Below are 124335 nucleotides of genomic sequence, written 5' to 3' on the forward strand. Positions count from 1 at the left end.
AAAATAAGCCACGTAAAAATGGAAAATTCACAGAGAGTCTGGATTATGTATTTTATTGTGTTTTCTTTGAAATTTTTGACTGTAAAGGAGCTAAATACAGAGAGACATTTCATTATATGGGCTGTCAGGCTAGACCAGAATGGACATCTTAACGGTATGACTTCAGGATTTGGATCTAAGAACATGATGCTTTGGAAAAGAGTTTCTTCTTTTGTTTTCACAGAGGATGAGACTCTGTGGATTGCTTCTATCCCAATATGGTATGATAGACCACGCCCTCCTGAAAGGTTGCTGTGAACATCTTCAAAAAATTACTTCGCTCAACTGCCAACTGAGAGGAACCTAGCACACAGGTTGCACCATGAAAGATCTAAAAAACAGCGCCCCCATTCAGCAGGAAGCAGTTTGGAGAGAAATAACTGCGCCCATTTTCCCAAATATTGTTTATAAATGTTCTTTTACATTTAAAGGGGGATATGATATAGATATAGATATAGATATTTAAAGGGGGATATCATTTGCAATGATATGGATTTTAAGGTCAATTTGTTATATGTATATGTATTTCTGATCTTGATTAAGCTATTTTGATTGTGTAGTTCATTTTAAAAACTGTAATGTATAATTAGGAAATATAGGTTGTTAATGGATAATCATCGATAATAGTCAAGCTTGTAGTCATGTTAGTTAGATTTTCTAGATATATAGAGATATACTTTAGTTAAATAGGCATTCTTCATATCTTTCAATAGTCAAACTTGTAGTCATGTTAGTTAGATTTTCTAGATGTGCATAGATATATTTCAGATAGGCATTCTTCATATCTTTCAAAGACTGCAGAATATGGCATTTAATGTTTTAATAACTTAGGGTTTTTCATGACAGTGAGACACGTCTGCTCCTGGCAGCACCAATCTACTTCGAGAGGAAGATGGGCATCGAAAAGGCTACTTATGGAGTTTGTTAGCCATTTGGACAAGAAACTGCTCTTGCCTGGACTGTTGCATAAACTGGACACAAGGAACCCACAGAAAGAGGACTGCTGAACTTGCCTAAAGGTGAGATGGCCTTTTGGGGTTCCTGATTCATTAAAGAGCCTGCGAGACGTTCTGCAGGACACAGCAGAAAGTGACTGAACTGTCTTTGGAATTTCCTGCTTCATGGAAATGTCTGCTGGATACTTATGGGCCTGTAGGCTGAAGATGGATGCCCCAACGGTACAGAGGAACTTTGGGTGACTGTCCAGGCAGCGAGTTGTCTCTGTCATTTCTAGAGTTTGAAAGTTGCATATGACTTGTTTACTTAGGTAATATTATATCCTTCTGGAGTCTTTGATGGAGTTGAAGAATAAATAGATAGTTATAGCTTTCCTTAGTTATGATAAAAGATAAAATAGATTTAAATATTGTAACTGTAATGCTTGCTTGATAACTGTTTTGTTATATGTAATTTTGCTATGTTAAAGTTGAAGCCTTTCTTTTTTGTTTAAACAGAAAAAGGGGAAATGATGGAGGAGAGTTATCTGTCTGTTACTTTCATTGGTTAATTAATAAAGAAAACTGCCTTGGCCCTTTAAGAGACAGAAAATTAGGTAGGTGGAGTAGACAGAACAGAATTCTGGGAAAGAGAGGGGAGACGCTTCAGGCAGTCACCATGATTCTCCTCTCTGAGATGGACGCAGGTTAAGATCTCTCCTGGTAAGCCACACCTCGTGGTGCTACACGGATTGGATTACTAAATATGGGTTAAAGGAAGATGTGAGAATTAACCAATAAGAGGCTACAGGTAATGGGCCAGGCAGTGTTTAAAAGAATACAGTTTCCGTGTAATTATTTTGGGTGTAAAGCTAGCCAGAGGCCGGGTGGCGGGATGCAGCCCCGGTGCTCCTTTCTACAGAAAGTGACCTCTCTCTTCTATGATTTGGAGCATTTCTCTCTGACAAGTCTCTCAGTCCCTTGGGGTATAATTAAAATCCTGTAACAGAAAAGCTAGCTAAAAACTTGTAACAAAAGGTTAATAGTTAAAAAATTATTCATAGGTAATCTTAATTACATGCTACAGTATGTTATATGTGATTCAATTCTTGTTTAGGAAAATAGATGTTTTTAAATAGCAACCACATGGCTGGCAGTCATTGTTACTAAGGTAAAAGAGGTTGAGAAGACCACATGGTATAAACCAATGATTAAGGCAGCACCCATGAAATTCTCAATCCTGCTAAGTTCTTTGCTTATCATTGTGTCTCCTTTTTAGATTAAAGAGACAATAACATATCTCCAAGATATTTTGGATTAGTTTGGATATTTTTGTATGATAAATTCCTAAGGTCCTAAAGGTCTACTCAGGCTAAAAGAAATTAACTTAAAGATGTGTGTCTAGCCACTTATGTCTCTGCTGTGCTCCACACCAGGCTTTGAGAAAATTTAAACAAGGAACATATGTTTGATGAATAAGCTACGTTTAATAAATAAGGTCTATAAATTTCTAAGGTTTACTCAGGTTAACAGTAACCGCCTTGAATATCTATGTTTACCCTCTTTGTCTTTGCCAACTTTATTAAGTAAGCTTTAGCTTTAGATAAGCCGAGTCTCACAAGGAATTGAGATATTCTGTAAATGTGTACTATGAATGATCAAGAATATAAGCTTCCCAGTCTATCTGTGGCTGACTAAATTTATGGTTTATTTATGGTTTAAAGTTTTATTGGATGCTAAAGGATCTACAAGTAAATCTTCAATTCAAATCTTTAAGGCCCAAACTTAACAGGGATCAAACTGTAAAATCCTAATCTTATAAGAGGTCCTAACTTGTTATAAACTGTTAAAGGTAATGAAGACATGCAAGTTAACTGTCAGTCGTCTTTTAAATGGTCAAATTCTTTAATGTGCTCAGAACTGTGATTATGCTAAGTACGAATACAAATCATTTACAGTGACAAGGTTTATTTAGCTTCCTGTATAATATTTTCAAGATTAAGCCTAAAGCAAGCAACTAAAAACAAGTAAAAGTTTGTTTAACTCAGGTATACTTAATAGATAATGGTCCTCAAACTTTTCAGAGATCAGCTGAATAAGGCATTTAATGTTTAATGGAAAAAGTTTCCCATGATAGACAGGAATGCCGGGGCTGGAGAAATGGCTCAGAGGTTAAGAGCATTGCCTGCTCTTCCAAAGGTCCTGAGTTCAATTCCCAGCAACCACATGGTGGCTCACAGCCATCTGTAATGGGTCTGATGCCCTCTTCTGGCCTGCAGGCATACAGACAAAATACTGTATACATAATAAATAAATAAATAAATAAATAAATAAATAAATAAATAAATAAATAAATAAAAATAAGGTAGACAGGAATGCCAGCTCCTATCAGCAACCCTAAGGTCTCTAAAGACCCTAAGGTCACCTGGGCTGTGGTAATGCTAACCACTGGGCAAAGAACAGCCACATGCCTCAATGTCTTCCTGGATCCTGAACAAACTATTGGCATTGTTGGATTGACTACCTTTCTCTGCCAAGGTGGATTAATTTTTCCAAGTTTCTTGTCCACAGGAAAATCTCTCAGACCTGCTGGTCTGGCTGCTGAAAGCTAATTGTTGCCCTGTGTGACACCTGAAGATTGTAGGCAGACTTTTACGTTCCACCAGCCAGTTCCAAAATAACTACATAGAGGCTTATTAATTATAAATGCCTGGTCAACAGCTTAGTTTGTCACTAACTAGCTCTTATAACTTAACCCATATTTCTATCTGCACTATGCCATATGGCTTAGTACCTTTTCTCAGTACAGCAAGCTCATCTCCTGCTTCCTCTGCATCTCCTGACTTCTGAGACTCCTCTTCTTATTCATGTTCTTTGTGTTTGCCAGTCCCACCTAACCTCTACCTGTCTAGCTATTGGCCAATCAGCTTCTTTATTAAACTAATCATGGTGACATATATTCACGCAGTGTAAAGTAATATTCTTCTATCTACATCTATCTATCTATCTATCTATCTATCTATCTATCTATCTATCTATCTATCTATCTATCTATCTTCTATCTCTCTATCATCTATCTATCTATCTATCTATCATCTATCTCTCTATCATCTATCTACCTCTTATCCATTCATCATCCATCTATCTATTCATCATCTTTCACTCTATTGATGTATCAATCCACTCTCTCTCTTCAGCCCTATGAACAGAGGAAAGAGTGTTCATGGTTTTAACCCAAAGGCACAGCTTTCACTATGACTTAAATGCGTAAGTCTACTCTGGCTATTTTACAGACACTTGTTAGCTTCTTTTTCTATAGTGACAATTTTCAGTACAGATTACAAATAGTGGTGATGTTAATATATCTAAAACTCCTTTCTTTTTTCTGGGACTTGAGTTCCAGCCTCTCTGCACCCTGACAATGGCAAGCCAATGTCATAATTTCAATTAAGAAGCAGTTACAGAAGAAATTATGTTGCCCCATCAACAAAAAGCTGGCATTTTAGGTTCAAACGCAACTTGGGACGAATGGCTAACTGTGGTGCCTGTTAACATACCAAAGTGCACACTGGTCATCAGGCTCATTCAGCGCCTGTGGCTCCTCTCTGCTCTTCTAACCTCACATCCTACCCTAAACCTCTCAGGTCCAGGGGCTTCCCTTCCCCACAGCCTCTCTTTCCTATATAACCCTGCCATTGCTATCATGTGCTCCTTTGGTTCTCTCTCTTGGTCCCTTCTATCTGCTCCCTTTCACTTCTCTTCCTCTCTTACCACCCCACCCCGTGGCCTGGTTCAGTCCACTGGTCATGTCTAGTCTACCACTTCCTCTCCCTGCTCTGGACCCTTCCAGATGCCTCTGTCTGTACTTTCCTTCATATCAACCATAAAAACCTCCTCAACCACGCCTTGGAGCCATCACGTCTCACTTTCTTTCATAACCTACTTTCAAAAAGCATATTTTATATCCCAGAAGGTAAGTATGTCTCAGAGCTCTAGAAAGCCAGGGCCATGTGTTATCATATGAAATAAACCAAAGCAGGAACTGAGTGAAGGCATTGGGTAGCTTCCCGCTACCTTCTGGGTGAGGAGCTGTGATGCTTCCACCCCTAGACAGTCTCAGGTCACACAGCTGAGCAGGTCCTGAGTTCAGGTCTGGGTAACCCAGGGTGCAGCTGGCCAGAGAGTCTAAGTGTGAATGAGCAAATGGAAAGGAAGACAACGAGGGCTCTGGGGTTAGGAGGGAGCACTCGAGAGCTTGCCGGCTGAGATTAAATCATAGAACAGAGGAGGCTTGTGAAGACAGCTGATGTTTGCTAGCTCCTCCATTTCCTCAGTTTACACCCACCCCAAAGCAGGTGACCACCAGGTGTCACTGAGTAATAATCATTGATGAAGGGAATCTGTAGCAGAGATACTGAGCAATTTTAATAATCCACAAATGGAGGTAAAACTCCAGATAGTCCTTATGCACATGCAAAACCAGCTCTTAAACTGAAATTCCGACTCTAGGTTATCGGGTATAAGATGCTGCATGGAAGGATGTGAAGAGGAGGCATGCCAATCAGAGCATGGTTAGTGGGCTGCCTATTATGCATTCAAGGTTCCCTGTGATCAAGGAGCCACTATGCAAGCTTTGGACATCTGCAAGGACATTCTAGGGAGGGCCTACGCTCCCATCCTGCCTCTGAGAGGTGAGTGCCAGAAACAGTAACTGTTTCTCTAGCTGGTATTGGAAGCAAGCAAAGCTGCAGTTCTGGTCCTGACATCACACAGGCTTCCTGTATATGGGCAGCAAGTATGTCTACACTTGCAAATAGGTTGGCTTCTTTGGCTAAGATTTCCCTGGTTTTCTCTCTGTCTCTGTCTCTCTCTCTGTGTCTCTGTCTCTGTCTCTGTCTCTGTCTCTCTCTCTCTCTCTCTCACACACACACACACACACACACACACTACAAAGCACAAAGACCCACTCCTCTTTGTGCATGTGTGTGTGTAGATCAGATAACCTTGGATGATAATCATTGCTTTCCATCTCCTTGAGACAGGGTCTCTGAGGGTTCACCACCATGTGCACCAGGCTAGGTGGCCCGGGAGCATCCAGGGATTCTCCTGTTGCTACCTCTCAGGTCAAACACACACATGCTGTCATATCCACCTTTGTGTGGACCCTGGGATTAAACCCCAGCTCTCATACTTGCTCAGCAAGTGCTTTACCTACTAAGTCACCCCCAGTTCAGTATCATGTTCTTATAAAACACAGTTAAAAAGTACCCCATCATTAAAAATGGGCCCTATTTTGTTGCTCCCCTATTTCATTTTAATTCATTTCATCATGGATAAACCATTCTTATTTTTAAGTATTAATAATCACTGTTATTATCATTATGTATTATCCATTTCATGGTGCACATGGTAAAGGTCTGAGGACAACTTTTGTGCCGCTAGGGTCTCTTTTCCACTTTTATAATAGTTTCAAGGACCAAACTTAGTAGGTCAGGGCTCTCCCTCATTAATTAATTAATTAGTTGGAGACAAGCATCTTACTTGTGCAGCCCTCAGCCTCTCAGGTGCTGAGTCACCACAGGGGGGAGACCGGTCCATTTAAAAAGATCCCCCAGCTAACTGAATGCACAGCACTGAGAGACCTAGCCAGCATCAAGTGCTTCTCAAGGTCAAGTTTCAGCTTGATAGACACAGACGGGTGGCGGGTGAAAAGCTGAGCTCCTGTTCGCAGACACCAGAAGACTTGGGGGGATGAGAGACTCCCACAGAAACAGGAAGCAGCTTTCTGCTCTTATACTCCTGACCCTCAAACAATCATGACACACCAATGCACTCTGAGTCACTAGGGGAAAAGTGACAGTGAAGCCATGACAGCTTGAAAAAGATTTATCATTTACATTTTATCTTTATTGGCGTTTGCTTGCATATGTGTTTGAATACCATGTACATACAGTGTATGGCCATAGAGGCCAGAAGAGGGCATCAGATCCCCAGAAACCAGTTACAGACAGTCGTGAGGTATCATTTGGATGCTGAGAATTGAGCCTGGGTCCTCAGGAAGAATAGGCAGTGTTCTTAACCTCTAAGTCACCTCTCCAGACTCATGACATTTGTCATGAGATTGAAAACCCAAGCCGTTCACAGACATTAAACTGTTTCAAAGTTTCAGTGGTTCCCAGGGCAGGACAGATAGCTTAGCTTGGCCTGAGTAAGCCAGTGTTACAACCTGGTCCCCTCCAAAATCAAGATAAGTGAAGGGTATGAAGGGCATGTAGAGGGGGGGGGGGGTGCAGAGGCACTGTGCATGTGTGAATGGTATGTAAGGGGTACAGAGGGACTGTGAAGGTGTGAACAGTATGTAGGGGGGTGCAAAGGAACTGTGCAGGTGTGAAGGGTGTGTAGAGGGAATGTAGAGACACTGTGCAGGTGTGAGTGGTATGTAGGGAGTGTAGAGGCACTGTGCAGGTGTGAACGGAATGTAGAGGGGTGCAGAGGCACTGTGTAGGTATGAATGGCATGTAGACAAAGCAGAGGAACAGTGCAGGAGTGAAGGGTGTGTAGGGGGTGCAGAGACACTGTGCTGGTATGAAGGGTGTGTAGAGAGGTGTAGAGGCACTGTGCATGTGTGAACAGGATGTAGAGGGGTGCAGAGGCACTGTGTAGGTGTGAGGGTATGTAAGGGGTGCAGAGACACTGTGCAGGTGTGAACAGTATGTTGAGGGTGCATAGGAACTGTGCAGGTGTGAAGGGTGTGTAGGGGTTGCAGAGGCACTGTGAAGTTGTGAAGGGTGTGTAGGGGTCCAGAGGCACTGGGCAGGTGTGAAGGGCATGTAGGGGGTGCAGAGGCACTGTGCAGGTGTGAACAGTATGTAGAGGGTGCATAGGAACTGTGCAGGTGTGAAGGGTGTGTAGGGGTGCAAAGACACTCTGCAGGTATGAAGGGCGTGTAGGGGGTGCAGAGGCACTGTGCAGGTGTGAAGGGCATGGAGGGGTGCAGAGGCACTGTGCAGGTGTGAAGGGCATGGAGGGGTGCAGAGGCACTGTGCAGATGTGAAGAGCATGTAAAGAGTGCAGAGGCACTCTGTAGGTGTGAAGCGTGTATAGGGGTTGCAGAGGCACTGTGCATGTGTGAAGGGTATGTAGGGGGTACAGAGGCATTGTGCTGGTGTGAAGAGAGTTTAGTGGTTGCAAAGGCACTGTGCAGGTGTGAAGGGCATGTAGAGGTACAGAGGCACTTTGCAGGTGTAAAGGGAATGTAGGGGTTGCAAAGGCACTGTGTAGGTGTGTAGGGGAACAGAGGCACTGTGCAGGTGTGAAGGTCATGTAGGGAGTGAAGAGGCACTGTGTAGGTGTGAATGGCACGTAGAGTTTGCAGAGGCACTGTGCAGTTGTGACAGGCATTAGGGAGTGCAGAGGCACTCTGCAGGTGTGAAGGGTGTGTTAGGGTGCAGAGGAACTGTGCAGGTGTGAAGGGTGTGTTAGGGGTGCAAAGGCACTGTGAAGGTGTGAAGGGCATTAGGGGGTGCAGAGGCACTGTGCAGGTATGAAGGACGTTTAGAGGGATGTAGAGGCACTATGCAGGTGTAAGTGGTATGCAGGGGGTGTAGAGGCACTGTGCAGGTGTGAACGGGATGTAGAGGGGTGCAGAGGCACTTTGCAGGTGTGAAGGGCATATAGGGAGTGCAGATGCACTGTGCAGGTGTGAAGGGCATTAGGGGATGCAGAGACACTGTTCAGGTGTGAAAGATGTGTTAGGGGTGCAGAGGCACTGTGCAGGTGTGAAGGGCGTGTAGGGTTGCAGAGGCACTCTGCAGGTGTGAAGGGCGTGTAGGCAGTGCAGAGGCACTGTGCAGATGTGAAGTGCATATAGACAGAGCAAAGGAACAGTGCAGGTGTGAAGGGTGTGTACGGACTGCAAAGCCACTGTGCAGGTGTGAGGAGTGTGTAGGGGGTGTAGAGGCACTGTGCAGGTGTGAAGTGCATGTAGGGAGTAAAGAGGCACTGTGCAGGTGTGAGGGGTGTGTAGGGGGTGCAGAGGTACTGTGCAGTTGTGAAGGGCATTAGGGGGTGCAGAGGCACTGTGTAGGTGTGAAGGGCATGTAGAGGATGCAGAGGCACTGTGCAGGTGTTAAGGGTGTGTAGAGGATGCAGAGGCATTGTTTAGGTGTGAAAGGTATGTAGGGGGTGTAGAGGCACTGTGCAGGTGTGAAGGTCATGTAGAGGGTGCAGAGGCACTGTGCAGGGGTGAAGGGCATATAGTGGGTGCAGAGGTACTGTGCAGGTGTGAAGGGCATGTAGGGGTACATAGGAACTATGCTGGTGTGAAGGGCGTGTAGGGGTGCAGAGGCATTGTGAAGGTGTGAAGGGCATGTAGAGAGTGCAGAGGCACTGTGCAGATGTTAAGGGCGCATAGGTGTACAGAGGAACTGTGCAGGTGTGAAGTACATATAGGGAGTGCAAAGGCACTGTGCAGGTGTGAAGAGCGTGTAGAGGGTGCAGAGGCAGACTTATCAGAATTACACCTGACTTCTCAATGAAAATAATGAAAGCCAGAATGTCCTGCTCAGGCAGTATACAGGCACTGAGAGACCATGGATGACAGCCCAGACAACTATACCCAGCAAAACTTTCAAACACCATAGATGGAGAAAGAACCAGGACAGAACCAGATTTTATCAATACCTATCCACAAATCTAGCCCTATAGAAATTACTAGAAGGAAAACTTCAACCCAAGGAAGTTAGTTACACCCACAAAAACACAGGCAATAGATAATCATACATCGGCAAATACCAAAGAAGAGAAACACACATACAATCCCACCAACAATAACAAAAGCAACAGGAACTAGCAATCACTGGTCATTCATATCCCTTAATATCAACGGGCTCAATTCCCATATAAAAATACACAGGCTACTAGATTGGATAGAAAAACAACATTGATCCTTCTGCTGCATACAAGAAACACATCTCAGCTTCAAAGACAGACTAAAAGTTTGAGAAAAGATTTTCCAATCAAATGGACCTACCAAACAAGCAGGTGTAGCTATCTAAATATCTAACAAAATAGTCTTCAAACTCAAATTAGTCAGAAGAAATGAATAAGATCATCTCCTATTCATCACAGGAAAAATCCATCAATATGAAATCTCAATTCTGAACATTTATGCCCCAAATACAAGGGTACCCTCATTTGAAAAAGAAACATTACTAAAGCTTAAATCACACATCAAGCCCCACACACTAACAGTGGAAAACTTCAACACTCCACTCTCACCACTGGACAGGTCTGCCAGACAGACACTTAACAGAGAAATAAAGAAGCTAACAGATATTATTATTCAAATGGGCTTAACAAACATCTATAGAACATTCCACCCAAACACAAAAGAATATTTCTTTTTTAGATCCTTCTCTAAAATAGGCCACATACTCAGTAACAAAGCAAATCTCAACAGACACAAAAAATTAGAATAACCCTATGTATTATTGAATCTTCATTGCTTAAAGATAGAATTCAACAACACTAATTGCAGAAAGCCCACAAACTCATGGAAACTGAACAGTGTTCAACTGAATCACCACTGGGTAAATGAAGAAATAAAGAAAGAAATTAGAGACTTCCTAAAATTCAACGAAAATGACCACACAACATACCCAAACTTATGGGACACAATAAAAGCCGTGCTAGAAGGAAAAATCTCATAGCACTAAATGATGACATAAAGAAGCTGGAAAAATCTCACACTAGCAAATGAACAGAACACCTGGAAGCTCTAGAACAAAAAGAAGCAAACTCACTCAGGAGGACTAGATGGCAGGAAATAAATCGAGAGCAGAAATCAACAAAATAGAAACAAAGAAAACAACACAAAGAATCAATGAGTTGGTTCTTCAAGAAAATTAACAAAATAGATTTATTCAAATTTACCAAAAGGCAGAGAGAAAATATCCAATTAACAAATCAGAAATGAAGGGGGACATAACAACAGACATGGAGGAAATTCAGAGAATCATCAGGTCATACTTCGAAAACTTGTACTCCACAAAATTAGAAAACTTAAAGGAAATGAACAATTTTTTGGATAAGCACTACATACCAAAATCAAATCAAGACCAGATAAGCAAATTAAATAAACCAATAACTAAGAAAATAGAAACAGTCATCAAAAATTTCCCAATCAAAAAAAGCCCAGGTCTGGATGGTTTTAGTGCAGAATTCTACCAGAACGGCAAAGAAGAACTAATACCTATACTCCTCAAATTGTTCCACATAACAGAAACAGAAGGGACATTGCCAAACTCTTTTAGTTACCTGATACCCAAAGCACACAAAGACACAACTAAGAGAGATAATTACAGACCAATCTCACTCATGAACATTGATGTAAAAATATTCAATAAAATGCTGGCAAACAGAATCCTAGAATACATCAGAAAAATCATCCATCATGACCAAATAGGCTTTATCCCAGAGATGTAGGGTTGGTTCAGCATATAATCCATCAATGTAATCCACCATATAAATAAACTGAAAGAAAAAAACCCACATAATCATCTCATTTAGATGCTGAAAAAGCCTTCAATAAAATTCAACACCCCTTCATGATAAAGGTCTTGGAGAGAGCAGAAATACAATGAACATACCTAAACATAATAAAGGTAATATACAAGTAAGTCAATGGCAAACATTCAAGTTAAATGAAGAGAAACTCAAAGCAATCCTGAAATGAGGAACAAGACAAGGTTGCCCACTCTCTCCATATCTATTCAATATAGTTCTTGAAGTCCTAGCTAGAGTAATAAGACAACAAAAGAAGATCAAAGAGATACGAATTGGAAAAGAAGAAGTCACACTTCACTATTTGCTGGTGATATGATAGTATATATAACCGGCCCCCAAAATTCTACCAGGGAACTCCTACAGCTGACAAACACCTTCTTTAATATAGCAAGATACAAGATTAATTAAAAAAATCAGTAGTCCTCCTTTATACAAATGATAAATAGGCTGAGAAAGAAATCAGAGAAACATCACCCTTCACAATAGCCACAAATCAGATAAAATATCTTGGGGTAAGTCTAATCAAACAAGTGAAAGACCTGTATATCAAGAAGTTTAAAACTTTAAAGAAATCAAAGAAGACATCAGAAAATCTCCCATGCTTTTGGATATGTAGGATTAACATAGTAAAAATGGCAATCCTACAAAAGGCAATCTATAGATTCAATGAAATGCCCATCAAAATCCCAGCAAAAATTTCCACAGACCTCAAAAGAACAACACTCAACTTCATATGAAAAAAAACAAAAAACCCAGAAATTGAACTCAGGACTTTGGAAGAGCAGCTAGTGATCTTAACCTCTGAGTCATCTCTCTAGCCCATGCACACACAATTTTTTTAAAAAGAGGAGCTGTAAGCCACACATTAGGATGACACATTTGCAGAACATTTGACAAAGGGTGGATACTGAGAATTTGTAAACTCCTACAAATTAACAAGAGATACAGATCACCAGGTAAAATACATACATCACTAGGCATCAGAGAAAAGAAAGACAGTCATTGGTTACCTACCTGGCTGGGAGGATTCCAGCAAATGTTGGCAAAGGGAACTCCTGGGACTTCCCAGGGGTTTGTGCCAGCATGGGTGTGCTGGGGCAATGACTCAGGGGACTTGCCATGTAAGCAAGGAGAATGTGTGTGCAGATCTCTAGCACTCACAAAAATACAGGGGATGAAGATGGAATATCTGGGGCACATTGGCTAAACAGACCAGCAAAACTGGCAAGTTCTCAGTTCCTCAGTGAATTAGTTGGAGAACAGTAGAGAAAAATGCAGGACATCAATCCCTGGCCTTCACTCTTATTTGCTTATGTGTGCACATACACCTGAACATATACATAGCCACACTCATGCAAACATGCATTCATATCTGCATATATGCAATAAACAAATAAATGACACAGCTATTTTGGAAAAAGATCTAACAATTTCTTAGAAGACATGCAGATCTAACGTAAGCTTCTTCTTGGTACATCCCAACTGCTGTAGGACAATGGTTTTATCCTGTCACTTGCATTATTTTTAGTAAAATGTTGATTGGTCAGTAGCCCAGGCAGGAAGTAGAGACAGTGTGACCAGGCAGGAAGTAGAGGCAGGGCAACAAGAATGCTGGGAAGAGGGAAGCTCAGTCTGCAGTCGTGACCCAGCCACAGAGGAAGCAAGATGTGACTGCCTCGCTGAAAAAGGTACCAAGCCACGTGGCTAACATAGACAAGAAATATGGGCTAATATAAGTTATAAGAATTATTTAATAAGAAGAACCTGAGATACTGGGCCAATCAGTTTATAATTAATGTAGACATCTGTGTGATTTCTTTGGAACTTAATGACTGTGGGAACTGGGCAGGACAGAAAACTCAGTCAACAAATGGTGCCCACATGGACAACTGCATCCATATAAAGCTTCGGAGAGCTTGGGAAGTTATTCTACACAGAAAAGAATAGAGTTAAGCATCGCTTATTGATAGCAGCATTTTCTCAGGTGGGCTTTGTTTGCTAGAGTCAAATGCATCTCATTTAAGGGAGGCTTCCTGACTCCGCTTTAGCTGCAAAAACTTTGCAGCCCTTTTAAGAGGCTCTGCCACAAAACACTTACATGGTGTTTATGAATTGCCTACAGCATGCTTCTTGGTGGTGCCACGGACCTTGACGCCATAGAGTTGTGGCAATAAACAGGTCTCTGGCCAGTACCTCCACTATGAAGCTAAATTCTCAGAAAGCTAAGAAATAGGGTGGATCCAGCTGTCAAAGCCATGGCCTTTATCCTAGCCATATTGCTTAGCAAACTAAAGATTCATGTGGTCAGAAAAAGAGATATACAGTAAAGAGAGATTCAAAGACAAAGAAAACCTCTAAATGGTTTACAGTGTATTTAAAAATATATGTAGGCTTGGGAGAAAAAGAAAAAAAGATAAAGTCCTTAAAATAAAGAAGGAAAGTAGTTGGGTGTGGTGGCACAGACCTCTGTAATTTCAAGGTGTGGTGGCACAGACCTTTAATGCCAACACTTGGGAGGCAGAGGCAGACAGAACTCTGTGAGTTCAAGGACAGCCTGGTTTACAGAGAGAGAGTTCCAGGATAGCCAAAGATACACAAAAAGCCAAAAAATTAAAAACAAAAATAAAAGAAATAGAGTTTAGGATAAAGTCACATAAAGATAGAAAATACACAGAGAGTCTAGATACAGTATGTTATTATGTTCTCTTTTAATTGTTTGAATGCTGAGGAAGGAGCAACAGCTGCTAAAAGATATTTGCTTATAAGTGCTGCTGAATTAATCCAAGATAGGTATTTTGAAAATAACATGATTTCAAAGTTGAAGTCAATAGGTATGTTACTTTGGAGAAGAGGTTTTGATTCATGAAGAGGCTGCAGATTCATTCTGAGTTTTAAAAAAATCAGGTTTGATCAAGGAAGACCACCTGGAAATCTCTGGTAGGAATGGATGGCCCAGATGTTTGAGTTCTACATCCAGAACAGATTCAAGACTGCTGCCTGAGATGATCAAGCCTCACAGGATACTCCAGTCATGACTTGATCATATAATTCTAATTTTTCTTTAGGTCTCCATAAGATTATCAGCATCCCCAATCAGCAGGAAGTAGCCTGGAAAACTATGCCCACATTCCCACAAAATGGACTATGGATATTTTCCTTTGTTTAGAATGTTGGTTACAAGTTGCTATGGATAATGGTCAGAAAGAAAGCTAAACAAGGGAGATTCAATTCAGAGTTCTTGTTTTGAAAAAAAAGGGAGGGGAAGTGCTATGGGACAATGGTCTTTTATCCTGCCACTTGTATTATTTTAATTAAATGATGATTGGCCAGTAGCCAAGTAGGAAGTAGAGGCGAGGCAATGAGAATGCTGGGAAGAGGGAAGTGCAGTCTGCCATTGTGACCCAGCCACAGAGGAATCAAGATGTGATTGCCTCACCAAAAAAGGTACCAAGCCATGTGGCCAACATAGACAACAAATATGAGCTAATATAAATTATAAGAATTAGTTAATAAGAAGAGCCTGAGAAAGTGGGCCAATCAGTTTATAATTAATGTAGACTTCTGTGTGATTTCTTTGGGACTTAACAACTGCGGGAATTGGGCAGGATTTATTCCCCTGCCCCCATTTAAAGATTCTGCTTTTTGAAAAAAAAAATCAAGGACTTGTACAGAATATTTACAAGAATTTTCTTTACAAAAGTCTGCAACAGGAAATAAGGTAGGTGTTTGTGGAGAATGGATAAACTATTGGTACAGACAACTCAAAATTAGAAAAAAGGGTGGTGTGGGAGAATTTGTCTATATTCTGTAAATTGTGTTTTAAATAAATGCTGATTGGCCAGTAGCCAGGCAGGAAGTATAGGCGGGATGATCAGACAGAAAGTAGAGGCGGGCCAAAGAGAACAGGAGAATTCTGGGATGGAGGAAGCCCATTCCTCCCCAGTCCTGCCTAGATCACAGAAGAAGCAAGATGTGACCTGCTCTGCTGAAAAAGGTACCGGGCCATGTGGCTAACACATACTAGAATAATGGGCTGGTATATGTTATAAGAGCTAATACAAAGCCTGAGATAATGGGCCAATCACTTTATCATTAATATAGACTCTCTGTATGAATTTCTTTGGGGCTTACCAGTTGTGGGAACTGGGCAGGACAGAAACCCCAACAAGCAGGCCCTCATGTTACAGAGGGGTGGGGTAGCTCAGAGGTAAGATACCTAACATCACAAGGTCCTGGGTTACATGACCATAACCTGAATGAATGAATGAATGAATGAACGAACGATAAAGAACCTGTTGCATGCACAACATAGATAAATCCCAAAAAATGTTATGCTGAGAGAAAGAAAACTCGTCTTCCTTGCTGTTTTCTAAACTCTCAGATGAAATTCTGTTAATCAAGCACTGGGACTATACTCCTACCCCGAGCTTATACAATCTTGAGTATAGACTTTCTCATTCAGTCCTCATAAAATCTGAGAAGAGATGAATCTGTGCTGAAAAGATCAGTCCTGATTGCCTCTGAGGCTGGGAGTGGAATGGGGTTGGCTGAGAAGAGGCCCAAGGGACAATTCTGCAGCAGCAGTATTGGAAAACTATTCAATGGTACCTGTAAGAGTTGAGTATTCCAATCAAGGTATGATTCCCCCAGGGCCCCGAATATAAAGAGCTACTAACTGGCCAAGGGCACACACGGGTGCTGATGAAGTGACAGGAGAGTGGCATCTCTGCCTGGGGTAGCCTAACAACCCCACTGGGCCAGGCCAGTCATTAGCCATGCTAAGGAGCAGAGAAAGTTTTATTTTAATGAGATACTATATTTTCCCTCCCAGAATCCCCACCCCACTGGAAGGTATCCCTGTGTATGTGAAGCTGGCCAGAACTGAAGTGCGCCACATGCTCTTGGAGGCACTCTGGACTTCTTCACTCTTTCCCTTGCCCTCCCACCACGTCTGCTTGTCAGCTACATATACACCCTCCATGAGACTTGATTCTCTTTATTCTCCTCCTGGACAGCTGTTGCAACAGCTGGCCTGCCCTGGGATTTGATTTTTAGTCTAATAAAACTCTCCTTGAGCTCCTGTTTAAAGAGTTCATTCTTAAATTCTTTTATGGGACTAAGAACATCAGAGAAATACCCCAATTTTCCGTTATTTGGCAACCCTCAAATTCCAGTAAATGAACATCTGCATATGAGAAATTCATCAAAAACTAAGGAGACTGGTGGATGGATGGGTGGTGGGTGGTAGAGGATGGATGCATAGGCAGATGGATGGACAAATGGAATATCAAGATGGCAACCATATACAGTTCAAGTGGTGAATAAACAGATTCCTGAACACTACTCTGTCCATTTCCCCAAGATGATAATGGGGGACAATGAACACACAAAAAGCTACAAATGGGCAAGGAATGGCATGATTTCTACTACAGCTTGCCAGTCCTAGGACTATAAAACATGCAGAGAACCACAGAATCCCCTATTCCCACACCTGACTGAGGGCTCTCGGTGAAAGCATTAGGAAGCACCCAATCACAGCCCACAGCCTAGTCTATGTCTCTGGGTGGTGGCATGAGGAAGCCAAAAGACTACCCTAGGTTTTATGGAGGTGTCACTTGACCTGGAGAGTTCAGGGGAGTGCAGGGAGAGTAATTTCCTAACTAAATTCTCAGCAACTGTATCTCTGTCAGCTTCAGTGAGACATGTAGGGGACTCACACCAACAGCCCAACCTACCACCACCACAGTATTCCCGTATGCCTGTGAGTGGTGTTTTACTTGCATTTATGCTCACAATTACTCTGTGGGAAAGTTTTATTACCCTGACTTTATGGAGAGAAGGCTGAGGCTCAGAGGGAAAAGAAATGTCTAGGAAGACAGGGCTGGAACTGGGGCACAAACACAGCCACAAGAGGCCCTAAAGCACATGTCTAGAAAGCACACCTCACCCCCACGAACTGCTCTCTAGAACAGTGGCAGGGTCTGTGTATATGGGCAGAGCTTTTCCAGCAATGAGTCCTGTGAATATTCTTGAGTGGGTCTTCAGGCATAATGGAGACATTCTTCACCTTTGGATGAGGAAGCTGTCTCCCTCTCATGTAAGATCTCCATTTACACAGGACCAGGAGCTCTTACAACCACACAAGTCCTCACGAGACCTATGCACGTACACAGATGTGCCAGCTCATCGTGTTTGGTGCTTCCCCTTTTCACTTTTTATACTTTTTCAAGATTTATTAATACATATATGTATGTGTAGCTGTGTCAGTGCCCACTGGACAGAGGGAGACGTTCGATAAGCTGCAGCTGGAGTCACAGGTGTCTTGAGAGCTGCCTGGCCATGGGTGCTGGGATCTCAACTCTGATCCTCTGATAAAGCAGTAAGAGCAGTGTTAGCACTGAACTGTCTATTTGGCCCCATAAATAATGTATCTCCCTCAGCTATGCCAGGCTAGCACTGAACTACATCTCCAGTCTCCCTTTTCCTTTTTAAAATTTCGTGTCAGGCTGGGATGTAGCTCAGGGATAACGTGCTGGACTAGTGCAAAAGAAGCCGGGACCCCTTTTCTATACTCAAAACCAAACCAAAACAAACCAAACCAAAATCTAACAACTTAGCAGAGCCAATAGCCCTGGCATGCTCCCTCTGTTTCCTCTTTGCACTTAGTGGAGCCCACAAACTGAGCTGGACAACTGCAGCCTTAGAAAGGCTGGCACTCTCCCGACCAGGTCTGTGGCCCCAGGCTCTGGGGAGCAGTCTTCCACATATGGAGCTGGGGAATCCATGACAGGCGCTTGAGGCAAGGGACAAATGCATCAAAAGTTGAAGGCAGGCTTTTATGAAATTTTCTTTAATTCCATCTTTTTGAAATTCCTTTTTATTTTCATGATACAAAAGCATTCCATGTCCAGAAGTGTCTGCCGTGGAGTGTTCCGCAGGAGTGCATGATGCTCTGCCACTGTGGAACCTGTCCAATGAGGGCTGGATGCATGCTGCAGTTCTGTCATTGTCTCTCACGTGTGCACGTGCGCACACACGTAACCAGATACACAAAAATGCACAGTAAAGACAAGTAGGTGAAGCCACTTCACCAGAATCTGGCACTGTGCACAGGAACAGAAAAGCCAGCTTTTCACTCATACAGCACCCACGAGAGACTTGCGTCAGAGGGAAAGTAACCTGAAATAATCCAGGTATCTGCTGAGATGACCCTGCGTCAGCACGGGAAGATGGCATGGAAAAGACAAGCCTGTGTGCTGTTCCTAAGCAGTGATGGTGGGAAGTAGAGCACAACCACTTACTTGTCGGGAGTCAGTGACCATGACCTGTGATGGCACCACAGGCTGAATGGAGAGATGTCCAGGCACATCTCCAGGCAGGGTGGAGCTCAGTACGAATATGATCATAACACCCTAGAGGCTGGCTCTCCTGGCATGGTTCACAGCTGATTTCCTTCCTGGGCAGACTTGCCAACAGTCATGGGGCTGGACAGGTTTCCCAAGAGCAGGAAGTAATTAATTAATAACACATACACCTGCAACAGTCCTCAATCATGACGTGTGCCAATGGTCAGGTTAGATGGAACGGGAAAATAGAGATAGCCAAAAAAGGAAAAGGTAGCTTTCCTGGGAAATAAACTTGGTTCTAAGCCCTCCCATGCCTCATTTGATTAAGTGAATACAGTATGGCTTCCAAATAGCTCTCTCAGCAGCAGCACGCTCAGTGTGCTCCACCCTGGTCTCTGTTACCACGTGTCAGGGACTTCGAAGAGCATGGCAGGGCTATCTGCGACAGTTCCTGGGGGGGGGGGGGGAAGAGAAGCAGATTAAGGACATGGACAGTCACTAGGGGAACACTGGTGGCTGGCACTGAGAGCACCCTGTGTACACCTCCAAACAAGCAGGGAAGGACTGGTGCACAGGAAGGTACTAGACTCAGGGACAGACCCACACATGAAGGTGGCGAACCTCCTGACTTGCTTAGGCTACCTGTTTGCTCATAGGCAGGAGCTTGGGTGCAAGCGCTTCATTACCTCTCACTGTGCAAGCAGCGGTCTCTGCTGCAAACCAAGCTGGGCATTTAGTTCACATACTTCATAAAAGCCCACCAGGTAGCCATTGATGTCCCCAGGATAGTGGTGAAAGAACAGACATAGAAAGGTAACCAACCGCCTGAGGTGAGTTTAGAACAAGCACTAAGCTCCTCACTAAAGCTGCAACAACCTGAGTTTCCATGAGAAGCGCAGCTGGTACCCGCAGGAGAAATGCCAGGCAGCAGGCCAGTGAGGACCATGGGTCCCAGGACAGCAAGAACAGTTGTGTTTTTTGCAGAGGCAGTGATGCAGGCTGAGTCCTCCTCTGGGCCAGTTACAGACAGGTTTCCTGTAGGTTAGAAACTCTTCCACTTCAGCCATTTGTGCGACAGTTGGCAGGGGTGGCAGTGCCAACACCGTTGGATCGGTATGTGAGCCACAGCATCTAGCTGACTAAGCTGAGGAAGAGAGTGTCCTTAACGGAAAGCATCCAAGCCTGTCGGAAACAGGCAGAGCCAAGACTGGGCATGGACTGCTGGAGAGTGAACTCCACAAACCTGTCTCCTCTGTGCCTTACTGTGGTTACAGAACCTGACAAGATACCAAGAGAAGTCCTGAGGGCAGACACATCCTGATGCCCTGTGGCACAACAGGACCCCAGCGAACAGCTGTTTAGTGCTCGTCACACACGAAGGCATCTGGTCGCTGCTAGTGTTTTTACAGTGGCACTCACCATTCTGGGGGCCTCTGTGGAGCATCACACCCAGTGGTTCTGCTTCCGCTACACACTCTTTGGAAAGCAGAAAGCCCCGGGGCTGGCCCACCTGTTAGGTTTCAGCTCTGTGCAGCACAGTGGCTGAGGCCCACAAAGCTAAGTGCTAAAGCTCTCGGGGAAACCCTGGGCCACATGGTCCCCAGCATTCCCTACAGCCCCACCGCTGGCAGAACCTCCACTCTTGGCACTTTGAGAGCCTCTGAGGCTTCAACATACACATGAGCTTGCACTTGCTCATGACAGGTCTCACTCAGAGAAGTGAGCAACAAGACTGGTTGACTCAATGGGTTCAGCCTCTGGCTATCCTGGCCTAGCTTGCACAGGACCAAGTGCTTAAACCAGAGGGTGGAGAGTCCAGCAAGTCCTGCCTTGCAGTCAGAGGCTTTACTCAGGAGGCTTCAGAAAAAAAGCCTACTTCCCACGTCCTCCAACTCAACATCAAGGTGTCTCTCCCGCAGCGTCCCCTGCAGCACCGAGGAAGAAGTACAAATCTATTTCTGTTCTGGTTCCCATTGCTCAGCATTGACAACACTGCTTCAATGGGAGGAAAGAAAAACCTATTTTATTAGAATATCCTAAGTTTAAAACCCTAAATAACCAATACAAAGATTTCACTTAAATGAAAACTACAAAAGAAATCAATCTATTAATGTATCCTATAATTATGTGTTTTACTTATTTGGAAATTGGCCTTAGTCTGTAGCCCAGAGTGGCCCCAGACTCCCTGCATAGGCCAGACTGGCCTTAAAGTCATGGGTATCCCTCAGCTTCAGTCTTCCGAATCTTGTGATTCTAAGCATGCACTGTCCAGCCTGGCCTTTTAAGGCAACTATTCTAAAGAGTGGAGTGATGAGGGTGGAGGAGGGATGAGGGACGGGGAGCAGGAGGGTGAGGAGGGTGGAGGAGGGATGAGGGACAGTGAGCAGGAGGGTGAGGAGGGTGGAGGAGGAATGAGGGACGGGGAGCAGCAGGGTGATGAGGGTGGAGGAGGGATGAGGGACGGGGAGCAGGACACATGCAGACAAGGGTCAGGCAGACATTTGACTCTGTGTGTGACTGTTGCTAACTCTGATGAAATTCAGCTAACTACAGATCAGGATTCACGCAGGGTGGAAAGCACAGTCAAGCCCGCTGCCCGGCACTGCTCTGATCCCACTCTTGATTGTTATCAGGGCCACTGTCCCCAAGTAACACAAAGAAAAACAACTGCATCTCGGCCAGTATCTCCTCATCCTGAACACATAAACAGGCCCTGGGTGAGAGTACCAGCCAGTTTCCTTACAGAGCAGACTTAAGGAGCCTTGGGTAAACTCTTAGGCACTCCACGTTCCTAGCCATGAAGCAGACAGTGAAGGATTTGAGCACAGAACTGCCCAGCGTTCAGGCCTGTCCCACATGTACAAAGCACACGGGGAGAAGGTGCTATAGTGCCACCTGCTTCCTCGTGCTGCAGAGCAGGGATGAGAGGGCACCCAGGCCCTTGCTCTAGGGTATGTGCACTGGCTGCTTGAGGCGGTGAGAGGTGGAGAGGCACAGCTGGCTCAGGCAGGCCTGCGAAACCTGGTTCCACATTCCACACTTCCCTGACTTCTCAGAGCTTGGAGTCTGGATCACTCCAAGGGTGATGTTTCCCTCTTTCAAGGCTTTTGTGAAAACTTAAAAATTAAGTGTAAGAAGGCTCCCATGCTGGGCGGTGGTAGTACACGCCTTTAATCCCAGCACTCGGGAGGCAGAGGCAGGCGGATCTCTGTTCGAGGCCAGCCTGGTCTACAAGAGCTAGTTCCAGGAACAGGCTCCAAAAGCTACAGAGAAACCCTGTCTCGAAAAACCAAAGGGGGAAAAAGAAGGCTCCCACTAGGGAGTCAGGCAAACATTAGGCTCTGAACACTTGCTAAGTTCCCATTTCCTTGGCTCCTTATAGAATTCTGCTTGTGAAGAAAGTCAGGAGGCCAGAGTGTCCCTGGGAGATGGGAATCAGGACAGCAGCCTGACCACCTTTCATGGAGACCTCATCAGGCTTTGTGTGCAGCTCCAGGGCGTCTTACAACCTCTTAAATTAAATACATCATTGCTTGTCTATTAACAACTCATGTCTGAAAACTCAGCCCCAGCGTGTGGTACTACTTTGAAGGCTGTGGAGCCTTTAAGAGGTGGGGTCTGGCTGGTGGAATCCCTCCTCTTCCTATATGCCACCACCTGAACAAGCACAGCCTGCTGTGCAGCCACCTCCTGCTCTACACACACACAGAAGCATCACTGCCATCGTGCTGAACCGAAACCCCTCAGAAGCCAGGAGCCCGACCAAACAAGCTCTTCCTCCCTTAAGCTGTTGTGCCAAGTAATTCAGCACAGCAATTAAAGAGCTGCTTTTCATGCTCCAAGAGACAACAGCTCCGTGCACACCACATGGGGTCTGCCTTCAATGCCTGCTATCATTTTGCTCCCAAAATAAGAGCCTCCTAAAGCCTGAAGCAGCTCCTGGTCAGAGTCAGCCAGACCAATACTGACCTGCCAAGGAAAGCTCTTTCTTCAATCTCTTTAGCTTCTTGGCCTTTTTCCTTCCCTCTGGGAGGGGGTCTGCACTGGAATCCATCTGTTCAAGTTCAGAGTCAGTTATCTCCTCCAATTCTCTGTTCTCCGAGCCAGCTTCCTGTGGGTCAGGACTCAGATTTCTCTTTCCAATCACGCCAGTTGCTGCGAAGCTGCAACATACAAGGTGAACATGAGTGGTGCTAGGAGCAGAAAGAGGGGCCAACAAAATGTCCCAATGATAAAGTCTACGACACAGGCGCTGCAGGATGCTGTGCACACAGTGCAAAGCTGGGCTGTTTTAGCGTTAGCAACCCTTTATAGAAAAACCCTGGCTGCATCTCGATAAAGCTACAGCGCCAGAAGAAAAAGGAGCAGAGCTTCTACAAACTCCTTCAGAACCTGCTGATGAAGCAAAGCAGAACGGAACAACTGCGCTCCAGCTGCTCTTGCATGGTTCGAAACCTGGAGAGCCACAGAACACATCCCGCCTTCGTGTAATTCTCTTCTCTTCTAAAATAGGCGAACTGTTAAGCTTATACAGAAACCTGGGTTTGTTTTTAAGTATGATGTTTTATTTATGTTTTAATAAATAAAACTTACCTAAAGATCAAAAGGGCAAAGCTAAAGTCACTAAAGGTCAGGCAGTGGTGGCACACACCTTTAATTCCAAGATTTAAGAGACAGAGGCAGAAGGATCTCTGTGAGTTCAAGGCCACCCTGGGCTATACAAGATCAATGCAGAAACAAATCCAGGTGGTGGCGCTCACATCTTTAATCCCAGTACTAGGGAGTCACACACCTTTAATCCCAGCACTAGAGGAATATAAAATGGGAGGAGAAAGGCTTAGTCTGTAGTCGCCCAGCCTTGGTAGAGTTAAGACTTCTCTAGTGGCTTGGCTGCTTTGCTTTTCTGGTTTTTGGGTTGAACCCCAATATCTGACTCTGGGTTTTTATTTTTTGTGCTATGTTTAAGACTTCATAGGATTTGACATATTGAATCAAACTAGATTATAGGCCTGATTTTTCCTTTAAAAAATATATTCCCTGGGCTGGAGAGATGGCTCAGAGGTTAAGGGCACTGCCAGCTCTTCCAAAGGTTCTGAGTTCAATTCCCAGCAACCACATGGTGGCTCACAAAGATCTGTAATGAGGTCCAGTGCGCTCTTCTGGCATACACACAGACAGAATATTGTATAAATAATAAATAAATAAATAAATAAATAAATGAATGAATGACATATATACATACATACATACATACATACACACACACACACACCCTGAAATGGACTTAATGAAAGCTAGACCATGTGACCAATAAGTCTTGTCTTCTTGATATGTATCTTATAGATTTTTTTTAAATGATGAAAAGTATTAAAAAACAAAAACAAAGGATTCCATTTAAAGGACACCGTCAAGTAGAGAGAGCTGGGTGAGAGGAGTCGAGAGCTAACCTCATAGGATTAGACTCCTAGAGGTGACACCAACAGATACTCAAGTCAACAATGTGGCGGCTAACTCTGTTCCTCCTCCATGTTCCTCCCATCTCCTGTCATTTGTCAGCCCTCTAGACCATCCCCATATGAGGCTCATGCCAGCCCTGGCCTCTGAAGGCTGATCTCTTGCTTCTCCTCTATTGCATGGACAGTTTGCTTTTGTTTTTAATTGTGGCAGGGAGAGGGATCAGCAGGTAATGGCACCTACCACAAGGCCTAATAGCTGGAGCTCCTTCTGACAGAAAGAAAAAGCTGACAGCCCTTACCTTCACGCTGATGATGCTGCCTCTATCAGATACTAGATGTCTGTGAATATTTGGGTCTGTTTCTGGGCATTGTGTTTTATGATTTTGTTTTATTTTATTGGGACAGGGTTTCTCTGTGTAGCTCTGGCTATCTTGGAACTTGCTCTTAAGACCAGGCTGGCCTTGAACTCAGAGATCCACCTTCCTCTGCCTCCTGAGTGCTGGGATTAAAGGTGTATGACTTTAATAGATCCAGATAAATTTTTGTTAAACATTATGTCCTAGAGACCACCAGACCTCAGAACCCAGAGCCCAGAGAGAATGTCTATGCCTTCTCCCTTTGCAGCATGGGATGGTCCTAATGCTTTAGTAACTTATTAGGAGTTTTTGAATGGACTAAATTTTCTGAAACTATCTAACGTTTATAACAACAAAAATACTCAAAGGTATTATATGCTTGCTTTCTGAGACAGTCTCTTAATGTGTAAGCCAAGATGGCCTTGTACGCTGACTCCCTCTGCCTCGCCCTTCTGAGTGCTGGAATCACTATATGCACCACCTACCACAGGTTTATCTGTGTTTGCTATTTTTTGTGTGTGAGAAGACACAAATTGCTTCAGCAAAGATGGACTTTTTTACATTGCTGTCAAGATGAGTAGAAAAGGACAAATGGAAGGTTTCTGCACACAGACAGAAGTACTAAAAGGAAACCTGGGGGATTTCAGCAGCCTAGGTATGGAACATGCTTTCCTTGTATGAGTTGCCACTCAGATCAGTCAAGACTGATAAGTCTGAACATAAAAATCTTATATATGGCAGTCTTGTGAGCAAAGCAAAAAAGAAAAACAATAAAGCAGGATAAAATACTGATCACACAAACCATAAAGGCATGTAAAGAACTCAAATGGAAGAAACTACATGTAAAAGAAGAAACACACATATGCCCATACTCCTTAAACATGTCCATAACGCATAAGTGCAATGCTGAAATGTAGTTTCTCACCACTAGATTAGCAAAAATATCCACACACATGTGCTCTGCCCTGTGAGACGATGGGGATGGACGGTGCAGCATTCCTGCCAGGGACGGGGGGGGGGGGGGAGCACCTAACAAAACAACACATGGATACCATTCAAGTCAAAGAGCCTGCTTCTAACAGTTCAGAAGATAAACCTCCAACAATACAAAAATAGAAAATGCAAAACACATGCGTGTGTCATTCATCACCATGTCTTTTTTTTTTGTTTGTTTTTTTCAAGACAGGGTTTCTCTGTAGTTTTGGAGCCTGTCCTGGAACTAGCTCTTGTAGACCTCAAACTCACAGAGATCCACCTGCCTCTACCTCCCAAGTAGGGATTAAAGGCATGCGCCACCACCGCCCGGCCTTAAATTATTAAAGTATTAAAAATACAAAACACAAAAAATAAAATATATAAATGGCCACTATAAAAATTGAAAATATCAGTATAAATTTGCTTAAAGGAATAAACAAAGACCAAAGGTAAAGCCTGGGTGTTAGGTGAAGTTAGGCCTTGTTAGGAAGTCACAGAATGAGGCAGTTTAGGATCTGCAGAAGAAAGAAATGGAGCAGAAGAGAGATATATTTTTCACAAAGGTGGCGAGTCAATCCACTAAGTCAGTAAGAGTTTAGTGGCATTTCTGTTTTGTCTGGGGTTCTATTTTAATTGTTATTTATGTATACACGTTTATATCTGCTTGTCTGTATGTGCATACAATGCCCATTGAGGCCAGCAAATAGCATTAGAGCCCTGGAACTGGAGTTAGAGGTGTCTGTGAGCCGCCATATGGGTGCTGGGAACTGAACCTGGGTCCTATGCACAGGCAGCAAGTGCTCTGAACCACGGAGTCTCTCTCCAGACTCCCCACTTTGTTTTGTATTTTTTAGAACAAATACTAGAATAACAACCAGGAAGCCATATGGGAAACACTAAACCTTAACTAACCTCCATACATTCGTCAGCTTCTCAGTGTGACAAAATCCCTGAGATGAATAATTCAAAGGAAGAAAGAAGACAGTATCAGGAGTTTCAGCGCTGGCCGCCTGGCCCATGCTTAGACTCATGGCAGTACAGGACCAACAGCAGGGACACTTGATGCAGTGAAGCTGCTCATGACCTAGAAGCAGAAGGAAGGGACAGCAGCTCCTAGAATCCCTTTGAAGGGTATTTCCCCAATGACTTACACCCTCTAAATAGCCCCCACTCCTAAAGTGCCAACCTTCTCCCTATAGCATCACCAGGTGAGAGCAAACCTTCAAAACACGAGCTCTTGGAAGGCATGTAAAAACCCCATCATTTCATGACATAATCAAAATTTATTTAAAATGGACCACAACCCAAGGAGAAAAGCAAAAACAACAAACCCTCCAAAAAAATGAATAAAATCATGACTACCTTAGGGTAAACAAAAATTTTCAAGGAAAAAAAAACTAACTATAAAAGAAAAAGAAAAGCCATAAACAGACCATCACAGCACCAGTCTTTTCTGTTGTGATAAAAAGAAAAGCCATAAGCAGACCATCACAGCACCAGTCTTTTCTGTTGTGATAAAAAGAAAAGCCATAAGCAGACCATCACAGCACCAGTCTTTTCTGTTGTGATAAAAGCACCAGGCCCAGGACACTGAGAGAAAAAGCGCTTGTTTATTTATGGGCCTAGAGGAACCAGAGTCCACACCATTTTAGGAAATGGAGGTTCAGATGACCAGCAACACAGTGAGAGCTGGGGTTACAGCTGCTCCTGTTGGTGTCTGGCCTCTTCCTTCCAGAGCGCCTCTCTCTAGACGGCAGGTAGATGACTCACACTGCTGGGTGCTCACACATGGGGAAGTGTGGCGACAGGTAGCCATGATGGCTGGAGCAACAAGCTAAGAGCTCACACCTTAAACCTCAAGCAAGAAGCAGAGAGCAAACTGGGAATGGTGCAATTCTTTGCTACCGCAAAGCCTCCAGAAGTGTCATACTTCCTCCAGCGAGGTCATACTCAGACAAAACCACCAACTGAGGACCAAGCACTCAAATGACAGAGCCTATGGGAAGCATTGTCATTCAAACTATCACCATCACCAAAATTAAAAAGAGTGTGGCGGCACACACTTTTAATCTCAGCACTCAGGAGACAAAGGCTGACAGATCTCTAAGATCAAGGCCATGTGGTCTACAGAGTGAGTTCCAAGAGAGCCAGGGCTACACTGTTGGTGAATATTATTTTAAGGTGTGTTCCTTTGGTGTTTATACTGTGGAACATTTGTTTAATGATGTAAAGATGTATAATTTTTGTTTATGCTGCATTTGTTTAACTCTGTGAAGCTGTGATTCTCTGCCTATTTAAAACACCTGATGATCCTAATAAAAAGTCGAACAGCCAATAGCAAGGCAGGAGCAAGGATAGGCAGGGCTGGCAGGCAGGGAGTCTCAACAGGAAGAGAAATGTGGCGAGGAGGAGCAACAAGAGAACAAGGGAGGAGGCTATCAGAGGTCAGCCAGTCAGCCAGAGAGCAAGAGTGATATACTGAAGTAGGAAAAGGAAAAAGCCCAGAGGCAAAAGGTAGTCGGAATAATTTCAGTTAGAAAAGCTGGAAAGAAACAAGCCAAGCTAAGGCTGAGCATTCATAACTAAGAATAAGCCTCTGTGTGTGATTTATTTGGTAGCTGGGTGGTGGGCCCCACAAAAGTCAAAAGAGTAAAACATCACACAACACTACAGAGAAACCCCCAAAAGAGAGAGATCATTACAAAAAAGTGAATAAGCAAATCAATCCTCAAATATAAGTGTTCAGCATACGTTTCTGATCCAGAATACTTCGAGTCAACAGAAAGAAACAGCCAACACAGTTTCCAGGGGTATAACAATAAGCCTTTGACAGGGAATACCTGGACGGCCAACAAGCACATTAAAAAGGTAGCCAGGGCTAGAGGTGCAGCTAAACAGAGCCGACTAGATTCTTAGCCCTGCAAAGACAAAAGATGGTTCACCTCATTAGTCATGAGAGAGAAGCAGAGTAGCTAAAACTAGTGGACAGCATTAAATGTTGGCAAGTGTGTGAAGCACTGGAGTCACACGTTACTGGTGGGCTGTAAAATGGCACAGCCACTTCAGAGATTGTTTTTGTTTCTCCAAAGCTTAAAGCTTAACAAACACATAAATGTCATACACCCATTCCATAATCCTCCTTCTACTCACTCACTCGAGAGGAAGGAAAACATGCTGACACATATACACATATTCACAGCAAATAGCACCCTCCCCCAAATCAACACACATAAGAGCAAATCCCAGAAACAAGGTTTATCTTTATCTTTTTTCTCTTTTTTTAAAGAAAAGGCAAGGACAATACTACATAATCCCAGACCCAAAGCTAAACCAAAAAGGGTAAGGTAAACTAATCTTTTTCTACGAATCTCTCTGCCTACTTATTTTTAGGGCTGGGGAATGGACTCAGGGTCTTAGGCTTGCGAGGTTAAGGTCCTCTAGTCTTGGTGCCTCGGCAAAGGGAGAGGCAGACAGCAGCAGGAGCAGCTCTACCCTGGCCTCTCGCATTGCCGGCCAGGCCCTGAACCTCCGTTTCCTTACTCAGAAGATTGGAATAGAATACCTCCTGTTTGTCTTGATGGTGTTGTTGGAGAGTTAGTGAAAAAATCTGGGTTCTATATAACCTCTCAAATGTAACAAACTGGAATACTCATAAGGCAGTGCAAAAAAAAAAAAAAAAAATCTGGCACCAAAGAGGTCTGTGAATTCAAGGGCAACCAAGATTGTCTCAAAATGAAGATGCACCTAATAAAAAATTAAACAGTAATCAGTCAGTTACAACATTATATAAAAGGTATTTTCCTCCTTATTCCTCAAGGAGGCACCAAGAGGGCCACTGCAGGGACAACGCAAGTCCCAGCACAGCCAGGGGCTCACCTGTTGGTGTGGGAACAGGGGCCTGGCACAATGGGCTGCTTCCTGCCCACCTCCTTCCAGCTGTCTTCCGTCCACTTCCTCTTGACCTGCTTGTCTTCCCGCTTCTTTCCCACATACTGAGCATAGGTCTGGATCCGGTAACTTTCAGCATATTTGCTGGTATTAACAGCTACAAGGAAGAGAAAGAAATCCTTAGATCAGATAAAGACAGTACTTAGGAAAGGTGGCCTATGGTGACCAAGAAGTCCCAGCCCAGAAGCTGCTGGGTCTCCTCACATGGTGACAAGTCTCCCCCAGTGTGAGGGGCTTTGTAAACAGGAAAGCTCTGCAAAGGCATGACCAGAACCCTGACTTTCCAGGTGTGCTTACAGCTAGCAAGACAGATTAAAAACTTCGTTTTCAGAGTAAGAAAGAGTAAACGAACAGCCATTAGGCAATACCCGCAAATTCTCACTATTACAAATAAAGTAGTGACAAAGGCCGCAGCACACTGGTGTGGCGTCTACGTCCACGCTTCAAAGACACTGTGTTTAAGCGCCACAGTTTACCTGTGAGAGAGAATGTCTGTAACACTGAGAAGCAACAGCTGGGAGACAGCTCCTTTAGTAAAGCGATTGCTTTACAAGCATGGGAACTTAAGTTCAGATACCCAGATCTGACACTACCAAAAAAAAAAAAAAAAAAAAAAAAAAACCCTCTGGTATGATGTGCTGCAAATGGGCAGATAGACCCCAGAGGGCCAGCCAGCCTGGTCTACATGGTACAGTTCCAGGCCAGAGAGGCAGGAGGCACCTGAAAACCAACTTCTGAGTTGTGTTTTTTTTTTTTTAAACTCAACCTCCCAAACCAATACACAATGAGAAATAAGGTCACAGACGTCAAGGGTTTCCTACAGATCCCTCTACCAAGACCAGGTTATCCAAATGCCAGGGCCCTTTGTGCTGCACTGAACTTAAATTCTAGAAACTCCACAACCTCTGACATTTGCCTAACTACCGCCCCCCGAAACACACACTAATTTTTTGGTTTTTCGAGACAGAATTTCTCTGTGTAGTCCTGGCTGTCCTGAAACTCACTCTGTATATCAGGCTGGCCAGAACTCACAGAGATCCACCTGCCTCTGCCTCCCGAGTGCTGGGATTAAAGGTGTGCCCTTTTTGGGCGAACCCATTTCTCAGGGATTGATCATGTTACCTCACTCAGCTTTCACTTTTAAACACCCCCCCACACACACACAGTTCCCTACATTGCACCCTGCTGGTGCAAATGGGTGGGTCAGGGATTCTCTTTGTTTCTGGGTTTGCACTACGGAGCACAGAACCCAGGATCTGACTCACACACAAGTGCTCTTCCCCGGAGCGCTGCTCTGGTTCATTCTGTTCCAAACCCAGGTGCTCCTTCTTCGAGGAAGAGGATGGAACAAGCGGCAGATAATGAGGAGATGGGAGGCCTGTCCTGGGTGAATGGCTCCATCACAATGGGTGGTGGCTCATGTGCTTTTCTTGCCCACTATCAGCACCTCTAATACTTGTAGGGAGATAAGAGGCCATGCATCTAGTAGCACATTTGGAGGGACACCTTGCTCAACCTAGATCTAGGGGGAAGGGCCTTGGTCCTGCCTCAAAGTGAGGTGTGAGACTTTGCTGACTCCCCATGGGAAGCCTTACCCTTTCTGAGGAATAAATGAGGAGGTGGGGTAGGGGAAGGTGGAGGAAGCAGGAGGAAGGAGGGGAGGGAGTGGGAATGAAGAAATGAGAAAAGATTGTATTTAAAAATTCTTAATAAAAAAAAGGAGGAGGAGGAAGAGGAGGAGGAAAAAAAGAGCATGGCCATGCTTTCAGGGTAGTCTTGGAACCTAAGGAGCTGCTCCAGCACATGGTAGTCACGGTTTGTACAGCTGTACCTGGCAGAGTTCATAGTAAATGCATGAATGGATGCATGAAGGCAGAAGGCAGCTGGGACAGATGAACATACAGTCCCGGGGTATGCCAGAACTGGACAATGGACTAGGCTTGGTGGTACAAACATGTGACCCCCACGTTCAGGAGGCCAAGACAGAGGAATGGCAGCCTAAAGCCAGCCTATGCTACACAGTGAGTTCAGGACAATTTGGTCTACAGGACAAGATCCTGCCTGGGAAAAAAGAAGTAAAAGAGACTCTGGCATACCAGGAACCTTAACTTCAAGAAAAGGAAAAGGAAGTGCAAGAGGCAGATGCTACACACAGCCAAGGGTCGATATTTTGAAATCTTAAAATGAATCAGATTTGACCAAACTCCTCAGTACAATTGTTTGTTTCATGTCATACTTGAAATATCTGGACATCCAAATATTAAAATAAGAAAGAGGGATGAGGAGACACTTCTATTAGTGTGGTGAATTGAAAGAAAACGCCCTCCAAAGGGAGTGGCACTATTAGGAGGTGCAGGCTTCCTGGAGAACATGTGTCACTGTAGGAGGGGTCTTTGAGATCTTGTGTGACAGTCAGTAGACTTCCTGCTGCCTTCTGGTTAAGAGGTAGCCGGTACCACAAATGCCTGCACACCACCATGCTCCTCGTCATGATGATAATGGACTGAATCTATGAAACTATAAGCTGCCACCTCAATAAATTTTTTTTGTAAGAGTTGCTGTGGTCATGGCCAACTTAAGCAAATCATTGAGTTTCAGGTTCACAAGGGGATCCTGTATCAAAAGCACAAAGGTGGAAGAAACATCTTTGTTGACACCCAGTTTCCACATATGTGAGTACCCATGTGCATATGGACACATACTAACAAGTACTTCATTCACACCCTATGGTCACCACCCACAAAGAAAGATTTAGCATACTTTAAAAAAAATCAACTTCTTTAAGACATACAGAAGTTTACTTAAAGGCTTATTGTACTTTTCTATAGTAAAAGAGGAAAAACACCTCAAAGTATCAGGAAATTTTCATATTATGCAACATCTCCTCCCAAAGAAGTGGCAGGGACTGTGAACAAACCATGAGCTCATAACCACAACTCTACGTCACAGCAGCGCAGTCTGCAGAGCTGTGTGGTGTGATGGACCAGCACCGTCTCCCTGAAATTCCCTCTTTGGTTGGAAGGTCTACACTACAGCACCCAAAATAACCCTCTCTGAGTGGGATGTGCATTCCCAAGGAGAAGCATGGACTCAGGTCAGCATCCCCACAGCAGCAGAGGCTGTGGCAGGGTTGGAGGGCACCAAGAGGATGTACCTAGTGGTACACCCTCTGCTCCCAGTCCCCTGCCCCAGTCCATAGAGCAATGCCTCCAACAGCTCCCTGAGCTCAGTGGAATCGGGGTCACTTGAAAGGGAAGACAGATAACAGGCCTCTCACCACAAGTATCACACGGCAATGATACCAGCATCCCTTCACATCCCCGCAGTTCTGCAGCTCTGGCCTTTAACCTAGAAGCCAACGTCTGGCTCAGAGCCACACTTCTGATGGGTGAATCAATCAGCTGTCCACCCAGTCCTTCGGCATCCACTTGCCTGTTAGAAACAGCATGCAGCAGACTACCTGGTGACAAAAGCCTTCTCCAGGCTAGCAAGGGAAAGGGCTTAAAGCCCTCTTTTGCTCCAGCCACTTTGTCAAAGCCAATGGGAGGCCAAAGACACCAGGAGTCTACCCTGTTTCCCTGTGGACAGTGAGGTGATTCTCACATAATAATCTCATGTCTCCTACCCAGTCTGTTGCCTCTTCATTGAACACACATCACAACATTAATCTCCACAATTCCCAGAGGAACGGATGCTCCAATGACCACAGATAAAGCTCTCCCGCTGCCTAAGGCCTTGCAGAAATCAGCAGAGCTAGTTTGAAACCAATACATATGAAATATGCAGACATATTTAAAAGTGGCATTCTGTCTCCTGTATATTTACAGGAATTTAGTTTGCTGAAGCTGACAACCATCTTATAAAATCCTGCATTAGGAATTTTAATGAATTATATAAGAAGCTGAATTTTCGACCTAGGACAGAGGGGTCCTGAGGAAACAAGCTCTACCAGGAGGAGAAGCCAGAGGCAAATCCAGTCCTGGGAGCCAACCCAGTCCAGGGACACTGGTAGACCAGGATTGAGCCAACGACCTGACTCAGAGTCTGCAAGCTCCACCGGAACCAGAGTGGGACTGAACCAGTTACCTAAGATACAGAGAGAACAAGCTCCACCAGGAGCAGAAGCCAGGAGCAAACCCAGTCCCGGACATGGGCTGATCAGTATTGAGCCAGTGACCTGGGAGCAAACCCAGTCCCCAAACACTGGCAGACCAGGATTGAGCAAACAACCAGATCCAGAGTCAGCAATCGCCACCACAACAGGTCCAACTCCAAGCCAGGGACTTCTGCAGGAAGAGATCCAGACCAGGATTTACAGAAACAGATCAAAGCCAGCAGCCTAGGCCAAAGTAGGCCTGAGAGAGCAAACTCCAAGGGAGCAGAGCAAAGCACAGGAGCACTGAGCTATCTCCAGGAACATGGAGTAACCAATGGGGTAACTAGAACTGTGACACTGACTGTACCACCAGGAACAACAATCTTAGCTTTGGATTCAATGGCACCTAGAATATTATTCAACAGAATTTCAGACAGCCCCAACCACACCTATTAGAGGAAAAGATGAGTAGAAAAGGTAAGATCACATACAACACAGCAAAGAGCAACACAACACCAATAAAACCTAAAGACCCTACAAAAGTAAGACCTGAACAACCAAATATGGATGAACCAGAAGAAAATGATCTAAAAAATAACCTCAAGAGAATGTTTGAAATTCTTAAAGATGAAATGAGAAATTCCCTTAAAGAAATGGAGGAAAAATAAAACATTGGAAGACATCAGCAAATCACTTAAAGAAAACCAAGAAAAAGAACTCAAACATATAAAAGAAATGAAAGTAGATCCAAATCTATCACCATGCACAAAACTCAAGTCCAAATGGATTAAAGACCTCAATATTAATCTGAACACACTGAACCTGTTAGAGGAGAAAGTGGGAAGCACTCTACAACATATGGGCACAGGAGACCGCTTCCTACGTATAACCCCAGAAGCACAGACATTGAGGGCAACATTGAATAAATGGGACCTCCTGAAGCTGAGCAGCTTCTGTAAAGCAAAGGACACTGTCACTAAGACAAAAAGGCAGCCTACTGACAGGGAAAAGATCTTCACCAATCCTGCAACAGACAAAGGTCTGATCTCCAAAATATATAAAAAACTCAAGAGACTAGACTTTAAAATGCTAATGAACCCAATTAAAAAATGGGGCACTGAACTGAACAGAGAATGCTCAACAGAAGAAGTTCGAATGGCCAAAAGACACTTAAGGTCATGCTCAACCTCCTTAGCAATCAGGGAAATGCAAATCAAAACAACTTTGAGATACCATCTTACACCTGTCAGAATGGCCAAAATCAAAAACACCAATGATAGTCTTTGCTGAAGAGGTTGTGGAATAAGGGGTACACTCATCCATTGCTGGTGGGAATGCACACTTGTGCAACCACTTTGGAAAGCAGTGTGGAGGTTTCTCAGGAAATTCGGGATCAACCTACCCCAGGACCCAGCAATTCCACTCTTGGGAATATACCCAAAAGATGCCCTATCATATTACAAAAGCATTTGTTCAACTATGTTCATAGCAGCATTATTTGTAATAGCCAGATCCTGGAAACAACCTAGATGCCCTTCAGTGGAAGAATGGATGAAGAAAGTGTGGAATATATACATATTAGAGTACTAGTCAGCGATAAAAAACAATGACATCTTGAATTTTGCATGCAAATGGATGGAAATAGAAAACACTATTCTGAGTGAGGTAACACAGACCCAAAAAGATGAACATGGGATGTACTCACTCATAATTGGTTTCTAGCCATAAATAGAGGACATCGAGCCTATAATTCGTGATCCTAGAGAAGCTAAATAAGAAGGTGAATCCAAAGAAGAACATATAGTTATCCTTCTGGATATTGGAAGTAGACAAGATTGCCGGGCAAAAATTGGGAACTTGGGTGGGGTGGTATGGAGGTAAGGGGAGATGGAGAGAGAAAAGTGTAAAGGGGAGCATGGAGAGAACTTGGGGAAATGGATGGTTGGGATATAGGAAGGGTGGATATGGGAGCAGGAAAGTATATATCTTAATTAAAGGAGCCATTATAGGGTTGGCAAGAGACTTGACTCTAGAGGGGTTCCCAGGTGTCCAGGGAGATGCCCCCAGCTAGTTCCTTGGGCAGCTGAGAAGAGGGAGCCTGAAATGGCCAGATCCTATAGCCATACTGATGAATATCTTGTATATCACCATAGAACCTTCATCTGGTGATGGATGGAGATAGAGACAGAGCCCCACATTGGAGCACCAGACTGAGCTCCCAAGGTCCAAATGAGGAGCAGAAGGAGGGAGAACATGAGCAAGGAAGTCAGGACCGCGAGGGGTGCACCCACCCACAGAGATGGTAGGGCTGATCTAATGGGAGCTCACCAAGGCCAGCTGGACTGGGACTGAAAAAGCATGGGATAAAACTGGACTCCCTGAACATGGCAGACAATGAGGGCTGCTGAGAAGCCAAGGACAATGGCACTGGATTTTGGATTTTGATCCTACTGCGTATACTGGATTGGGCGGGGGTGGGGGGGTGGGGGGGTGGGGTGGGGGTGGGAGAGGGGGTTGGGCTAGCCTGTTTGGATGCTCACCTTCCTAGACCTGGATGGAGGCGGGGCAGACCTTGGACTTCCCACAGGGCAGGGAACCCTTACTGCCCTTTGGACTGGAGAGGGAGGGGGAGGGGAGGGAGAGGGGAAGAGAAATGGGAGGCGGGGAGGAGGCAGAAATTTTTTAATTAAAAAAAAATAAATAAGAAAAAAAAGAAAAGTGAAACCAACAAAAAGAAAGAAAAGAAACTATACAGGACTTTAATACTGAGATAGAACACTAAAGAAAACACAAGCCAAAGGAATTATAGAAACAGAAATCATGAGAAAAAGAGCAGGAACCACAAATGCAAACATGAACAGCAGAATACAAGAAATGGAAGAGAGAATCTCAAATGCTGAAGATACAATAGAGGAAATAAACTCATCAGTTAAAGAAAACATTAAATCTAACAAAAGCTTAACCCAAAATATTCATGAAATATGGGACACCATGAAAAGGCCAAATGTTAGAATAATAGGTATAGAAGAAAGAGAGGAAGTTCAACTCAAAGGCACAGAAAATTTATTTACAAAATCATAGAAGAAAACTTTTCCAACCTAAAGAAAGATATGCCTATGAAGATACAAGAAGCTTACAGAACACCAAATAGACTGGATCCAAAAAAAAAAAAAAAAGTACTCTCACCACATAATAATCAAAACACTAAATGTACAGAGTAAAGAAAGAATATTAAGAGCTGCAAAGAAAAAAGGCCAAGTAACATATAAAGGTAGAAGTATCAGAATTACACCTGATGTCTCATTGAAGACAATGAAGGCCAGAAGGTCATGGTCAAGCATTATGCACACATTAAGAGACCACTGATGCCAGCCCAGACTACTATACCCAGCAAAACTGTCAATCACCATAGAAGGACAAAACAAGGTATTCCATGACAAATCTAGATTTCACCAATACCTAGCCACAAACCCAGCCCTACACAAAATACTAGGAGAAAAACTCCAACCCAAGGAAGATGGCTACATCAACAAAAACACAGACAATTGATGGTTTCATTACAGCAAATCCCAAAGAAGTAAAAAAAAAATTCACAAATTAACATCACCAACGAAGAAAACCAAATTAACAGGAGATAGCAACCACTGGTCATTAATATCCCTTAATGTAAATGGACTCAAATCACCTATAAAAAGGCACAGGCTAACAGATTGGATACAAAAACAGAATCCATCCTTTTTCATACAAGAAACATATCTCAACCTCAAAGACAGACATCGTCTCAGAGTAAAGGGCTGGGAAAAATATAGCAATCAAATGGACCTAAGAAACAAGCGGGTATAGCTATCCTAATATCTAACAAAATAGACTTCAAGCTAAAATCAGTTAAAAGAGACAAAGAAGGTCATTTCATATTAGTCACAGGAAAAATCCATCAAGAGGAAATTTCAGTACTGAACATCTATGCCCCAAATACAAGGGCACCCTCATATGTTAAAGAAACACTGTAAAGCTTAAATCATGTATTAAACCCCACACACTAAAAGCGAGAGACTTCAACACTACCCTCTCACCACTGGACAGGTCAATCAGACAAAAAATTAACAGAGAAATAAGAGAACTAACAGATGTTATTATGACTCAAATGGACTTAACAGACATCTATAGAATATTCCATCCAAACAGAAAACAATATACCTTCTTCTCAGCACCTCATGGAACCTTCTAAAAAATTGACCATACACTCGGTAACAAAACAAACCTCAGCAAATACAAAAAAAAAAAAAAATGGAATAACCCAATGTACCTTATCAGATAACCATGCTTTAGAACTATAAGTCAGTAGCAATACCAATTCCAGAAAACCCACAAACACATGTAAATTAAACAATGCTCACCTTAATCATCAATGGGTCAAGGAAGGAATAAAGGAGGAAATTAAAGACTTCCTAAAATTCAACGAAAATGACCACACAACATACCCAAATTTATGGGACACAATGAAAGCAGTGTTAAGAGGTAAGTTCATAGCACTAAACACATACATAAAGAAGATGAAAAAAATCCCACACTAGTAAATTAACAGAACATTTGAAAACTTTACAAGAAAAAGAAGCAAACTCACCTAAGAAAACTAGATGGCAGGAAATAATCAAATTGAGTGCTGAAATCAACAAAATAGAAACAAAGAAAACAATACGAAGAATCAATGAGACAAAGAGTTGGTTCTTTGAGAAAAATCAACAAAATAGACAAACCTTTATCCAAACTAACCAATAGGCAGAGAGAGAATAGCCAAATTAACAAAATCAGAAATGAAAAGGGGACATAACAGACACAGAGGAAATACAGAGGATCATCAGATCATATTTTGAAAACCTGTATTCCACAAAATTGGAAAACTTAAAGGAAATGGAAAACTTTCTGGATAAATAACACTTACCAAAATTAAATCAAGACCAGATAAGAAAATTAAACAGACCTATAACTGCTGAAGAAATAGAAAGTCATCAAAAGTCTCCCAACCAAAAAAAGCCCAGAACTAGATGGCTTCAGCTCAGAATTCTATAAGACTTTCAAAGAGAAACTAATACCAATATTCCTCAAATTATTCCACATAATAGAAACAGAGGGAACATTGCCAAACTCTTTTTATGAGGCTACAATTACCCTGATACCCAAACCACAAAAAGACAATACTAAGAAAGAGAATTACAGACCAATCTCACTCATGAACATTGATGCAAAAATACTAAATAAAATACTAGCAAATCAAATCCAAGAACACAACAGAACCATCATCCACCATGACCAAGTTGGCTTCATCCCACAGATGCAGGGATGGTTTAACATACGAAAATCTGTCAACGTAATCCACCATATAAACAAGCTGAAAAATAAAAACCACATGATCATCTCATTAGATGTCGAAAAGCATTTGACAAAATACAACATCCCTGCATGATAAAGTTCTTGGAGAGATCAGGGATACAAGGAACATACCTAAACATAATCAAGGCAATATACAGCAAGCCAACAGCCAATATCAAACTAAATGGAGAGAAACTCCCAGCGATTCCACTGAAATCAGGAACAAGAAGACAAGGTTGTCCACTCTCTCCATATGTATTCAATTGTTGAGGTCCTAGCTAGAGCAATAAGACACCAAAGGGAGATCAAGGGGATACAAATTGGAAAAGAAGAAGTCAAACTCTCACTGTTTGCTGTTGATATGATAGTTTACATAAGTGATCCCAAAATTTCTACCAAGGAACTTCTACAACTCATAAACAGGATACAAGATTAACTCAAAAAATTCAGTAGCCCTCATATACACAGATGATAAAAGGGCTGGGGAAGAAATCAGAGAATCAACACCATTCACAATAGCCACAAATAGCATAAAATATCTCAGAGTAACTCTAACCAAACAAGCGGAAGACTTGTATGACAAGAACTTTAAATCTCTGAAGAAAGAAATTGAAGAAGACACCAGAAAGTGGAAAGATTTCCCATGCTCTTGGGTAGGCAGATTAACATAGTAAAAATGGCAATCTTATCAAAAGCAATCTACAAATTCAACGCAATTCCCAGCAAAATCCCAGCAAAATACTTCAAAGACCTCGAAAGAATGGTACTCAACTTCATTGGGAACACCAAAAAACCCAAGATAGCCAAAACAATCCTGTACAATAAAAGAACTTCTGGAGGCATCACAATCTCTGACTTCAAACTCTACTACAGAGCTACAGTACTGAAAACAGCCTGGTATTGGCATAAGAACAGACAGGAGGATCAATGGAATCGAATAGAAGAACCGGATATCAATCCATACATCTTCGAACACCTGATCTTTGATAAAGAAGCAAAAAATGTCAAATGGAAAAAAAGAGAGCATATTTAACAAGTGGTGCTGGCATAACTGGATATCAACATGGAGAAGAATGAAAATAGACCCATATTTATCATCATGCACAAAACTCAAGTCCAAATAGATCAAAGACCTCAACATAAAGCCAGCCACACTGAACCTGATAGAAGAGAAAGTGGGAAGTACATCAAGCATTGGCACAGGGAACAGTACATCAAGCATTGGCACAGTACAGACCCTGAGAGAAACAATTATTAAATGGGACCTCCTAAAACTGAAAAGCTTCTGTAAATCAAAGGACACAGTCAACAAGATAAAACAACAGCCTACAGAATGAGAAAAGATCTTCCCTAACCCCACATCAGACAGAGGTCTGATCTCCAAAATATACAAAGAACTCAAGAAATTGGACACCAAAAGATCACATAATCCAATAAAAAAAAATGGAGTACAGACCTAAGCAGAGAACTCTCAACAGAGGAATCTAAAATGGCTGAAAGACACTTAAGTAATGTTCAACATCCTTAGTCATCAGAGAAATGCAAATCAAAACAACTCTGAGATTCCATCTTACACCTGTAAGAATGGCCAAGATCTAAAACACTGATGACAACTTATGCTGGAGAGGTTGTGGGGAAAAGGGAACACTTCTGCATTGCTGGTGGGATTACAAGCTTGTACAGCCCTGAAGGCGTAAATCACAAACAATCCCACACCAGTTTGGAGTTATGATTAATAGAATGGTTATTTATTTAAAGGGGAAAAACCTTACAGATCACTGTCCCAGCCAACAGCCCTCTGCGCAATCAGGAAGGGAGCCTAGTCGCTGGAAGCAGAGCAGCAAGCCAGAGAGCAAGTGGAGGGAAGTGGCCGCATTTTTAAAAAGAGAGACCACGCCCCCAATGGGCTGGTATCTCAGCGGCTATTGGCTGAAGGAGCGGAAGGAGCTCCTGCAACACAGCCCCTTTGGATGCCAATGTGATGATTTCTCAGAAAATTAGAAAACAACCTTCCTCAAGACCCAGTAATACCACTTTTGGGTATATAGCCAAAGGATGCTCAATCGTGCCACAGGACATGTGCTCAATTATGTTGATAGCAGCATTGTTTGTCATAGCCAGAACCTGGAAACAAGATCTTGTCTTTTTCTACTTTCTACTTCCCATGTAGATTAGATCTATGTAAGTCTCTCTTAGTATCCTCATTGTTGTCTAAGTTCTCTGGGATTGTGATTTCTGGGCTGGCTTTCTTTGCTTTATGTTTAGAAACCACCTATGAGTGAGTACATGTGATAATTGTCTTTCCGTGTCTGGGTTACCTCACTTCAAATAATGTTTTCTAGCGCCATCCATTTTCCTGCAAAATTCAAGCTGTCGTTATTTTTTTTCTGCTGTGTAGTACTCCATTGTGTAAATGTACCACATTTTCCTTATCCGTTCTTCAGTCGAGGGGCATTTATGTTGTTTCCAGGTTCTGGCTATGACAAACAAAGCTGCTATGAACATAGTTGAGCACATGTCCTTGTGGTATGCTTGAGTTACAGTTTGTTTTAATATATTTATAAAGTACTATTAAACAAGAGGCAATTACACACGACAAATGGTGTAGCTGAGACAGAGTTAAAGGCAGGTGCTAGAAGCGGAGTGATTGAAAGCAGGAAAGGGCATGCTGGCTCTGGTCAAGCAGGAATCTAATCGAATGATCCTCCACTGCAACGACTGCAGCTGGAGAGAATGCAAAGCCTGAAGAGTGGGAGGAAGTGCTCTGAATAGGAAGAGTGAAGATGTAAAACAGTCGGCGGATGAATACTGGGTCAGAGAGAGAGAAAGAGTGGGGGGAGTGTACGCACGCACTCTTGAGCACACGTGCACACCTGTGCCTGCACAAGCATTAAAGTGGCTGGTGCTTGGGTCCTGCAAGGTTTTTTGTTTTGTTTTGTTTTTTGGTTTTTTTTTGTTTTTGAGACAGGATCTTACTATGTATTACTGGCTGGCTTCAAACTCTCGATCTGCCTGCCTCTGCTCCCTGCATGCTGGAATTAAAGGCCTGGGACACCATGCCCAGATAACCAAAAAGGTTTTTTGTAAGTCTCATATCTTTCTGCTATGAGGAAGGACAGAAAAAGCATGGGGTCAAGAGCAACCAGAGTGAGACAGGAGCACTAGCAGAGCGGAAGCCAGACAAAGACAAGTGGTGAACAGATTCGGCCGATGTCTGATTGGCTTGTGTTTATATCTTTGTGTATGTGTGCACATATGTTTAGAAAAGTGTGCACGGGGGAGGTCTAAGGACAAACCACATCTGAACCCAGGTCATCAAGACAGCAATACAAGCGCTTTTACCCAAGGAGTCCTCTGCTCTCTGACTAACTCTAACCAGTAGTGCAGCAAACGGAAGTCTGAACTCCAATCTAAGCATCACCCACAAGTCCAAATAAGATGAATATCTGTGAAACTGAAACAAAATACCCTTCTGAGGAATATATCCAAACCCAGAGACTCTACAAGAGAACATTCACAACACATAAGAAACAATTCCAAACTGACTCAACAAAGACCAGGACAAGAAGACCCAGTATAGATGTACATGGTATATAAACTGTGTTTTCCATTTTCGATACAGTATTTAAGAACTATATTTTGTCATGAAATAGTCTGCATGATTCTACCCAACCATATTTTGGGTAAACTTAAGGTGGATGAGGTTAAACAATGACATTAAACAGGCATACTACATACATGTTCTGCTTAATAGCATTTTTACTCACAAGGGGCTTTTCAGGAAGTCACCCTACTGCAGGATGAGCAGTACCAATGTACAGATAAAAGATCCATTAGGCTGGCTTATTAGAAGAATAATGGTCAAGAAGTAATGAGTCAACGAGCAGAGATACAGAAATAAATGATCTAGTCTGCACAACAGAAAGATGGTATGAATGATGTGGGAGAGTCTTCTGTTTATGTTGATTTCATTCATTAATAAAGAAACTGCCTTGGCCAGCCCTTAGGTGGGTGGAGTAGACAGAACAGGAAGAAGGAAGTGAGGTAGATGGCTCAGTCAGATGCCATGCCTCTCCTAAGTTAGCCAGACCGCCATGCCTCTCCTCAGGGAGACAGACGCAATGAAGCTAGCCGCCAGGTCAGACATGCTGAATCTTTCCTGGTAAGACACCACTCGTGGTGTTACATAGATTATTAGATATGGGTTAGTCAAGATGTAAGAGGATGAAACTAATGAGCCAGGCAGTGTTTAAAAGAATACAATTTGTGTGTTGTTATTTCGGGTGTAAAGCTAGCCCTGCCGGAGCCAGGTGGGATGAGAAACAGGCCTGCCCACAGCTCCACACTACATATGAAGGGGGAAAAAAAGCCAAACAGAGCACACGATGCCTTGTGTGCAGTAGGAATCCCAGGAGTAACCGCAAGAGAATAGGAAAACAAATATCTGAAATTTTTCCAAATCTGGTGAAAGACATATATTAAACACTGCCAGTTCAGACAGGATAATAAAGAGAAGGAACTAGAAGTATACCTCAATCGTGCATGTCAAAAGCACTGGGGCTCCACCCATAGTATACACGCATTAAAATAAGCCATGGCTAAGTGCAGAAACAGTCAAACTTGTGAAAAAAATCACTGAGGCATGGCTCTGCTGGGGAAGCTCAGAGTCCGGTGCCCAGCACCTATAAAATGAGATGTGGTATGCATGTCCGTAATCCTAGCACTCAGGAGCTGGAGGCAAGAGCATCCCTAAGGCTCACTGGGTGGCCAACCTAGCCAGCTCAGTAAGGTTCAAGCTCAGTGAAACAGACCCCATCAAAACATGAAGAAGTGGAAAGCAAGCTAGGAAGGCACCAACATGGATCTCCACACCATGGGCATAATGTGTGTGCGCGAACATACACACACACATCATTTTAATGATTAGTATACAGTTTCCTGTAAGAAAAGAACTTTCATTTTCAAAAGGTCAAAAAAGACTTTTCAAACATTGATTAGAATTAGTGATACCAGAGGAAAAAGACAGTTAGTTGTCAGCTTAAATGGAACTCTTTGAATGTAAATCAAAACTAATTTGTATCAGAGCCTATATAAGTAGGCATTTAATGATTTTTTTTCATTGTTACATTATTGATATGCAGGATCCCCTCTGTTTCTGCTGAAATGTTTGTATAATCTGTTTAAGGTAGCATTAATAGGATTTGTAGCACATTTAGATAACCCAGATCCCTGGCATCATTAGAATCATTACTATGAGAAGCAAACTTCAAATTGTCTTTTAAAGAAGCATTCACAAAGATTTAGAAATCAGAAAGAGAAACAGACATGAGGTCTATCAAGTACAAAAGGTATCTCCAGTTCATGACAGGATGTGTATCGTGGCTCCAACTCCATGATATTGACCAGATTCGGACAGCCACTGTGAACACAATGGCCCCTGGGGTCCTCATGGGTAAATTCTCACTCTCAGAGCATACCATCTTCTATGAGAGGAACAGAACACTGTTGAAAAGATGCTTTATAGGCACAGGACACTGGCATGTGGCTCATAAATACGTGAACTCCAATCCCAGGGAACCCGATGCTGTCTTCTGGCCTGCAAAGGCACTAGGCCCATATGTGGTACACAGACAAACAAGCAGGGAAAATACTCACATATATAAAAAGAAAGAAAAGAAAAAAATTGAACAAACAAATGTTAAAGAATAAGGTAGTATAATTAATGTTAAAAATTTTAAGGATCAACAAAAAATGTGATGATCCATCTTTTCAGAACCCTATTTAAAAACAAATGAAGTGTCATTCACTTTGTTGTAAAATGAACATTTGATGCAAGTTTAAGGGCATGGAGAAATCACAGATAAACAGGAAAAGTACAAGAGGAACCACATGAACCAGGGCACACAAATATGCAGAATAGATGAGTTGGAGAGATGACTAATTGGTTAGAAAGCATGCTGCTCTTCTAGGTTCCATTCTCAGTACCCACATGGTGGCTCAGAGCGGAACAGCCAGGGCTACACAGAGAAACCCTGTGTGAAAACAGAACAATGCAAAAAGCTACTGCTTCAGGGATCCAACTCCAGTTCCATGGGATCCAAAGTCCTCTTCTGACCTCCACAGACACAAGGCATGCATGTGGTGAACAGAAATACATGCCAGCAAAACACCCATACAAATAAAATAAAATACTAAAAATTTTAAATAAGTAGACTAATCAAACATTTACTGATAATAAGTCATTAAAAAACTAAATTAAAATAATTTTGGATAGCTAGATGTGATTGTGTACACCTTTAATCCTAGCACTTGGGAAGCAGAGGCAGGCTGTAATGGGAGGTTTCTCTGCCCCGCCCCATCCCACAGTCACTTCTAAATAAACATTCAGAGGCTTAATATTAATTACAAAATGTTTCGCCTATAGTTCAGACTTATTACTAGCTAGCTCTTACATTTAAATTAAGCCATTTCTATTAAGCTATGTATTGCCATGTGGGAATGGCTTTTACCAGTCTGCTGGCATCTTGCTTCTTCAGTGGCTGGCTTGCATCTCTCCAGACTCTGTCCTTCTTTCTCCTTGTATTCAGATTGGCTTTCACACCTAACTGTATTCTGCCTGGCTATTGCCCATTCAGCTTTTATTATCATTCAATGAAAGCAACACAGCATACGGAAGGGTTATCCCACAGCAGCAGGTAGATCTCTGTGAGTTCAACGCCAGCCTGGTCTACATAGTGAGATTCTTTGTCTTTTAAAAAACAAAATAAAACAAAACATACAACAACAAATCCCATTTTGGTATGCATATAATCTTGTTATTTGTTAAGACAAAAGCAATTTATACACTAATGAGATGAATGTGCTTGTCTAATATAATACAACCTAAAGTTGCAATGATTAATTTGATGGATGCAGGAAAAATGTGACCTCTTCAGTTCCCATAATTGAACCACTATGCGTCTGAACAGAAAACTAAGTCCATTAAAACACTGCAATCAGAACATATGCTAATGTGGATTCTGAGGTGTTTCAGCAGTTGACGAGGGTACTGCATCACAGGAGGGCGTGTGCAGCATCAAACACACATGCTGTGTGCTCAGAATGAAGGCTGGAGTGAGACCATGAACAACACAAACAAGCACTGCCTCCAGTTTACTAGTATTTGATTTTAAATTGTTTGGTCACTGCATGCTACCTTTCTCCATGGCCAAATTTTCAAACCTGACATTCAGTTACATGTAACTACATGGGGTCTTTTTTTTTAATATTTATTTATTGATTTATTGATTATGTATACAATATTCTGTCTGTGTGTATGCCTGAAGGCCAGAAGAGGGCACCAGACCTCACTACAGATGGTTGTGAGCCACTATGTGGTTGCTGGGAATTGAACTCAGGACCTTTGGAAGAGCAGGCAGTGCTCTTAACCGCTGAGCCATCTCTCCAGCCCCTACATGGGGTCTTGAGGCACAGATTAAGTATCTTTAGAATAATGAATCAAAGATCCTTCTCCTCTGTATGATATACTTACTAATTTTTCCCTTTATTTCACAGGCAAGATCAAAAATTAACTGAGCGGCAATGCCAGTGAACTAACTGGCTGAAGCCACAGCTTTCAAACTGAAGGTGAACCCCCACCTCATTAACACACAAACAGACATCTATAACACTCACCAATCTGTACTTGTTCGGGTTGGCTGAGAGAAACGAAGGCTGATGTGTCATCAATCCAGGATATCTGAATGTTACCTGTTAACGATGAATGAAAAACAAAGTGAGCATCTGAGCATTTAGAGAACCACACCACAGACTCAGCCGGCAGACTTCAGGAGAGCCTAGAGAGACGGCGTACTGCTTGCTGTAAGACTGGGAACCTCAGCACTAACCAATTTGCTACTTGTTCTGTTAGTTTCGAGAGTCTAGGAGACGTCTTAGTGCATAAGCGCACTTGCTGTGCTATCACGAAGTCCTGAGTTTAAACCCCCACCACCCATATTAAAAAAAACCCACGCCTATATCTCCAGCACTGGGGCTGGAGACAGGATCTCAGAAGCCCATTGGTCAGCCAGTCTAAGACAGCGTCAGGTTCAGTGAGAGACCCTGTGTCACAGCAGGGTGTTCGGCCTCCTCCACTGGTCTCCTCAGTGGTGTGTGAGGAGCATGCATCTGCGTTTGTGTGTGTGTGTGTGTGTGTGTGTGTGTCCTCAGTTTGATCCTGGCAGCCCTATAAAAGGTGAGCACAGCTGAGTGGGCCTGTATGCCCTGTGCTGGAGAGGTGGAGATAGGCAAATCCCTGGACTCTTGGGCCAGCAAGTGTAGCCAAACTGGTGAGGTCTGGGTTCAGTGAAAGACCCTGCATCAAAACACTAAGGTAGAGAGGACCAGTGAGATGACAGTAGGTGAATGCACTTGTTACCAAGACTGATTGCCTCAGCTGGATCTCTGGGACCCATATGACAGAAGAGGACCAACTCTTATAAGCTGTCATCCGGGCTTCACAGCACGCTATGGCATGTGTGTCTTCACACACAATAAATAAATACAAGTTTTTGAATTTTGGAAAGATAGTAAAGTAGAAATTTAATTGAGGAAGATATCAGACATGAAGTTCTGGACTTCCCAGTCACACACAGGTACACACAAACACAAAACAGTGATAATAAACTTTAAAAGTTAAAAAAGAAAATTTAGCTACAAGGACTTGTCACGATTCTGTCCAATCTTAGGCCAAGGTTTGAAGGTGTTTATCTTTCAAGGTCACTAACAAAACTCCAAGACCACCTACAATCAAACTTGTTACAGATACTTCATTTTACAGTTTGGATAGTTCTGTCCCTGTCCCATGTTGACACTTAGTCTCCATTATCAAGTATTCAGGCATTGGGAACATACAGGGAGAGAATAATTGACTCATAATACTTAGCAGAGGGGCTCTGGGGAGTGACAGGACAAGGGAGCTCATGCAGGACGGTGCCTCTCTTGGGAGTACTGGGGGCTGAGAGAAAGAGGGGGAGCCTGACAGCAAGAGGCTGTGATTCCAAACTACTAGAAAGAGCTCTGAGCAAAACAGATCCTATTGAGATGGCTTAGTGGATAAAGGTTAGCTTGCCATCAAGCTTGACCATTTCCAAAATCCATATGTGGGTGGAGAGAGCCGACTCCTACAAGCTGTCCTGACTTCCACATGCAACCAATCACTTGTACGCACGCACATATGCTTGCCTGTCATTTAAAAATTAAGAATTCAGAGAGAGAAAAACCAAGGCAGGCTGACAGGGAGAAACAGCAGCAAAAGTACTACACTGAGGCAAACAGGATGAGCAGAAAGGGAGCTCAGAGCAGAGCCCGAGCCTGCGGAGGAGATGGAAACTTGCACCTCAGCCTCACTGTCCTTGGGGATACATAGAGCACCAGACTTTAACAATGGGTAAACAGCACTGGAATTTAGCAATAAAAGAAAAATTCATTCTACTAAGACTTTCAAAGGCTGAGAATTAAAAAACAAACAAACAAACAAAACCCTTTAGTTTCACTATCAAAGTGGAGAAGAAAACAATACAAAACCCCCACTTCAGTTTCTCAGTAAGATGACACAGCTCTCTGCCCAGCAAGGCAGCTGCTCTCTGGACCGGATAAACAGCGCTGGTCGGCTTCCGCACACCTCCAGAGCCAGCGCCTTCCAGCCCAGTGTCGCGCTAGGCCACCAAGATGGCTGTTATCACAATTAGTACAATTGTTGTTGTCCTAAGGAGAGAACACTTGCCCAAAGTCACACAGCTAATGTTTGTTTTACTTATTAAAACTTTATTGTAAACAATTTGGAAAAAAAATCACACACCAAAATGAACTAGATCCAAAGTCCAGACCTCTCAATGACCGTTTTTTAGACGTGTTTTCTCTATCTAGTCCTGGCTGTCCTGGAGCTTGCTCTGTGCACCAGGCTGACATGGAATTCACAGAGATCGCCTGCCTCTGCCCCACCACACCTGCCCACCTCAATGAACTTCTAGACAGTTGGAAAAGCCATTTTAAAGCCGTGGAGTTTCACACTAGGTTTTAGACTTTTTACTTACTTTAGTGTTTAAAGTCTGACTACATAGGGTCAGAACTTAAATAGATGAAAATGGCAGGCACTTCAAAAAGAGTTGAGCCTGAGGCCACTGCCTTTCTCTCTCTGCAGCTAAATTAAAAAGTGGAGTAGGATTTCAAAGGGCAGAGGGCACCAGCAAGAGGACTTTATAGAAATATAACTGTTTTCAAATAAAGTATTCTGGGTTTGTTTTTAACTTAAGAGGCAATGTGTGCTCATTTCTGAAAAGACAGGAAAGCTTACAAAACATAAAGACCATCTGAAAAATACTTAGTAATGCGGTTGGAGAAACAGCTCAGCCGTTAAGAGCACCTGACTGCTCTTCCAAAGGACCTGGATTCAATTCCCAGCACCCAGATGGAGGCTCACAACTGACTGTAACTGCAGTATCGGGGATCCAATGCCTTCTTCTGGCCTCCAGACAATGCATACACATGGTGCTAATACCGAAATGCAGGCCAAAAAAAAAAAAAAAGAAAAAGAAAACATAGATTTTTCTTAATTAATAATAATAAAATACTCAGTAATAAATTATCTTCCTTTACTTGCATCTGACTTCTCTACAATGTTTTTAAAAATAATGTTAGTTATACAAGATCCTATCCCATATCCTCTTTTAAAACCAAATATTAAAATACTATTTAAATACTTTCTTAAATGTTTATACCTCTGCATAAACACTTCAAGCATATTATTTTATTCATTACTGTGCTCGGTGGTTTTATGTCAACACAAGCTTAAGACATCTGAGAGAAGGGACCTTGATTAAGAAAAGTGCCTCCATAAGATCGGCCGTATGCATCCTGTAGGGCATTTTCTTAATTAGGGATTGATGAGGGTATAATCAGCTCGCTGTGTGTGTGAGACCATCCCTGGGCTGCTGGTCCTAGGTGCTATAAGGAAGCAAACTGAACAAGCATTGGGGAGCAAAGCAGTAAGCAACTTCCCTCCATGGCTTCTGCATCAGCTCCTACCTTCAGGTTCCTGCTCCATTTGAGTTCCTGGCCTGACTTCCTTCAGTGACGGACTACAGTGTGGAAGTGGAAGCTAAATAAACCCTTTCCTCCCTAACTTGCTTTTTGGTCACAGTGTTCCACTGCAGCAATAGAAACCCTGACTAAGACAATTACTATTTATGTCTATTACAGGAGCCATAGTGTGCACTTGAATGTCAGAGACAACTTAGTGGAACTGGGTCTCTCCTCCACTCCTCTCCCTTTCCCCTTCCTTCCTTCCTTCCTTCCTTTCTCCCTCCCTCCCTCCCTCCCTCCCTTCCTTCCTTTTCTCTTTATGCTTTGGAGCCTGTCCTGGAACTAGCTCTTGTAGACCAGGCTGGACTCAAACTCAGTCTCTCCTCCACTTTTATGTGGGTTCCAGGTATTGAACTCAGATCACTAAGCTTGCACAACAAACACTGAACCATCTCATTAGCCTATGAATATTTTCTTAAATGTCTCCATAGTAAATCTTTTGATGATATACAAGTATTACTAAGCATTCTACTACCGGCCTACTGCCTTCACTTTATTCAAGAATCCCCAAAGAGAATAAATAGCTTCAATACTTCATTTGTTAAAGTAACAGACTTGTACATTCACAGACCCTGAGAAGTTTAAGCCGGGAATGAGAGGAACTGTCTACCTTACACACATGCAGTCTTGGTCTGCTCAGACATCTGTGTTTGCTACTTTTATTGTTCATCTCATATTGGAGATTGCTTGTCAGTGTAAAACAGACATCCTCTCTGAATTTAACCTTAAAAATTATTTACCCTGATCTAGGCTTGCTTTCCTCATCAGTAGTAAGGGCAGTCCACAGTGAAGGTCCATATACTCTGTCAGCAACAGAACAGTTCTCTGGCTGAAATTAACCCTGCATGGACTTAGAGATCTTTTCCATGATCTCCTTCTGACCAACTAACCACCAGGAGAAGGGCAACCCTTAAAGCAGCCGCCACAACTTTCCTGCTCACCAAAGGCGCTGAAGAGCTGGTAAAGGTCACTTGTTTTCCACTCTTTGGGGAACGTCACGTGGAGAACATGGTCACGTTTAGGCTGCACTACAAGACAAAAGTGACAAAAGGGTGACAGTGGGAGAAGTGACCCAAGTACTGGCCAGGGAGACAGCCCAGTTAGGGAGACGCTGCCACACAGCTGAGAGAGAGCAGACCAGGGAGACAGCCCAGTTAGGGAGACGCTGCCACACAGCTGAGAGCAGACCAGGGAGACAGCCCAGTTAGGGAGACGCTACCACACAGCTGAGAGCAGACCCTATAAAAAGGTGGACATGAAGGAGTGTACTCCAAATGCCAGTACTGGGGAGGGGTAAACAAAAGGATCCATCCCTGGGGCCCTCTGGTCAATAGTCTAGCCTAAGCAGTGAGCTTCAGGTAGACACTGGATCTCAAAAAACAAGGCAGACAGCTCCTGAGGAACAACAACCAAGGCTGGTTCCTGGCAAGGGATCAAAGCAATTCCTTTGATTGCCTCAGCCCACAGAATGTTGGGGTTATAAGTGCATTACCACACTTAGCAAGCACAGATTTTTTTTTTTTTTTTTTTTTGGTTTTTCGAGACAGGGTTTCCCTGTAGTTTCTAGAGCCTGTCCTGGATCTAGCTCTTGTAGACCAGGCTGGCTTTGAACTCAGAGATCCGCCTGCCTCTGCCTCCCGAGTGCCAGATTCTTTAATTAAACTAGTCCACACTATATAGACACGACTGCCACAAAGACACTGCAGTCCTGCCTCTGTGCCCGAGTGCTGGGACTCCAGGTGTGCACGGCCACTCCAGGCATCAGCAGGATGTTCTAATGTATCAGGTAACCCATAACAATTTGATTGACAGCAATTAAAAAAAAAATCAACTTACTAAATTTAAATATATGCATAACTAGAAAATAGAAAATCAAATTACTGACATAGGATTTTTTTTTACTTTTTTATATTTATAAAGCTTTTAATACAGCTCAGTTATATAAAACACTGTACACTGTAAAGATCTAGAAAACTAGAGCTTCAAGTCATGTTTTTAAAAAAGCCATAGCTGAATTGAAAAAAACAGAGTACAAAACTGCAACACGAGCCCACTGACTCCACGACTTCTTGCTCCCCAAGTCCTGCAGAGCTGTAGCCATAGCCAGGAACCATCATATTGGTCTGCTGTGTAGACGAGCGTGTCCTGCCCTGGGGAGGTAGGGGCTGCATTGGGTCCTGATGTCACTGGGCATTAAACTGAACCAGGCAGCAGAGTATCAAGAACAGCCAGCGTGAAGGGAAGGGACAACACTGCTACCCCTAGTCTACCTCAAGCTTCAACTTCGGGTGTTAGTACTTCCTGGGAGCTGCTCTGAGTTCCTGTATGTTTGCTTGTCACACACATCCACAGGAAGCCCCACAGCATGGTCTAATGGTGATTTCTCCAGCTTGCTCAGCATATTTTTTAAATATGTATTGGAAATGATTCAGCTTGGGGGAGGGATGAAACTATGAATATATGAGATACACTTCTATAGCCTGAAAAATGCAAGTCACAACTAACAAAGGCCCAAGGGCCTCATGAACTTTTAAGTATGTAACCCTTGCCAACCACAAACCACTGCCCATTCTTAAGGAAAAAGCTCTTTTGTCAGCACTGTTTCCCTGGTGTCCCTTTCAGGCCACACTCTGGTAACTACAGATGAAATGAGGAAATCAATGTACTTACAGTCTGGCCCTTCCAAGTTTAAATAGGGAATGTCCATGACCCTCATAAGAAATAACCTACCAAAAGAAAAACAAACAAACAGGTAACATACTAATTTCTTTAAGAAATAAAGCAGCTATTAAAATTGCAGCAGATGCTACTTGTTACTGTAGTGGTTTGGCTGAGGCTGGCCTCCATGGGCTCCGGTTTGAGTATGCAGTCCTCAGCTGGGAGAAATGTTGGAGGATTAAGAGCTACGGTCATTACCAGTGTACTCTCTCAACTCCCTACATGCACATTCCTGCTACCAGGCCTCCTTTGTTCTGCCATCATAAACTCCAGCCCTCTGAAACCATTGGCCCAACTAAATGCTTTCTTCTATAAGTTGCCTAGGTTTTTGTTACATCAATAAAAAAAATAACAAATACACTTACTCTATTCTAAAAAAAGAAATTAGGATTCTTAAAATTTACTTCAGAGGTTTTTTTTCTCCTTTGAGCTAAATATTTATCATAAAGATAAAAATACAAATTGTGGTATCTCCAACACCTACAACAGTTCCAGGCATTCCATAGTTTCTCAAAATGTACCAACTAGATTAATGAAATTGTTAACGAAAAGCTGAAAACCTTGTGCGGAGCACTGTCCTACTGGACAGTACAAGGAAATGACAAGAAAACAAGTATGAGCTCTTTACTCGGCATATGAAAAGGTTCCTATTTGGGAAGGATGATATTTATTTTTATTTTTTTAATGAAATACAAAGTCACTGGATATAGGGTAAATCCCACAGACTGAAATAAGTGACTGTCTCAAATGCTCATATTATTATTGCCATATAAAATATATCTGAAGCACAAAACAAAACAATCCTTGATAAAGAAGGTTATCATGGGGCTAGGGAGATGGCTCAGTGGGTAAGAATATCTGCCCTGAAAGCCTATGAGCCTAAGTTCAGATCCCCAGCATCCATGGATACAGCCAACTGTGGCTGCACACACCCATCACACCAGCACCATGAGGGTAGGGGAGCACTGGGGCTTGCTGGTTCCAACAGGAGACCCTGTCTCAAGGGGACCCAGTGGAGAGTGACAAAGGAGGGCACCCACATGTGAACAAGTGTACTCACCCACCTGGCCACACAGTCCACCCCCATACACTCGAGTACACAGACCCCACACAAGGCTTTACACAAATATAAAGCACAGGAAGCATTTTATGTATACTTCCTGAAGTGGATACAAAGGAGCACTTAAAAAAAAACAGTTCTCGTTAATTACATCTGTCTACAATGTCTTTCCATCTTCTTTCAGTAGCTAAATTATGAACAAAATTAGGCTTTCTGTTTTGTCTAGGAAGATACTAATGAGTTCTACTTGGATAACAATATAGTGTGTGCTTCTGTTAGAAGAGGCATTATGCAGCAAATTAAAAAGGCAATCTAAGTGCCCAACAAGCAATTAGTTTGGCTCCAGTGACCTGCAATTAAGGCACATGATTACCAGGCATCAAAAGCCAAGCAGGGGGATGATCAGCTCCCAGATGAGCCACCAGCAGAACAGCTCTGTGCTGCCACTGTCAGAGAATGAGCTCACAAACGGTGGTGGAGAACCTGTATGACAACAAACCAGATCCTACAGCTAAGAAGTCAAAGTTTCTTTTTGGCTCACAAATGGAGTCTAGATCTACTATTCTGCTTCTGTAAACTATGTCACCCAAACGAACCGATGTTTCTTACAGTGTTAGAAGTGACAATACAAGCATGCAGTAGCACGGCAGACCTGACTGATGGGGCGGTTGTCACTGTCCCCACCACCCAGAGCAGTTTTATACACTCTACAATTTCCATGTTCATGTTAGTAGTCTCCCCAATCTGAAAATAAAATTTTAAAAAATAGTCACTTCAGATTAACAACATGGCTCCACAGGTAAAGGTGTTTGCCTTAGAAACCTGGTGGCCTGAGTCTGAGTCTCCAAAACTGGTGTAAAGGCAGGAGAAATGATGCTCAAAGATGATCTTCAAAAACACGCCATTGCAAAACTACTCACATATACACAATAATAAAAAAACCACACCATTGCAAAACCCCTCACATACACACAATAATAATAAAAAAACACTCCATTGCAAAACCACTCACATATACACGATAATAATAAATGTTTAAAAAGTACAAATTGGGGCTGGAGAGCAGCTCAAGAGAATAAGGGCACTGACTGCTCTTGCATAGGACCTGTAGCCACATGCAGGCTAACAACTAGTTCAAGGGGATCAATGCCCTCTTTAAACCCCATGTGCCACGCACACACGGTACATATATAGAAATGTAGACAAAACAACCATACCTGATGGAGGAGAGTTATCTGTCTATGTTACTTTCATTGGTTAATTAATAAAGAAAACTGCCTTGGCCCTTTAAGAGAACAGAAAATTAGGTAGGCGGAGTAGACAGAACAGAATGCTGGGTAGCAGGGTTGGGGAGACGCTTCAGGCAGTCGCCATAGTGAGTCTCCATGCTTCTCCTCTCCGAGATGGATGTAGGTTAAGATCTCTCCTGGTAAGCCACACCTCGTGGTGCTACACAGATTACTAAATATGGGTTAAAGGAAGATGTGAGAATTAGCCAATAAGAGGCTGAAACTATGGGCCAGGCAGTGTTTTAAAAGAATACAGTTTCCATGTAATTATTTTGGGTAAAGCTAGCCGGGTGGCGGGACACAGCCCGCTGCTCCTTCAACAGATTGGCTGCTCCTTCAACAGATTGGCGCTCCAACGTGGTTACTAAATCCACTTAAAAACCTGAGAGGGCTTTAAATAAAGGAGAGAGAGAGTTTAACACCGCTTTTTGCTGTTTGCCTGGACGTGCTGTAGAGATTTCCTGTTTCAGCAATAGCGGCAGAGAAAAAGCTGAGTCATTTTAAAATGCAGCTTCCTGCGCTGTGCCGCCATCGCGAACTCTGGCTTTAAAGCATTTCAGTGGCTTTTATGGGCCTGGATATTTGTGTTCCCGCTTGGGATCGGAAGGAGAGTGTGCTGAGACCGGGCCAATGGCTCAGCACTCCCCGCCTGCACCTGGGCAGATGGCAGAATCAGGCTTAGGCAGACGGAAGAGCATGACGGATTCCTGCCACAATACAGAGAGATGTGTCCAGGGTGCGCGGTGCTCTGCATGTCAGATTTGATTGTAACTTGGATGAAAAGAGTTTCTGTGCTGCATGCTCAGTCTCAGAGTTAAAGTGCTGAGTGCGGCTCCTACCTGGCAGCCCCAGAGCTAGTAGAAAATGGTACATCCTCCATTTTGAAATTGGAGAGAGGTGGAGCCAACATCCAGAACAGCCCGGGCGGCTCTGCAGCTCAGAGGTGCAACCAATTCAGAGTCACAAGCGGCTCCACCATGTTGGACTGGGCGGGGCAAGCACACGGTACCTGTTTTTGACCTAGGAATGTCACAGCTTAGAGTCTTAAGCGCTTAGCAATGTAAAGGCTCAAATCAAACATGTTTCTCAACAGTAAAAAAATTACAGATTCACAATAGGACAGATTCAGACATAGAAGACCCCCATATGGGTCACAATGTTGGATGAATGTACGTAGGCTTGAGAGAGAGAAAAAGAATATAGAGAATGAAGTTAATCCCTTTAAAAAAAAAAGGGGGTAAAGTCTTTAAAGAGACAGAATAAAGTAAAGTGATGGAGTAAAAATAAGCCACGTAAAAATGGAAAATTCACAGAGTCTGGATTATGTATTTTATTGTGTTTTCTTTGAAATTTTTGACTGTAAAGGAGCTAAATACAGAGAGACATTTCATTATATGGGCTGCCAGGCTAGACCAGAATGGACATCTTAACGCTATGACTTCAGAATTTGGATCTAAGAACATGATGCTTTGGAAAAGAGGGTCTTCTTTTGTTTCACAGAGGATGACACACTGTGGATTGCTTCTATCCCAATATGGTATGATAGACCTCGCCCTCCTGAAAGGTTGCTGTAAACACCCTCAAAAAATTACTTCACTCAACTGCCGACGGAGAGGAACCTGGCACACAGGTTACACCATGAAAGACCTAAAAAACAGCGCCCCCATTCAGCAGGAAGCAGTTTGGAGAGAAATAACTGCGCCCATTTTCCCAAATATTGTTTATAAATGTTCTTTTACATTTAAAGGGGGATATGATATAAAGATGAATAATTTGCAATGGTATGGATTTTAAGGTCAATTTGTTATATGTATATGTATTTCTGATCTTGATTAAGCTATTTTGATTGTGTAGTTCATTTTAAAAACTGTAATGTATAATTAGGAAATATAGGTTAATGGATAATCATCGATAATAGTCAAGCTTGCAGTCATGTTAGTTAGATTTTCTAGATATATAGAGATATACTTTAGTTAAATAGGCATTCTTCATATCTTTCAATAGTCAAACTTGTAGTCATGTTAGTTAGATTTTCTAGATGTGCATAGATATAGTTCAGATAGGCATTCTTCATATCTTTCAAAGACTGCAGAATATGGCATTTAATGTTTTAATAACTTAGGGTTTTTCATGACAATGAGACACATCTGCTCCTGGCAGCACCAATCTACTTCGAGAGGAAGATGGGCATCGAAGAGGCTACTTATGGAGTTTGTTAGCCATTTGGACAAGAAACTGCTCTTGCCTGGACTGTTGCATAAACTGGACACAAAGAACCCGTAGAAAGAGGACTGCTGAACTTGCCTAAAGGTGAGATGGCCTTTTGGGGTTCCTGATTCATGAAAGAGTCTGCGAGACGTTCTGCAGGACACAGCAGAAAGTGACTGAACTGTCTTTGGAATTTCCTGCTTCATGGAAATGTCTGCTGGACACCATGGGCCTGAAGGCTGAAGATGGATGCCCCAACGGTACAGAGGAACTTTGGGTGACTGTCCAGGCAGCGAGTTGTCTCTGTCATTTCTAGAGTTTGAAAGTTGCATATGACTTGTTTACTTAGGTAATATTATATCCTTCTGGAGTCTTTGATGGAGTTGAAGAATAAATAGATAGTTATAGCTTTCCTTAGTTATGATAAAAGATAAAATAGATCTAAATATTGTAACTGTAATACTTGCTTGATAACTGTTTTGTTACATGTAATTTTGCTATGTTAAAGTTGAAGCCTTTCTTTTTGTTTAAACAGAAAAAGGGGAAATGATGGAGGAGAGTTATCTGTCTATGTTACTTTCATTGGTTAATTAATAAAGAAAACTGCCTTGGCCCTTTAAGAGAACAGAAAATTAGGTAGGCGGAGTAGACAGAACAGAATGCTGGGTAGCAGGGTTGGGGAGACGCTTCAGGCAGTCGCCATAGTGAGTCTCCATGCTTCTCCTCTCCGAGATGGATGTAGGTTAAGATCTCTCCTGGTAAGCCACACCTCGTGGTGCTACACAGATTACTAAATATGGGTTAAAGGAAGATGTGAGAATTAGCCAATAAGAGGCTGAAACTATGGGCCAGGCAGTGTTTTAAAAGAATACAGTTTCCATGTAATTATTTTGGGTAAAGCTAGCCGGGTGGCGGGACACAGCCCGCTGCTCCTTCAACACATACCCATAAAATAAAGCCTTAAAATCCCGTGAGAGGAGAAAGGAGGCTTCAGAAAATGTATAACAGAGCTGGAGAGATGCATGACTCAGAGTGCTTGCTGCACCAGGCAGTGCTGGCATACACCTTTAATCCCAGCACTTGGGAGACAGAGGCAGGTGGATCTCTGTGAGTTCAGGCCAGCCTGGTCTACAGAGCAAGTTGTGGACAAACAGGACTGTTACACAGAGAAACCCTGTCTCAAAAAAAAAAAAAAAAGTGTTTGTTGCTCTTATAGAGGATGCAGGTTCAGTAACCAGAACCCAAATAGCAGTTCACAACCATCTCTAATTATAGTTCCAGGGGATTAAAGGCCTTCTGGTATCTGAAAGCTCCAGGCATGCCCATAGTATACAGACATACATGCAAGCAAATGCTCATATATGTAAAATAAATCTTAAAGATTTTAATTATCACTTATTATTCACTTGTTAAGATCAAGTATAGAAGTTAATGGATGGCAGGATAATAAAGATTAATTGTAGATCACTTGCCTAAAGTATGTGAAGGCTTGACTTCAATCTCTAGTACCATAAAATAAAATAAAAATTAAAGGCAAGGAACATACATACTATAATTTAAAATTTTAATCTCAATTTCAAGAATAAAATTTGAGCTAGGTTCGTTTGTCATAGCCAAAACCTGGAAACAACATAAATGCCCCTCGATTGAAGAATGGATAAAGAAAATGTGGTACATTTACACAATGGAGTACTACACAGTAGAAAAAATAACATCTTGAATTTTGCAGGAAAATGGATGGACCTAGAAAACATTATTTTGACTGAGGTAACCCAGACACAGAAAGACAATTATCACATGTGGTTTTTAAACATAAAGCAAAGGAACCAGCCTACAAACCACAATCCCAGAGAACTTAGACAACAATGAGGACACTAAGAGAGAGTTACATAGATAATCTACATGGGAAGTAGAAAGTATAAAAAGAGAAGATCTCCTGAGTAAATTGGGAGCATGGGGTCCTTGGCGGAGGGCTGAGGGGGAGAAGAGAGGTAGGGAGGGGAGCAGAGAAAAATGTAGAGCTCAATAAATATCAATTTAAAAAAATGACAAAAAAACAATATGGGGGCTGGAGAGATGGCTCAGAGGTTAAGAGCATTGCCTGCTCTTCCAAAGGTCCTGAGTTCAATTCCCAGCAACCACATGGTGGCTCACAACCATCTGTAATGGGGTCTGGTGCCCTCTTCTGGCCTGCAGGCATACACACAGACAGAATATTGTATACATAATAAATAAATAAATTTTAAAAAATCCAGCACGGTTGTTCAATTTAAACTAACCTACAAAACAAACAAATGCTTTTCATTTGATCAGAAAAAAAAAAGTTGAGCTAGGTGTGCTAATCTCAACATTCACAGGGCAAAGGCAGGTAGATATATCTACTTACTTGAGTTCAAGGCCAATCAGGGCTACATAGTGAAACCCTCAGACTCTGAGACTGTCTCAAAAAAGAAAAAAAGGAAGTTGAATCAGAAAGATGATCATTGCTATAAACAAAGCAATAATCAAAGTTGACTGGTTACTGGAAGAGTAAAGATATCAGCAATCTTTTATTTGTTTTTGCTTTTCAAAACAGGATTTCTCTATGTAGTCCTGGCTGTCTTGGAATTTACTCTGTAGACCAGGCTGGCCTCAAACTCACAGCGAGCCGCCTGCCTCTGCTTCTCAAGTGCTGGGAACTACAACACCAACTAGTTAAGCAGGATGTGCCGTGTAGGGCAATAGTGGCACAGCTGCTATGGATGTAACAAGACATTCTCTGACCGGATATGTGGCCTGCTTCATAAGAAGATACCCATGATTAGTATTGTACTAACACAACAAACCTGGGCAAAATCTCTGACTGAGGTCTTGAGCCCTAAGACCTAAACTGTTGCTTAGCTAAACTGGAAAGCATCAACTGCCTTCTAGAAACCTAAGTTTACACCCATACACAAAGTGTCTTTTAGATACTTATGTTTACACCCATAGACAAAGCTGCTCTTGACACTTTCGAGGGTGCACAATGATTAAAGAATTAAAAGGCCAGAAAGAAGTGTTACCAGAAATCTTGGGAAGGTCCAGTGCAGCCATCACAATACAAGGGAAATCAGGATCCCCTCTTTGGGTTCTTGATCTTATTAATAAAAGAACTTAAGAACGGACACAAAGGGAAGCTCAAAGGCAAAGAGCAGACTCAAACAGAATCTTGAGGACAATATTACAGTTTAAAAAGAAAACCCTCAGCCGGGCGGTGGTGGCGCACGCCTTTAATCCCAGCACTCGGGAGGCAGAGGCAGGCGGATCTCTGTGAGTTTGAGGCCAGCCTGGTCTACAAGAGCTAGTTCCAGGACAGGCTCTTAAAAAAAAAAAAAAAAAAAAAAAAAAAGCTGCAGAGAAACCCTGTCTCGAAAAACAAAAAAAACAAAAAAAAACAAAAAAAACAAAAAAGAAAGAAAACCCTCAGGGCAGGCAAGCTGTAAAAAAACGGAGACCAGAAGGAACAAAAGCCATGTGTCTGAGAGAGAGTAAAGAGAGGTCAGCTACCTGGCAGCAGGCAGCCACACAGCAGGAAAAAGAGTTTTAGAAAGAGCAAGGAGGCCCAAAGCATGACTTAGAGTTTAAAAGCATACTTGGGCTCTGGCCAGAATCTGAAAGAAAAAGAAGAAAAAGAAACAGTTATGCCTTTCTAAGAAAGGGCTGGCAGACCCAGTCGAAGATCATGGCAGTTCCCGAGTGAAGCACAGGGTCAGAAATTGGGGTTCAACCTGAAGATCTGAAAAGCAAAACAGCCAGCCACTGGCTCTTACCTCAACCTCAGTCCAAAAAGGCGATCCTGCCTCCTAGAATCTCAGAAGGAAACTGTCTGAGAAGCTGTCTCACCCCATCTAATATTCCTTTCTAGGGCTGGGAGCAAAGGCTTGTATGCACCACTGGGATTAAGGGCATGTACCACCCGATTTCTATGGCAACTAGGGTGGCTACTGGGATTAAAGGTGTGTGTTACCATAATCTGATCTGTAAGGCTGACCCAGTGGGACTATTTTATCCTCAGATATCCAGCCAGTCTTTATTTATTAAAATACATTTGAAATGTCACCACACATGAGGAGTGTACCGGGGCAGAAATTCTAGAAAGGAAAAGTACATTATCTTTAGGTAAACCTGCCTCCCTAGGGTGGTGGCTGGCTAGGTCCCTACTTGTCCCACTGGATTAAACGTCAATGGCTTCAACAAAGGCATCTCCCCACCTGGAAGAGATCCCATTCTTTACACTCTCAACCTTAAGTTCTTTGTGGCCAACAGGTAAAGACAGAGACTACAAATGAAGGTCAGCCCTAAACAAGACATTTGTAGCAACCCCTTAGGATTCAGGGAACATTTTGGAAGAGGGGCTTGAAAGAAGGTACAAAGAACTAGAAGACAGGGTAAAGTGCCAAAGAATTTACTCCTACACAGGATACAGGATGGAAATCACGGTTCACAGGAACTGCTCCACTGGCACTGGGCACATACACATCAGGGCTGCCTTACAGTCAAGTATGGGTAGAGAATAGACTCCGAAGCCCTACCACTTACTTCTAAACTACTAGCAACTAAAGGGGGAAGTGTAAACCCCAGCTGTAAAGCCACTGGTGAGACCACCAGGCTTTAATGAAAAGTTCCAAACCCAAGGTCACAGGGAGTGTCCTACTTAAACTCTGTGGAGCACAAAACAAAACAAAACAAAAGTCAGGGATATCCCAGGCTGTCCTGGAATGCACAGAGATCTGCCTACCTCTGTCTCCCGAGTGCTGGGATTAAAGTGCTACCACCGCCCGGCCACCCTGCACTTCTGAAGAAGAATTAAACACTCAGTGCATGTGTGCCTCACCCTAACCAGCTGCCAGAGAGCTTAGGCCATCTTTGTGGAAGACTTGGTAAGATGCTTTGCATATGGATTGGCTAGCTTGACAGTTTTACCCTAACATGAGATGCACCTGGTACAGAAAAGTTGGGGAGCATAAGGGCTCTCCTTGGCTGTAAACTGAGCTGAAGAACCAACTTGCCTTCACCTAAAGGCTTCTAAAAGACACGGAGTAAGAGATTGGGAATTAACAGGGAGGGGGCAGCAACATGTACACAGATACACTCACATGCACACACGAGCACATACGTACGTACGTACGTACGTACACACACACACACACACACGGTGGTTCAGCACATAAAGGCACTTGCTGCCAAGCCTGACAACCTAAGTTTAAAAGTTGTCCTCTGACTTCCACGTGAATTTCACACACACATCCTTAGAAAAAATAATTTTAAAAAAGACATTTGAACTAATACTGTACTGTACCTCAAGACACTCAACTGAGATGTGGGTGGGAATCCTGCTACATTCCTGAAAGCCCATGATGAAACAGTATTTTACCACTTAACCTAAAGGACTGACGTTAACAAGATTCCAACTTGTACAGTGACAAATTCTGTCATAAGAAACTGTACAATTCAAATTCACATTCTAGATGTCACAAAACACCTGTCAGCTTTCATGGAATTTGTTGGTTTTTGCTATTCTATGAACAGGGTACATTCATGTATATACTATTTACATTTGCAATGTATTTGCTATTCTATGAACAGGGTACATTCGTGTACTTACTATTTACATTTACAATGTATTTGCTATTCTATGAATGGTACATTCACCTATTTACTATTTACATTTACAATGTATTTGCTATCCTATGAACAGGGTACTGCTGACATTCAAACAAGTCTAGAAAGGTTCTATGGAAGCAGTGTGCTGCTGTCTTTTCACAAGGCGGCACAGCTTCAGCTCAGCCTTCTATGGGGCCCGAATGATGCCCTATTTCTATAAGACAGCTCCCCTGCTTTACCAACATGCTAGATGGAACCCACAAAAAGCTCCTCTGTAAACAAGGTGGTATGGTACTGCGACCCAGAATACCCAGGAAGCCACACTTGTCACTAAGTTTCAGTTATAAAACTTCCCAGGAGCACACCTGACAGTTCACATCTCTAACGCCTGACAGTTCACATCTCTAGCGCCTGACAGTTCACATCTCTAGCGCCTGACAGTTCACATCTCTAGCGCCTGACAGTTCACATCTCTAGCGCAAGCAGTCAGGAGGCAAAGGCAGGAAGATTACACATTCAAAGTCGCTGGACTGCATGACTACACCTTGTCTACACAGTTTCTCAGGGGCATAGAACCTCAAGCCTTTATCAAAATGTGGCTTCCCACTGGCAGTGGCAGCAGCATTGCTTGGCAACGTGTTAGAGATTCTGACTCAGCAACTGGGAGCTGTGGTCACTGGGTTCACGGCAGTGTCAACATCGCTAATTATCAGATTGTGTGACGATGCCTTGCTGACATCTCCAAAACAAATGAATTGTGATGGTTTGTCTATATTAAAAGATTTTGAGTTGGAAAAACACAAAACTAGTAAATTTCAAGGCCTATCTCAAAATTCAGGAAGCAGTAGCATAAGGCCTTATCTTTCCCCAGAGCCAGGAGGTCAAAGTGTGACAAGCTACTGCACCAGGTTCCCTGGAAGGGAAATTCAGGGGAAATTATTGCTTACTTCATAACTGTCATTCTTACAGGTTTTTTTGTTGTTATTTTGTTGTTGTCATACAGTATTGCTATGTAGTCCAGGCTGGCCTTGAACTCACGATCGTCCTGCCTCAGCCTGAGTGCTGGGAGATTACAGATGTGAACCACCATACCTGGCTTCATTCTCATTTTCAGAGAGAGAAGTATCTGACAACTCATTAGCAAAAGCTAAACATATTTCTATGAGTTGACCACAAGTTAAACTTTAACCACTAAAGAATACTGGGAAAAAAATCTCTAATCCACATAACACAGAAATGACACCCATAACCTTCATCAAAATTCACCAACAAATTTCAGACATGGATTACCTCCTCCCCAAACCCAACCAGAGGAGGGAACTAAGTAGCTTGCCTTGAACTATGGCTTATCTTAATCATTCCCTACCTGCCCAAAAAGATTACAAAATAATGCCCATATTAACATACTATAAGCAACCATGTCCAAAGGTAAGTGTGATAAAAGGTACATGGAAGGTCCAATTAGACAGTTCAGCAAGTAAAAGCTTGGCTGCCAAGCCTGCAGACCTGAGAACTCACATCGGGGAAGGTCAATGCAGACCCAGCGAGCTGCCTCTGACCGCCACATGCACATTGTGACACATTTACTGAGGCTGGCGAGTTGTAAACTTAGACTAAATAAGAAGACCCAGCAGCGGACAGGAATCTCTGCAGGCGAGCTTGGACACATTGGCATGGGAATGATAACTGCAAAATTCTGCATTACCAAATTGGAAGATTGATTTTGATTGGAAAAGAAAGAAAATAGTTCTCTATTTTCTGATAAATAGGAGACCTTTCAGTATAGCACTGGAGAAAGAGAGTAAGACAAACTAGAAATCACTGGAAGAAGCTGGAAGGGGCTGGAGAGACCATGGCTCAGCGGTGAAGAGAACTGACTACTCTTGCAGAGGATGAAAGTTAGGGTCCAGCACCCACTTTAGGCAGCTCACAATTATCACCTCTAATCCAGCTCCAGGAGATTCCATGTCCTCTCCTAGTCTCTAGAGTTTTGTATGTGTGTGCGCGCGCACACCTAAAAAAGAGAAACAAACAAACACACTGGGTGTGGTGCCATGCACCTTTAAGGCAAACACAGCTTTGAGAGTTCCAGGACAATCAGGACATGATGAGACCCAGTCTAAAAAGAGGAGGATGAGGAGGAAGAGCAGGAGGTGATAACAGTTGGCAAGCGGGCAGAGTGACGATCACAGCTCTTTTGGGAAGCTGAGGCAAAAGAACTGCTTGAGGTGAGGTCAGGGGTTTGCGTCTACAACACAGACGATTCCTCCCCTTTCTTTAAAAGCAAAAGAGAAACCTACTTCTGCTTGGCTCTGGAAAGAAAACATGGCAGAGTGGAGGTAGATACTGACGAGACTTAAGTCCAAAGGGAAGGAAGGTCTCCAAGACCCACCTGACAGGGTGGCAAGGGATCGCTATACAACGCTGACCACTAGGCTTACCATAATTTCATATACATGTGTGTGTGTTTGTGTGTATATGCAAACATGTATGTGCATGTGTTTATATATATGCATACACACACACTTCTTCCTCTCGGGTTCTGAAGGATTCACATACATATGTAAGATAAACATATATATGATTATTTTAATTTTATGTGTATGCATGAGTGCCTACACGTATGTACGTAAGCCATGTCATGCATGGTTCCTAAGAAGATCAAAAGAAGGCCACTGTGTGGATGCTGGAAACCAAACCTGGATCTTCTGCAAGAGCAGCAAGTACTCTCAACTGTTGAGTCATCTCTGGAGCCTACATATTTTTAACTTGTAAACTTACACAGCAGTATAATCAACTGAAATATAGAAAATATTGATCTCAATAAGTAAATGCAAAAGAAATGAAGAACAGAACGGGTGTATTGGAAATTCAGTAAAATGACAGTAAAATTTTATTTTGGCCTAAGAAACTATGAGGGTTTTTTTGTTTGTTTCTTCTTTAATCTGTTAAAAAAAAAATTATGCTTTAATCTGTTTGAAAAAAAAGAACCTTAGTGTCAACTCCTGACTAAAATAACACTTATAATTGCCTACTCAGCTTGCTGAGATTCTTTAAGGAGAATTAGCAGTAGTTTCTTTATCTGAAAAGGAGAGAGGTAAGGTTTTCCAATTCAGTAGTGACCGTTGGGCACTACAGGGGAAGAGAAGAGACCAGAAGCAAAGCTTCTAATGCTAACCAAGCCTTCTCTCCTCTGCAAGCCCCTCCCGGTCCTCTGTCACCAAATGTGTAACACAAACTGCTTCAAAAACTTCTGTGGAGATGGTGAGCTCTGAGTCCATCAGAAAAGGCTGGAGACCAGGATGGTCACTCTAAATCAGCATCCAAGCCCGTAAGTAAGAACCCCAGACACTTTAATGGGGTTCATGCTCAAAGAGCTGATTAAATTTTAGCTGTCTATGATGGCACACAGCCCCGCTCTGGGGAGTGAGACCACTTCCCCAAAAGGAGCTCTAAGCAGAATGAATCTTCAAGGCAGTTGGAACAATAGGACAGTGAAGAAAGTCATGTGGCCACAGATCATGGCCACAGCCAAGTCTGCAAAATCCCAGCACTTGGGAGGCAGAAGCAAATGGATCTCTGCGATCTAGGTCAACCAGGACAGTCAGGAGTTCCAGGACAGTCAGGAAGACACAGAGAAATCCTGTCTCAAAACAAACAAACAATCAATCCATCAACTACCTGGACTGACCTTAAACCAGTATGCAATGTTATGCAATCCCACTGTCAGCATCAGGAACAGCAGTCAAATTGCCAAGCTAAGGGCTGAGAGACCCTGAGGGTCTGAATACAGGGTCTTTTTACTCCATCAAACAAGTGTATGCACACTCAGGCCTGATTGACCTGGAAAGAGTTCTAGTGTCAAGACATACCTTAATATGCACCTGCATCTGTTCTGTTCTGGTCCTTCTCCCTAGCAAAAGGGAAAAGCTCACATCCCCAAACTATTTATTCTCCTAAAAACGAAGTATTTCACTCAGTGCCAAGGAAAGCTGTCCTGTTCTCTATCACTAAGCCTGGGGTCAAAAATTAGAGCAAGAACCCCCAAATTCCCAATGGGAAACTCCCACTCTTTAGCAGCCACCGGCTCTACTGTACTTGGGAGCAGGACACAGCAGTAAAAGCACTGCACAGGAAGCACATACCACATGTCCGTGCTATCTGAAAAGATCTTGATATGGGGTCAGGAGCATGCAGACATCTCTCACGTTGAAATAAACACGTTTACTCAATTCACTGGCCCTCCTGTGTAAGCCCTGACCGTAAGGGTCGTGCTGTCGTGGCTTACCTTAGTTTCATTCAATCCAAATAGAGTACTGCTCATATTTGTCTAGAAGCCAATGCATAGCCTTCTTAAATATAACTGACACTAAAATTTAGATAAAAAGAAAGACAAAAACCAACAGCTCATTGGAACAGATTCTATCCAATGAACCATGTTATAACAAATAAAAATGTTAAACTAAGTATTATACAAAAGCATTGTCTGCAAAGCCTGTGAACCACTGATACCAGAGTACCGGTTCTCATGCTACCCAACAATGACAGACACGTCTTTCAGAACCAATGCTCAGGTCAAATGCTGAGAGAAAAAGAAATCTCACAGAGAGACACAATCCCTATCTGATATCAGTATTTTCTCAGATTGCCTTCCACATTATTCATTGAGTCTATTGCTGAACCTGGAACTCACCAGTCAGTGAGTCTGGCTAGTCCGCTTGCTCTAAGGATTCCCTGTCTGTCTCCTAAGCTGTGAGTGACAAGTAGGACACCAAGTCCAGCCATCTTGAACAACAACCACGTTACCACTGAGCCATCTCCTCAGCCCTTCAGCTACTTCCCTAGAGAACATGGCTCACTGTTGAGAGGGCACAAACTACATAGTCTTAAAAATAATTACTATCCACTTGTTCTAAGCCAGGACCAATGAAAGAACACATAAGAATGCATACATGGTGTTGCAAGCTTTAATCCCAGTGCCTGAGAGGCAGCAGCAGGCAGATGTCCATGAGTTAGAGGCCAGTCTGGTCAACACAGAAAATACCAGGCCAATCAGAGCTACACAGTGAAACCCTGGCTAATAATAATAATAATAATAATAATAATAATAATAACCACAACAATAATAACAATAAATAACACTGACTTCACTACTAATGTGATGAAAAATGATAGCCTCCAAAATAATGCCATCATTAATCCCCAGGACTTGTGAATGTCACCTTATTTGGGGGAAAAGGTCTTAGAAATTGCAGACAGTAGTGACGCCTTTAATCCCAGCACTCATAGAGGTGGGTCTCTATGAGTTCGAGGCCAGCCTGGTCTACAGAATGAATTCCAGGACAGGCTCCAAAAAAACTACAGAAAAACCTTGTTTTGAAAACAAAACAAACAAACAAAGGCCTTAATAATTGCTATTAAAATCTTTGATGTATTCTGAGAGAGGCAGAGAGAGAGGACACATTTATAGTTAACATTCTGTAACTGTGGATGCAGAGATTAATGTGGTCACAAGTCAAGTGCCAGCAACCAGCAGAAACTAGAGGAAGGAACACAGTCCTACTGATGTCTTAATGTGGAACTTGTCTAAATATGAGAACATAAGTCTCTGCTGTTTTAGGTACCAAGCTTGCAGTAATTTGTTAACCTCCACCACATGACACTAACATAATCCCCACTGTGAAGGAAACAAGCTGCTCCAATAAGCATGTGCGAGTTGATAAGACTTCTTTCTATCTCCACATACTACTGTTTATTATAACGCTAAGTGACACCAGGGGAAAAAGCAGCCAGAGCAAATACAAGACCAGCTCAGCCAGAGAGAGCACAAGCATGCACACTGTCTTCAAGAACTCTCCACCTTATTCTTTGAGGCAGGGTCTCTCACTGAAACTGAAGCTTACCAATTGGTTAGGCTGCCTAGTCAATAAGCCCCTGAACCATCCTATCCTGCCTCTGCTGTCCAAAAAGGAGAAGTATATACCACCATGGCCAGTACGTGATGGGAATCTAAATTAAGGTCCTCGTGTGTTCACAGCAAGCTCTTTACCCACTGAGCCATCTCCACAGCCCTACCAACAAATGTTCTGGCAATCAAAAATTCAAGGTGAAATTAGACAAGATAATACCAGCTGGAGGGAAGTACTCCTTTCCTGAAGAAGCCACAAAAACAAGCACAAGTATTAAAAACTAGATTTAAAACTTAAGAATGATTCATTATGCCCAAGACACAGCTATCTCTTCCCTTAATGAAAAACAGTTTGTATACAGTTGTAAAACAACTTTTAAAACCAAATGTTGTGTATAAGCAGGAGGCCAAGTCAGGAAGATTACAAAGTCTAGGCCAGCCTGGGCTACACAGACAATATGACTTTACTCAGGCAGATGCTACCTACTAGGACTCCCCTCCTTCATGCCCCTGCCACACTGCGTACAAGTCAACCTTAGCAGAAATGGTCCCACAAAGACACATGTATGCAACAGGAAGACTGGGAGTCAAAGCACTGATCATGATATAACACAATTACAAACGGTCATCGATGTTCCCGGTATTTCTAAAATGTCAGTAGTTTTAGCTTATTAGAATTTCACTGGAACTAGGCAGTGGTAACGCAAGCCTTTACTCCCAGCAGAGGCATGTGGATCTCTGTGAGTTCAAGGTCACAAAGGAGTTCCAGGACAGCCAGAGCTACACAGAGAAACCCTGTCAATTCCCAGGAAGGTGAAAGGGTAAAAGGAGACAAAGTGGAGAGTCGCTACCCAAGGGTCAGAGTTCTGTTGAGGAGATAAAAAAGTTCTAGAATTGGAGAGTGGAAGATTGGTGGTTGCTCATTACTGTATTTAAATGGTTAAGATGGCAAAAGTTATAAATGTTTATTTTAAAAAATTCACAGCCCTTAAAATGGCTCATAAGCCAAAGAGTTTGCCACACAGGCCTGATGACTTGAGTTGGATCTCCAGAACACACATAATGGCAGCAGAGAACTGGCTCATAAAAGCTGTCCTCGGACCAGCACTCACCTGTGTGCAGTGCACACCTAAACACACACATACACAAATGAATTTTTACAGATTAACTTTATATGACAAAAACATTAAATTATATATTCTGAATGGATAGATGAATTACGGTGAATGTCTATCTCAGTAAAGCAGGTAAACAAGAAAAAGGAAAGAAAAGCATGTGCTGAATCTTATAGCAGATGTCACTTCCTTACTATTCTTGCCCTGAAACCCCCGAAAATGCAGCCGGCAGGATATGATATAGTAGTCACTTACTCCTATGGGGGAAAACAAAAACAAATAAAAAATAACCCATACAAGTCTTCCCCCTAAGCATCAATGGTTAAAGCAGGGTTTTTTGTCCCCTGCTTTCTGGTCAAAGGTCATAACTTAATACAAAGTCCTATTTAAAGAGTTTTGGCAGTGCAAAGGGTATGCCTATACAGTGCCTCCCATAAGGACCAAATGGCCCTCCTTTCATCTTAGATCACTTAGATCAGCGACAGTAGTGACAGGCTGTCTGAGGCAGACATGTTCTACTGCACCATTGCACCCTCGCTCCAATCACAGAACACTCGCAGCCACACTTTACAGGTGGGTAAGCAAATAGTTTAACTCTTAAACTCAGACAGAAAACAGCCCTGTGGTGCTGTGACACATGTGTTTCCCAGCAGCACAGATTGTCACAACTCACACTTGCATTGAGAAGAGGCAGTCGTATAGAGGGGGACACTGTATGACCGTGGCTTCCTCCAGAGAGATGAGAGAACAGCACACTAGCAGCCCTGACTGTACGCATGCTGCATTTAGAGCAGCGCCAGGAGCTAGGCTCTGATCCTTACTGTTTCCTTCAAGTTAAAAATCACTGTGATGAAGTGGGACACGGTGGCACATGCCTTTATCCAGCACTCGGGAGGCAGAAGAAAAAGGATCTGTTGAGTTAAAGGCCAGCCTGGTCTACATAGAAAGTTCCTGGACAGCCAGGGCTACATGGAAAAACCCTGTGTCAAAAAAATTACTTTGATGATAAAGTAAAGAAAGACCCAGTCTATTGCCAGAATATGATCATTTTCCATAGGTGAAAGGAACAAAACATGAGTGTGTTTTATTTGGGGGTCTTTACCCCCTCTACTCGTAGTTTTCAATACGGTGTCACAACCTCCATAACTGCAGGATTAGTCACCTGAGTGACAGGGCTTCTTTAACTACCCCAATCCAAAGTGCTTGTACTTCCAAGTACCAGGTTGACACCACCTTCCCTTGAGTTTTCTTTCATAAGCCCGTGACACTTGGAAGCAGAACATGCAAAAGGAGACACTTGGTTCATACTTGCAGCCTCTGTACTCCAGCCTGTGTCCAAAGGGTAACGAACTTTTCCCTGTTATCATTAAACTCAAGCTGGAAAACCCATCTTCCTACCACAGCTGCATCTCCCTTAGGGGCAAGGTGGGAGGCAGGGAGTAGAGATGGAGCCTCTCCTTTCATGTAAGGCAAAGTCACACTTTGCTCTCTATGGTTCAATAAAAGTAAAAGCACAGAGTATTTTTATCTCTTTCCAGCCCAAAAGGGTTGGACCAAAGTTTCTTCTCTGTCTGGCTTTCCAGGCAGTGATTAAAATAGACCAAGGTTATTAAGACAGTAGATCATTTCCTGACCACAGAGTCCCACACAAACAGGGTACTGCCAGCAGTGGGGCAAGAGCAGCCCGGAGCCTCACTGCCATGCTTCAATTCTCTTTGACTCTTTTTTGTCCTGAGACAGGGTCCTGTCTGTCCTGGCACTCGCTCTGCAGACCAAGTTGGCCATAAACACACAGAGATCCGCCTGCCTCTGCCCCCTGAGTGCTGGGATCAAAGGCGTGCACCACCACCCAGCCTCTCTGACTCTGACACACACACGTTCACAAGCATACTAGACTTTATAAACTGGAAGTGTAGATGTAGCTCAGTGGTAAGGCTTAGCATACATGAGACACAGGGTTCAATCTCCAGTGAGTGGCCACACGCACATGCTCTCTCTACACACACACAGACAAATTTTTAAATAAAACTATGAATTTATTTTTGCTCAAAGTTTATCTTTTTCTTCTTTCAGAAAGCTTTATGCATAGTTATCATTATATGTGCACATGTTTGTATGTGGGTGCACATGTCACAGCGTTTGTGTGGAAGTCAGAGAACAACTTTGTGCAATGAGTTTTCTCATTCAACCTTCACATGGGTTCCAGGAAGCAGACTCAGGTTGCCAGAGTTGTGTCAACTGCCTTAACCTACTAAACTATCTACCAACAACCTGCCTTAAACTCTACCTCTAAAACAGAAATCTGATGGAAGCAAAACAAAATACTACTTGTGGTGTGTGTTTGAGGGCAGCTCATCAGATTTTATGACTGTGGTAAAGCTACATTTAGAAAAACTGCTATAGAAATTAATTGCCCTGGGAGAGGAAGACAAGAGGATTACAAAGTTCAAGGTCTCCTTTAGCTACACAGTTTGCAGAACACTGTTTCAAAAGAAGAAAAGAAGACAATAATGAAATAAGCTGACCTTCAGAAAAATCGTATTTTTCTGACACCATTAATTGAGATAGTGTTGGGGGCCAATGTTAGATGTTTAAACGAAAACTTAAGAAGATAACTTAACAAAATTCAAGGTCCTGTGTGATAAGTCAGACATGTAAGAGCAAGGTCAGTGCTAGAAGGAGGATGTCAGGAGCAGCAGTCCCCACTGGAGAGGCCTTGGAAAACCCAACTGTACTGGACCACGAGGACACTACAGCACAGAACAGAAAACCACAGTTTTCTCTTCAAAGATAAGAAAAGTATGTTTTTCTTTTACAAATAAGAAAAAAACAGACCAAAAGTCAATTTTTAAGAGAATCCTAGGAGGATACGTGACCTTATGTCCTTGTTCATTGTTTTGCTATGTATTTAGATTTTAGCTCCTCAAAAACAAAAACTCTACACCTTTAATCCCAGAACTTGGGAGGCAGAGGCAGGTGGATCTCTGAGTTTGAGACCAACCTGGTCTATAAAAGCTAGTTCCAGGACAGGCTCCAAAGCTACAGAGAAACCCTGTTTCATAAAACCAAAAAAATAAACAAACAAACAAAAAAAACAAAACGAAACAAACCTCTAAATGGACAGATGTTCTCATGCTGAAGGAAGCCTTACATATTTACTGCCCAGCCTCTTCTTTCTCTGTTTGTGTTGGAGATGGTTTCACAGTGCAGCTTAGACAGGCCTAGAACTTACTCTGCAGCCAGTTCTAGCCTCAGACTCAAGTCTCCCGAGAACTGGATCACAGGTATGAGCACAACAGCTCCATCACGTTCTTCTAAATCAGAAGGCTGCAGAGCATTTGCAACCCATTCTTGTAGAAAAGCTCTTGAGTAAGCTGGTCTATTCTGTAGGTACGCACGTGACTCAGAAGCTAGACGCCATCCCCATCTGACCCGGTCAGTATCCATCACACCCGACTTTGTGAGGAATTACAAAACTGCTGCTTCAAACATCTACAGCAACTAAACATTTCTAATTTGAAAAATATGTAGAACAACGAATGTAATATCATGTACATAAAAATGTAAGGAATGACCAAAACTTAAACCACATTTATTGTCGCCAGTAGCACAGATTTCAGAAGAATTACAAAGATAAATACTGCTCTAAAATAAGAGGTAAAAGCTAAGAAAATGATTTTTCATTCTTCTGCTCTTATTGAACTAGACAGACATCAAAGACTCGGACACAAATCATTTTCTTTACAAAAAAAACTTAATTTCCAATATACATCACACTGGTAACTAGCCTACTTTTTTTTTTTTTTTTTTTTTTTGGTTTTTCGAGACAGGGTTTCTCTGCGGCTTTGGAGCCTGTCCTTGATCTAGCTCTTGTAGACCAGGCTGGTCTCGAACTCACAGAGATCCGCCTGCCTCTGCCTCCCGAGTGCTGGGATTAAAGGCGTGCGCCACCACCGCCCGGCCTAGCCTACTTTTGAAAAGGCCATCAACTTCCTACATACTTCCTCTGAACTTCCAAATAAAATAACAACAAAAATAGAACAAAGAGGAACTGAAGAGATGGCTCAGAGGTTAAGAGCACTGACTGCTTTTCCAGAGGACCCAGGTTCAATTCCCAGTAGCTACACAGCAGCTCACAACTTCCTGTAACTTCACTTCCAGAACATCTGACTCCTTCTCTCAGTCTCTGTAGGTACCAAGAACACACATAGCAAACAAGCATACATGCAGGCAAAACACTCACACGCAGCCAGGCAGGTGGCGCACACCTTTAATCCCAGTACTCGGGAGGCAGAGGGAGGTGGATCTCTGTGAGTTCGAGGCCAGCCTGGTCTAGAAGAGCTAGTTTCAGGACAGGCTCCAAAGCTACAGAGAAACCCTGTCTCGAACCAACCCCCCCCCAAAAAAAAAAAAAACACTCACATGTAAAATTAAATAGAAGAAGAAAGAGAATGAGAAAAGAAGATAAAGGAAATGAAGCTCACTAGCTCAGAAAATACCAGTCTGGAAGAGTCTAGATGTTGGAAATGGCAGCTGCCTCTACAATACACTAAGTACAGAACTATGAACTATAATTTACACAGATAACCCAAGGAAATAGTGTCCTACCTGGTAAAACCACGATACAATCTAATGTGCTGTGCATTAGGGAAGGAGATGATGAAAGCACCGACACTGACATATCTGTTTCTTATGGTGACAGATGTGAGCTGCCTCATTCTGTCTGACTCTGGCACCAACTCCTCAGAGAACTGAGGCCAAGACAAAGGCCAAGGCTGCGGCCCACAGCCAGACGTGGCTGCCCAAGTGTCACATCGTAACTTTAGTCACAAACTTGCCAAACAAGCATAAGCCAGAGTCTGAAATAACAATCTTTGAGACTTCTTCAGAAATCAATGCATAATGTAGGAAAAGCTTTTTCATCCCTAGATGAGATCAACAGCAGAGCATTTGCCTGGCATGCATGGAACCATGGGTTCAATCCCCAACACCATAAAATAAAAAAAAGATAAGAGAGCCAATGAGCATGCAATGACAATCAAGACTTCATAGAGTAGCATACTTAATTATCAGACATTTCCTTAGAAATAACATGTAATCATTTAATAAGACAAATACAAATAAATAATAATGTTATATGTAAAGTCACTAGAGGGTAGGTTTAGCTATAAACACAAGTATCCCTTGAAGGTAATTTAAATGCTAAAACCATCATCTTTTTTTTTCTTGGAAGAGATACACTACCATTAGTAATGTTTTCTTTTTTTTAATATTTTTTATGTATACAATATTCTGTCTGCATATATGCCTGCAGGCCAGAAGAGGGCACCAGACCTCATTACAGATGGTTGTGAGCCACCATGTGGTTGCTGGGAACTGAACTCAGGACCTTTGGAAGAGCAGGCAATGCTCTTAACAGCTGAGCCATCTCTCCAGCCCCAGTAATGTTTTCTTTACTTTTTTGGGTTTTTTGAGAAAGGGTTTCCCTGTGTAGCCCTGGGTGGCCTGAAACTCACCCTGTAGACCAGACTGGCCTAGAATTCAGAGATCCACCTGCCCCGCCTCCCAAGTGCTGGGATTAAAGGCATGCCATGCCCAGCCTCTTTAGTTTCTTTAAACCAGTATATTTAAGAAATTATTTCCCAAAAGGTCAATTTCTACTTTCAAAAACTATCTGTGCTACTAAAGATGAGAAATATTTAATAAAAATGTACCCTAGTTTCCTGTCTCCCAAGACACGAAGCTTGTTCAGAGTGTGAGAAGCAGAGTTGTAGCCCTCTGATTACTTACTTGTTAAAAAAGGGTTCAATGAGTTTTGATCTGGCAGACACACACACTTTTGGAGGCCCAAGTAAAGAACCTAGTGAAGAGAAGCATGGTGTTATACACAGTGCGTGGTCAACGGGCAGAAGCTCAGGGTGTTACATTCAGTGAGGGTAACAGTTACTCTTCTGGCTCACATACCTACACAGGCAAGTGTCAGCAGTCCCTTCCCGTGTCCCCTCCTCATCTCCTCCAGCTCCCCTCTCAAAACCTTCCTGCTTCTATTAGGGTGGTCAGATCCTAGGACAGTGGTTGTGACGCACAGAGGGTCGGTCGTCCCTTCCCCACTCCCACATGGAAGCCGGATTCCAAACAATGGTATCCATAAATGAGCTATTGGGAGGCAAGTAGGGGAATTGGTTCCCTCACAAGAGTATGGGTGCTTCCTCTATCTAGCACCCGGGAGTGTCAACTGTTGGAAGCTGCTGCCTGGGACAGGCTCACTCCCTCCAGAGCCATGAGGAACACAGATCTGTGACCTAGGCCTAGTCTTTGGAAATGTGTCAGACGAAACAGGCAAGACCCACTGTTTAACAGAAACATATCTCAAGTACCTAGGTAATTTGCCATGGAGATGAAGCAGAGTCCTGTGATGTAAGCATCATACCCTGCCTCATGGAGCTGCTCAGAAGCAGTGTTGTAGCTCGGAAAGCCTTCTGCGCTTTCTAGAGAGAAAAAAAGGAATCATCAATATTCCCCAGTGTATTAGCAAACATGAAAACTAGTAAATGCCGTGTGGTGGTGGCGCCTGTGATCCCAACACTCGGGAGGCAAAGGGAGGTGCATCTCTGTGAGTTCAAAGCCAGCCTGGTCTACAGAGTGAGTTACAGGACAGACTCCAAAGTTACAAAGACCCTGACTCAAAAATAAGAAGAAGAAGGAGAAGGAGAAGGAGAAAGAAGAAGAAGAAGAAGAAGAAGAAGAAGAAGAAGAAGAAGAAGAAGAAGAAGAAGAAGAAGAAGAAGAAGAAGAAGAAGAAGAAGAAGAAGAAGAAGAAGAAGAAGAAGAAGAAAACAAACAAACAAACAAGTAAGCATGGTGTCCTGCCAAATCCAAACTGCATTCTTGTGTGCTGCAGTTGCAGATGAGGCTGGAAGACACAAGGAAACTTATCTTATTTCTCAATTCTGTTCACATAAGACCTCACAATATGAAATAACAAATTCCCTGACAACAAGCACTTCAGTTCAGACCAGAAAAAGGCCTGTTTCCTTACCGAGGTTCAGCTATAGGCCTCCTCAGCTACACTGGCTAGAGTCACCTGCAATCTGTGTTTCTCACCCTGTGACAATCCCCACTGTGCTACTCTTAACACACTTACAGGACACAGCAGATCAAGCAGAACTCCAAATCGAGCATAGTGGTCACACCTGTAATCTCTGCACTTGAGAAGCTGAGGCAGAAGAACCACAGCGAGTTTGAGGCTAGCCTAGGCTAAATAGTGAGCTCTAGCCCAACCCTGGCTACAAAGTAAGACCCTGTCTTCAAAAATAAATAAACAAACAATAAACTAATAAAATCCCAGTAGGACTGAGAGGTCATACTGGTGTCTCTCTGAATCTGAGGCATATGCAATGTTACCCTGGGGCAAGGCACTTCATCTCTGAGCCCCCAATTTTGTAAGGAGATGATAATCAACCTTCCCTCATAAGGCTTTTTGGGAACATCCAATGTCATGGTACCGATAAAGATCTCATCTAGTGCTTGGCACATGTCACATGCTCATAACCATTAGCATCCCAAGTAGTCCCCAAAAAACCACAGTTTACCCGAATACTGGAGGGGCCCTGGACTGTTCCCAAGCTTAGCAATTTAAAGACAACAGCAGAGCAAAGACACTGGATATTAGGACCAGAAAACACATCTGGGAGGCCCTCTCCGGAACTCCCTGGCCAGCAAAGACACTGGATATTAGGACCAGAAAACACATCTGGGAAGTGAGTGACTTCCTGCCCACTCGGCAGCAGCCTGGGAGAGGGATCACAGCCACTCCCTGACCGGGTACACTCTCTAGTCTTCCGGCTGGGGCTAGTCTCACTAGCTACTGCCTCCATCTTCCGACCCCACCCAGCTTGCATCCAGAAAAACTGTCCCTTCTACCTCCCCTCTTCGGGTCCATAACATCTCCAGCTCAGCCCAAGCAGGGTGCTGGGACGGCGTAGGGATTGCAACCGGCAGGCGGGAGCGGCTTTGTTTCATTAGCCTGCCTGCGGCAAGGTAGGCCCTCTCCGGAACTCCCTGGCCAGCAAAGACACTGGATATTAGGACCAGAAAACACATCTGGAAGCCTGCCTGCGGCAAGGTAGGCCCTCTCCAGAACTCCCTGGCCACCAAAGACACTGGACATTAAGACCAGAAGACACATCTGGGAGGACCAGAAGACACATCTAGGAGGACCAAAAGACACATCTGGGAGCAAAGACACCAGATATTCATACCAGAAGACACATCTGGGAGCAAAGACACCAGATCTTAAAACCGGAAGACACATCTGGGAAGTGTCCCTCAGCTATAAGGAATCCCTGATTCAGTGCTGTGGAGTCCCATCTGGACGTCCTTCCCTAGTGTATTCAAGTGTCCTGACCCTGTCCCAAGGCCACCTAACCAGAGCGGGGAGAGGCTGCCCTCCAGACAGGTCTGAGGAGCCCTGCAAGGGAGTGTGGGCTCCTTCAGATTGTGCTGCAAGGAACAGCTCCTGCCCTGGCACTGAGGAGATCCACCCAGATTCAGTCAGAACAAGGATTGGAACAAGTTACCAAGTCTCTCCTAGCTCCATTTGAAGGAAGAGATGGGCAGGCACCAATGCAAGAACTCCTCCAACAACCCGAAAGGCAACATGTCATCACCAGAATCCAGTCATCCCGAAACAACAAGAACCCTACTCCAGAAGAAATAGAAGAAACCGACCTTAAACAGTACTTCATGAAAATAATAAGAGGACCTTAAACAGGAGGTAAAAAACTGCCATAAAGAAATGGAGATGACAAACAAAAAAGTAGATGAAATAAATAAATCTCTCAAAGATACCCAAGAAAAACAAGAAAAAGCAATCAAACAGGTAAGGGAAACAGTACAAGACCTGAAAAATGAAATGGAGGTAATGAGGAAAACACAATCCGAGGGAAGACTGGAAATGGAAATTCTGAGTAAACGAACAGAAACTTCAGAGACAAGTATTTCCAACCGAATACAAGAGATGGAAAAAAGAATCTCGGACTCTGAAGATACTATAGAGGAAATAAAATCACAGATTAAAGAACAAAACAAATCCAACAAATTCTTAACACAAAACATCCAGGAAATCTGGGACACCAGGAAAAGACCAAAATTAAGAATAATTGGGGTAGAAGAAGGAGAAGAATTACAACTCAAAGGCCCAGAAAATATATTCAACAAAATTATAGAAGAAAATTTCCCCAACCTAAAGAAGGTTATTCCTATGAAGCTACAAGAAGCCTACAGAACACCAAATAGACTGGATCAAAAGAAAGCATCCCCACACAAAACATACAGAATAAAGAACAGATATTAAGAGCTGCAAAGGAAAAAGGTCAAGTAACATACAAAGGGAAACCTATCATAATTACACCTGACTTCTCACTGGAAACCATGAAAGCCAGGTCTTGGATAGATGTGCTACAGACACTAAGGGAACATGGATGCAAGCCCAGACTTCTATACCAGGCAAAGCTAGCACTCACCATCAATGGAGAAAACAAGATATTCCAGGACAAAAACAGATTTAAACAATACGCAGCCACAAATTCAGTCTTGCAGAAAGTAATAGAAGTAAAATCACAAACCAAGGAGTCCAACAACGCCCACAATAACTCAGGCATCTAGCGACCCTTCATCAGCACATATCAAAGAAGGGAAACACACAAACTCTACTACAAAAAAAATGACCGGAGTTAACAACCACTGGTCATTAATATCACTTAATATCAATGGACTCAATTCACCTATAAAAAGGCACAGGCTAAGAGATTAGATATGAAATCAGGATCCAACATTCTGCTGTTTACAAGAAACACACCTCAACCACAAAGACAGACACCTACTCAGAGTAAAGGGTTGGGAAAAGGTTTATCAAGCAAATGGACCTAAGAAACAAAAGGTGTGGCCATACTAATTTCTAACAAAGTTGACTTCAAACTAAAATCAATCAGAAGAGATGGAAAGGGACACTTTATACTCATAACAGGAAAAATCCTTCAGAATGAAGTCTCAATCCTGAATATCTATGCCCCTAATATAAAAGCTCCCACTTATGTAAAAGAAACATTACTAGAACTCAAGGCAGCCATCAAACCACACACACTAATAGTTGGAGACTTCAACACTCCTCTCTCACCAATGAACAGGTCAATCAGACAGAAACCTAACAGAGAATTGAAAGACTTAATGGAGGTAATGAACCAAATGGACTTAACAGACATCTATAGAACATTCCACCCAAATAGGAAAGAATACACCTTCTTCTCTGCGGCTCATGGAACCTTTTCGAAAACTGACCATATACTTGGTAACAAAGCAAACTTCCACAGTTAGAAAAATATTAGTAACCACCTGTGTCTTATCGGATCACCATGGATTAAAATTAGAATTCAACAACAATGCAACCCCCAGAAAGCCTACAAACTCATGGGAACTTAACAGTCAACTACTGAATCACACCTGGGTCAAGAAAGAAATAAAGAAAGAAATTAAAGTCTTTCTTGAATTTAATGAAAACAAAGACACAACATACTCAAACCTATGGGACACAATGAAAGCAGTGCTAAGAGGAAAGTACATAGCACTAAGTGCCCACTTAAAGAAAATGGAGAAAGCACTCATTGGAGACTTAACAGCACACCTGAAAGCTCTGGAAAAAAAAGAAGCAGACTCACCTAGGAGGAGTAGAAGACTGGAAATAATCAAACTGAGGGCAGAAATCAACAAAATAGAAACACAGAAAACAATCCAAAGAATCAATGAAACAAAAAGCTGGTTCTTGGAGAAAATCAACAAGATTGACAAACTTGGCTAAGGGCCAAACTAATCAAACGGCAGAGGGAGAACATGCAAATTAATAAGATCAGAAATGAAAAGGGGGATATAACCACAGACACAGAGGAAATTCGGAGAATCATTAGATCCTACTACAAAAGCCTGTATGCCACAAAATTGGAAAATGTAAAAGAAATGGACAGTTTTTTTAGATAAGTACCATATACCAAAGTTAAACCAGGACCAGGTGAACAATCTAAATAGTCCTGTTAGTTGCGAAGAATTAGAAACTGTTATCAAAAACCTCCCTACCAAAAAAAGCCCAGGACCAGATGGTTTCAATGCAGAATTCGACCAGAACTTCCAAGAAGACCTAATACCTATACTCCTTAAGGTATTTCATAATACAGAAATACAAGAGTCACTGCCAAATTCCTTTTATGAAGCTACAGTCACCCTGATACCTAAACCATACAAAGACTCAACCAAGAAAGAGAATTACAGGCCAATCTCACTCATGAACATTGACGCAAAAATTCTCAATAAAATACTGGCAAACAGAATCCAAGAACACATTAGAAAAATTATCCACTATGATCAAGTAGGCTTCATCCCAGAGATGCAAAGCTGGTTCAACATACGAAAATCTATCAATGTAATCCATCATATAAATAAAATGAAGGAAAAAAACCATACGATCATCTCATTAGATGCTGAAAAAGCATTTGACAAAATTCAGCACCCCTTTATGATAAAGGTCTTGGAGATATTAGGGATACAAGGGTCATTCCTAAATATAATAAAGGCTATTTACAGCAAGCCGACAGCTAACATCAAATTAAATGGAGAGAAACTCAAGGCCATCCCACTAAATTCAGGAACACGACAAGGCTGTCCACTCTCTCCTTATCTCTTCAATATAGTGCTTGAAGTTCTAGCAATAGCAATAAGACAACATAAGGGAATCAAGGGGATTCGATTTGGAAAGGAAGAAGTTAAACTTTCGTTATTTGCAGATGATATGATAGTGTACATAAGCGACCCCAAAAACTCCACCAAAGAACTCCTACAGCTGATAAACTCCTTCAGTAATGTGGCAGGATACAAGATCAACTCCAAAAAATCAGTCGCCCTCCTATACACAAAGGATAAGGAAGCAGAGAAAGAAATCAGAGAAGTATCACCTTTCACAATAGCCACAAATAGCATAAGATATCTGGGAGTAACTCTAACCAAGGAAGTGAAGGATTTATTTGACAAGAACTTTAACTCTTTGAAGAAAGAAACTGAAGAGGATACCAGAAAATGGAAGGATCTCCCTTGCTCGTGGATTGGGAGGATCAACATAGTAAAAATGGCAATACTACCAAAGGCAATCTATAGATTTAATGCAATTCCCTTAAAGATCCCAACAGAATTCTTCACAGACCTTGAGAGGACAATAATCAACTTTATATGGAAAAACAAGAAACCCAGGATAGCCAAAACAATCTTATACAATAAAGGTACTTCTGGAGGCATTACCATCCCTGACTTCAAACTCTATTACAGAGCTACAGTATTAAAAACAGCTTGGTATTGGCATAAAAACAGAGAAGTTGACCAATGGAATCGTATAGAAGACCCGGATCTTAAACCACAAACCTATGAACACCTGACTTTTGATAAAGGAGCCAAAAGTACACAATGGAAGAAAGAGGGCATCTTCAACAAATGGTGCTGGCATATCTGGATGTCAACCTGTAGAAGAATGAAAGTAGATCCATACCTATCACCATGCACAAAACTCAAGTCCAAATGGATTAAAGACCTCAATATTAATCTGAACACACTGAGCTTGATAGAGGAGAAAGTTGGAAGTACTCTACAACATATGGGCACAGGAGACCGTTTCGTACGTATAACCCCAGCAGCACAGACATTAAGGGCAACATTGAATAAATGGGACCTCCTGAAGCTGAGCAGCTTCTGTAAAGCAAAGGACACTGTCACTAAGACACAAAGGCAGCCTACTGACTGGGAAAAGATCTTCACCAACCCTGCAACTGACAATGGTCTGATCTCTAAAATATATAAGGAACTCAAGAGACTAGACTTTAAAAAGCTCATTAACCCAATGAAAAAATGGGGCGCTGGACTGAACAGAGAATTCTCAACAGAAGAAGTTCAAATGGCCAAAAGACACTTAAGGTCATGCTCAACCTCCTTAGCAATCAGGGAAATACAAATGTAATACCATCTTACACCTGTCAGATTGGCTAAAATCCAAAACAACAATGATAACCTTTGCTGGAGAGGTTGTGGGGTAAGGGGTACACTCATCCATTGCTGATGGGAATGCACACTTGTGCAACCACTTTGGAAAGCAGTGTGGCGGTTTCTCAGGAAATTCGGGATCAACCTACCCCAGGACCCAGTAATTCCACTCCTGGGAATTTACCCAAGAGATGCCCAATCATACTATAAAAGCATTTGTTCAACTATGTTCATAGCAGCATTATTTGTAATAGCCAGATCCTGGAAACAACCTAGATGCCCTTCAGTGGAAGAATGGATGAAGAAACTGTGGAATATATACATGTTAGAATACTACTCAGCGGTAAAAAACAATGACATCTTGGATTTTGCATGCAAATGGATGGAAATAGAAAACACTATTCTGAGTGAGGCAACTCAGACCCAAAAAGATGAACATGGGATGTACTCACTCATAATCGGTTTCTAGCCATAATTAAAGGACATCGAGCCTATAATTCGAGATCCCTGAGAAGATAATAAGAAGGTGAACCCAAAGAAAAACATATAGTAATCCTCCTGGATATTGGAAGTAGACACGATCGCCGGGCAAAAATTGGGAACTTGAGGGTGAGCGAGACGGGGCCAAGGGAAGATGGGGAGAGATAAGCGTGAATGGGAGAATGGGGGGAGCTAGGAGGAATGGGATGCTTGGGATACAGAAAGGGTGGATATGGGAGCAGGGAAGCATATATCTTAATTAAGGGAGCCATCTGAGGATTGTCAAGAGACTTGACTCTAGAGGGGTTCCCGGGTTTCCAGGGAGATGCCCCCAGCTAGTTCCTTGTGCAGATGAGGAGAGGGAGCCAGAAAAGGCCAGTTTCTATAGCCATACTGATGAATTTCTTGCATATCACCATAGAACCTCCACCTGGCGATAGATGAAGAAAATGACTGAGCCCCACATTGGAGCACTGGACTGAGCGCCCAAGGTCCTGATGAGGAGCAGAAGGAGGGGGAACATGTGAAAGAAAGTCAGGACCATGAGGGGTGCATTCACCCATGGAGACGGTGGGACAGAACTAACAGGAGATCACCAACTCCAGTTGGAATGGGACTGATGGAACATGCGGCCAAACCGGACTCTCTGAATGTGGCCGATGGTGGGGTCTGACTGAGAAGCCAAGGACAATGGCGCTGGGCTTTGATTCTTCTGCATGGACTGGCTCTGTGGGAGCCTTCTCAGCTTGGTTTACCACCTTCCTGGATCTGGGGGGAGTTGGGAGGACCTTGGTCTAAACATAGAGTAGGGAACCCTGATGGCTCCTTGGCTTGGAGAGGGAGGGAAGGAGGGTATGGCTGGAGGGGAGAGGAGGGAAGGGGGAGGAAGAGGGGAGGAGATGGAAATTTTTAAATATAAAAAATAAACCATAAAAAAAAAATAAAGACAACAGCATACCCCACACCCAAAATAGATTAGAACTGCTGTAACACCAGCCTTTGTTCACGGGCCTACTGCACTACAAAAATTATTTTATAATACTGAGTCCACTGATACACACAGGTGCTGAGAGAATGTAAGAGACTAATCGAGTTTTGAATAAACTTTCTACTAAAGGAATATGAAAACAATAGGACAGGATACAGCCCTTACTTGTAAGTAATTATTTCCTGGAATCAATCTGGAAATGAATGTTAGGAAGGACATCAGAAGCATGAGTGGAAACTGCTGACAGAACGGCTGGAGCTGTTTTCATACCAATAAAATACTCTTTATGCAAGAACGTCTTAACTTCCTTATGAACTAAATATTGGGCTTGACACTTCCAAAGAGAGCCTTTAACACTGCAGCACTTAAGTAAAATGTTCAACATCACCTGCTGAAGCTCGTTACTCCCAAACCAATTATTCCATTACACTATTATACACAGAGCAGGGTTCTTTCCCTCTATCCACCCCGCATCGTTGTTCTTGGACTATACCCAGAAGGGAAGCAAATATCATGACTCTGTCCACTCTAATAATCGGTAATTCCATCACCAATTCCTGAATCATTAGCGCTGTTGTCATCATCTTTAGCGGTTTTCTAGCCACAGCTAATGGAATGCTGCGGCAGCAGCAAATGGGGTGACAGGACCAAGGACACAGTGCCCCAGAGCACAAGGGTGGGGCCGCACGTACACACATAACCCATCTGACACCAAGTGCTCCTCCTGGCCTCTGGCTTTCCTCAATGAGGACATGGGGTACGCTCCTGTCTCACAGCACCCCAGCTCTTAAGTTTTCTGAGACAGGAGGTGCTGTTGTGCTTCTGATGATTAGTTACTGACTCTGTCTCTGCTCAAACACACACCATCTGAAAGGACACATCAAGTTTTGGGAGAACTCCAAGCATTAGGAAATAAAAGTCTTGAAACTGTTCAGTGAATCCCTACCCAACGCTATTGACATGATGTAGATGGAGCTAGATGTGGAATTAGGATACCATCTTTATTCAGAAACTGCCACAGGCATGAACCTTAGCCAGCCACACCCTACAAATAACACAATATGATTTCAGAGATGGATCACATTTTTTGCACAGAACATATTTGTAATTTCCAGAATTTGAAGGTTTTCAGGATTAATATTCTTACCAACTTTAGGAGGGTCAAAGGGTGTCTCTTTTAAGCGCTTTTCCAGTTCTGCAAGGGATGTGTTGTTAATGATATCCTGCAAGGCAGAAGGTGGAAAGTTAGGGTACTCATCTGAGAGTGAGAGAGATTAAGGAGAGTCATTTCAAAGTACACAGAAGAAAAAAAGCATCCCATACTGCCCTCTTGTGTCCTAAAGGAACAGACGCCACTCTTATTCCACATGAAAGAAAAGCACACCACCAAGTTCAAGGTTCGTTGTACTGACAGGAAAACCATGTTAAAACTACAAACATGTGCAGGCCTAGTGGTGCTCACCTCTAATCTGCTACTTGGGAGGCTGAGGCAGCAGGATGGAGAATAAAAGGCCAACCTGGTTTTTACTGAAGCAAAACTAGGAAAAAACTGTGGAAGGGGAAGAAAAAGCAAGCTTCCAGGTTTGCTGGGGGTGTGGGGCTTGGGGAATGACACAACTTTGGCCGTACTGCCCTATTGTACTGCTCGAAGGCAACAGCAAGCTCTTAATGTCAGGACAGCTGGCAGGGACAGTGCTGGAAGGCACTGTCCCGGCATACTGCTCCAGAGGCTGCAGAAGGTCCTTCACAAACTGTAAATGATCATACATTAACTTATCTTTATTAGAAAATATGTCCAAATATGTAAAATAAGGAGCTAGGCAGAGAAATGACAAATTGGCTATACGTAAAACCAATTAAAAAACATAGACTACAAGGCAGGTGAAATGGTTCCTGCCGTTTTTTTTTTTATTTATTTATTATGTATACAATATTCTGCAGGCCAGAAGAGGGCACCAGACCTCATTACAGATGGTTGTGAGCCACCATGTGGTTGCCGGGAACTGAACTCAGGACCTTTGGAAGAGCAGGCAGTGCTCTTAACCACTGAGCCATCTCTCCAGCCCCAATGGTTCCTGCCTTTAATCCCAACACTTGGGAGGCAGAGTCAGAAGGATCTCTATGAGTTCCAGGGCAGCATGGTCTAAAAAACAAGTTCCAAGACAGACAGGACTGTAACATGGAAAAACCCTTTCTCAAAAACATGTATGTACGTATGTGTGTGTGTGTTTACATATTATATATAATTATACAATTATACATAAGTCACAACTGTGTGGTGGCACACACTTGTCACCAACACTGAGGAAGCTGACAGGGGGAGAACTACAGAGTTAACTTGGGCTAAAGAGTAAGCCTGTACTAAAAAACAAAAATAAATAAAAAACAAAAATTATAAATTTTAACATTTAAAAACTTATACTCAAAAAGAGGAAAAATAAAGATAACTTCATATTTTGATATATTTATTTCTGGACTTTTCCAATGTCTCTCTTCTTCCTTTCTTATTTTTATTGTGTCTGAAATAACACTTTAAAAGATCAGAATTCCAAAGTTATTAGTGGTAATGCAAAAAAGTTTCAAAAAGAGCATGGTGGCACGTGCTTGCACATGGGAGGTAGAGGCAGGAGGAACAAGAATTCAAGGTAACTACTCTCACCTACAGGGTAAGTTCAAGGCCAGCCTCAGCATACGAAGATTCTGTCTTAAACAAACAAAAAATTCAAATTATTTCTAATGAATGATAGTTCAGATTGAAATAATACCTTAAAAGGCTGTGTGCTGGCCATCAGTTTAGTATCCAAGAGCCTGGAAAGAAAATAAATTTTAATAAGGTAAATAAAATATATAGCATTATTTCAAATGTACTTTATTAAAACATAAAAATACTTAAAATGTTTCATAAATAAAATAGCTATGTAACATATACTTCATATATGATATACTGAAAAATCACTCAATTCATAAAGTACTTAAAAGTGGATAGATGAAGCACACACACTGGCCAGTGTGAACCTAGCAGTAATGTGGTTAATGAGCTAAGGACACAGTCCCATGTGCTGCTTCATTCATCAAACTGCTGTACGCTTTCCATATACTTGCCAAAGGAACAGGTTCCATGCATGTACCTGGAGGAATGAGGCTAGCATCCATCTTGAAGGTCAGACAAACACTGTATGCTTTCCCATTCTATGTGGTATATGGTCTGCCCCTCCCAAACAGCCACCACCCACCACTACCACCTGGGTTACACAGTTTGAATTCTTATGGGGCCAAAATCCATATTGGGAAGTTCCCTGCTACTTCCTACTGTGCCAGCTAAGCTCCACTGTCAAAATGGCTGAATTTGGAATCACCTAAGGACCTCTGAGGAAGTTACTCTCTCTCTCTCTCTCTCTCTCTCTCTCATTCTCTCTCTCTCTCTCTCACACACACACACACACACACACACACACACACACACAGAGTGGTAAAGAAGGAGAGAAAGCCAGATAGGTGCTGGGGTATCCCTAGTCTGTGGGTGTGAGGAGTAGACTCCTTTGAGCTCACCATCCCTTCCCACCAGAGCAGGCTGTACCCTCAAACTGTGGGGTACACTAGATTTTCCTCCTGTGAGCTGATATTCTCAAGTACTCCATCACAGCAATGAGAAAAAGTAGAGCACCTAACTATTCTATTACAGGGACCAGAAATACTAGGGAAGAGACTGACCACACAAAAATTCTGTCAAAGGCATTGGAGAGATGGCTCAGAGGTCCTGAGTTCAATTCCCAGGAACCACATGGTGGCTCACAACCATCTGTAATGAGATCTGGTGCCCTCTTCTGGCATGAAAGCATACATGTAGGCAGACACTGTATACATACTAAATAAATAAGTCTTTTAAAAATTCTGTCTAAATCTCCTGGGTGGTGGTAGCACAAGCTTTTAATCCCAGCCAAATCTCTGTGTTCAAGGCCACCCTGGTGTACAGAGTGAGTTCCAGGACAGCCAAGACTGTTTCACACAGAAACCCTATCTCAAAAATAATTAAATAAATAAACAAACAAACAAAAATAAAGAAACAGTGTAGATTGTTTCACAGAGAAACTGTCTCAAAAAACCGGGAAGGAGAGAGGGAAGGAGGGGAGAGGGACGGAAGGAGAGAAGAGGGAAGGAAAGAGGGAGGGAGGAAGGGAAGAAAGGAAAGAGGGAGGGAGGGAGGAAGAATTCTGTCTAAATCTATTTCCAAATAAATATAAACACTGTGGCTGGGACAGCAATAGCCCAGTTGAAAGTAGGACTAGTTGGCTACCCTCACTTGCCCTTATTACCGCATAGGCTCCATGTACCTGCCATGTGTTTGATCACACATGTGACATATGACATAGCCAAACACTAACAATACTGGCACTGATGAAGTTCCAGGGAGTGTGGGTGGGAGGGTCTCTAGCCATACGGTTCTTAACTGAGGAGAGAGAACTCTTAGTTGGGACACGTCAAACGTACATTGCGTTGCACATGTGTGGATGGCCAGACCCGTGTCAGAACCCTTCACCAGTCCTCTGGACAGCAGAATGCAGGACAGGAAAAAGGGAGACATCAGCTACTTTCTACTTTCACTCTAAGCTAGAATCTGATTTTTAATGGATGATCACACTACTCATAAACTTAAACAGTCAACAATGGCAAAGTGGGGGATGTCCAAGCCATTAAATTCCTTCCCAGCTTGGAGGAACTGCCTGCTTGTGTTGCACATACCTCAGTGAGTATCTCAAATGTCAGGGGGCGCTTAAAGAAGGCTTACCTGTCTAAAAAAAGCTGCAGAGAAACCCTGTCTCAAAAAACCAAAAAAAAAAAAAAAAAAAAAAAAAAAGAAGGCTTACCTGGGGAAGACACATGTTGTCATCTCCTTAAACTCATTCAGGTCCTAAACGGCAAAAGGATGCCCGTTACTGTCTTTCAAACAGACCAAAGTATTGTTAAGAACACACACAAGCAGCTCTCAGCTGTTTTCTCAAATATTAACTGTCATGCCTCACATGGGCTTCAAGCTAAAGAGTAAAATCCACTTTTAATTAAGAATTATTTATTGGAAGCTGGAGAGATGACTCCAAGGTGAAGAGCACTTATGGCTCTTGCAGAGGACCCAGGTTAGGTTCCCAGAACCCACATGGTTTCTCACAACCACCCATAACTCTATTCCAGGAGATTTAATGCCCTATTCTGACCTCCTCCGGCACTAGGCACACATGTGGTACACATATATACATATATGCAGGCAAGACATTACAAAAGAATTACTTTCTAAAATAAACCTGAGACTTGGTGCCTGCCTGCGGTCAAATGAGTTCAACACTAGGACTCACATGATGGAAGGCTAACTTTTGTAAGTTGTCCTCTGACTGCCACCTGTGCAAGCGCGTGTGCGTGCACACACACACACCGCACACACAAATTTTTTAATTAAGAAAAACAGGGAAAGTAAGATGGATTGGCAGTTTAAAAGTACCAGACAGATGCCAAGCCTGACAACCTGAATTTGATCAGAGATCAAGATGAGTAAGAAGGAACCAACTCTCACAATTGAGTCTGACATCCACAGACACACCTCAGCAACACAAAAATAAACAAAATTAAAATTTTAATGTAATAAAAATAAATAAAAATGAATTTAGGAATATCTCTCATTTTTCACTGGGAATTATATGACTAAGAGAAGTAATTTCATTACCAAAAAATTCTATAGTTGAACTAAAAAAAAAAGTGGCTCTGTCATATGTAAAGTACTACTGACCTGAGAGACGGTCATACCCCAGGGTAAGACCCATCTCTGGTTCTTAGTTAAAATGGTCATTAACACACAGACCTTGCAACATGCATATGACTCTTGCTCAAAGTACTCAGAAAATTACTAATGTGGAACTAACTCTAAGTGCCTAAACTAGACTATTCATTTCATAGGTTTATTTTGATAAGGAATTCTAGAGCAGAAATGAGAATACTTTAGTTCTGGATTAGCTTATTACACACATAACTGTCACACTATCCTGGGTAGTCACACTCCTGACCTTTTGTAAACTACACTTCTTTTCAAGTCATTCATGCTTCTCAGTGAGCTGCCATTCCCAACTAGCTTTTAAAGCCTATAACACAGACTGTGTTTAGTTTAAAATATATACCAGCTTCTCAATGGCTGCTGTTTAATCAATGAACAAAATATGAACAAGTGGTTCTAAGGCTAAGTCAACCAAAAAATGCCCTAATGACCACTGTTAACCTTTCAACACCACAAAAAGGTTTTACAAGCAAAAGCAAAGTAGAATGAGGCCACCACCAGGGCCTTCACAGAATTATGGGCCAATACCAACAAGGTCATGGTCAAGCAGCAAAAGGTCCCATTAAAAACTCCCCTAAATGCCAAGAGATGGATTCTTTTTTTTTTTATCTTGGCATGTGTATGTGCATACAATGTGTATATAGAGTGTGAGCACAAGCTTGCCTTGGTGCACGTATGGAAGTCAAAGACAATCTCTGATTCAGCCTTCTCCCTCCACCATGTGGAGCCAGGTTCTCTCGCTGACTAGGCTGTCTTGCCCACAAGCTTTGGGAGTTTTGCCTGTCTCCACCTCTCATCGCGTAGTGGAATTCTGGATTACAGATAAGGTGCTGTGATTAGCTTTGCTTTACATCTTAAAACACAGTGCTAGGAGCTGCAGAGACAGCTCGGTTAAGAACATAGCTGCTCTTCCAGAAGATGGGCTCATTCCCAGAACCCACATGGAAGCTCAGAACTATCTGTAACCAGAGTATCCAATGACTTCTGGCTTCTGCGGGTACCAGGCATTAAAGTGGTGCAGACATACATGCAGGCTGTAGTGGTTTGAATGAAAATGACCCTCACAGGTTCATATATTTGAATGTTTGGTCCACAGTTAGTGGAACTGTTTAGGATGGAATAAAAGGTGTGGACTTGGAGGATGTATGTCACTGGGGTTGAAGGTTTCAAAAGCCAACTCCAGTCCCATCCGCTGCTTGTTGCCAGGAGATCTTTTTTTATTATTATATTTATTGAGCTCTACATTTTTTCTCTGCTCCCCTCCCTTACTCTCCCCTCACCCTTCAGCCCTCCCCCAAGGTCACCATGCTCCCAATTTATTCAGGAGATCTTGTCTTTTTCTACTTTGTACTTCCCATGTAGATTAGATCTATGTAAGTCTCTCTTACTGTCCACACTGTTGTCTAAGTTCTTTGGGATTGTGGTTTGTAGGCTGGCTTTATTTGCTTTATGTTTAAAAACCACCTGTGAGTGAATACATGTGATAATTGTCTTTCTGTGTCTGGCTTACGTCACTCAAAATAATGTTTTCTAGCTCCATCCATTTTTCTGCAAAATTCAAGCTGCCGTTAATTTTTTCTGCTGTGTAGTACTCCATTGTGTAAATGTACCACATTTTTCTAATCCATTCTATTGAGGTGCATTTAGGTTGTTTCCAGGTTCTGGTTATGACAAACAAAGCTGCTATGAACATAGTTGAGCACATGTCCTTGTGGCACAATTGAGCATCCTTTGGATATATACCTAAAAGTGGTATTATTGAGCCTTGAGGAAGGTTGTTTCCTAATTTTCTGAGAAATCACCACACTGACATCCAAAGGGGCTACACCAGCTTGCATTCCCACCAGCAATGCAGAAGTGTTCCCGTTTCCCTACAACCTCTCCAGCATAAGTTGTCATCAGTGTTTTTGATCTTGGCCATTTTTAGAGGTGTATGATGGAATCTGAGTTGTTTTGATTTGCATTTCTCTGATAACTAAGGATGCTGAACATTTCCTTAAGTGTCTTTCAACCATTTCAGATTGCTCTGTTGAGAGTTCTCTGTTTAGGTCTGTACTCCATTTTTTTATTGGATTATGTGATCTTTTGGTGTCCAATTTTTTGAGTTCTTTGTATATTTTGGAGATCAAATCTCTGTCTGATGTGGGGTTAGTGAAGATCTTTTCCCATTCTGTAGGCTGTCGTTTTGTCTTGTTGATCATGACCTTTGCTTTACACAAGCTTTTCAGTTTCAGGAGGTCCCACTTATTAGTTGTTTCTCTCAGTGTCTGTGCTGCTAGGGTTATATTTAGGAAGTGGTTCCCTGTGCCAATGCATTCAAGTGTACTTCCCACTTTCTCTTCTACAAGGTTAAGTGTGTGGCTGGCTTTATGTTGAGGTCTTTAATCCATTTGGACTTGAATTTTGTGCATGGTGATAGATATGAGTCTATTTTCATTCTTCTACATGTTGATATCCAGTTATGCCAGCACCACTTGTTAAATATGCTTTCTTTTTTCCATTTGATATTTTTTGCTTCTTTATCAAAGATCAGGTGTTTGAAGATGTGTGGACTGATATCCGGATCTTCTATTCAGTTCCATTGGTCCTCCTGTCTGTTCTTATGCCAATACCAGGCTGTTTTCAGTACTGTAGCTCTGTAGTAGAGCTTGAAGTCAAAGATTGTGATGCCTCCAGAAGTTCTTTTCTTGTACAGGATTGTTTTGGCTACCCTGGGTTTTTTGCTTTTCCAAATGAAGTTGAGTACCATTCTTTCGAGGTCTTTGAAGAATTTTGCTGGGATTTTGATGGGCACTGCATTGAATCTGTTGCCAGGAGATCTTGATGCAAAGTCCTGAGCTACTACTCCAGAGCCATGTCTGTTTGCTCCCCACCATGATGATCATGAACTCATCCTCTGAAGCTGTAATAAGCACCTAATGAAGTGTTTCCATTCCTAGGAGCTGCTGTGGTCATCGTGTCTCTTCACAGCAACAGAAGAGAAACTAAGAAAAAGGCAAAACAACTCTGCTGGCTGGTCTCATGTCACCTTGACACACAAGTTAGAGTTATCTGAAAGGAGGGAAACTCAATTGAGAAGATGCCTCTATAACATCCAGCTGTAAGCATTTTCTTAATTAGTGACTGATGGGGAAGGGCCCAGCCCATTGTGGGTGGTGCCATCCCTCAGTTGGCGGTCCTGGGTTCTAGAAGAAAGCAGGCTGAACAAGCCTTGAAGAGCAGCCAGTAAGCAGATCCCTTTCATGGCCTCTGCATCAGATCCTGCTGCCAAGTTCTTGCCTTGCTTGAGTTCCTGTCCTGATTTCCTTTGGTGATGCGCAACAGTGCTGAAGTGTAACCTTTTCCTCCCCAACTTGTTTTTTAGTCATGGTGTTTTGTCAAAGCAACAAAAACCCTAACTAAGACAACATCCACACACAAAAAATAATAAATGTTTTTTAACTAAAATATGGTACCAGCAAATGTAAATGTTCTAGCATCTCCAATAGATTGTCTCCTATTGCTCTAATCACTTTTTCCATAGCTAAATAAAGGACAAATTTTCTTTCTCTTATAATGCAGGGAGAAAAAGGGTGTATGTGTTTGTGTGTGTGTGTGTGTGTGTGTGTGTGTGTGTGTGTGTGTGTGTGATCACCTCAGGTTCCTTGGTGAGATAAAACTGCGCAATACAAATCACCAGCGTTCTGGTAGAATTTTAACTGGTCTAGTCTCAAGTTCACATTTTCGGAGCACACATACACCAGGTGAATCCTCCTCAGATCTAATCACATAAAATTGGTTGTACCTCGTAATTCAGAACAAAACATAGGCACCATGGAGGTACCAAATCCCTGGAGGGCTCGCCACAGAACAGTCGGATTCTAGTGAAGCAGCAGGCAAAGAATTGTGTAGCAGGAAAGGGTAAGTGAAGCTGCAGACTGCACACATGCAGCAAAACTACAGTAGAGCAGGCAGGAATAATCATGCATCCACACCACAGGCGTACCAAAACACAAGCGTTTAGGAAACATGTCAGCCTCACTGAGAACACGGAGTCTCACAGAGACTGAATTATATAGTCAATCAGATACAGCCTGACAGGCCAGCTCCAAAGAGTCGACTATATGCAGAAACAAACAATGTGAGATTACCTAGGAATTTTAGGCATGGACAGTTATATGAAGAGAGACGCACATAAGTCAGAAGACACACATTTGTTAAGTCAGTATTGAATGCCGTCATGAGTCTGCCTCTGTCCGGTATTCAGAATACCCAGAGCACAACACTAAATATGCTCCCTAGTCCTTTTTGTTAACTTCATCGCTTTAAGGTCAGGAACGGAGCTGCTCCGTTGGTCTTCCTGGCCAGCGAGAAATGAATTGCTGAAACAACCATGAGCTCTTTAGATAGAAAATGCAAATGTCTGATCATCATTTTTGCTGGAACCCTTACATCCCGGAGGATGATGGGTCTGTCATGGAAGTGATGACAAACTTAAGACCAAAGTCCTAGGATGAGGGACCAACAGACCCACCGTGCAAAAGATTATCAAGGGGCTGATGGTGTCACGTGACCAAGGAAACATCAAGAGAGGTGGCAGATGTGGAAATGAGATCAAATTCTTATCCAAGACCAAACCATCCAAGAACCAACAAAACAGAAGTCCTACCTCAAGCAGTGTAAAGCAGGGGCTGGGCCAGGAGATGGGGAGCAGATTGTAATCCTAGCACTTGGAACTAAGAGTTCAAAATCAGTCTGGGCTACCTAAGTAGGGGCTGGAGAGAGAGCTCCTGGCTTAGAGCACTTGCTGCTCTTCCAGAGAACAGGTTCGGTTGATGACTTACAAGCATCTATAACTCCAGTTTCGGGGGATCTGACAACCTTCTCTGGCCTCTGTGACATCAGGCAAGCAAATGGTACAGGGAAAACACACACTTCAAAAATTATTTATGTGTATATGTGGCTGAGTTTGCGGGCACTACATTTCTGCGGGTGCCCTTGGAGGTCAGAAGGTATCAGATCCCCTGGAGCTGGAGTTACAAGAAGCTGAGGACTGCCAAGTGTGGGTGTTGGGAACCAAATCCAGGTCTGCTGAAAAAGCAAGTGGATTTAACCACTGAGACACCTTGACAGACCTGAAATTAAGTTTTTTAAGTAAATAAAAATAAAGCATGGTGTAATGATTATTCTTGGTTGTCAACTTGACTATATCTGGAATTAATTAAAATTCAAATGGCACACCTGTGAGGGATTTTTTTTTTTTTGCCTTAATTAAGTCATTGGAAGTAGAAAGACCTATTTCTAATCTGGATGGAGGGGGTTGAGGTAGGGTTTCTTTGTGTAGCAGCCCTAGCAGTTCTGGAACTATGTAGACCAGGCTGGCCTCAAACTCACAGTGATCTGCCTGCCTCTCCCTCCTGAGTGTTGGGATTAAAGGTGTGCACCACCATGGTCAGCAAATATGGATTTTTGAGGTGAGAGATACACCTTTTATCCAGATCTTTTGAGGTAGAAGATTCACCTTTGATCTGGGCCACACCTCTGCTGGCAGCCTACATAAAGGACAAGGGAGAAGGAAGCTTGCTCTCTTTGCCTGCTACTTGCTCTCACTGGCATTAGAGCATGCTTCTTCAGCATTTCAGTGTTCGCTGAAGACCAGCTGAGACATCCAGCTTTGTGGACTGAATAACTACTGGATTCTTGGACCTTCCATTGGAAGACAGACATTGCTGGAGTAGCTGGACCACAGCCTGTAAGCACTCTAGCAAATCCCACATATATATATGTAAATATATAAATTCAGTCTATCAGTTTTGTTTCCCTAGAGAACCCTGACTAATACACACGGATTGGCAAACTATGGGCCAATATTCATCAACAATGGTTGATGAATAAAGCTGTTTGGGCCAATTGCTTAACAGAGTAAAACCAGGTGGAAAATCAGAACAGAGAGAGAGAGAGAGAGGGCGGAGTCAAAGAGATGCCGAAGGAGAAAGACGCCAGAACAGAACTTTACCCAGTAAGCCACAGCCTCGTAGCAATACATTAGTTAATAAGAAGCCTGAGCTAATAGACCAAACAGTGTTGTAATTAATATAGTTTCTGTGTGATTATTCCGGTCTGGGCAGCTGAGAAATGAAAGAGTAGTCTCCACCTACAATTATCCAACATAGCTGTCTCAGGATTATAACAGCCAACTGGAGAGGCGTGACAGTGACTTGAGTGGCCTGGCTCCTGGTATAGAGATGCCACCCAAGTCCCCAGGGAGCCTCATGGTGCTCAGCAGGAGGCAAGAGGCAATCACAGCTCTCCTAAATCTAATTTCAGAGATGCCTACGGCCTACCCTCTGTGCAGTAATAAATAGGCAAACCCACCAGAATCAATCGAGGAAATACATATTTAGCTTTCCTCTGGCAATAGCTGACCACTGAAACAGCTCATATGCACTTCCTATCAAAACAGTATAGCAAGGCAATAAACCTGGTTTAGCAGCTAGCTTTTGAACTATCTTCCCAGGTCCATAGAAAGTATCTATGGTCCAAAGATGATGTCTAAGGGGTTAGAGAGAGGACTCGATGATCAATATCATGTGCTGCTCTTCCAGAAGCCCCAGCACCACCTCACAGCTCAGAACCTTCCATCACTGCAGTCCTAAGTGCCCACCTCTGGGACTCCTGGAGCACCAGGCACAGGGCACACGACATGCGGACAAAAGACTTACACACATAAAATAATAAGACAAATCTTTTAAAAAGAAGAGTACAGGCAGTTGTTTCTGGAAACATGTCACATACGAGGAAATGAGGAATTGCAACCCAGGCAGAGAGCAATCACAGTTGAAAGGCAGGGGGTATCAACACTGGAGCGACTTACCGCAGGCAGAGGGCAGTAGAACTGGTGAATTGTGTGCATGACATCCAAGAGCATATTGTGTCCAACAACCAGTTTTCCCTGGGAAAAGACAAGGTCAAAACTGCATCAGGACTTGAGTAAGATAGATACTTCAGATGAGACAAGAGTTTCACAACAGAGACAGGCAAGCCTCCTGCTCAGTAGGTAATCCACACAGGCCTCAAATTCATACCCTTCCTGCTTCTGCCTCTCAAGTGCTGAGATTACAGGTATACACCCACTGTGTCCATTCTTAGTGATGTCTCTGTTTTTCTTAGTTTTATTAATCTTGTCATTTTCAAGAATTTGATGTAGTTTTTTATTGTTGGTTTTGTTTTTTAAGACAAGTCTTGCTATACTGCCCAGGCTGCCCCTGAACTTCTGGGCTACAACAATCCTCCTGCCTTGGCGTCCCTGAGAGGGTGGGGATGTAGCACACACAGTGCCTGGCTGGAAGTAGTAAGTTTGACTGAAGCACTTTTAAACAATAAAATCTGGAACCCTGAGAACTTGACTTGTCAAAAGCTGTAAACAAAACTTCAAATATTTATCTTTAAGACTTTAAAAAAGATCTTTAAAACAGCCTACTTATTGTTAAAGATTTATAACAATGCTATGAAATGGAAAAATAACTAATTCCTAATTTTATTAAATTCAACCTTCATTAACTACATTATCTATGTCTCGGTTCAATGGGTCATGACATGTCATTGCTCTTCTTTTTTAAAATTTATTATTATTAGTCTGTGTGTACGCACACACACATGCACATACTTGAGTGGATGGTGGAGGGGGCAAGTACACATGCCACAGCAGGGTTTGCCCTTTCTACCTTTACATGGCTTTGGGAAATCAGACTCAGGTTGCCACACTGATAAAGCACTCAGGTGCTTTATCCACTGAGCCATCTTGCTGACCCTCAATGCTTCTCAATCAAATGAAATATAAACATGTACAATACTTACTGCATTTTGATAAAAATTTAACTACTAAAATAGAATGTTGCAACCTTGCGATTCTTCAGGAAATGGGAAGATGATGACACTGCTGGTTTAGTTTTGGGGATAGAGGACTGGGAGTTGAGAAGATCCTCAGGTAGCTTAGGCTGGCTTTGAGTGCCTATGTAGCTGGGATAACCTTGAACTCCTGATCCCATGTGTCACCATATTTAGCTTTGCTTCCAGAATTTGTTTCGTTTTGTCACTTATTTGTGGATTAAGAAGGGTAATTTGTTTTATTTGTCACTTATTTGTGGGTTAGGAAGGGTATTTTGTTTTATTTGACACAGGGTCTCCTCTCTAGCCTGGGCTGTGCTGGAACTCACTGTGTAGTGCTGGCTAGATGGCTCCATTTTGAACATAAAGCATCAAGCAATATAGTGAAGAACAGCTTGTTAGATTTGGGATATTTTATAGAAGATTAATTAATTATGTCAAGAATTAAGTTGAGCTCTGACTTTGACGTGTTACATGAAGAAACATTAAGACTTTGTAAAAGCTTCATTTCTATAAAGCAAACACTGGGGAGGGATCATTAGTCAGCCAGCCTAGCTGAATCAAAGAGGGGCGAGACAAGTGAAAGGTGGGGCAGGCATGACAACTGGAGAAGGGAGATGCCAGATGTCAACAACTCTTCTTACAGGACTTGCTTTTAGTCTCATAGTCAACTCATTAGCATCACAGCAGTACGAGCTGCACTGACATCTACATCCTCAACTGCAGACAGAGCCTCTGGGCAAACCTACGCTCAGAGACACACTTCCTCTAACTAGGCCACAACTAATCCTTTTAGTGAAATAGTGTCATTCCCTTGTGAGTAAGCATTAAAATCTTTGAGCCTAGGGTTGCCGTTCTCTTTTAAAGCACCACAGCAGCCATGCCTGCACTTATGGCTGTGTGTACACACACTGCCCAGTGACGTCAACCTGCACGATGGCTATGTGTACACACACTGCCCAGTGACGTCAACCTGCACTATGGCTATGTGTACACACTGTCAGTGGCACAGAGTCAGAACAGCACAGAAGGAACCACTCTTGGGGCTACTGGTTAAGAGTGCTTACTGCTTTCAGAGGACCTGAGCTTTGTTCCCAGCACCCATTTCACAATCGCCTGCCAGTATAGCTCACAATCACCTGGAACATCTGAGGATGTTCTCTCTTCTGGCTTCTGCAGGCAGAAATGAGTTCAAGGCCAGCCTGCTCTACAGTATGAGTTCAAAGCCAGCCAGGTTTACAGAGTGAGTTCAAGGACAACCTGGTCTACAGAGTGAGTTCAAGGATAATCAGGGCTACACAGAGAAACCCTGTCTCGAAAAACAAACGAACAAAACGAACAAGAAAAAAGGTTAGTTCCCAGTTGGCACACTGGGCAACTGTAAATCCAGCTCCAGGGGACCTGACATACTCTTCTGGACTATGTAGGCAGCTGCAATCACAAGTCCACACATATATATACAGGCGAAATATCCATACACAAAAATTATTTAATAAAAAAAATTAAAGAGTAAAGTGCTGGGTTCAACCCTCAATCCTGCAAATCAATCCATCAACCATTCAATAAATAAATAAATAAATGTATTTACTATCTGTTAGCTTCATAGACATTTTAATATTAATAAAAAATTAAGCCAGGTAATGGTGGCTCAGGTCCCTAATCCCAGCACTTAAGAGGCAGAGGCAAGCGGATCTTTGAGTTCAAGGCAAACCTGGTCTACAGAGCGAGCTACAGGACAGGCAGGGCTATATAGAGAAACCCTATTTTGAAAAAATAAATAAATACTTTAATTTCTGAGACGTATAACTTAAATTATTTTCTCACTTTGTTTCCTCTAGATCCTAGAAAAGAGATTTAGATCCTTTTATTAAACTAAGTGTTTTGAAGAGATCTGTCACCTTCTCACTTTTCAGATCTGCCACGGCACCATAGGTATTCAGAGGTACTGCTGTCTTCTGTAATTTTTCGGAGTATGTACAGTTAAGCGAATAGACATGTACATCTTTCCACATACAAGGAGGACTTTGAACAGTAAGATGACTCTCAAGCACACTGGCAGCCCACAGTACCAAGGGTGAGCAGAAAATGCTTTTCTGGGCTCCTATGATCTTAGCAGCTGCTGAAGAGACTCAGCCCTTTCTCCTACCAGGATCGCACAACTCTGTTCAGAACAGTTTATGTGTCTACTTCAGGAAGAAGCTCCTCGTGATTAATGATCTTCTTTTAGAAGGCTCTATCATTGGCGATGTCCCCCAAATGAGAACATGGTGTGCCTCCTCTCCACTGCCCATGTTGACATACCTGCACTGAACTCTAAAAGTGTCTTGATGGCCAAACATCTAAGGGACAAGTCAACCTCTTTTCCCAGATCCAACTGCCTAAGAAGAAAATCTCAGACCCAGGTGATCTACTATTAAAAAGCAAGAGAATATTTACCCATGCGAAAGGCGGATGCCTTTCAGAGAGGACCAAGGAAAGATGTCTACCATAGAATTCTCTAGCCATTTATACAAATAGCTAGTACAGTTTTCGTTTTGGTTTGGTTTTGCTTTTTTGAGAGAGTTTCACTGTGTAGCTTTAGAGCCTGTCCTGGAACTCACTCTGTAGAACAGGCTAGCCTCAAACACGCAGAGACCCGCCTGCCTTTGCCTCCTGAGTGTTGAGATTAAAGGCATGCACCACTATTGCCTGAAGAGCCAGTATGTTTTCAAAGCTTTATTATTACGGAGATTATGATAGATGTATTTCAGGATTTAACTAGAGTTCTGTAGAGGAAGTCACCTTGTAATTATTTATCCTCTGGATTACTCTACTTGCTCCTTGACTTCTGATCTCAATTTCATACTCATGATGCCAGTTTCATGCAGCCACTGTGTTGGGCTGTCTTTTGGTTTTTTTTTTTCTTCCAGTTTTTCAAGACAGGGTTTCCTGTAGCTTTAGAGCCTGTCCTGGAACTAGCTCTTGTATACCAAGCTGGCCTCAAACTCACAGAGATCCGCCGACCTCTGCCTCCCAAGTGCTGAGATTAAAGGCGTGCGCCACTACTGCCCAGCATAATGCAGCTATACATACATCTTAGGATGGGTTTTGCAACAGAAGCCTTCTGGAAACGGGCTTGGACACAGTTCAGCGATGATGACTCCTGGCCTAGTGCACAGCAGCTACGGACCCGTGTCACTGACTTCCTCCTTGAGACTAGGTAAACATTCCAAGGGTAACTGTGGTAGTTTCAATGTAATTGGCCCCCCATAAGCTCTAGGAAGTGGCTTTGTGGGAGGAAATGTGTCAGGGTGGGGGTGGGATTGAGGTCTCTTATGATCAAGCTATGCCTAGTTGTCTCAGTTCACTTCCTGTTGCCTCCATATAAAATGTAGCCTCTCCATCACTCCAGCACCATGTCTGCCTACATGCCCCCATGTAAATAACGACAATGGACTAAATCTCTAAACTGTAAGCCAGCCCCAATTAAATATTTCCCTGTAGTACAATTAATAAAAACCCAGAGGCAGGTATTGGGGTTCAACCTGAAAGTTAAAAAAGCAAAGCAGTCAGCCACTGACTCTTACTTCTACCTCAGTCTGAAATGGTGACCCTGCCACCAGGAATCTCAGAATGAGACTGTGTCTGAGAGCTGTCTCCCCGCATTTTGTTACTCTCTAGTTCTGGGATTAAAGGTGTGCACCAGTATCACCCAGTTTCTGTGGCAAACTAGTGTAGCTACTAGGATTAAAGGTGTGTGTCACCACTGCCTGGTCTGTAAGGCTGACCAGGCAGCTGTTTTACTCTCTGATCTTCAGACAGGCTTTATTTATTAAAATACAAATGAAATATCACTACATTTTCCTTTATAAGAGTTGCCATAGTCATGGTGTCTCTTCACAGCAATAGAAACCCTAACTAAGACAGTAATCAAATGAACAATTTGCAATAGCAGTTAGACACTTAATCTTAAATAGCATGCTTAGTCATTTAATTAGAAACAAAACCAAAATGTTGATGACTTACCGAATTAGCAATGGCATGGATGACTCTTGAAAATCCCACAGCATCATTCAGTTCCTCCTAAGTAAAAGAACTAAATTAAAAACAAACAGAGCCAGCAAGAGGGCTTAGTGGGTAAAGGCACTTGCCACACAGGCCTCACAACCTCAGCGTGCCCCTCAGAACCCTATAAAGGCTGAAGAAAAGTGCCAGCTCCAACTGAACCCAAGTTCAGTTCCCAGCAGTCATATTAGAGAGATCACAAATGCATTTAACTACAGCTTCAGGGGCTCCCATGCCCTCATCTGGCCTCTGCACACTTGTGCAGACGTGGCACTCACTCTCAAGGATACACACAAAGCACACATATACACATCAATAAAATAATGAAAGAGGGGCTGGAGAGATGGCTCAGCAGTTAAGAGCACTGACTGCTCTTTTAGAGGACCCTGGTTCAATTCCCAGCACCCATATGGCAGCTCACAACTGTCTGTAACTCCAGGATCCAGCTCCCTCACACATTTATACATACAGGCTAAAGCACCAATGAAATAAATTAAAATAAAATAAAATAATGAAAGCAAATCTTTGATGAGAGGTGGTGATGAACACCTTTAATCACAACACTTGGGAGGCAAAGACAGGCAGATCTCTGGTCTACAGAGAAAGTTCCAGAACAGCTAGGGCTGCACAGAGAAACCTTGTCTAAAAACAAAAAAGAAAGAAAGAGAAGTACATATTTTCCGGTTTTAGAGAGTAAGATAGCAATGTTAAATTACTCATTAATAACTTAATAACACTGAGAGTTTGCCCATCACGTTAAATATTGAGAAAAGGACTATCTATTTATTTTCTGAATCAGGACCTCTTGCAAGTTTATACTGGCCTTGAAGCTTGACCTTCCCACCTCCTCCTTCCAAGGGCTGGGTTCACCACACAGAGCTATGGACCATGCTATAATTCCAAAGTCAATCAAGGTGACTTACAAAATACAACAAGGCAGACAAGGCAGTGCGAAGCTGTGACCCCAGCCACTGGAAGACACTGCCGTCTAAGACCCCACTGGTCTTCAAAAACTCCAAACCAAAACAAACTGTAACAAGTGGTCATCTGCTGGCTAACTGATCCAACAACTGATCCAGAAAGAAAGAAATCAGTCCTGTGTATGCTGTCACTTTTACTAAATGAAATAGCAAGCACACACTTACCTGCTCCTTTGCATACTTCTCCTGCTCTCTTCTCTTGCGCTCTTCCTCATCCACTTTGCTGATAAGTATGTGTCTCTCCTTCTAAAAGACACAGCAAATGTGCAGCTTTCTGAAAACATCATATACCCTTTTAGCTCCAAAGGGCTGTGATTATCACTTCAAATGGCAATGGTGATGTATTGAGCTACATAGTAGTTCAAGTCCAGCTTGAACTAGATGAGTCCATCTCAATACGCCAAAAAGAAAACAGCCAAAAAGTTATCAGCCAAAGAGTAAGCAAGCACAACAGAAGCTATTCTGACATGATGCCCAAACTGAGTGAGGACACATGCCCTTCTGCATGTGCATGTCATGACACTTCCATGGCACGACACTTCCAGTATTTTGTTTTATTTTATTTTGTTTTTCGAGTCAGGGCTTCTTGGTATCTTTGAAACCTGTCCTGGAACTCACTTTGTACACCAGGCTGGCCTTGAACTCTGCCTGCCTCTACCACCCAAATGCTGGGATTAAAGGCACCCGCCAACACCATTTGCAACATTTCCAGTATTTTAAGAATTCAAACTATGGCGCACGCCTTTAGGCTTCAAAGCTACAGAGAAACTCTGTCTCAAAAAACCAAAAAAAAGGGGGGGGGGGGGCGCTAAGAGATGGCTCAGAGGTTAAGAGCACTGGCTGCTCTTCCAGAGGTCCTGAGTTCAATTCCCAGCAACCACATGGTGGCTCACAACCATCTGTACTGAGATCTGGCGCCCTCCTCTGGCGTGCGGGCATACACTTAGGCGGAATGTTGTATACATAATAAATAAATAAATCTTTAAAAAAAATTCAAACTAACAAATGTCAATTGAAATCAACCACAGACTGTGCAAACAAGATTTTACAGAGTGATCAACAAGGTTATGTAACTTTTGACCATGAAATTTTAAAAAATTAGTTTTAAATAAAGCATCTACATCATATTTTATGATAAAAATCTTAGAGGAGTATAGTCTTATTTCTCACAAATCATTTTATATTTATGAGATATTTTATAGTCATTAAGGACACTGTAGGGCCAGAGACATGGCTCATGAGGGAAATGCACCTAATGGCAAACCTGACCACCTTAGTTCTAGTCGGGGAAGAGAAAATTGACTCTCACAAACTGTTTCCTGACCTCCACATGCCCCAATCCCCACCAACACAGACACAGACATGAGCATGTGTGTGTGTACATGTGTGCGTGCAGGTGTAAATTTTAAGAAAAAAGAGGGGCTAGAGAGATGGCTCAGCAATTAAGGGCACTGGCTGCTCTTTTAGAAGACCCAAAATTGATTACCAGAACCATATGGCAGTTCATAATTATCTATAACTCCAATCCCAAGAGATCCAATTCCCTTTTCTGCCGTGGGCACTGCATACACATGGCAAACAGACATACATGCACATAAAACACCCATGCACATAAAATAAAAATAAACCTTTAATTAAAAAAAAAAATGCATACTATATATAATGTATGTATATATTAGATATGGGAAAAGTACTCTTCCACTTATACACTGAATCATTCTATTTGGTTCGTTTTTGTTGCTTTTTGTTTGTTTTGTTTTGTTTGAGACAGGCTCCCTCTACATAGCCCTGGCCATCCTGGGAATCACTATGTAGACCAGGCTGGATGGAACTCAAAGAGATCAGTCTGCCTCTAAGAGCTGGAATTAAAGGAGTACACCTCCACTCCTAGCCTGATTCTTCATTTAAAAAAAAAAAAAGGCAGTAAGTGGGGGTTGGGGAGATGGCTCAGTAGTTAAGAGCAATGACTGCTCTTGCAGAGGACCTGAATTCAATTCTCAGCACCTACAGATGGCTCACAAACATCTGTAACTCCAATTATGCTTCTGATTGGCACATGTTATACAAACTAAACACAGGCAAAGCATTTGTACACATAAAAAAATAAATAAATAGCCGGGCAGTGGTAGTGCACACTTTTAATTAATCCAGCACTCTGGATGCAGAGGCAGGTGATCTCTGTGAGTGTGAGGCCAGCCTGGTCTACAGAGCAAGTTCCAGGACAGTCAAGGCTACACAGAGAAATGCCATCTTGGAGAAATAAATAAATAAATAAATAAATAAATAATAAATCTTCTGAGTTTCTGGTTTTTTTTTTTTTTATCTTAAAGGCTTTAACCTACATTAGAGTAAGATCATAGTGCTCAGCTCCGCTATACAAATAAGGAAAAGCAGGTTCGGAGAGGACAAACGGCTAGTTGGTCACAGCTCATGGGAGCCAGGGCAAAGGCACTGTGTCAGCTGACTGTCAGCATAACTTTTAGTTACCTTTTCAGTTTCTAACGTTTCAACATGAATGCCTTTCGGAAACCTAAACGGAAAAAAAAAGGAAACAACATATCAGTGTAGATTCAATGACTGCTAAAGCCCAAAGAATTCGACAAGCAGCCACGTGGTTATAAACTAAAGCTTTACTAAAATGGGACAATCACCACTATACAGTAAGACTTTATGAAAAGCTTACTGAAAACTGTTTTTCCGCCTCGTCTCAGGCACTGGAATGTCATCAATTTCATGTAAACATTTTAGGATTTTAGCACTTTCTAAAATGCTTGGTATTTCATAATATAGTCAACTTATTGTCACAGAGGACATCTTGCTTCCTAATGCCTACTTTGAAGTGTTTTAACAGTGTCTGCAGACTTCATGGGGTGCACAAAGGGGAGGGCAGGGGCTGCTAGGTTGCAGTTTGTGTTGGCATTTGCAGCAGCCAAAGAGGAAAGGGATGTGGAAGGTATGGATAGGACAAGATTATTCCCATGTGCACATCACTGTCAGATTATTTTTTAGTTTGGGGGGCAGAGGGAGAGGAAGACACAGAGAACAGAGGGAGCTACGTATGCCTTAAGACACATACAAAGTGGTATCAGGGGAAGTCAATTTAAGAACTGACCGGGGACATGATAGGGTCAAATCACCTATAACTGAAAACTTCAAGAGCAATAGGACCAAAGATTATACTTTAGTAAATCCCAGTCCTTGAGAGCTCTCTTGCATCTAATTCAAATACTTACTTCCAACTCAAAGTCTGATAAATAAGTTTTCTTTGGAACCTATAAAAAAGAAAAGGAATTAACGTGGGCTTTTAAGAGTGAACCCTAACTGATTAGTCAATGCTTGGGAAAGATTGAATTTAGTGACCTCATTAGAATGTGGTATGAATAACAAACACAGGCACATTTGTGAGGCAGAAGGACTCATCGTGTGTTTTTAATCAGGATTTTAAAGTTACTATATTGCTTTTAAAGACAAGGTAGAAATTAGGATCAAACACACTGCTGCCTGCAGCTGCATGAAGAATTTAGAGTAGATGTCTGCATCCTGACACCTTTGTGAAGTGTGCCATGAAGTAAAAGAGGAGAGATGCTAAGATATTCTCTTGCATGCTGACTTGGTTTTTCTCTGTAGAAAGAATTAAAAGAACAGAGGGGACCTGACAGTGAATCCTTCTCTTCTGAGGTCCTCATATGGTTAGCCTCCTGCAGGCTAATGACGCTGCTTCTGGGCACAACCTAAAGGCTAAGTTTCAGAGTAAGTTTCCTCTGTCCAAGGATGGGACAAAGTATTGACTGTGAGTCTCAGTAGACAGACATTCCCACTGTGTTAGTGCTGCAAGTCTTAGGAGCACGTCTGTGAGGGAAGGACTATAGAATGTTGTAAAAAGACCACACATGCTGGACATGGTGTGCACACCTTTAATCCAAGCACGCAGGAGACAGAGCCTGGTCTACAGAGTGAGTTCCAGACAGCCAGAGCTGTTACACAAAGAAACCCTGTCTTGGAAAACCAAAAATATAAAATATAAATAGGAAGAAAGAAAGAGAGAGAGAGAGAGAGAGAGAGAGAGAGAGAGAGAGAGAGAGAGAGAGAGAAAAGGGAAGAAGGAAGGGAGGGAGGGAAGAGGGAGGGAGGGAGGGAGGGAGGGAGGGAGGGGAGAGAAAACACACATGAAAAATTCCTCTCCTACAAAGGAATGAATGCAACAAACAGGAACTGACCCAGTGCATGGCTCCAGATCCAAGATCTTCTTCTCTTCATTTTGTAGGAAATCCTCTATCTTCTTTCTGATGAATAAGAATCAGACAATGACCATCAGTACCTTGAAGGAATGAAGTGATCAGAACAGTCATTGTACTCAAAATCCACACTCATGTAACCAGCAAGTTACATTCAAAAGCAGGGTAAACATAGGGCTAGGGGTGAAGCCAGTGGCACAGCACTTGTCTAGCATGAACAAAAGCCTGAATTCTATTTTTGGAACATGCCCCCACATACAAAAGCAGTCTAGTTTTCTCCCTTTTTCCTTTTTTGAGACAGTCTCAGGTATCCCATGTTGCCCTCAAACTTGCTATGTATGTTCAGGACAGCCTGAACATCTGATCTTCCTGACTCTACCTCCCAAGTAGAATGCTAGGGTTACAGATGTGCACCACTGCACTCTGCTCATGCAGTGCTGGAGACCAAACCCTAGGCTTTGTGCATTCTAGGCAAGCATTCTACCAACTAAGTTACATTCCCAGCCCCAAGAACACATGTCTTATGCTTATAGGTCTTTTTTCCATATAATCCAAGCATATCAAAAAGAAAATCAAAGCCAAAGAAAATGGTAGTGGTTCATGCCTTTAATCAGGAGGCAGCACAGGTGGATCTCAGTGAGTTTGAGGCCAGCCTGGTCTACAAAGTGAGCTCCAGGACAGGCTCAAAAGCTACACAGAGAAACCTGTCTCAAAAAACCAAGAGAAAAAAAATTTAAGGGGCTAGTGTGATGGCTCGGAGATAACTGGCTGTTCTTCCAGAGTTCCTGAGATCAATACCCAGCATCCACAAGGTGGCTCACAACTGTCTGTAATGAGATCTGGTGTCTGCTTTTGACTGCAGGAATACATGCAGACAGAACACTACATACATAGTAAGTAAATTTTAAAAAACAAAAACAAAAAATGGGTGTATTTTTACATATGCTTTGTGTGAGATTATTGCTGTCACAAGTGAAATTAAAACATCTTCTCAAACAATTAATCAATATTAAAGCTGCAGAGACAAGAGTGCAGGGTAAGTGCAGATTCCAACACCAACAAGCCAGGCAGGACTTAACACACAGCCATGACCCCAGTGCTGGGAGGGGCATGGCAAAGAGAGAAGGATCACTGCGCCATGCTGACTGTCAGCCTAGCTCCAGATTCCAACACCAACAAGCCAGGCAGGACTTAACACACAGCCATGACCCGGTGCTGGGAGGGGCATGGCAAAGAAAGGAGGATCACAGTGCCATGCTGTCAGCCTAGCTCCAGCTACAAGAAGCCCTACCTCAAAAATAAAGCAAAGAGTGATGCAGATGATACCCAACCCCCTTCTCTGACCTCCTCACGCAGACACCCACACGAGTGTATATACACCACTTACACAATCTGTAAGTATTTTAAGAAAAAATTCATCAATACTAGCAATACACTCTGACTTTTCTAATAAAGCTATTACATTGGTGACTAACCTATACAAGACTAGATAGACTCGCTATTCCTCCCAGGACACATTTTTTTGTCAAAACTTCACTGTGAGAAACAAAAAAAAAGTGTACAGAACAACATTCTAGGAAGGTTTGGTCCAGACAGATCTGCACACCCGCCGAGGCCCTCACGCAGCAGCATGGAACAGGCCGAAACACGATGCAACTTGCTGCTACTGCCCATATTTAGATAAGCCACAATTAAAGCCCGCAACTCCCATGCACGCTCGTGTGAACACCTTTGCATATGAAGCACAAGTGTGTGGAAGACAGAAGTCCTGCCACAATCAAGATGCTGCCTCTCACATCACACCTACGTAGGTACCCTGCAGGTGCTGCCCAAGGTGAGACGGCCCCCAGCCCGTGCGGCCTGTCATTTAGGAACTTACACTACGTGGTCAATGAACTTCTTCTGGTCCTCAGGAACTGTCACAGGACATTTTGCCACAGTCCCTGCCCCACTGGCCTGGGAGCGTCTTTCATCAAACTGCTCTCTCAGCTGCCTTTCTTCCTCTTGATTCAGGTATGGGATTCCTACATGTAATTGTCCAAAGGGTGAATTAGAAGAAATAATAACTTCACAGAGAAAACTCTTCCTTATGTGTTAAGTATGTGTCTTGTTTGCAGGTGCCTGCAGAGATCAGAAAAGGGCCTTGGTTCCCCTAGAACTGGAGTTACAGTCAATTATGTGTTGCCAGATGTGGGTGATAGGAGCCAAACTCCACCCCCTCGGAAGAAAAGCAACCATTCTTAACTTCTGAGCCATGAAACTATTTTTGGTTGGTTGGTTGGTTTTGGGTTTTTTGTTGGTGGTGGTTTTTTCTTTTTTTGGAGACAGAGTCCCACCATGTGGTCCTGACTCCCCTAGAAGTCACTATGTAGACCTGGCTGGCTTTGAACTCACACAGATCTGCCTGTCTCTGCCTCCTAAGTTATGAATTAAAGGCGTGTATCACTACACTTGGCTTAAACACAAAAGTTTTTAACTAACTAAAAATCTATCATACTCAGAAAACACATTTTAACTATACTATTAAAAAAAACACAGAAGGTAAGCGATCATTAAATATGCTTGTTCATGCATTCACTCATCCTTTCAATAAATACTCGGCCCTGATGCTGTCCTGAGCATTTATGAATTAAGAACATGAAGGAAATAACAGAGGTAGCCTGTTCTGCCACAAAGGGAACTTCTGATCAAATGAGCAAGAAAAGGTCAGTGTGAGGGAAAACCAAATGACAAGTAAGAAGAAAGATATGCAGAGCCAACGAAGGGAGAAACAAAAGAATCCTCACTAAAGTTAACTGACAACAAAATCAATCCGAGTTAGTATTTCCTCAAGAAATGCACAAAACCGGACATTCCTAATCATTCTGTTGGATGTCAAAGTCACCCTGAGCAAGAGAAGGGCTAGGCAGACAAACACCTATGCCAACTAGAGCTCAAGCTCCTGGAGAATGTCCGGACGTCACGGAGCCTGTGACAGCCATGAAGCTCCTGGAGAATGTGGGGACGTCACGGAGTCTATGACACAGCCTGAAGCCCCTGGAGAATGTGGGACGTCACGGAGTCTATGACACAGCCTGAAGCTCCTGGAGAATGTTAGGACGTCACGAAGCCTGTGACAGCCTTGAAGCTCCTGGAGAATGTGGGGACATCACGGAGTCTATGACACAGCCTGAAGCTCCTGGAGAATGTCTGGACGTCACGGAGCCTCTGACAGCCCCAGGAAGAACTTCCAGCAGAAGAGTTATTCCAGGGCTTCTGAATTTGAGACAGGGCCTCTTGCTACTGAAGCCAAGGCTGGCACTAAACTTGCAATTCTGCCTCAGCTATGGGATTGCGGGCAGCTACCACATCTGACTCTCAAATATTTACTCCTTCTATTTTCTTCTTTTCTTTTTGTAGTACTAAGGATGAAACTGGGTCTCATATAGGCAGGCTGACTGACTGACTGCCTGACTGATGTACCACCTACCACCTTCACTCCCAAACATATAAGAGAAAGGAACGCCATTCTACTATGTCCTACTATCTAATATTCCAGCACTAACATTCAACAAATAGTAATAGTCTCCTCCCTGATAAAGACCCTAATGCTCTACAGTGACGATGGCACATGAGGAAGGCACTGTCCCTCCTCAGCATTCTGTCCAGTCCAATATCCCCACAGGTGAGCCACTAGAATCATGCCAACTATATAGACCACACCTCTCCCCATGAGTTGTCTCCAATTATAAGATAAACAGTAATGGGTAAGAGAGATTGTGACCAGAAGGCTTAAGAATGAAATGCACCTGTCACACTGGCAAAACATCCCTGCATTTGGACAGATGTAAGTCCTAAAGGGGTAAGATGAACTATCTTTAAGAGACCTCATTACAACCTAAGGAAATACTACCGACTCTCTTACTCAGCTCAGAATTAACCAGGTTACAAAAGGGAGGGTGGAGCTGAAGCAGTAAAAAGCACTTGCTACTGTTCTTGAGGGCCGGAATCAGGTCCCAGCATCACATCAGACAGTGCATCACCACCTTTACTTCCAGCTGCAGAGTACCCAAACCCTCTTCTGAGCTCTGTACTCACACACACTGGCATAGGCACAGGTGTAATATATAAATGCAAAAACAAGGGCTGGAGAGATGGCTCAGTGGTCAAGAACACTGACTGCTCTTCCAGAGGACTCAGGTTCAATTCCCAGCACCCACATGGCAGTTTAAAACTGTCTGTAACTCCAATTCCAGAGGATCTGTCACCCTCACACAGAGATGCAAGCAAAACAATAATCAATGCTCATAAAAGTAACAATAAACTATTTTAAAATAATAAATGCAACTCAGGAAATTGGGCACCAAAAGACCACATAATCCAACAAAAAAATGGAGTACAGACCTAAACAGAGAACTCTCAACAGAGGAATCTAAAATGGCTGAAAGACACTTAAGGAAATGTTCAACATCCTTAGTCATCAGAGAAATGCAAATCAAAACAATTCTGAGATTCCATCATACACCTCTAAAAATGGCCAAGATCAAAAACTCTGATGACAACTTATGCTGGAGAGGTTGTAGGGAAAAGGGAACACTTCTGCATTGCTGGTGGGAATGCAAGCTGGTACAACCCCTTTGGATGTCAGTGTAGTGATTTCTCAGAAAATTAGGAAACAACCTTCCTCAAGGCCCAATAATACCACTTTTAGGTATATATCCAAAGGATGCTCAATTGTGCCACAAGGACATGTGCTCAACTATGTTCATAGCAGCTTTGTTTGTCATAGCCAGAACCTGGAAACAACCTAAATGCCCCTTGACTGAAGAATGGATAAGGAAAATGTGGTACATTTACACAATGGAGTACTACACAGCAGAAAAAAATAACAGCAGCTTGAATTTTGCAGAAAAATGGATGGAGCTAGAAAACATTATTTTGAGTGAGGTAACCCAGACCCAGAAAGACAATTATCACATGTATTCACTCACTGGTGGTTTTTAAACATAAAGCAAAGAAAGCCAGCCTACATACAACCCACAATCCCAGAGAATTTAGACAACAATGTGGACACTAAGAGAGACTTACATAGATCTAATCTACATGGGAAGTAGAAAGTAGAAAAAGACAAGATCTCCTGAGTAAATTGGGAGCATGGAGACCTTGGGGGAGGCTTGAAGGGGAAGGGAAGAGGCAGGGAGGGGAGCAGAGAAAAATGTAGAGCTCAATAAATATCATGGAAAAAATGCAATTTTTTTTTGAGACAAGGTTTCTCTGTAGCTTTGGTGTCTGTTCTGGAACTAGCTCTTGTAGACCAGGCTGGCCTGGAACTCATAGAGATCCGCCTGCCTCTGCCTCCCAAGTACTGGGATTAAAGGCCTGTGCTACCACCACCCGGAGCAAAAATGTTTTTTAATAAAAAAATTAAACACAGAGGTTCAGGGACATAGCTCAGTCAGTTAAACACCTGCTATGGGGATGGGCTTCAAAGCTTGTTTCATGCTAGGCACACACTCTACCAAATGAGCTAGCTACATTCACAGCCCAAAATGTTCTTTCTTTGTGGGTTCCTGCTACTGTTTCTGAGAAGTAGGGATTGCGCCTAAGACTTCATACATGCCACAAGGAACAGAGTTTGGAGCCCCATACTCACGAACAAGCTGGGTGAGGCAACACACATCTATAAATGTAGTACTGAACATGAAACCTAGCACTGTCTACATGATGAACTATAAGACGATAAAATAAAAAGGCTTTTGGAAAATGGTGATTCTAGGCAAAATGAGATTTACTTCTGAAGGATTTTAAAGTTTTATCAACTACAAAGCCAGTCTTACCACTGCAAAACACTTTATTAAAGTCAAATCCTTGGCTTGCTAGGAAGTCGATGCTGGAACTCTGAAAATAGACAACACACATGTCAATGTTAAAAATCCAGAGTGGACGGCTAACCCCCAATAGCAGCAGGCTCCTGCTCTTACTAGACTGACGGGAAGGCTGTAAACAGAAATAAGAGCACTCATACAGCCTCAAGTCTAACTGAAGAGTCAGACACAGAAGGCCATCTTCTCATTAGAACAGTGTGTGTGTGCATTGTGGCGGTGGATGGGTGTGGAAGCGAGAAGAGACTGACAGAGCTGGTTCTCTCCATCCCCCTGGAAGTGGGTTCCAGGGACCGAACTCAGAGCAAGCGCTTTTATCCCCTCAGCAATCTTACCAGTCTGGAAGGCTCAAAATATTAACTGGATGTTGTCTGCTTTTGTCTCATATTGATTTGCTTTTTGAGACATGGTTTCATGTAGCTAGGCTAGCTATAACTCACGACGTAACTGAAAATGACCTTGAATTTCCTAATCCTCCCGCTTTCTTGAGGACTGAGACTGTAACTGTGCACAACCATACCCAGTCTGAGTCCTAGGGATGGACTCTAAAGCTTGCTTCATGCTAGGCACACACGCTACCAAATGTGCTAGCTACATTCACAGCCCAAGACTTCATATATGCTATGTGAGCGCTCTACCAAAGAGCTGTATCCTCAGCACTCAGGTTTTTGTTGGTTTTTTTTTTCTGACAAGGTCTCAGTGAGTTGTCAAGTTGTCTAAGATAGCTTTGAACTCAGCCTGTAGTCCATTACAGCCCGAGCTCCGCAGCTCCCTGCCTCAGCCTCCTGAGCAGCTGGGATGACAGGCCTGTGCCACCAAACCCGGCCAGTTGGACGTTTTTCTTTTTCTTTTCTTTTTTTTTCTTTTTTTGGTTTTTCAAAACAGGGTTTCTATGTGTAGCTTTGGAGCCTGTCCTGGAACTCACTCTGTAGACCAGGCTGGCCTTGAACTCACAAAGATTCACTTGACTCTGCTTCCTGAGTTCTGGCATTAAATGTGTGTGCCACTACCACCCAGCCAATTGGGTGTTTTTAATTTTCAAGATCCATCCGGGCGGTGGTGCACGCCTTTAATCCCAGCACTCAGGGAGGCAGAGGCAGGATGATCTCTGAGTTCAGGATCAGCCTGATCTACAGAGCAAGTTCCAGGACAGCCAGAGAGATACACAGAGAAACCCTGTATCGAAAAAAATTTTTTTTTCAAGATCCAGACTAAGCAAACCTGACTAAACAAACACAACCTGCACCTGAAAAATGTGAATATTTATCAAAGTTAAGTAAATAATTTTAGAAATAGTGCATGAATTTGGCCAAATCATAAAGCCTTTCCTCAAAGTAACTAAAGAGGAGAATAATATTATAGCTACTCTGATTTTCCGTGTTCTCCTAAAGTCTCCTCATCCCCCACAGAGAGGGTTTCTCTGTGAAACAGTCCTGCTGTCCTGGAACTCACTCTGTAGACCAGGGTGGCCACGAACTCACAGAGATCCACCTGCCTCCTGAGTGCTGGGATTAAGGGCATGAGTTACCATCGCCTGGCACTCTCCCTAAATCTTACACAGCTGTGCAAACACTCCAACTCTGACAGACATGCTAAGGACATGGATAGGTGCTTTGTCTACCATGTGTCAAACAGAGGCTGCCTGAAGTTTTTCCTCTAGAAACCCTTCTCACGCAAGAAATTTCACATAAACCCAGGTATAGGAATATAAAATAGGTAGACAAGTCAACCATTTGCTGGTAAATAAATCACAGAGACATTCTAGAAAAATTCTTTCATATACATACAACTATTTTAACGTTTATTAAAGACAAAAGCAGATCTGTGACACACCTCAAGCAGGAAAACTAGAAGTTCAAGGTATCCTTGACTACTTAGTAATTTTGAAACTAGTCTGAACTCCACTGGACCAAGTCTCAGAAAACACAGAGAGAGAGAGAGAAGGTGGGAAGTAGAAGAACAAAACAAAAAGCATATAAATGCCATCCTGCAACTCCACTTGCTTCACTCTGCCTGGAAGTCTCTGCAGCCCATTCCTGCATCTTAGCTAGCAGCTCAGTGCTAAACACACTGAACTTTCAAGGACACAGTAAGATGTTTTGCCTTTGGGTCCCAGATGACATAATTTTAATCTACTCAGACTCTAGCACCTAACTCCTTTGTAAAATGTAGTTCTGCAGATGGAGGTGTGCGTCTATGTGTATGTGTAGGTGCTATGTGGGAGAGGGTGCACGTGTCTATGCATGTCTGCATCTTCGTATCATTCTCTGCTTTGCTGTGTGTATGTGTATATATATGTGTATATACATAAGTATATATATATATATATATATATATATATATATATTTGCCCGTGTGATGTATAAAGATGTGCACAGGTGCACTCAACTCACCCATACAGCCATATGTGGAATCCTGAGGTCCTAATCACTCTCCACTTTAATTTTTGGTCTCTCATTGAACCTGGGGCTTGCCTTTTCAGCCAGAGTGGGTGGCTAGCGGGCACCTCCCCTCAGAACCTACCTGTCTCAACATGCAGCCCTGGGATTACTGATCCTGGCTATCATGCCCTGATTCTCCACTCAGCCATATCCCCAAAGTCTGCAGTTATAGATTTTTAAATAAAACAAGCAAGCAACAACAACAAAAATACAACTTTATAGCCAGGGAGGTATCTCGGTTTATAAAATGTTTACCTATCATGCGGGAGACCCTAGAATTACAGGTATGTGTCACTTGCCTGTCTATCTACACCTTTGGGTCCAGTTTATGCAAGTGCTGGGAATCAAATTCAAGGACCTGTGCATATTAGGCAAGTACTCTACCTACTAAGCTACATTCTTATCTTGTAATTTTAGAAAGAAAGCGTCCAGTGCCCAGGAGTCTGTGCTTTAGATTTCCACAGATGTATGACCACTTTTATGGCAAAAAAAGGAAAAGACTAAGATGAACTCATGTTAGTAGGGAAAGACCACCTAAGCTGCAGGATCACAGGGGGAAGAGGCAGCCCCTCTCTTCCATGGTACACCCACATACACTCTGCTTATCCACGACAACAAATAACCAGGCAGGCAGAAGGGAAACTTTATTTACCTAGTATCTGCCAAGCCAGCGACCACAAGAGTCTCAGGGTAAGTCTCCTTGCCTCTCTACTTTGTGTTCTTCTCAAAAGGAAAATGGAGTCTTTTCAGCTTTCTGTTTCCGAATTGGTGAGTCAGGGGAAAGGACCCAGGTTTAAAAAGTTTGACTCTTTCAGAAAAGAAAGTTCTACCCTTGAGGAAGGAACAAAGATAATGAGGTAAGGAGAAGTCTGGGGGTCCTAGTGTAGGATAAATACAGAGGAAGACAGAAGATGTCCCAAATGGAGTCCCACTGCAATGTCATGATCCCCAACTCAGCTTTATGAATAAATAATACAGTACAGGATCTAATTTCCATCTGCTTATCTTTAGAGCCTATTTCTTATAATATCTTGAAATAAAGAGGGGCTAACAATATCACTAATTTAAGAACCTAAAAATGAAGGGCAGAAAGGTGAGATAACTTATCCAATGCCTAAATCTTGTTGCTTGGTTTTATGGTTTTGTTTAGTTGTTTGTTTGTTGTTTTGCGGGGGGGGGGGGGGGGGAGTGGGGGGAAATGCAGGATCTTATATAGCCCAGACTGCCCTCAAACTCACCAGGTAATTCTGACCCTCCACCTCCACCTCCTTCCTAAGGCTATTATCACAGGCACACACCCTATGCGGTCCTGAAGATAGAACCCAGGGCATCATTCATGCTGGGCAAACACTCTGCTAACTGACCTACAGCTCCAGCCCCTAGAGCTAAATCTAAAGGAACTCTTCATCTCCACTCCATCCCAACAGCATTTCATAAATGGAAAAAGTGCAGTTCCCTACTAACCTGACAGACAAACTTGACATCTGGCGAGGACCTACTGAAAGGCTTGGGGAAAACATAGAAGTTAAACGACTTCGTTATATGCCTGGGAAAATAAGAGAAAAGGACACTTAGGGGTGATATTTGGAGACAGCTTAGGAATTCCCAACTATTAAGACAACCTACTTGGAATCTGTGTGGTCATACTTAAAAGCGCAAAGGCCAAACTGAAACAGCAAAAAGTCCATAGAATGCTGGCAAAGGAAAAAAAAAATCAATCACAAGAGCGTCATATATCTGACATGAGCAAGTATTCTCAATCTGAAGCCTTTCTGAATCACTCAACATAACTTCAGCAGAACAGACTGTGCAAGCTATACATCAGTAGTCTTATTCATTTATACACAGTTCTTAATTTGTTCCCAACTAAGAAGCTATCTACCATCGCCAGAGCATAGCATTAAGCCTATTTCCAAACTATTACAAGTACATCATATTTATTTCCTACATATCAAATTAATTTTAAGAAATAATAGCCCTTACTCAGAATTTTTTCCAACAAACAATAACTTTTGCTATTTTAAACATCACTAAAATATTATTTTGTGGCTGGTGTTGAGAAGATACACATCACTTACAAAATACGAAAGTGTAAGCTTAATGATTCCACCCTTTCATAATTCAACAGCAGGAGCCACATGACAGAGAAAAAGACATCTGAGGATATCCACTTGCCTTTTTAAGCTTCTGATATCTCTCTTCTGGGGTATCAAAACCACTTGTTAATGCAGTGACAGAAGGTCCATCACTGATTCCTAGATGATAACAAACAAGGATTGGATTCATTAGTAAATGCTAATATAAAACTGCCTTCTGCTAGAGTCTTCATTCAGTGCCTATTCATATTCTGATTATTTAAAATTAATTCCAAGTGTCTATATCACACTTTTTTTTAAATTAACATTAATGTGTGCGCTGGGTGTAGCTAACTGGTAGAAGTGCTTGCTTGCCTGCACATGAGAGGGCCTGAGTCGGATTCCTACATTCAAAAAAAAATAATAACTAGGGGTTGGAGAGACGGATCAGTCAGCAAAACGCTTGCTGTGTAAGCGTGAGGACCTGAGTTGGAATCCCAGAACCCATGCAAACAGCTACATGGAGCACTGTGGGTGCAGAGATAGTGGATCCCTGGAGAACATCAGCCAGACAGCCAATCAAGGAGAATCACTGAATTCCAGGTTCAGCAAGAGATGCTGTCTTCAAAAAAAACTAGTTTGAGGAAAACAACCAATGAATGTTGAGCTCTACCCTCTGCTCATGCACATGTATGTGCACATACTTAAAACACATATTCATGCACACATGTATCCATCTACTGAGCTATGCAAAGATTTCCACTAAAGCATTAGTAATATCCTTATTTGCCGTTCAAGTGTGGCCCTGGCAAGTCACAAAATACCATTTACATGATCTATCTAGAGTGGTCACAATCAAAGACACAATCAATGATGGCTGACAGAGGCAAAAGAGGTAATGGATAATTCATTGAGTAGTGTGTCTGTTTAAGATTAAAGGAAAAAAATTCCAGAAATAGACAGCACTGACTGTATAGCAGCATGAGTGTAATTAATGCCATCAAATTTCAAAACTACTTAATAATAACTGAAATAGGGCTGGGGAAATGTGCTTGCCATGCAAACTAAAGGACACAGGTTTGGACCGTCACCGTATAAAAGCTGGACATGACAACGCACAACTGTAACCCCAGCGATGGAAGGCTTGTGGTGATAAACAGATCCTGGGGGCTGCTGGCCAACCATCTAACTGAAACGGCCAGCTCTAGGTTCAATAGGAGAATGCATTTTTTTAAAATAAGATGGAGAAAGCCCGGGTGTGCACAAGCCTTTGATCCCAGCAGAGCAGGTGGATCTCAGTGAATTAGAGGCCAGCCTGGTTTACGAAGAGAGTTCCAGGACTATCAGGATTGTTACACAGAGAAACCCTGTATAGAACAGAAAAAACAAAAACAAGAAAACAACAGCAACAACAAAAACTAAACCCTCTGCTCCCCTCCATCCCCCAACAGAGTTTCTCTGTGTAACAGTCCTAGCTGTCCTGGACCAGTCCTGGAACTAGCTCTTGTAGACCAAGCTGACCTCGAACTCACAGAGATCTGCCTGCCTATGCCTCCCAAGGGCTGGAATTAAAGGCGTGCACCACCACCGCCCAGCAACCCTCTGCATTTTAACCATAAACACCTAAATAGTTTTAAGCAGTGCCAGAACCACAATCTGTTTCCACAAACTTCAGTCTGACTAATCACAGAACCACTGCATCTCTCCCACGCTTTTGCCATAACTAGCAAGATTACAAAAGGAGCCTTAGCCATAAAAGGTGTAAACCCCGAGCTTTTAAGGGAGTGATACCTGAAAACTCCCCATCGATGGCGAAGAAGTCAGCCTCCTCTATGGCCTGGTACACTTTGTGAAGATTAATCTTAAAATCTGGAGAGAAACCAAGAAGGGGTTCAGAATAGATGGCCGGCCTTCCAGCCCACCAACTAAAAGGAGATGGGAGAGAAAGGTCCATAAGAGCTCAGGGCCACGGAAGAGACGGACAAGACCCCAATATGTGCAAGGATCGAAGGGAGACAACTTCTTCAGGGGTGGCTAGACAGAAGAGTCCAAGACCCGAAGTGTGCACGACTGAGAAGGGCTAGGCCAGAGGAGGTGCACGGGGAAGAGAGCGGCAAGCGTGCCAAGGGTGGACGGTTCGCAGAGGGACAAGTCTCTCCAGCAGCACCGACTTCAGAGGATGCAAAGCCAAGCAGAACTGACTTGGCCCCAGGTTCCGCCAAGCACACGAGGTCTGGGCCTAGCACTCTGGGTGGGCTTGGGGACAAGGGAGGGGGTACACGGCGGACACGCACTGCTCCGGATTATCTCCATTCTGCGACGCAGACGGAACCCTGGCCCCGCCTAGGCCGACGCCGGTCCACGCGCAGAGTTCCACAGCAAAGAGCAGCTACCCGGGTGTCGGAGGCGGCCACGAAACAGACCACCTGGACACTTCCGGAAACAGCGCGCGCCGCTGCGCCTGCGTCAGAGTTGCGTCACAGCAGGGGCGGGGCGGGCGGGGCGGGCGGGGCGGGGGCTGAGGGCCTCCGGGCTGTCTGGGAGCAGGAAGTGGTGTTGCTACCAAAGTCCCACAAACACTGGCCCAACTGTTAAAGACACCTGTTCTGACACCTGGTTGATCAACAGATTGTTGTTATTTTGGTTTGGTTTTTGGTTAGGGTATTTCCTGTGCTTTGGCAGTCCTGGAACTCGCTTCGTAGACTAAGATGACCTCGAACTAACAGATATCTGCCTGCCTCACCTCCGGAATGAATGTTGGGATTAAAGGTGTGTGCCACCACTGCCTGATTTGATCTAGAGATTTTTTTGAACCGTTTTCCCCTGGACTTGAAATTCTGAACCTGAGGATGATGAAGCAGGGGAATTGCAAATCTGAGGCCTCTTAGACAACATGATGAGAATCTCTCTAAAAGTAAATAAGTAAAAATATATGTGTGTGAACATACATGTGTGTGTATATATACATATATATGCATATACATATATATACATGTGTGTGTTACTTGTGAATTTATGGGGTGGCGTTGGAGAGGTATATGTGTGCATGTGTGTGGTGATTGCCAGTGGTAGGCAAAGGAGAACCTTGGTGTGGTCTCTCGTTCTCTACCTTCCTCGAAAGAGGGTCTCTCATTGAATCTGTCTCAACAGAAACGGCTGGCCAGACAGTTCCTAAGGTACCAGTCTCTGTCTCCCAACTCCAAGGTGCAGGCCTGCAGGGCTGCTTCTGGCTTTTTACAAGGGTGCTGGGGATATGTACTCGAGTCTTGTGGATTTGACAGCAAGTGCTCTTGTCCAAGTAACCATCTCTCAGCCCCTTTTTACTGAGTTCCTCTTCCTTACCTCTCTGGTAGGATGGGGATACCATGATGAAAGAGGAAAAGGCATGGTGATTGTCCCATTGGAGAAGAAAACTTGGGGTAGTGTAAGGACATGGAAATTTTAAAAAACTTTGCAAGATCAATAGCTGGTTAGGACACTGGGTTCGAGAAAAAAAAAAAAAAAGATGTCCCAAGATGTTCCTAGCAGCTGTTGACACCCAGCTTTGTGCTCTAGACAGAAGCAACCCCCTTGACCTAAAATGAACCAGCTTGTGTTTTTTGCCTATATATGTCAACCCCAAATGAGGAAAGGGAGCTCTCCTTACTGTACTGCATCGTATGTAATGGATGAGCTCCCAGCATGGCTGGAGAATAAACCTTGTTTTTGCATTCTGGACTTGACTGGATTCCGGTGGTGTCTCTGGGGGTCTCAACTTGGGCACAACAGTAGGAAGGAAAATCCAACTTGCCCTTTGGAAACATGATAGTTACTATGGAGATAAAGAGCAAGGAAGGTGCTGCAACAGAGAATTATGAGGATGCAGGGTTTCTTAGCTAAGCAGAAAGAGCAAAGCTGGAGCCATTAGAGGTGAGTTATATTGGCTGGAGATTGTTGTTGATCCCCAATGCCTTTCACTGGACTGACACATAATAGATACCCTTATCAAACTGATGGAGTGAATAATTCCGACTCGGTCTTTCAAAAATCTCACTATAAAGTTGTCCAGAGGGCTATTTGAAACTTAGCTCCACCATTTAGTAACCTGGTAATGCAGCCAATCTTCCTAAACTTCAGTTCCTGGGGTCATGTTGAAGGTCTGTCATGTTGAATTTTAAAGTATGTGAATTTTAAAGAATTATACAGGTGAGTAGTGGTGGCACACTCCTTTAATCCCAGAATTTGGGAGGCAGGCAGACCACCGGGTTCGAGGACAGCCCGGTCTACATAGCAAGTTCCAAGACAACCAGCAGCACATAAAGAAACCCTGGAGAGAGAGAGAAAGAGAGAGAGAGAGAGAGAGAGAGAGAGAGAGAGAGAGAGAGAGAGAGAGAATTGAGAATTATACACAAATCAATTTGTATAAATAACTAATTGGTTTATTGTTGAGTGGGAGAAGTTTGAAATAGGATCTTACAATGTGCTAACTGTAACTATAATAATAGCAATACAATAGAAATTGAGGTCAGTCCAGGTAAGGAAGTTGACAAATAATACTCGTGAATGAGATTTTACTAGGAGTCAGAGTTTGAGACCGTGATCAGACCTCCTGGTGGGAGGGAGAAGATTAGATATGGCAGGGGTCCTAAAGAGAAGGGAGGCTTGCCTGTAGGCCAGGAGAGGAGGAAGTAGAAAGATTGCTTAGTAGTTAAGAGTATCCATTCCTCCAGCAGAGGACCTGAGTTCAGTCCATATTAGGAGACTCAGTTGCCTGTCATTCCAGTTCAGGGCCTCTGGCCTTCATGGCACATGCATTCACTTGCACAATGCAACACATAATAAAAGTAGCCAGGTGGTAGTGGTGTACTCGGGAAGCAGAGGCAGGAGGATCTTTGTGAGTTTGAGGCCAGCCTGGTCTACAGAGCAAGTTCCAGGACAGCCAGGACTGTTTCACAGAAAAACAATTTCGAAAAACCAAAAATAAATAAATAAATAAATAAATATTATAAAACAAGACCTGGATAGGACCCTCAATAAGAGTGAATAAAAGCCAGGTGGTAGTGGTACAGGCCTTTAATCCCAGCTCTTGGAATGCAGAGATGAGCGGACCTCTGTTGAGTTCGAGGCCAGCCTGGTCTACAGAGCGAGTTCCAGGAGAAGTTTCTTTTTTCTTTTTTTTTTTGGGGGGGGGGGTTCTCAAGACAGGGTTTCTCTGTAGCTTTGGAGCCTGTCCTGGAACTAGCTCTTATGGACCAGCCTGGCCTCGAACTCACAGAGATCCCACCTGCCTATGCTTCCTGAGTGCTGGGATTAAAGGCGTGTGCAACCACCACCCGGCTGCCCCAGCTTCCAGTACAGCTTTCAAAAGGTACAAAGAAGTCCTGTCTCGAAAAAGCAAGGAGAAAAAAAAAAAAAAAAACCTGAGTGCAGAGGCACATGCCTTTCAAGCCTGCACCTTAGGCAGAAACAGACACATCTCTTGAGTTCCAGACTGGCCAGGGTTATGTAGTAAGATTCTTGTTTGTGTTAAGGCTTTACCCCAGCCCCTGGCATCCATATACCTAAAAAGTCTGGAATGTTTGGGTGAAAGTTCCATCTCATGCCCCCTCCCCTGGGATTTGCTTTAGTCCAGACTCCACCTCTGAGAAAGCCCACCAAATGATAACCCCTCCCCAGAGGGTATTTAAACTGCCCCCCAGAGAACAAACGTATTCCGGTCTTCCCTCCCCATCTCCTTTCCTCTTTAAGTGTTGGAAGGTATCCATTAAACCTGGGCTTTCTAATTCTGTTTGATTTGGTCTGATTTGGATTCTTGCAGTGGCAGAGAGGCTTATTGGTACACAAAAACTTTACAATACTGTCTCAAAAGAGAAGAGAAGAAAAGAAAAGAAAAGAAAAGAAAAGAAAAGAAAAGAAAAGAAAAGAGTGAAGATAAGAGATATAGGAAGACAGAACAAGAGAGCATGCATGATATCCTGAAAGGTAGAGCAGTGGAGGCTGCAATCCGCCAGCCTGGTCAGTCACCTGGGAACCCTGTCCCTTAAGAGATAAGCTCCTCCCATTCCCCCACTCTCCCCTTTCACTGAGGCGAGCAGATCTCCTTCCTGCCCCCCTTTCTCCCTCCCCTTCTGGAGAAGCAGCTGCTACTTCTCCTGGGACCCTTCTCCCCTTCCCCACCGCTCCTCTTCTCTTCCCTTTCCATAACCCACAATCTCTTTAAAAATTAAACCTGAGTGCTGGGCAGTGTTGGCACATGCCTTTAATCCCAACACTCGGGAGGCAGAGGGGGGCTGATCTCTGTGTGTTCAGAGTGAGTTCCATTAAGGACTCCAAAGCTTTACAGAGAAACCCTGTCTTGAAAGGAAAAAA

At 42.9% G+C, this 124335-nt stretch overlaps 1 protein-coding gene across 2 annotated transcripts; it reads right to left on the reverse strand.

Moving 5' to 3' along the window:
- Positions 1-18374: 18374 nt before the first annotated feature.
- Positions 18375-120429, reverse strand: Parn (poly(A)-specific ribonuclease). Of its 2 annotated transcripts, none has more exons than XM_038327913.1 (24): positions 120282-120429; positions 119779-119856; positions 118088-118167; positions 117539-117606; positions 117377-117458; positions 113427-113487; positions 109490-109634; positions 107593-107658; positions 106609-106647; positions 105863-105905; positions 103541-103618; positions 102357-102413; positions 97339-97416; positions 89533-89576; positions 87433-87475; positions 85815-85890; positions 76506-76616; positions 75919-75988; positions 52879-52934; positions 51150-51236; positions 46762-46836; positions 29550-29718; positions 22856-23049; positions 18375-19337 (listed from the first exon to the last, which is right to left on the reverse strand). In XM_038327913.1, exons 1-24 carry the CDS (start codon positions 120298-120300, stop codon positions 19285-19287), a joined length of 1872 nt encoding a protein of 623 aa, XP_038183841.1. In that variant the 5' UTR covers positions 120301-120429; the 3' UTR covers positions 18375-19284. The 2 variants fall into 2 exon arrangements, with proteins under 2 accessions (XP_038183841.1, XP_038183840.1); XM_038327912.1 differs by having other exon boundaries at positions 103541-103621.
- Positions 120430-124335: the final 3906 nt, after the last annotated feature.

This window comes from Arvicola amphibius, chromosome 4 (assembly GCF_903992535.2).
Source record: "Arvicola amphibius chromosome 4, mArvAmp1.2, whole genome shotgun sequence".
NCBI lineage: Eukaryota > Metazoa > Chordata > Mammalia > Rodentia > Cricetidae > Arvicola > Arvicola amphibius.

Bases quoted from the DNA above. Each gene is read 5' to 3' on its own strand.
- Parn (XM_038327912.1), bottom strand. The intron at 117,459-117,538 runs GTAGGTTGTCTT...TTATTTTCCCAG, and splicing joins TATGACCACACAGATTCCAA to GCATATAACGAAGTCGTTTA. The intron at 23,050-29,549 runs GTGAGCCCCTGG...TGTATGTTGCAG, and splicing joins CCCTGTTCCCACACCAACAG to CTTCGCAGCAACTGGCGTGA.